The sequence below is a fragment of the Diadema setosum genome, chromosome 13 (assembly GCF_964275005.1).
Source record: "Diadema setosum chromosome 13, eeDiaSeto1, whole genome shotgun sequence".
NCBI lineage: Eukaryota > Metazoa > Echinodermata > Echinoidea > Diadematoida > Diadematidae > Diadema > Diadema setosum.
In genome coordinates this window covers 29,016,255-29,160,433 of record NC_092697.1, presented here as the reverse complement: position 1 = coordinate 29,160,433, position 144,179 = coordinate 29,016,255, and the positions used below count along the sequence as shown (strand labels likewise).

Here is a 144,179-nt window from a genome sequence, read left to right as displayed (position 1 = left end):
GGTATTGAGGTATGATTGTTGCTTGACTAATCGAGTGCACTGAAGATGTCATTGGATACAAATAATGCACAGGTGAGAGTGCGTTAGTGAAAATACTGCGCCCTCGAGGGTAGGAACTATGTACAATGGTAGATAGTGTGAGGAAAGGTTTTCTTTTCTTGATGTTTTCAAAGCAGTTCTTGTTTCCAGATTCCAGATTCAGATTTATTTTCACTTCCATCAAATAAACAAAGAAATTATATACATTGCATTTGTACAGGATATTTGTAATAATTGCAGAATGTGATTTGACAAAGTACATATGAAAATGAGAAGCAGATGAAAAAAAACGCAATTATGCCTTTGTGAATATATACATAAAGCGTGTAATACAAGTCAACTAATGATGAGGATGGAAGTGGAGGGTCCCACTGAGAAGCAGAGCTTGTACGATATGGGACCCTCAGAAAATACACAAGACAGCAATATATATAAACAAAATAAAGCGAACCGATGTCAACTGACATCAAAATAATTGGGAAGGGAAAAAGAAAAAAAAAAGAAAAAGGGAAAAACTACAGCACGTGCCATCGTGGACGCAAGCAATCTGGATTCCAAGATGTAAAATAAGTGATGAAATACAACCTGCATTGAATATAATGCAGTTCTTGTTTATACATGTCTAGGCAATATCATAGATATGAGTGGAGATACCTATCATGAGCGGTTCAAGAAACCTTTAACGTTGCAATGGGATCCTCGTTCAAGTAGACTAAAGATAATATTCATAAAAAGTGGAGAATAAACTTGTCAATATTCCACTCCGTGATTATGTAATGTGCCTGCAATGCGTGTGGAAAATGATACGATACGACACATATAAATAGTAGGAATCATGAAGAAGAACAACTACTGCATAGAGACTTTCAAGGCAAATAAGTATTGTGTGATTTAAACCAATGACTTTAATACCTGGGTTCTGTCAGAGCGGGGGAGGTACTTATTACACATTTTGATGATCCTACCATCATTATCAGGCTCATTATTATCTTTGAAATCCCCCCCCCCCCCGTACTGCCGAGGAAACATAAACACATCTGAAGGAAGCTGAGGTTCTTTGGTAACACACCATCGTGTGTGAGGTTCATTGTATGCATCAGACAGGATTTCCATTTCAAAGCTTTTTTTTTTTAAGGACAAGAACTTTATTAACAGCGCTTTGATGGGATTTTTTAAAGTATTCGTGATCGGAATTAAATATCAGATGGGATCTCCGAACTTTGAATCAAAATTCCGCCAAATGCTCTTCAGTCCTAGTGAAGTTCTTTCTTCAGGTTTATAGCTTCTATCGTTATTCATGAGGGATCATTCATTTCTGCGAAGCATTATTTAAAAAAAAAAATCTAAAATTTTGTATCAGTATCATCAATGAATAACCGGTTTACTAAGATATCAACAACGTCTGGCTCTTTCTTGACTATCTGAATTCTTTCCTGAGGTTTGCTCGACGAAGTAACAATAATGTATGATAGCTGGATTCCAATTAATAACAATCGTTTTTTAGGTACAGCTTGATAGAATAAGTAGCTACCACGTCAGGACAGGAGAAACATATGTGAATTTCGATTTGTTTGTAAACCTGTTTATTGAGTTTATTATCTATTAAACAGCCACAGTGTAGATCTGGAATGAAGAGAAGTCATACTGACCGTAAGAATTTAATACAACAATTATAACACATTATCATCACTTCTAAAATTGCATTACAAATGTTCAATTTCTGAAAATTCATATTCCGTTTATAAAATGTCAGAAAATACACTCAAATAGGTCCCCCTTCATTATATGTTGAAAAATATGAAAGGTGTTTCGTGTTTTCCTATTGCTTCATGTTTTCCTTTAAGCCATTGTACACGTACACATGCTAGAAATAATAACATATAATGAAGAGGCTACTTATTTCATGTACTATAAAAGAAGAAACACTAATCACTGATGCCTCTCCACACAATTTGCCGATTCCATATATATGAATAAATGCATTTTCTCAGTTTCGTAATGAGGAGCAAGCTATACACGCAAGTATTTGTACTTAGCTTCAAAATGTAATTTTTTTCGATGAAAACTATCAACAAGCTTAGGAAATGCGACTATGCTTATTTCGTTCATCCGTTACGATCGGTTACAATGTGAAATAGACCAATTTTAAGCATCATCAGAGTTGCCAACGGGCTACGCAATGTTAAAACCTCTACATGCCCACTTCTTATTAAAGAAATCATGTGTGTTTTGTTATTCTTTTTTAAATACCCCAATGTCACCATGTACAATACAAACACATAATCAGCTAATACCTCGCTTATATTGAAACTTACATTTTGCCCTATTCACATAGGGCTTAGGGATAAATTAGAAAAGAAAGTGTACTAGATTCAGAAAGAGCTCGTGCGAGCTATTTCAATTATCTTACGAAGAGAGAGAAAGAGACAGACAGAATAAAAGATATCAAGCAATCTTGACCAAAATAAAAAAAAAGGTGATATTACGTATATACCTCTATTGGCCGTTAACACAAATAATGTAGATCGCGTCACGCAAAATAATTATACAAGCTTCTTTAAAAGTGTGATTTAAAAGAAAACCAGTTGAACTGTGAATTGAAATGATGGTGATTAGTCTTTCTTTTCGTTTATAGTACATCTGGAGGTATTATTAAATTCCTGTACGTGTAGACTATCTCTCTTGGACCGTTCCAACGGGGTCATCCCACGAGACCGACACCCACGAGTCACACAGCTCACGAGTTCGACATTGAAAACAGGTCCATGAATCATACAGCTCACGAGTCATAGAGCCCATGAGTTGGACACTAGGTAAAAACAGCCCATGAGTTCGACAGATACAACACGGAGTTTAATGTGTCGGTCTCGTGGGCCTTGTTTGCTCAGTGTCGAACTCATGGGCTGTATGACTCGTGAGCTGTATGACTTGTGGGCTGTATGACTTGTGAGCTGTATGACTCATGGACTGTATGACTCGTGGACTGTATGACTCGTGGGTGTCGGTTTCGTAACGTGCACCCGTTCCAACTACACTGACTGATATTAACTCCTGACACTGCTGTCATGTCTATTGCAAGATTGTTTTCTTTTTTCTTTTTTTTTCTTTTTTTTTGGGGGGGGGGTCTTTACGTGCTAAGCTGCTGTGATTTCTTGCCTTGATGAGTCTGAAAAGAAAAATATTTGTGAGTGTTCCATTAATCAGCATGAACATGCTTTGTATTTACATGTCTTTTGAAATGTAATGTTATTTGTCAACCACTTCAACGTGCAGTCTTGAATTTTCATACGGGCAAAATCACTAAAGAATTAAAATCTTTTAGCATTAAATCTCTCACACCAAATCCGCCGACTAGAGTTGCATGAATTCGTACCAAACAATATGTAAATACATTTCTTCATCCCGATCTGAAAGATAGGATAGTATCCCAGAGTGTTTAATTTTTTCCTAAAAGCTCTCAGGAAACAAAACCGATAAAGAGTGAAAGAATTTCTTTCACGATGTGAAAAGTTTGTGCACATGTCTTGCATGCCCACCTTAAGTTCTTTCGGCATGCACCATGGTAGTTTTATATAAACGTGCCGATAGACTGTGCACTTTATTAACGTCAAAATGATGACTAGCAAAGAATGTGCAACAGTTGGATATTTCTGTGCTGTGAAACTGTACAAGTTTTCATAAAATAATTTACTTTATAAATGTCGAAGCCATTCATTAATAGCTAGACAAAAAGACAAACAGAAATAAATCTATTGTGTATTAAAATCCGATAACCATGCTGTCCCATCAAATTGTCAATTACGAAATATTCTAAGAAGATTCATGAAAGTTACTATAAAACAATTCTCAAAACTCCGCTTAGCCTTTCGATTATCAAAATGCGGGTTTTTTTTTTTAATCAATTGTTATGTCTGTGACAGACAGCATAATCATTTACTATTATGTCATAGGAAAACACCTTTGCTCCATGTATACCTTTGATTGTTAGAAAGCTGACCTCTGTCACTCTTTAACAAACAACTTCCTAATGGTCTGTCTAAGGAGCGGCTGGGCTAGAGTGTAGGCGAGAGGATTCAGTGTGCTGTTGCAGTAGGATATCCATCTTCCGGATTCCCGGAGTTGCACCTCGAAAGGAAGGCTGGTGAACCAGGCCGGCGCTGCGGAGCGGCATATGATATTCAGGGTATTCGGTAACCACGTCAAGTAGAGAGCGACGACTAAAAAAGCCAAAGTGCGCAATGCCTTGCTACCGTCTGAGATCCTCTTCTCGCCCTGACTTTTCGCCGCGGTGATTCCCTCTAAAAGAGGACCTGGCCGGGGCTTAGGTGCCGTTGCAGAGCTGCTCTCACCGGTGTTCACGGACACTGGGACCCGGTGGCTTACATCGGTAGAACTGAGAGCATTGCATCTATCCTTGGGGACAGTGCAAGACAATGTATGCGCGCCATCGGGCGGCGAGCCGAGCACCGAACCAGATTTTTCTTCTGAATGAGTTCCTGGTTCTGGAATGCCAGAAACGTGTAGATCTGTAGGGAGATCCTTCTCTTTTTGCAGCCGTGCTATGATTTCTTGACCATATATGGAAGGAATGTTCTGATTCCCTTCATTTGTTCCCACTTTTGTAGAAATCTTGCCCTCAGTGACCCTGGAAAGGGAAATATGATGGCTGCCTTTGAAAACTGTTTTGCCCTCCTTCTCGACTTCGGTAGCAAACGATACATGATCAACCATTCGGTTACGGCTGGCAGATTTCGCGCGGTAGAAGATTTGAACAGAGAGCACTAAAATCACGCCAAATGGGATACCAGCTCGCAGAACTATGATAACGAGCATTGATGCTACATGCTCAGCATAGTTTGGATGACAAAATCCTGACGGCGAAATGCGCATGTTGGGACTAACCAAGTCCCAGATTGTGCTCAAACCCATCCACAGAGATAAAGGAATCAACCAGGTCAATACGTTGACAACTATGGCCACTTTCTTGCTCTTCTTCCGGTAGTGAAGGAGTGGGTATGCGGTTGCTATGTAACGGTCAAAGCAAATTACCACCGTCCCAAAAACCGATACGCCGGGGAGAACAAGCTGGATGCCTACGAAAATATGACAGAAATATTGTCCAAGAATCCACTTACGATCAAAAGCAAATATCGACCCACGAATGGGCATGCAAATTAATCCAACCAACAGATCTGCTATCGTTATGTTAATGATGTAGTAATTGCTGTACGTACGTAACTTCTTTTCACAGTAGAACGCCAGTAGGATCACCAAGTTTACTATTACGGTGATCAGAGAAATGGAAAATAGGACACCTGCTTGCCAAGAGATAGACAGCGTTGCCTTGAGAACTGTTCCTCCAGTGTCATTGATGTTACTTGAGACGTTGTTCATGGTGTCCTCACTATAATCATGTAAAGGAAATTGGATATAAATCATGATTAATTTTCCGAAACCAGCCGTCATATCATGTTGTCCTTCACAGTTCGAATAACTTCAACTGAGAAAATGCATGGCTCTATACGTACAAAGTAGAAGCAGAAATCTCAAGAAATCCCTGTATTTTTTTTTTAATGAAAAGTGACATTCACCGATTGTCAGCTCCCAACGTGCCCAAAGCGTTCTTAGTTTCTTTTTTTTTAACCACTGCCTAGTAAAGTCAGGAATTTCTCGATCAAAGGTATGTATATTCCACCTTGTTAGTGAACAAGGTACAAATCGCTAGAATTTGCAAATTAAGGGAGCAACCTAACACCAGATGATAAAATTTCCTGTAAAGTATGAATATATTTCCACTAATTTAGCTATCTAGAAATTATCAAATCGTAGTACTTACACCACATAAAGTTTTTGAAGAATATCGGACATGAAACATGACACTTTGAACGAATAACGCCATAAAATGACTCTTCATTACTTCAAATGAATATCTCGGCAGCTAGTAATCGTAATTGAACTTTTCCTACAAGTTCAAGTTAACACTTTTTCTAGTTCATATTTTTCATAACAGATTTTGATGAAAAACAATGTAGTATATACCATATTAAAGGTAATTTAATAGGCTATCAAACCAGTTGGTCAATATAATGTAAAATTCTACCCATGAGTGAACACATTAGCTTCTGTTCGCAAAGGCACAAAAGTAAAAATTTGAAAAATTGACATGTCTTTCATTTGCAAATGCCCTTCAAGGTAGAATGATAACAAAATACTAGTTTAACACAATGAGACCTGAATGAAATAGCAAAAATAAGTTTCCGTTATCTCTATCTCAATTATAACCTTAAACAAAATAAAAGCGGAAACTAAAGGAGGAAAATAAGACTTTTTGTAAACTCAAACTTCAAAATAATGACATGGGAAGTAAGGGTACAATGATGATTTAATGAACAGAATATGTATGTGTATTTCATTCTTTTGATTTAGTAATTTTTGAGGAATTCATGACACAAATTCAAGAACCAAATATTATTTACAATTTTCCTAGTTTGAGAAATCAATTCAAATTCCTACCATTTCTTGTTAATACTGCTTCTCCTCTCATTCCATTTGAATTTGGATTTGACTGAAGATTCTTCATTTTCCTCCTATATTTTAGCCTTTATTGATGTTTTGAGCTTCAAAGATATTATAAAGATCATATTTTTACTGTTGCAACGCAAGTCATGTCTTATTATTGTGTTAAATTGGTCTTTTCTTCTTATTGTTACATGAGAGCACTTACACATATATGACATCTTGTTAATTTTTAAAATTATTACTTTTGTGCCTTTGAAGAGAAAAACAAAGTTGTTCAATCATGCGTAAAGTTTTATTTTTATTGACCTACCAGGTTAAAAGGAAAACATTTAATAATCTGGTATAAAATACATTAACATCTAGCCAAATACTTTATGTAAAATATAAACTTGAAATAGTGTTTACTTTCCTCCTTTTTTGGCTGAGTGTATATCCTGTTAGAATCATAATCAGTTGAGATGATAGAAAGATACCAAAAGTTCGCGATTAAGAATTAAAAGAGAAATGCACACCATCAACCACAAATCCATGCAAAGTGTAAATCATACCTGGTATAGAAGTTCTAAGAAGAGCAAAACTTGTGATATCGCCGTAAACTGTCAAATCAGAGAGGCCGGGAGAGTAGTGAAGGATCGACTGAGCTCATGGTGTCTCGGGGAAACGTATTATACATCCAGTCCTCTAGAATTCGCTTCAAAAATTATGATTTTCATCAAATATTTACCTACATAACTCTTCCATCATAATCCATACTTCCAATCTAGCGGGGAAGGGGAGGATCATACATTCAGAAAACTAATCTTTTCCGGCCTGTTGCACTTGATGATTCTTGCTACAGCTCAGCCCATGATGAATAGTCATTAATGCAACCCACTACTGATCAATATTCATAAGCTCTCTCACCAATCGGAGCCATTTGTTGTCCCCAAGAAGCCTTTTGTCAATAATGCTGCTACATTTTCCATCTTTAAAAAAAAAAAGTGCTTTGAGCAGCATGTACAATTACTCGCTGATGCGATGATTGTGCAGATATGATTATAGATTATTTGCCTTTTTTCCAGGGACTTTGATAAAAAGACAACTGTCGTGTAGGTTTCCTTCGAAAAAAAAAAACCTGAACATTTTTCCTTTTTATTTCTAACTTTTGCTTTCAATCTCCTAAGAATTTTCCATCCCTCGTCTCGCTACTTGTTGACTACTTTTTGAGCATGAACTCAGATTAATTCAATATAAATTTCGGTATTGACGGTATGATATTGCTTCTCGACTAATCGAATGCACTGAAGACATGCTATAGAAGGTAGCAGCACTTGTTTAAATCATCCGATGTATTTTTCATCCATGTATCTACACTCTTTATCATGATACGCGAGCTAGAGTTGATTCTCTTTTTCGTTATAATAAAAGCGCAATATCTTCACGTATATATGTGAACATATTTCATATGGAATATAAAGTTTGCACTCTATGCATTTTGAACTCCTCACCTATGTTCAAATTTGCATTATCATATAGATATTGTAACACCCACACCTTCAACAAGTAACAATACACACAAAAACGAATCCACGTGTTCATTGTGTGAGACAACGTTTCTCTTTTCGTTACGTTTTCAAAGCAGCTCTTTTTTTTTCAGACTTGTCTAGGCAATAATGATATCATCATACACATCATTGAACATACCTATCATCAGCGGTTTAAGAAACCTTTATCGTTGCAATGATTTTTTTCAAGTAGACGAAAGACAATAAAATAACACATGATAACAATATAATGCATAATAAAGTGGAGAATATATGCGTGTCAATATTTTACTCCATAATTATGTAATGTGCGTGCAAAGCGCGTGGAATTAGATGCGATACATCACTTTTACCAATTTTTAGCAGAAATTGGGATAACTACAATAAGTAAGACTGCAAGGCAATTTCGTCTGATTTTAATACATTTTTTTTTTGCCCTTGGGAAAGCACAAATATACGATTATATATATATATATATATATATATATATATATATATATACATATATATATGTATATTTATATATATATATATATATATATATATATATATATATACATATATATATGTATATATTTAGGTACAACTTGATAGAGTAATTAGTTTAACAAATGCGTCAGGGCTGAAGAAACATCAGTGAATTTGAAAATAATAGTAAACCGTTCTATTCAAAATAATATCTACAGTAAATGATGATGATCAAAAAGTTTATATACAGTAAATTATAACAACAACAAAAAAAGCGTTCTGCGTTCTGTCCAAGTATAGATTTCGAATGAAGAGAAGTTATACTGTCTTTTTATTACGATATAATGAATTAATATCATTTCTGCAATCGCATTCAAATTTCTAGATATCTATATGTCGTACACACTCTAATGCATAGATGTCATCAAATATTCTTTGAGTGTCATGGTAATAACCGTGTCTGTATAAACAACTGTATTAACAATGATTAGAATCAAACTCACACCAAATAGGTCCCTTTCATATTTGAAAAGTTTGAAAGTGACTCAAGTTTCCCTATTGCTTCATCTTATTTCCCCTTTGAACCATCGAACAGCTTCACATGAGAAGAGCTCAAGCATTATTTCCATGTCTTTATTTTAATCGCCTTTTCAAGGTAGGCCGACAATCATTCATCAATCGTGTATTGAACATACTACTGTGTCTGTCGAATAAAAGCAAGCAAAATCAAGTATTGGAACTCAATCACAAAAGCGAAATATTGTTTTTCTCATTGGACACTTTTGTTACCTGCGGTTCTTGATCAATCAATTCATATTTCAATTGTTGGGTACTACAAAGTCAAACTATGCAATGATCTCGAAAAGTTATTATGAAGAGGCCAGATTTTACTTGTACTATAAAATAAGAAACACTAATCACTGATGCCTGTGTTTCGATTTGCTGACTGTTTTGAAAGATTGAGTCCATTCTCTGAGTTTGTTGATGAGGAGGAAGATATATTTATGTAAGCAGCAGTGTTAAAACCTATAACTTCCCACCATCTCCCCAATATGTTCCTATAATGTGACCACGTAAAGTACAAACAATAACGGTCTTACGCCGCCTCTACAGATATATAAAACGTTGACAGAGGACTTGAGGATAAATTAGAAAGCAAAGTTAACTGAAATGTCAAATAGAGCTCGTATGAGATGTTTCACAGAGCCCATGGACAGAAAGAAAGCTTTTACCGAGCAAATCTTTAAAAAGAAAGTGTCATATACGTAGGTATAGAGGCCGTTGATAATGATATAAATCACATCACGTCATACAAGTTCCTTTAAAAGTGTAACTTAAAGCAAAATATGTAGCACTGATGACGATAGTTTGCTTTTGTTTGTTTGTTTGTTTTTGTTTTTGTTTTAACCGTCCATATCTAAATTTATGTAACTCATGTATGTGTAGACTGTCCCTTTGGGATCATTCCAACCATACTGACTGATATCAAATCTTGTCACTATCATGACTATTGTAAGATTCTGTGCCTACTTACTTGATAAGCTGCGGTTAGCTCTTACCTGAGTGAGTTTGAAAAGAAATTTGTTTGTGAGTGTGAGTATCAAGCATGTACGACCTACATGTGGTTTGTATTTACATTTTTACATTTACATTTGAAATGTAACGTTCTTTGTCTAACCACATCAAGGTGCTCTTTCGAGCATTCATGAGTGCAAAAGCTCCGAAAACAAAATAATTTAGCATTACATGTCCCTCACCGAAGCAGCATGCTATGGGGTTTCATGAAGCTGCTCTAAACAAAATAATGTAGATAATTTTCTGCATCGCAATCCGTAACATCTAACAGTAGACACTCGATAGTGTCTTGAATTTTGCGTAAAGGCCCAGGAATGAAGACCAAAACAGTGTGAAGTTTGTTTAACGATGTAAAAGAGATTGATTACATCTTTTGCAAACGAACTGTAAGTTCTTTTGGCATGCACCATGGTAGTTTTCCTTAACAGAAATGCCTTTCAGCATGTTCAGTAGACTGTATGGATAGATAACCTAAATGATAATAGTTGGTGGGTAGAACAGAAAAGTATTTGGATAATTCCTTGTTGCGAAACTACAGATGATTTCAAAGAGTTACTCTATGGATATACAAACCATTCGTTGGTTGCTAGACAAAGAATTGATAGAAATAAATGCATTATGAGTATTCCATTACCAAGGTGTCACCTGAAATTATCAATTACCAAAGATTCTAACAAGACTCATTCAAGCATTTACAATACAAGTCTCAAAATTACGCATTGGCTTTGTGTTAAATATCAAAATGTGTCCTGTCCCTTTTGTATTTGGCTAAAAACCTGAGTACATTTCACGATTACAAGAAATTAAGTATGCCGTGTTGCAGGTCATACATAAAATTACATTCTATCGTTATGAATGCGTGCTATTATTCATATCTATCATCTGACTCTCGTGAATGACCAAAAGTTACAGCGCAGTAGTTTGTTTGTTTTTCAATTGCTATGTCCGTAATACAGACCGCATATCTTTTCCTCTCTTTTTTTTTTTTTTTTTTTGCTTTTACCCCTCAGCAAAAACGCATTTTCTCATCATGCCCCTTTGATTATTGAATAGCCCATTTGTGTCAAAATTGTCACTTTTTACAAAACATCTTCCCGATGGTATGTCGGAGCAGCGGCTGGGCTAGAGTGTAGGCGAGAGGATTCAGTGTGCTGTTGCAGTAGGATATCCATCTTCCAGATTCCCGGAGTTGCACCTCAAAGGGAAGGCTGGTGAACCAGGCCGGCGCTGCGGAGCGGAGTATGATATTAAGGGTATTCAGGAGCCATGTCAAGTAGAAAGCGACGACTAAAAAAGCCAAAGTGCGCAAGGCCTTGCTACCGTCTGAGATTTTCTTCTCGCCCTGACTTTTTGCCGTAGTGATTCCCTCCAGAAGAGAATCTGGCCGGGGCTTAGGTGATGTTACAGAGCTGTGTTCATCGATGTTCATGGACACTGGGAGCCGGCAGCTGTGGCTTACATCTGCAGTAGAACTGAGAACATTACATCTGTCCCTTGGGACAGTGCAAGACCATGTATGCGCGCCACCAGGCGACGAGACGAGCACCGAACCAGGTTTTTCTTCTAAACGCCTTCCTTCCTCTGGAGTGCCAGAAACGTCTACATCATTGGGTGCAACGTTCTCTTTTGGTCGCCGTGCTATGATTTCTTTGCCATAGATGGAGGTTATGTTCTGCGTTCCTTCATCTGTTTCCATTCTTGAAGAAATCTTGTCCTCAGTTATACTGGGACGGGAAATATGATGGCTGCCTTTGAAAATTGTTTTTTCCTCTTTTCCGGCTGTGCTAGCAAACGATACATGATCAACCATTCGGTTTCGGCTGGCAGATTTTACGCGGTAGAAGATTTGAACGGAGAGCAATAAAATCACGGCAAATGGGATACCAGCTCGCAGAACTATTATAACGAGCATCGATGCAACATGCTCAGCATAGTTTGGATGACAAAATCCTGAAGGCGCCACACGCATATTGGGACTAACCAGATCCCAAATTGTGCTCAAACTCATCCACAGAGATAAGGGAATCAACCAGGTAAGTACATTGACAACTATGGCCACCTTCTTGCTTTTCCTCCGGTAGTGAAGGAGTGGGTATGCGGTTGCTAGGTAACGATCAAAACAAATGATCACGGTCCCGAAAACTGAGACTCCGGGGAGAACTTGATTGATGCCTGTGAAGATGTAGCAGAAAGTTTGTCCAAGAATCCAAGTGCGATCAAACGCGAACATAAGCCCACGGATGGGCATGCAAATGAAACCAACCAAGAGATCTGCTATCGTTATGTTAATGATGTAGTAATTACTATAAGTCCGTAATTTCTTTTCATAGTAGAACGCTAGTAGGATCACCAAGTTTACTATCACGGTTGTCAGAGAAATGGAAAATAAGACACCTGCTTGCCAAGAGATATCCAGCGTTGCCTTGAGAAATATTCTTCCAGTGTCATCGATATTACTAGAACCGTTATTCATGGCGTCCTCACTGTATTAAATGGGAACGGAAATGATCAATATTGATATGCCACAACCAGCTTTGATATAATGTCAACGGAATGTTCGGATATTTTAGAATAAAAATATGGCAGAAGTCAGAGTAGAAGTGAAAATCGGAAGATGTCCACATCTTTCAGAAAAAAAGAGAAATAATAGTCATCAATTTTCAGTTTCTATGGTGTTTTCCACAAGATGTATAGAGTCCAGGCATTTTATAATCAAAGGTATATAGGTGTATTACACCAATGCACGTCATTTAAAATAGTGCACGAGGTTTGCATCTTTGAGGTTAGTCTCTTGTAATAGACGTGCCGAAAAGATGGCAATCCATTATTTCAAATTATTATCTTACAAACCAATAATCGTTTTAAACGTTAAATGTTGTATCATTTAAGTTGGAATAACAGAGACATCGCACAATTCACCTCCACAGTCCAGAATGTGGTCTTTGATTTCGGGAATTAGAATTAAAACACGAGTTTTCGTTAAAAAAAATAATAATAATCACGTCAATGAAATAAAAAAATAGATAAAAAAATCCATCAAGCAATCATACCAAATTCAGCAATCCTCAGAAGAGCAAAACTTGGAGCATGGCCGTAAACCGTTGTCATTAAAGATAAAGGGTGTTGCCTTGGAAAGTGTAGGAACGTAGAACGTCGAGAAGCATTTTGTAAGCTCATGATTTATGGAAGCGTATTTAACTTCCAACGTCCATACAATTGCAGTGATAACTTGGGATATACCTCAAATGCCTACATACCTCATCCACCACAATCCATTTTCCGATCCAACCAATGAAGAAGCAGGAAAGCGAACGTTCATACATTAAAGGAAACAGATGTTATAGATTTCAGTTGTCTCTTCTGGCCTATCATATATCCGAAATAATTCTTGCTAAAGCGCAGCCCGGGATGAATAATCATCAACTACAATGACATTCTATTAATTAATATGTATGACCTGTCTCACCAATCAACATCATTTATTCTTCCCACATATCTTTATCACTGTTGCCGGTACTTTTACCCATAAAAGGGCCAGTATGTGATTTTAGCAACACGGACAATTGTATTATTTTGTAGACTATTCGCAGAAATAGCTTATCGACCACCCTCATCTTCTTTTCATTCAGATTTTCACTTTCGTTTTCAATTTCCTGCTCAATGCCTAAGATTTTTTTCCATCTCTTGTCTCGCTACTCAGTGATTTTGGTGACAATAATATTTGCATGGACCTGGGTAAATTCGATTTGAGTTCTAGCTGCCTAATGAAAAGCATAAAGACCATGATGATATTCGAAGGCAGTAGCATTTGGTAGAATATTCCGTTATATTTGTTTTGGGGGAGCAAAATTGAATTCTCTTCTCTATTGCAATGAACGCACATCATAGACGCACAGCAGTTTGTGTGGACTATCTGTCGATTGCAAACTATGCATTTCGTGATCCACTCCTGTTTTTTTTTTTCTTCAAAACACTAAAAAACTATAGTCTACATATCGTCGCATCCGCACCACAAACAAGGACACAAACACACACACTCACACACACACACACAATATGTCCACCTGTTTATGTTTTCAAGGCAATCTTAGTTTTATACTTGTTTAGACTATATCCTGTATGTCTGTAAGTTGAGATCACAGAAACATACCAAATTCATCTCCACAGTCTTTAATGCATCTCTTGGTTTCGCAATTTAGAATTAAAACAGTGTCATGAATAATGCATTTGTACAAAGTGGATGTGGCCTGTTCGGCCCATGCTGGAGAACAGGATGGATCGAGACGGAGGACGATGGAGCTTGAGGCGAGGGGAGGAATATACATGTAGTTTTGTTGAACTTACTTAAGTCTGGTATGGAGGTGGTGATTTGTTTGTTGTTAGGAATGTGTGACATGTTGTGCCACCAATATTTTCCTCCCTACCGTAATAACAGGAATGCGAAGTATCAATCATAATATATCCATGCTAAGTGTCAATTATACCTGGTTAAGAAATTCTAAGAAGAGCAAAACGTGTGATATCGCAGTAAACCGCCAATCAAAGAGGTCGGGAGCATAGTGAAGCATCGACTTAAGCTCATGGTGTCTCAGGGAAATGCATATCTAACATCCAGTCCTGAGGAATTCCTTGCAAAACTTATAAGTTCAATCAATTTGTTTGATAAATAGTGATTATGTTAGTAATATATGAACATTGAAACTTTTGCGTGTTGTTTATTTCATATAGACGGATAGCGACTAAAGTATGGTTTTGCGCGTAAACTGAATACACAATAAATGGCACATTTACATTTGACTCTTTTGGAAAAAACAACGACAACATGCGCGATTTTTCCAGGGTTCTGTCAGAGCGCGGAGGGGGGTTTCCATTGGAACTTGACCGACTTCTGTGAATAATTTATAACCGTTTTTGTAACCAAAGACATCTAGATTTTCTATAAACTGATATGCTGTTCATTCTCTATTTAATGGATAGGTCTCTTCAAGTTTCATCGTGACAATGGTTTTCTGTCAAGATAACTGTATACCATTAAGTGGAATCAAACTCACACCAAATAGGTCATTTTCATGTTGTGAAATATTCGAAATGTGTGTCGTGTTTCATGTTATTTTCCTTTTGAGCACATTGCACACGTACACTTGCCAGAAGCTCGATCCTTCATTTCCTATCTTCATTCTAATCATCGTATTTCAAAAGTACCAGAATCCATTAACAGTATAGAACGTACTGTGACTCTGAAATAAAAACAAGCAACATCAGCATTAATTTTATTACTCAGTGACGAAAGAGAAGAAAACATTTTTTAGTCTCACACTCCTGTTCCCTACTATTCTTACTAAATCAATATACATGTTTTTACTAGTATATAGGGTCTTCAAAATAAAAAATAAAAAAATAAATGAATGACTCCGAAAATCTTTTGTGAAAAGGCTAGGTACCAGGTGTTACAAAAAGCGTTTCCCACTTTTGATGCTTAATAGCCCGAAAACTATATATCAAATAAAACTGTCAATGATATGAATAATAGCTGAATAGCGTACAATTCAGTTGAAGGTGGTTTGAATATGAAAACCTATATCAGTTTCATGAAATCCATGATTAATTTCAAAATTAGGTTCCAGATTTTGGTCAAATTCTAACCCTCTGTACAAAACCTGACCTTTACACAGGAACTAATGATGTGTATGTGAGTGTGTATTTACAATGACCCTGAATAACGGACATGGCTACCACCTGTTCAGAGCTCTACTCCAGGGCTCATGAATGCTCTACCAATTATTCATGATGGATTGCCCTGGGCACTGCTAGTCTGAATTCCTAGCAAAGGGTGAAATGCATGCACATGAAAAAAGTAAGCACATGTTTCCATGTGCTCGCATACACCACATTTCAGAATGAATAAAGACTAGTTGTGATAGTGGAATTCCTTATGAATAAAGAGTAGAGCATTCATGTCCTGGTCATTGTCCAGGACCATTGTCTGGGTGTCAACTACACACTCCCATACACACCAATTGACTTTTGTGCAAAGTTAAAGTTTTGTACAGAGGGTTGAAAATAGAGCAAAATCTGAAACCTGACTGTAAAAATTAATGTTTAATCTAATGGAACTGAATTATGCTGTCATTTCAAAATTGCCTCAAACAAAATTGTACACTATTCAGCTATTGCTCATTTCATTGTCAGTGTTATCTGATATATAGTTTTTGAACTATTAAGGATAAAAAATGGGAAACGTTTTTTGTAACACCTAGTATTTAGTGCACTATATAAAAAGAAACATTGATTACTGATACCTCTGCACACGATTTGCTAATTCCATATGAATAAATGCTTTTTCCCACTTTCTTAATTAGGAGCAAGCTATACATGTCAGTATTTGTACTTAGCTGAAAAGTGTAATATTTTCCGCTCAATGGATATAGATAACAAGCTCAGGAAATTGTTTTATCAGTTTTAATCATCACCAGAGTTGCCAACGAATACGTAATGTTAAAACCTAATTGCCGACTTCCTATTCAAGAAATAATTTGTGCTTTGTTATTCTAAAAGAATACGCCAATTTGACCATGTACAGTACAAAAAAAAAAATCAGCTTACCTCGCTTCTGTTGAAACTTACACTTTGCCCAGTTCACAAAGGGCATGGGGATACATTAGAAAAGTGTACTAAATTCAAATTCAATCTATTTTTCAAAGATCTCGCAAAGAGAGAGAGAGCAAAAAAAAAAAAAACTTTACCTAACAAATCTTGAAGAAAAAAAAAGGACATTTACGAATTTGACGTTGACACAAATAAAGTAGATCACGCCATGTAAGATTTACAATCTCATTTGAAAATAATGACCCAAACAAAAATCAGGTGAGCTGCAAATTGTAAATTCTCACATAACCCCCATTCTGAAGCAGCTACATTGCCTTCCTTTTCAGTCACGTATAGTTTTTAAGATACTGTTAGTGACTTATCAGTGCCGTCAGTCAATGGCACCAGAATATCTCGGGAAGTTCTTGGTAAGGTACGCTCCCTCTCCTTATCTAAGATCAACACAGAAAAATCTTCTCCAATGTCCTGCTATCACAACCAAGTTTTATGGTGAGCGATATTTTGCTTATGCTGCTCCCACACTGTGGAACGCTGTTCCAAAATGTCCTATAAAAATGTGTCCAGTCCTTTTGTATTTGACTAAAAACAGAAGTACACAGTAAGTCTGCCACGCTGTAATAATACAGAAAATTAGCGTTAAGAATGTGAAATATGCATGAACTACAACATGCCAGACTTAATTTCTTGCAAGTGTACTCAGTATTTTTATAGTCAAATACAACATTATACTGGGCAAGTTCTAACAGTAGAAAAGCAAAGCGTAGTTTTGAGAATTGTGCTGTAATGGTTTCAGTGAACCTCCTGTCAAATCTTTCGTTATTGACGTGTATTGTATCTATATCAATCTTTTGTCCAGCTATCAATAAATAGTTTTGATATTCAAAGAGTAGATTGAATCACAGAAAATAGATGTGTAATTATAGATACATGTATGTATTATTTGACACTCACGAAATAATCACACTCTACCTCGCAGTACCCTTTTTCTGCTGTCGTTGTGTTTATGACAAACCGCATAAAACTATTTGCTATTATGCCACAGCAAACACCTCAGCTCCCTGTGCGCCTTCGATTATTACACAGCCGATCTCTCTTGAGATTAAAGGGGCATTCAAGACGATTTTCATAATGTCACATCATGTTGTACATAAATCAACAGCTCTGCGTATAGATTTGTGGAATTTATTGTGGTTCTTGAGCAGAGAAGCAATACTTTCAAAAACCTTACACAAATTACACTGAGCAAGGATGATGACATAGGAGGCTGTATGTAGCAGTATAGTTCCATTACAATACCGCTTGTTTGCAAGTTCACCTGTGTATAATCTATGCATGTCTTCTTCTTTTGTTCTGCTTCCTTGAGCCCCAACTCATGCATTCTTATGGTGACCCTGCCATGTCATCATCCTTGTTCATTGCAATCTGTTATAAATTTTGAAAATATTATAATTCTTCATCCCAATTATCATAAATTCTGAAACTCTGTCCTAAGTATATCTAATTTATAGTTGTTCAAATGTAAAAATCTGAAAATCATCCGGAGGTCTCCTTTAATTATCTTTACAAAACATCTTCCTAATTGTTTGCCTTAATAGGCTAGAGTGTATGCAAGGGGATTCAGTGTGCTGTTGCAGTAGGATAGCCATCTTCCGGACTCCCGAAGCTGCACCGCAAAAGGAAGGCTGGTGGTCCAGGCCGGCGCTGCTGAGCGGAGTATGATATTCAGGGTATTCAGGAACCATGTCAAGTAGAAAGTGACGACTAAAAAAGCCAAAGTGCGCAAGGCTTTACTACCGTCTGAGATCCTCTTCTCGCCCTGACTTTTCGCTGTGGTGATTCCCTCTAAAAGAGGATCTGGGTGGGCCTTACGTGCCGTTACAGAGCTGCGTGCACCGACGTTCAATGAGACTGGAACCCGGTAGCTGTGACTCACATCGATAGAACTGAGAGCATTACATCTATCCTTGGGGATAGTGCAAGACAATGTAGGCTCGCCATCGGGCGGCGAGCCGATCACTGAACCAGATTTTTCTTGCTCTAAAGTACCACAAGTGTCTACATCAGTGGGGGCAACCTTCTCCTTTTGAAGTCGTGCAATGATTTCTTGCCCGTATATGGAAGGAATGTTCTGTTTCACTTCATTTGTTTTCACTTTTGTGGAAATCTTGTCCTCAGTGACTCTGGGAAGGGAAATATGATGGCTGCCTTTGAAAACTGATTTTCCTTCCTTCTCCACTTCGGCAAACGATACATGATCAACCATTCGGTTACGGCTGGCAGATTTCGCGCGGTAAAAGATTTGAACGGAGAGCAATAAAATCACGCCAAATGGGATACCAGCTCGCAGGACTATGATAACGAGCATTGATGCAACATGCTCAACATAGTTTGGAGGACAAAACCCTGAAGGCACCACCCGCGTGTTGGGACTAACCAGATCCCAAATTGTGCTCAAACTCATCCACAGAGATAAAGGAATCAACCAGGTCAATACGTTGACAACTATGGCCACCTTCTTGCTCTTCTTCCGGTAGTGAAGTAGTGGGTATACGGTTGCTAGGTAACGATCAAAGCAAATGATCACGGTCCCGAAAACTGAGATTCCGGGGAGAACTTGATTGATGCCTGTGAAAATGTAGCAGAAAGTTTGCCCAAGAATCCACTTGCGGTCAAACGCGAACTTAAGCCCACGGATGGGCATGCAAATTAAGCCAACCATCAGATCTGCTATCGTTATGTTAATGATGTAGTAATTGCTGTACGTCCGTAATTTCTTTTCACAGTAGAAGGCTAGTAGGATCACCAAGTTTACTATTACGGTGATCAGAGAAATGGAAAATAAGACGCCCGCTTGCCAAGAGATATTCAGCGTTGCCTTGAGAACTGTTCCTCCAGGGGCATCGATATTACTCGAACCGTTATTCATGGCGTCCTCACTATATCAAATGAGAGTAGAAATGATCATTATCAATATTTCACAACCAGCTTTAAGATCATTTCAACGCAATCCGTGAACGTTCGGATATTTTAGAATTAAAGATATGGCTCTATAGGTACAGAGTAGAAGCGAAATCGGAAGACCTTCATGTCTTATTGAAAAAAATGATAGTCATCAATATTGTTAGTTCCCAGGTTGTTTGTTTTTTTTTTTCAAAAGACGCATAGAGTCCAGGCCTTTTGTAATCAAAGGTATATGTGTATATTTCACCCATGCACGTCGTTTAAAATAGTGTACGAGGTTTGAATTTTGAGGTATGACTCTTGTTATAAACGTGCCGAAAAGATGACTATATGTCATTTCAAATGAATATCTTTGAAAGCGATAATTGTTCTTAAACGTTAAATATTCTATCATTTCAGTTGAAATAACAGAAACATATACACAATTTATCTCCACAGTCTAGAATGCCGTCTTTGATTTCGCGAATTAGAATTAAAACATGAGTGCTCGTCAGAAATAAAAATAAATACGTCAATTAAACCCCCCCCCCCAAAAAAAAGATAAATAAATCCATCAAGCAATCATACCAAATTCAGCAAACCTCAGAAGAGCAAAACTTGGAGCATTGCCGTAAACCGTTGTCATTAAAGATAAAGGGTGTTGCCTTGTAAAGTGTAGGAACGTAGAACGTTGAGAAGCATTTTGTGAGCTCATGATTTATGGGGAAGCGTATTTAAGTTCCAGCGTGCCTACCACTGCAGCAATAATTGCGATATACCTCAAACACCTACATACCTCTTCCACCACAATCCATTTTCCGATCCAACCAATAAGGAAGTAGGAAAGGGAACGTTCATACATTAAAGGAAACACATGTTATAGATTTTAGTTGTCTCTTCTGGCCTATCATATCTCCGAAATAATTCTTGCTAAAGCGCAGCCCGTGATGAATAATCATCAAGTACAATAACTCGCAATGAATTAATATTTATAACCTTTCTAACCAATCAACATCATTTATTCTTTCCATATATCCTTATCACTGTTACCGGTACTTTTTCATAAAAGGGTCAGTATGTGCTTTTAGCAACATGGACAATTGTATTATTTTGCAGACTATTCGCAGAAATAGCTTATCGACCACCCTTATCATCTTTTTACTCAGATTTTCACTTTCGTTTTCAATCTCCTGCTCAATGCCTAACAATTTTTTCCATCTCTTGTCTCGCTACTCCGTGATACAGTGGCAATAATATTTGCATGGACTCAGGTAAATTCGATTTGAGTTCTCGCTACCTAATGAAAAGCATAAAAACCATGATGATATTTGATGGCAGTGGCATTTAGTAGGATCGTCCGTTATATTTGAATTGGGGGAGCAAAACTGGATTCTCTTCTCTGTTGCAATGAACGCACATCATAGACGCACGGCAGTTTACATTATTTGTTTGTAATATCTGTCGATTGCAAACTCGATGCATTTCGTGATCCTCTGTAGCTGTTTTTATGCCTCCGCCACGAAGTGGTGCCGGAGGCATTATGTTTTCGGGTTGTCCGTCCGTCCGTACGTACGTCCGTACGTCTGTACGTCCGTACGTCCGTACGTCCGTCCGCATTCGTTTACGTGATAACTTGAGAAATGTTGACTGGAATTTTACCAAATTTGGTCCAAGTATATAGTATGATTGGGCAATTACGTGATTAGATTTTGGGTGAAATCGGCCAAAGGTCAAAGGTCAAGGTCAAATCATGAAATTGTATCTGTTTACGCGATAACTCAAGACTGGATCGAGCAAATTTCACCAAACTTTGTCCGAGGATAATGTATGATGGGACAATTACATGATTCGTTTTTTAGTGAAATCGGACAGAGGTCAAAGGTCAAAGATCAAGGTCAAATCCTAAAATTTATCTGTTTACGTGATAACTCAAAACTGGATGAAGCAGGTCCAAGGATGATGTATGATGGGGCAATTAGTTGAGGAGATTTTAGTGACATTGGTAAGAGGTCAAAGGTCAAAAGGTAAAGGTCAAATGCTAAAAATGTTGCTATTTCACCCATATCTATGCAATGCCAGAAGGTAGTTTATTGAAACTTAGTGTAGACATGTACTACTGTGTAAAGATTCTCCAGAGAGAGTTTCATGTCGTAAGGTCAAAGGTCAAAAGGTCAAAGGTTAGGTGAAGATGTTGCAATTTCACTTTTCTCGCAAATGGTTCAATATATCTTCATGGAATTTGGTACATATGCATGTACTGACTGGCAGGGATTATCTAGGGAATTTAGGGGTCATGGGTCAATAGTCAGGGGTCAAAGGTCAAGGTCAACTCTTCACAACTTTACTGTTTCCCTCATATACTAGTATATACAATGCTTGCATTATTAGTTTTAAAACTTAATATATACATGTATTGCCTAATGGAGATTCTCTGGGAAATTTCCAGCCAGAAGGTCAGAGGTCAAAGGTTAAAGATCAAAGGTCAGGTTTAAATGAAAAAAAAAATATTTTGTACTGTAATTACACTCTTTCTTCATACCTTGAAAATTACTCAATGCATAAACTTATAACAGGGTCGGTCAGAAGTCAAGTAAAAATCCTCAATTCCCCAAATACATGTATGTGTACCTGCACTCTTAGACAATTATAGCAAACCCAGTTTGAGGAAAGTGAACATTCACGACATTTCTGACAAACCTGTCATATCAATATTTTGCCAGTTATGTGAAACTGTCATCGCACATTGTGAAGACATTGTACTATACACCTATTAGGAGAATCATGCATTATGGCGGAGGCATCAGTCGCCATAGCGACATTTCTAGTTCTAAATACTATTAGTCTACAAATAGTCGCATCCGGACCACAAGTAAGCACACACACACGCACAAAATGAATCCACCTGTTTATCAAGTATGAAATTGATTTCATGATATGTTTTCGAGCCAATTTTGTTTTTGTATTTGTTTAGAATGGGTGAAATGAGATTGTAATTTGAGATCACAGAAACGTGCCAAATTCATCTCTACAGTGTTTAATGCATCGCTTGATTTCGCAATTTAGAATTAAAACAGTGTCATGAATATGCATTTGTACAAAGTGGGTGTGGCCTGTTCGGCTGACACTGGAGAAGAGGGATGGATCGAGACGGGGGATGATGGCGTTTGAGGCGAGGGGAGGAATAAAGTTTTGTTGAACTTACTTAAGTCTGGTATGAAGGTGGTGATTTGTTTGTTATCAGGAATGTGTGGCATGTTGTTGTGCCACCAATATTTCCCTCCCTTCCGTAATAACAAGAATGCAAGTATCAATCATATATCCATTCAAAGTGTCAATGATACCTGGTTTTGATATTCTTAGAAGAGCAAGACGTGTGATATTGCCGTAAACCGTCAATCAAAGACGTGGGGAGCATATAGTGATGCATCGACTAAGCTCATGCTGTCTCAGGAAAAATGTACTTAACATCCAGTCCTCTGGAATTCGCTGCAAAAGTAATGATTTACATCAAATAACAACCTAAAAATCTTCCATCACAATCCATACTTCAAATCCAACGGGGAAGGCGAATGTCATACATTCAGAAAACGAATCTTTTTCGGCCTGTGGCATTTCTGCACATGATTCTTGCTACAGCTCAGCCCATGATAAATAGTCGTTAATGTAACCCACTACTTATCAATATTTATAACCTTTATCACCAATCGTAGTCATTTCTCGTGCCCAAGAATCCTTGTGTCAATGATGCCGCTACCTTTTTTTAACTAATATGTAATAATCTTCAAGTATAATTCTTTATTGATAGATATATCAGATTAGTGCCCGGGTATGCCCCGTCGAGTAATTTTCATCTTCATTGCAGCATTTTGTCCTCAATTTCTGTTCGCGCATTCTCGTATCTGTACCACCTACCCTTTATAAGAAGGGATAGCGAAAAGTAATTACCATCACAAAGACATATGTTCCTTTGAAAGTGGCTGGTGATTATGCAATGAGGCACGAGTTAATTGTCTTCGTATCGGCGCGGCAGATACTGTTTGGCACATGCTTCAAATATTTTTGAGCGGCGGCTTCGAACATAGATCAAAGGGAATAACTCTGTTGTTACTCCATCTCTTCAACCTCATTGGTATAATAAATTGCTTCTTGACTTGCCGAATGCACTAAAGACGTTATGTTATTGAAGGCGGCAGCACTTCGTAAGATCATCCGATCTATTATTCGTTCAGGTATCTACACTCTCTAACATACGCGAAGGAGATTTGATTCCCTTTTTCATTGCAGTAAAAGCGCAATGTCTGGACGTATGTGGATATACTTTGTATTGAATATCTACCGTTTGCATTATATGCATTTCTGACTCCACACCTATTTTCATATTAGTATTATTACAAAAGTATTGTAACACCAACACCTCAGACAAGTATTTGTACACATGGTGTGAGAAAGCGGTTTCTTTTCTTTTCATGATGTTTCAGAGCAGATCTTTTTAGACTTGTCTGAACAATTCCATAGTCACGATTAGAGATACCTTATGAACGATTTAAGAAGCCCTTTCATATTTTGAAAAGTTTGAAAGTGTCTCAACTTTTCCTATTGCTCCAATTGATTTCTCATCTAAACCATCGCACAGGCACACATGCAATTAAGAGCTCAAACATTTTTTTCATGGCTTTATTTGAATCGTCACATTTCAAGGGTAATCATTTAATCTTGTATAGAACATTAAACTGTGCCAGTCAAATAAAAGCAAGCAAAATCAAGTATTGGTATTCAATCACAAAATCACATTTTTGCATAAAGCACTTCTGGTACCTGCGGTACTTTCTTAATCAATTTTCTTATTTTAATAGTCGGGTACTACAAGTCAAACAGTGAAAAATAATTCCAAAAATCCATTATGAAGAGGCCAGATATTTCGTGTACTATAAAATAAGAAACACTGATCACTGATGCCTCCGTATTATACTTGATTTGTTGATTGTTTAAATGAATAAATACATTTTCTCAGTTTGTTGATGAGGACTAAGATATCTATACAGGCTCTTACAGTACAATTTTCAGCGAGTAAACAATTAACAAACTCTTTGTAAAATGCGATTACTTTACATGATGTATATTTCACTTAGCTGTAACGATGCGAAATATACAGATCAATAAATTGTAATTGCATTTCTTATCATCACCAGAATTGCAAACGAGCTACCCATCGTTAAAACCTGCAGTGTGTCACATTCTCCTCAACATGTAACAAGCGGTTAGAGATTCTTTTAAGTTCGCTAATGTGACCACGCAAAGCACAAACAAATGATCATCTGACCTCGCTTCTACAGAAACATAAAACGTTCAAAAGGACTAGGAGATGAATTAGAAAACAAAGTGTACTGAAGTCAAATATAGCTCGAACGACCTAATTCAAAGATCTCATGACGAAAGAGAGAGCTGTCGTTGACACAAATAAAGTAAATGCACAATCCTTTAAAAGTGCGATTTCAAGCAAAAATCAATAGCACTGCAAATTGTTAAAATGGCGATAGTTATGTTTTTGGTGTTTTTTATGAAGATTTATCTCACTCCTGTACCTGTAGACCGTCCCTTTTGGATCGTTCCCACCATAACGACTGATATGGAATCTTGTCACTATCATGAATATAATTGTAAGATTCTATGCCTATTTAGTTGACAAGATCCGGTTATTTCTTACCTGAGTGAGTTTGAAAAGATTTTTTGTTTAGTGTTCATCAGCAGAATGTAGGGACTACATACGCTTTGCATTTACTGTACATGTATTTTGAAGTGTAACGTTCTTTGTCAACCACATCACCATGCTGTCTCGAGCTGTCATGAGTGCAAAAGCTCGGGGAAAAAATAAAATAATTTTGCGTTACACGTCCCACACCGAAGTAGACTTCAATGGGATATCATCAAGTCATTCTAAACAAGATAATGTAGATACTCTTCCGCATCCCAGTCCTCAAAATCTAAGTGTAAGGACTCGATAGTGTCTTATATTTTGCGTAAATGCCCAGTAATTAATGCCAAAAAGCGTGAAGTTTGTTTTACGATGTAAAAAGATTGAACACATCTCTTACAAACAAACCGTTCTTTCGGCATGCGCCATGGTAGTTTGATAAACAGAAATACTTTCCGGTATAACGGTCCTCATAGATGACCTAATAATAATAGTTGATCGGTATTACACAGAACACTGTTTGGATAATTACGTTTTGTGAAACTATAAAAGATTTTATAGATTTACTTTATACATATAAAAACCATTTATTGATAGCTGGACGAAGAATTGATAGAAATAAATGCATTATGGGATTCCATTACTAATGAATCACTTCAAACTGTCAATTACCACAGATTCTAACAAAACTCATTAAAGCATTTACAACACAATTCTCAAAACCACGTTTTGCCTTTCAATTGCCTTTGAGTCATGTCATGTTGTAGGTCATACAAAACATTTTATTGTTATAATATGTGTGCGATTACTTATAGTTATTATCTGACTGTCAAGAATGATTAAAAGTTACAGCGCAGTATTTTTTTTTTCAATCGCTATGTCTGTGACAGACCGCATTCTTTTTTTGTTATCATGCCTCAGCATTACGTAGCCCACCTGTGTCAAAATTGGCACTTTTTACAAAACATCTTCCTGATGGTCTGTCGGAGCAGCGGCTGGGCTAGAGTGTAGGCGAGAGGATTCAGTGTGCTGTTGCAGTAGGATATCCATCTTCCGGATTCCCGGAGTTGCACATCAATAGGAAGGCTGGTGAACCAAGTCGGCGCAGCGGAGCGGAGTATGATAATAAATTATTCAGAGTATTCGGCAGCCACGTCAAGTAGAGAGCGACAACTAAAAAAACCAAAGTGCGCAAGGCCTTGCTACCGTCTGAGATCCTCTTCTCGCCCTGACTTTTTCCAGCAATGATTCCCTCTAAAAGAGGAACTGACCGAAGTTTAGGTGTTGCAGAGCTGCACTCACCGGTGTTCACGGACACTGGGACCCGGTGGCTTACATCGGTAGAACTTAGAACATGACAGCTATCCTTGGGGACAGTGCAAGACAATGTATGCGCGCCATCGGGCGGCGAGCAGAGCACCGAACCAGACTTTTCTTTTGAATGAGTTCCTGGCTCTGGAATGCCACAAACTTGTAGATCTGTAGGAAGATCCTTCTCTTTTTGCCGCCGTGCTATGATTTCTTGACCATATATGGAAGGAATGTTCTCATTCCCTTTATTTGTTCCCACTTTTGTGGAAATCTTGTCCTCAGTGACCCTGGGAAGGTTAATATGATGGCTGTCTTTGGAAACTGTTTTTCCCTCCTTCTCGACCTCGGTAGCAAACGATACATGATCAACCATTCGGTTACTGCTGGCAGATTTCACGCGGTAGAAGATTCGAACAGAGAGCACTAAAATCACACCAAATGGGATAACAGCACGCAGGAATACGATGACGAGCATTGATGCAACATGCTCAGCATAGTTTGGATGACAAAACCCTGAAGGCACCACACGCGTATTGGGACTAACCAGGTCCCAAATTGTGCTCAAACTCATCCAAATAGATAAAGGAATCAACCAGGTCAATACGTTGACAACTATGGCCACCTTCTTGCTCTTCTTCCGGTAGTGACGGAGTGGGTATGCGGTTGCTAGGTAACGGTCAAAGCAAATGACCACCGTCCCAAAAACTGATACGCCTGGGAGAACAAGTTGGATGCCTACGAAAATATGACAGAAAGTTTGTCCAAGAATCCATTTGCGATCAAAAGCAAATATCAACCCGCGGATGGGCATGCAAATGAAGCCAACCAACAGATCTGCTATCGTTATGTTAATGATGTAGTAATTGTTGTATGTCCGTAACTTCTTTTCACAGTAGAAAGCTTGTAGGATAACCAAGTTTACTATTACGGTGATCAGAGAAATGGAAAATAAGACGCCTGCTTGCCAAGAGATATCCAGCGCTGCCTTGAGAACTGCTCCTGCATGGACATCGATCTTACTTGTGACGTTATTCATGGCGTCTTCACTCTAATCGTGTGAATGAAATTAGAATTAAATCATAATAAATTTTCCGCAACCAGCCTTAATATCATTCTGTTTTTCACAGTTCGAATAACTACGACTGAGAAAATACATGGCTCTGTACGTACAAAGTTAGAAGCAAACATCTTAAGAAATCCCTGTATTCTTTTTCTAAGAAAATTTGACATTCATCGATTGTCAGCTCCCAAAGCGTTCTTAGTTTTTAAACACTGCATAGTAAAGTCAGGGATTCCTCGATCAAAGGTATGTGAATTGCATCTTATCGGTGAACAGAGTACTAATGGCTAGAATTTGTAAAATAAGGGAGCAACCTAACACCAGATGATGTAATTTCTTGTAAAGTAAGAATATAATTCCGCTAATTCAGCTATCTAGAAATATTTTTATCAAATCGTAGTAATGACACCACATAAAGATATGGAATAATATCGGACATAAAACATGACTCTTTGAGTGAAAAATGCCAAAAAATGACTCTTCATTTCAAATGAATACCTTGGAAGCTAGTAATCGTTATTGCACGTTTCATACTATCAGTTGAAATCAAAGAAACATGACAAATTCCTATGCACACTCTTTATACATCCCTCGATTTCGCAACTTCGAACGAAAATAGGAGTACAAAGTACCAATCATTAATCCATACAAAGTATCAATCATACCTGGTTTAAAATTTCTTAGACGAGCAAAACGTGATCGCAGTAAATTGTCAAATCAAAGAGGCCGGGAGAGTAGTGAAGCATCGACTGAGCTCTTATTCTCTCGGGGAAACGTATTTAACATTCATTTTCAGGATTTCGCTGCAAAAGTAATGATTCACATCAAACAATAACCTAGTTACTCTTCCATCACAACCCATACTTCCAATCCAGCGGGAAAGGGGAGGGTCATATATTCAGAAAACTAATCTTTTCCGGCCTGTTGCATTCTGCAAATAATTCTTCCAACAACTCAGCCCATGATGAATAGTCGTAAATGTAACTCACTACTGATCAATATTCATATTAACCTTTCTCACCAATCGGAGTCATTTCTTGTCCCCAAGAATTCTTCTGTCAATGATGCCCGTTACTTTTTTCCCTTTTACAAAAAAAAAAAAATGCTTCGAGCAACATGCACATTTACTCACTGATGCTCTTACGTTGATTCTTCACACACACACACACACACACACACACACACACATATATATATATATATATATATATATATATATCGACGATTTTTCCATGTACTTTGATAAGAAAAAATGCAGAGGTTTCGTGCGGAAAAAATGAACATTTTTTTTTTTCATTTCCAACTTTTCCTTTCAAACTCCTAAGTAATTTCCATCTCACTACATATTGATTAGTGGCAGTAACATGCGTATGGACTCAGGTTAATTCAATATCAATATCGGTATTGACGTTTAATACTGCTTCTCGACTTGTCGAATGCACTAAAGACATATGTTACTGAAAGCGCCAGCTCTTGGTAAAATCATCTGATCTATTATTCGTTCAAGTATCTACACTGTCTATCGTACGACGCAATGTCTGGACGTATGTGGATATACTTTGTATGAATATCTACCGTTTGCATTCTTTGCATTTCGGACTCCACACCTATTTTCGAATTGGTATCATTACATAAATATTGTAACACCAGCACGTCAGACAGGTATTCATACACATGGTGTGAAAAAAAAAACGCGCTTTTTTCTTTTCGTGATGTTTCAAAGCGGTTCTTTTTAGACATACCTTATGAGCGATTTAAGAAGCCCTTTCATATTTTGAAAAGCTTGAAAGTGTCTCGAGATTTCAAATTACTTCTATGGATTTCTCATTGAAACCATATCGCACAGGTACACATGCAAAGAGCTCAAGCATTTTTTTTTTTCATGGCTTTATTTGAATCGTCACATTTCTAGGGTAGACCGACCATTAATCTTGTGTAGAGCATTGAACTGTGCCAGTCAAATAAAAGCAAGCAAAATCAAGTGTTGGCATTCAGTCAAAAAAGAGACAATTTTTCACATCAAGCACTTCTGTCACCTGCGGTATTTTCTAAATCAATTTTCTTATTTTGATAGGTACATCGAAGTCAAACAATGACAAATGATCCCAAAAATCCAATATGAAGAGGCCAGATATTTCGGGTACCATAAAATAAGAAACACTGATCACTAATGCCTCTGTATTATACTCAATTTGCTGATTGTTTAAATGAATAAATACAATTTTCTCAGTTTGTTGATAAGGAGTAAGATATCTATACAGGCTTTTAAAGTAGATGTTTTTACAGAGTAGACTATTAACAAACTCATTAAATGCGATTACTTTACATAATGTATATTTCGTTTAGCGGTTACGATACGAAACATACAGATCAATAAATTGTAATTGCATTTCTAATCATCACCAGAATTCCAAACGAGCTGCCCATTGTTAAAACCTACAGAAACCCACATGTTACGAGTGCTTAAAGATTCTTTAAGTACGCTAATGTGACCACGCAAAGTACAAACAAATAATTATCTTACCTCGCTTCTACAGAAACATGAAACGTTCACAAAGGACTTTCGGATGAATTAGAAAACAAAGTGTACTAAAGTCAAATAGAGCTCGAACGACCTATTTCAAAGATCTCATGAAGAAAAAGAGAGATAAGAAAAAAAAACACTTTTACGGAGCAAATTAAAAAAAAAAATGACATGTACGTTTAGGTAGATGTCGTTGACACAAATAAATTAAATCACGTCATGCACGTTCCTTTAAAAGTGCGATTTAAAGCAAAAATCAATAGCACTGCAAATTGCAAAGATGGCGATAGTTGTTTTTTTTTTAATCAAGATTTATCTCGCTCCCGTACATGTTGACTGTCCCTTTATGGGATCGTTCCAACCACACTGACTGATATCAAATCTTGTCACTATTATGACTACTGAGTATTGTAAGATTCTTTGCCTATTTACTTGACAAGCTCCGGTTATTTCTTAGCTGAGGGAGTTTGAATTTCTGTGTGTGTGTGTATGTGTGTGTGTGTGTGTGTGTGTGTGTGTGTGTGTTTATTGTTCATATAGGGGCTACATGCTTTGCATTTACATGTATTTTGAAGTGCAACGTTCTTTGTCAACCTCATCAACATGCTGTTTCGAGCTTTCATGAGTGCAAAAGCTACGAAACAAGTAAAATAATTTTGCATTACACGTCCCACACCGAAGTAGCCTTCAATGGGGTTTCATGAAGTCGTTCTAAACAAGATAATGTAGATACTTAACTGCATCCCAGTCCCTAACATCTAACGGTAGACACTCTGTCTTAAATTTTGCGTAATGTCCAGTGATTAATGCCAAAAAGTGTAAAGTTTGTTTTACGATGTAAAGAGATTGAACATATCTCTTACAAACGAACCGTTCTTTCGGCATGCACCATGGTAGTTTTATAAACAGAAATACCTTCCGGTAGACTGTACTCATAGATGACCTAATAATAACAGTTGATAGGTAAAACATAACACTGTTTGGATAATTATGTTTTGTGAAACTATAAAAGATTTTATAGTTATACTTTATACATACAAAAAAAAATTCAATGAAAACTGGACAAAGAATTGACAGAAATAAAATAATGCATCATTGGATTTCCATTAACAATAATCACCTCAAACTGTCAATACCACAGATTGTAACAAGACTCATTAAAGCATTTACAACACAATCCCCAAATCTACGCTTTGCTGTTGTATCAAAATATGTCCTGTCCCTTTGTATTTGGATAAAAACCTGCTTAAAGTTGCAAGAAAGAGAGTCATGCCATGTTGTAGGTCATACACATGTTACATTATATTGTTGTTAATGTGTGCGAATATTAATGGTTATTATCTGACTCTCATGAATGATCAAAAGTTACAGCGCAGTTTTGATTTTTTATCGCTATGGCTACCGCATATATGTATATATATATATATATATATATATATATATATATATACATATCGTCGCTGGGGTGACAAGACCTTGCATCTGCAATTTTGGTGAAAATGACTTTTTTTGATTAATAGTCAAATAATGGTTCAAGTGATGGCCAGTCCAAATCCCAACTGTTTTACTCCAAAAATGAAGCCACCACAGCATGTCAAAGGAAAGGCTATCCCATTCGCTATAGTGCTTTGGCCGCCATGTTTTGTTTTGTTTTGTTTTGTTTTTTTTTTTTTGGCTCTCCTGAACATTTGACATTTTGTAGATAGGAGGTCTTGTCGCCCTAGCGACGATATATATATATATATATATATATATATATATATATATAGCCTCAGCAAAAACGCCTTTGCTAACTATACAGCTTTGATCATTACATAGCCCACCTCCCTCAAAATTGGCACTTTTTACAAAACATCTTCCTGATGGTCCGTCGGAGCAGCGGCTGGGCTAGAGTGTAAGCGAGAGGATTCAGTGTGCTGTTGCAGTAAGATATCCATCTTCCGGACTCCCGGAGTTGCACCTCAAAGACAAGGCTGGTGAACCAGGCCGGCGCTGCGGAGCGGAGTATGATATTCAGGGTATTCAGGAACCATGTCAAGTAGAAAGCAACGACTAAAAAAGCCAAAGTGCGCAAGGCCTTGCTACCGTCTGAGATCCTCTTCTCGCCCTGACCTGCCGTAGTGATTCCCTCTAAGAGAGGGTCTGGCCGGGGCTTAGGTGCTGTTACAGAGTTGCGTTCACCGATGTTCATGGACATTGGGACCCGGCAGCTGTGAGTTACATCAGTAGAACTGAGAACATTACATCTATCCCTTGGGACAGAACGTGACAACGTATGCGCGCCATCGGGCGCCAAGCCGAGCACCGAACCAGAATTTTCTTCTGAATGCCTTCCTTGCTCTGGAGTGCCACAAACTTCTTGATCTGTAGGGGGGACCTTAGCTTTTTGCCGCCGTGCAATGATTTCTTGACCATATATGGAAGGAATGCTCTGTTTCACTTCATTTGTTTTCACTTTTGTGGAAATCTTGTCCTCAGTCTCCCTGGGACAGGAAATATGTTGGCTGCCTTTGAAAATTGTTTTTTCCTCTTTACCTGCTTTGATCACGAAAGACACATGATCAACCATTCGGCTACGGCTGGCAGATTTCGCCCGGTAGAAGATTCTGACAGAGAGCAATAAAATCACGGCAAATGGGATAACAGCACGCAGGAATACGATGACGACCATTGATGCAACGTGCTCAGCATAGTTTGGTTGACAAAACCCTGAAAGCACCACACGCGTATTGGGACTAACCAGGTCCCAGATTGTGCTCAAACTCATCCAAATAGATAAAGGAATCAACCAGGTCAATAGGTTGACAACTATGGCCACCTTCTTGCTTTTCTTCCGGTAGTGAAGGAGTGGGTATATGGTTGCTAGGTAACGATCAAAGCAAATTACCACGGTCCCGAAAACTGAGACTCCAGGGAGAACTTGATTGATGCCAGTGAAAATGTAGCAGAAAGTTTGTCCAAGAATCCAGGTGCGGTCAAACGCGAACATAAGCCCACGGATGGGCATGCATATCAAGCCAACCAACAGATCTGCTATCGTTATGTTAATGATATAGTAGTTATTATACGTCCGTAATTTCTTTTCAGAATAGAACGCTAGAAGGATTCCCATGTTTACTATTACGGTGATCAGAGAAATGGAAAATAAGACACCGGCTTGCCAAGAAATCTCCAGCGTAGCCTTGAGAACTATTCCTCCAGGGGCACTGGTATCACCTGAACGGTTATTCATGGTTCCTTCACTGTATGAAATGAGATGATAGAAATGATCATTATTAATATACCGCACCCAGCTTTACAATCATTTTTAGGGAATTCTTGTGCGTTCGTGCATTTTAGAATGAGAATTATGGCTATGTATAGGTACAGAGTACAAGCGAAAATCGGAAGAGGTCTATGTTCTCCTTGTTTGAAGAAAAATTACTTGTAATCAATAACATGCTTCCAGGCTGTTTTCTAGTTCAGACCTTTTATGATCAACGATATGTGTATTACACCAGTGTACACGTCGCTAGTGAAGTGATTTTTTTTAGAAAGGAAACTAGCTCAAGATTGCGTCATGTCACGTTGTTAATCAAATTATACAACCTCATATTTAGCTGCAAAAATATCAAAACGGACTATCAACATTTTGACTTTAAAGCAAAATTGGAGTTGAAGTATGGCTCTTGTAATAAACATCATTTCAAATAAACATCTCGGAAACCAATAGTTACAACGTAACATACTATTCATATATTAATTTAGTTGAGATAACAGAATCGTTAAACATGCAACTCATCTTTATATTGTGGAATGCATTCTTTGATTCTGCGAATTAGAATTAGAACAGAATTGCTCGTCCGAACAATAATCATTTCAACTCATGAGAACAAATTCATCTTACCGAGTTTAGTAAGCCTTAGATCCCTTAGAAGAGCAAAAGCATGAAGCATGGCCGTCAATCGGTGGAATTAAAGGTACCGGTGGCAGGTGCCGCTGAAGTCCAGGAGAGCACTGAAGCACTTTGAGAGCCCGCGATTTATGGGGAAACGTTTCCAACCTCTGGGTATTTGCAGAAATAACTCTGATGATGTAACTTAAATAATTACACTTATACCTCTTCCATCACAATCTCTTTTATAATCCAACCAATAATGAGGCGGGAAAGGGCAGGTTGATCTATAGTCTTTATCTGACATATTACATTTCCTAATTCTGTGTAAAATGCAGACAATGATGAATAATCATACACTCTAATACAATACAATTAATATGTATGACCTGTTCCACCAATCAGCATCGTGTATTATTCCCATATCACTGTCGCTGGTACTTTTATCCAAAAAAGGAGTCTATAAAGGTGCATTTAAGAACATTGACAATGGTATTCACTGATGCTGTTTTTTGCTACACTATTTGGAAAAAAAAATAGATATGATTATATCAACCGCCATTGCCTTCTTTGTACAGTATTCTGTTTTCACTTTCGTTTTCAATCTCCAGTTCAAAGTCTAACAATTCTTATTCAACCGTTGTCTCGCTGCTCCTTGATCTAGTGGCAATTATATTCGCATGGACTCGGGTACATTTTATGCCGCTTGGGTTTTAGCTATTGATGGAACTTCATTAAATGCATAAAAGACATAATAGTCATTCAAGGCAGTAGGAGCTAGTAGGATCTTTAGTATATTTGGTTTGGGAAAACCTAACTTGATTCTCTTTTTCGTGTAATAAAAGCACATCGTTGATGCACGGTTATTTGTATGGAACATCTGTCGTTTGGAAACTAGAAATTCATTTCGTTCTTTACTACTGTTTTTCAAAATACGAGTCTGATTATCGTAGAACGCTTACCGCAACCAATTTCACGATTTTTTTTTTTTTTTTTTGATTCAAGGCAGTTTTCGGTTAACACTTCTTTTGGGAATATCGCAGACACAATGGAGGTATAGATAATGGTCAAATGAGTCGGTGTGCGTGTACATAGTCTTAGTGTCTTTGTGTCAAAAGTCCAAATCTTTGCCATGTGATGCTCGAATTATTAGATGAAGCAAAATATTCATGTCAGCATGAAAGCGTATGATCCTTTTACTTGTTAATAACAAAGTAAAAAAAAGAAAGTAGATGCTATATATATATATATATATATATATATATATATATATATATATATAGTACAGCAAGAATCAGAAAAATTACAATTACGCAGACTACCAGTGAAGAGATTGTTTGATTTTGAATGGGATTATTTTCCATATTCAATTCAAATTAATTTTTCAATTCATTTAATTTCATACTTCTCGTTCATGAATATTACATCAGAAATTATAGTACAAGTTCTTTTACCTTGTCAACAATGTGCAAAAGCAAACAATATACATGGTAATAACACAGCAGTCATAATGATTATATGATAGACAAGGAATTCCACAATTTCTTCAGTCATGCAACCTTTGTGATTTCTAACGCAAACGGCTCCACTAGGAGATGCAATATAGACAGGTGTGGCATATGTGAAGCTGCACGCATGATGGGTTAATGATGCACAGGTTAATCACGTTACGCTGCCAGGTAGTATAAATTTTACTGCTGCTATTGCTCAGGTCCGCCGATGTTTGTGATATTCCTGCTGTGTAAAATCGATTAAGTTTGTCTTGGTATGAAAGCATGCGTTCAGAACATATGCAAATCGGCATGCGATCGGTATCCCTTACTGGTTTAGGCTACACAGGACTAAAATTCTTCAAAACTTTCTGTATAGAACAACGTATACAGAAAAGCATGTTTATGAGTTGTTGTTTTTTAGTCACACTTACAGTTATGATTATTGTTCGCTAATTGAACTGCCTCACTCTCACCTAAAAGGAATACTGGTATACAGCATTCAGCATCAGTATAAACATGCAAAAGTAATTGAGCACATAACTTCTACCCTCGTAGTCTCCAGTGGTAGCCGAAAAGGGTTTGTATTAAGCATAAGGTTTGCATACGAGCTATACTTGTCTTCAAATCATGGAAATGCCCCTGCCTTTCTCAGTGAACTCATTAAGCCATATAATCCCGGTTATAATCTACTTTCAAAGTTAAGAACTTGCTCTGTGATATAATTGGTGAAACATTTGGTGATTGGGATTTGTCAAAATGACACCAGCGTCAGCACCAGCACCTGACTTCTTCCTTGCACATCACATAAATCAATATAGATTTTAATAAATTCAAATCTGTGTTCAAAAATATTCGTTTGAAAAAAAGTTGTGATTATGTCAGTGATATATAAAAATTGAAACTTTTGCATGTTGTTTATTTCATATACGCGGATAGCAACTATAATGGCTTTGCGAGCAAACTGAATACAAAATATGTGGCACACTTACATTGGGCTCCTTAGCAAAAAAAAAACAACAACAACGACAGCTTCCGCAGCTTTCCCAGGGCTTTGTCAGAGCGCGGGGGAAGGGGAGTTCCATTGAAACCTGACCCTACTTGACCCGACTTTTGTGAATAATTAATCACTATTTCTGAAATCAAAGACATCGAGATTTTCTATATATCAATATGCTGTTCATTTTCTATTTAGTGCATAAATCTCTTCAAAGACTCTTTAAGTTTCATCGTGATAATGCTTTCTGTGAAGACAACTGTATACCTTTAAGTGGAATCAAACTCACACTCGCTTTCCTGTTGTGAAATTTTCGAACAAACAATGTGTTTCGTGTTTCATTTTATTTTCCCTTTGAGCCATTGCACACGTCCACATACCAGAACCTTAATCGTTACGTTCATGTCATGCATGTCTTCATTCCAATCATCGTATTTCAAAAGTACCACAATTCATAAACAGTATAGTATAGAACATAGGCATGTACTGTAACTCTTGAAATAATAAAACTAAGCAACATCAAAATTAATGTTTCTACTCAGTCACAAGCCAGAAGAAGACATCTTTTAATCTTACAATCCTGTTCCCTACGGTTCTTACCAAATCAAATTTTAATCAGTTTATATATTGTCTACAAAATTAAACATAATAAATATATGACCCCGAAAATCTATTATGAAGAGGTTAGGCATTTACTGTACTATTTTACGAAAAGAAACATTGATTACTTATGCCTCTGCACACGATTTGCCAATTCCATATGAATAAATGCCCCCCCCCGTTTCTTAATTAGGAGCGAGCTATTAAAACATGCCAGTATTAAATGTTCTTAAGAGTAATATTTTCTGCTGAATATATATAAATATCAGCTCAGGAAATGCGATTACGATGTATATTTCCTTTCATCCGTTACGATCGGAAATCGGAAATGTTAAATAGACAGACAAATTGTTTTATGATTTGTAATAAAAACCAGAGTTGCCAACGGGCTACGCAATTTTAAACCTTTAATTACCCACTTCCTATTCAAGAAATCATGTGTGCTTTCTTATTCTTTTAAATACTCCAATGTGACCATCTCCAGTTTAAAAATAATCAAGTGTACTTCGCTTCTATTGAAACTTACACTTTGCCCCTTTAACAAAAGGCATGGGAATACATTAGAAAACAAAGGAAGCTGAATTCAAATAGTTCTTCGACGAGCTGTTTCAATATATATTTCAAAGATCTCGCAAAGAGAGAGTGAGATAGGAAAAAACTTTACCAAGCAAGTCTTGAAGAGTAAAAAAAGACATTTACAATTTACCGTTGACACAAATTGAGTAGGTCACCTCATGCAAGATTTATAAACTCCTTTGAAAATATTACCCAAAGTAATATCAGTTGCACGGCAAATTGTAAAAATATGTGTAGACTATCCATCTGGGAATATTTACTGACTCTCTTGTCACAACAGTAACTGTCATGACTGTTGTAAGATTTCTTAGGTTTACTTGCTGAACTGCGGTTATTTCTTACCTGAATGAGTTTGAAAAGAAATTTGTTTGTGAGGGTTTATGAATCAGCATGAACATGCTTACAACCGAGTTTGTATGTCCTTTGAAGTGTAACGTTCTTTGTCAAACACGTTGACATGCTGTTTCGAGCTTTTTTTTTTCATCAGGCGTCCGCAACCAAATTAAGCAACTCCTCAAAACATATCTGTTTAATTCTTGATTGTGAATAAAATATGATTGTTATGATTTGAGTTGTTTTGTTCACATACTGCAAATTTAGTTCGTGTTTGGTTTTCCTTATGTTCAGAGATCAATTTCGTTATGTATAAAGCATTTTGTTTGTTTTTTGTATTTCCTGTTGTTCTGATAAGTTATCGTATTTGATTAATGTATGGTTGTATTATATACTGTTCATGCTGGTTATGTAACAGCGCCATGAGCATCATTTCTGATGGACTTAAGCGCATTATAAAAGGCCACTCTCATCATTACTACTATCAAAAATTAAAATCATGTTAGCATTACGATTCCAATGTAAAATCAGCCTACTAGAGTTACCTGAATCCTTACTTCAAACAAGATATTGTAAATACTTCAAAACTCCGCTTTGCCTTTCTACTATCAAAATGTGCCCAGTCCCGTTGTACTTGGCTAAAAACAAAAGTACATTTGCAACACAGTAAAGTCTGCCATGCTGTAATAATGCAGAAAATTAGCGTTAAGAATGTGATATATGTATGAACTAAAACATGTCAGACTTTATTTCTTGCAAAATGTGGATAGTAATTTTTTATAGCCAAATACACCAATTTACTGGACAAGGATTGTGTTGTAATGGTTTCAATGAACATTTTGTCAAATCGTTCGTTATTTATGTGCATTGTGTTTACATCAATCATTTTTCTAGCTATCAATGAAAAGCTTTGACATTCAAAAAGTAGAATCACAGAGAATAGATGTGAAATTACAGATATGTATTATTTGACATCCACGAAATAATCACAATTTACCTCGTAGTACTTCTTTCTGCTGTTGTTGTTTATGGCAAACCGCATAAGACTATTTGTTATCTTGCCACAGCAAACATAGCTCCCTGTACACCTTCGATTGTTACAAAGCCGATCTCTCTCGAAATTAATTATCTTTACAAAACATCTTCCTAATTGTTTGCCTTAATAGCGGCTGGGCTAGAGTGTAGGCGAGAGGATTCAGTGTGCTGTTGCAGTAGGATAGCCATCTTCCCGACTCCCGGATTTGCACCGCAGAAGGAAGGCTGGGGGACCATTCCGGCGCTGCGGTGCGGAGTATGATATTCAGGGTATTCAGGAACCATGTCAAGTAGAAAGTGACGACTAAAAAAGCCAAAGTGCGCAAAGCCTTGCTACCGTCTGAGATCCTCTTCTCGCCCTGACTTTTCGCTGCGGTGATTCCCTCTAATAGAGGATATGGGCGAGTCTTACGAGCCCTTACAGAGCCACAAGTGTCTACATCAGTGAGGGCAACTTCATCTTTTTGTCGTCGTGCAATGATTTCTTGGCCATATATGGAAGAAATGTTCTGTTTCACTTCATTTGTTTTCACTTCTGTTGAAACCTTGTCCTCAGTCTCCCTGGGACGGGAAATATGATGGCTTCCTTTGAAAACTGTTTTTTCCTCCTTACCTGCTTTGATTACGAAAGACACATGATCAACCATTCGGCTACGGCTGGCAGATTTCGCCCGGTAGAAGATTCGAGCAGAGAGCAGTAGAATCACAGGAAATGGGATACCAGCTCTTAGGACTATGATAACGAGCACTGATGCAACATGTTCAGCATAGTTTGGATTACAAAACCCTGAAGACGCCACACGCGTATTGGGACTAACAAGGTCCCAAATCGTGCACAAACTCATCCAAATAGATAAAGGAATCAACCAGGTCAATACGTTGACAACTATGGCCACCTTCTTGCTCTTCTTCCGGTAGTGAAGGAGTGGGTATGCGGTTGCTAGGTAACGATCAAAGCAAATGATCACGGTCCCGAAAACTGAGACTCCAGGGAGAACTTGATTGATGCCAGTGAAAATGTAGCAGAACGTTTGTCCAAGAATCCAGGTGCGATCAAACGCGAACATAAGCCCACGAATGGGCATGCATATCAAGCCAACCAACAGATCTGCTATCGTAATGTTAATGATATAGTAGTTATTATACGTCCGTAATTTCTTTTCAGAATAGAACGCTAGAAGGATTCCCATGTTTACTATTACGGTGATCAGAGAAATGGAAAATAAGACACCGGCTTGCCAAGAAATCTCCAGCGTAGCCTTGAGAACTATTCCTCCAGGGGCACTGATATCACCTGAACGGTTATTCATGGTTCCCTCACTGTATGAAATGAGATGATAGAAATTAATGATCTTTATTGATATTCCATATCCAGTTAAACGATAATATTCCTATGGAATTCTTGTATGTTCATGTATCCTACAATGACACTTATGGCATTGTAGGTACAGAGTACAAATGCCTGTATATCATATCAAGTAAATATCTCGGACACCAATAACCGTCATTGAACGTTGCATATTATTATTCAATTTGATATAACAGAAGAATATGTAATTCATCTTCACATTATGGAATGCATGATTCACATTATGGAATGCATGATTTTGCGAATTAGAATTAAAACAGAATCGCTCATCTCAACGATAATTATTTCAACTCGTAGTAAAGTCAATCTTACCGAGTTTTGTGAATCTTTGAAGACCTTAGACGAGCAAGATCATGAAGCATGGCCGTAAACCTTAGAATTAAAGGTATCAGGTGTCGCCGAAGTCCAGGAACGCACAGAAGCACTTTGACAGCTTGCGATTTATGGGGAAATGCATTTAAGTCCACCTTCCAGGTAATTGCAGCAACAGTTCTGATGATATAACTCAAATAATTATATTCATACCTCTTCCATGACAATACATAATCCAACCAATAGCGACTGAGTGAGGAGGGAAAGGGCAGGTTGATTTTAATATTCAGAAATTACTGATGTTAGCCTTTGTCTGGCCTATTGCATTTCAAAATTTATTCTCTCAAAAGCGACACCTCTGATGGATACTCATATTATTATGGCTCAAAGGGGTCTCTATAGGTCCTTTTAGGAACATTGTTAATAGTATTCATTGATGCTGTCGTTTCCACACACTTTTCGCGAAAAAAAAAATATCTTCTTGTTACTCTGTTTTTTCACCTTCGCTGCCAATCTCCTTTTCAAGGCCTTACAATTCTTTCAACCCTCTCTCACTACTCCGTGATGTAGTGACACTTATATTCTCATGGACTCCGATAAATTCTGTGTGAGTTCTCGCTATTGATGGTATTTAAACATGGAATGCAAGAAAGACATAGTATAGGTTTTCCCGTCCAATTTCATCAGATTTGCAATCAATTTAACGATGCGGGCATTCAAGTTCGAGTGAATTTGAATGATCACCGAGATCGACATTCAAAAATGTTTTACCTAGTTCATCCAATTAAATTTCATCAGCATGCGATTTCATGTGTTTGTCACACATGGGTGTAATAACGACATTCAAATTAAAAATGTAAGTGCAACGCATTCGAATTCGCATCACCATCGCCGTGGAGAGCGTTACGGAATTCAAATTCATTACAATGCAAATAACTAGAGAGTATGGGAAGTCTTTTCCGTTGTTGCTTTTATTCCTTGTAGTTACGCAGCTGTTTGAATATGCAAATTAATATACATTGAAGTGTGATCTTTAACTCATACTAGCTAATAACTCGTCATAACCCCACTTTCAGAGACATGCATGTACATTTTATTCATACGCGATTTTAGCCGCTGCTACATTACAGAGTATGCATGATCATATTGAATATGGATAGAATTAGTGGATGAAGCATGATCTTGACAACCAGCGAAACTGGAGATATAACCCTTTGGTGAAATAGGTCTGTCTACAGCAGCTGATCCTATTGCGGCAACTTATGATATGAACACGAGGAAGTAAGGAATGGAATTAAACTACTAGTAGATTTTCATTTCATTTCATTTCATTTCATTTATTTTTCATACTTCTTTTTCCAACAAAACATAACGCATAACAAATTTGGAATTACATCATAAACATAAACATTCGACTTTGTAGAAGATAATTGATACAGATAAACAAAAGAATGCATACTGGCAAAAAAGTACAAAGTTATGCTTCAGTTGAGAAAAAAAGAACTGAGAGGTCCACTAAAAAGCAAGCTTGTATGTTGTGAACCACTCAATATGGATTTGGACGTATAGGACCTCTAAGATATTCAGGGATATGGCTATTTCCTAAATGTAACATCCATACTGTAAAGGGTGAATTGAAAATGAAAGAAAGGTCGATAGGAAAGAAATACATACAGGACAATTAAGATGATTAAATGAGACTTTGAAATGAGAATGAAATGTTATCATCCGATAAGTGATAGTAAAATAAAGGCCCGTAGAAATGTTGTATGTTGACTTAATTCGAATGTTAAAAGTGCGAAGTTGCATTCCTAATAAATGAATTTGAAACTGGTATTTGGTGGAAATTTGAACGTCTATCCAGCTGGCGCGAAATTGAATGCTAACTCTGTGCCGTTAAATTGAATGAATTTCTCTCTATGAAATTGAATGAAATAAAATCTAAAATGATAACATTAAATTAAACTGAATACTCAACGAATAGGAATGGCATTAAATTAAACTGAATACTCAACGAATTACAATGCACCGCGAGAGTAGAGCAGTGACAAAAATTCCTTAGATTTGAACGCCTTGTCATTAATTCGAATGCAAATCTGCTGAAATTGGGCGTGAAAACCTATAGCAATTTAAGGCAGTAGCATTTGGTAGGATATTCCGTAATGTATTTCCTTTGGGGAAAGAAAATTTGATTCTCTTATCATATTTGTGCAATAAAAGCACATCGTTGATGCACTGTAGTTTGGATCTTTCTCTGTCGTTTGCAAACTATGCATTTCGGGCTCCACTATTGTTTTTGAAAATAGGCTACTGCTAGTCTGATTATCATAGATAATACAGATAAAATCCACACGTGCGATAATTATGTATAAAAATGATATTTCACGACTGCTTTCAAAGCAGTTCTCTATTTGGATGATATCACAGAAACAACTGAGGATACATAATTGTCAAGTGAGTGAGTGTGCGTGTTTATAAGTGTGTTTGTGTGAAAAAGATAAATCTTTGCGACGTAATTCTCATATCATTAGACCCAATACAACATTCAAATAAACTGGAAAGTGCTAGAACATTTTGCTTGATTTGTTAATTACATTTTAATGTGCCTTAAAAACTGGAGAGATTAGATGATGCGATGCAATACATTTATAGTACAACAAGATGCAAAACACTCGCAACTATCAGACTGACAATGCAAAGCAGTATTGTTTGATTTTACTAGGGATAATTCTTTTATGTGAGACAAGGGGTTCCTCAGGTTCGTCGCTTGTTGAACCTTTATGATAGCTAATGTTAACCCCTCCACTAGGAGATGTAATGAGAAGTATGACATGAGTAAAAATGCATGACATGCTGACGATACACAGATTAACGTTTCAATACCAAAAGAATAAATTTTACTGCACTTATTGCTCAGACTGAATCATGCTTGAGTCTGGTCGTAGATTGGTCAATGTAAAACAGCCTCGATTTGAATCTTCAGAAAACTGAAGCTATACACATTAGATCTCGCAAAATCTGTAACATTTCTGTTTGTCAATGTTTGTGATAGCCTGTTCTTTTAATTCCTATGGCACGTGACCTTGGTTCGATCATTCAAGATGGTCATAAAAGCGTACATTCATAAGTTGTAAATCGATAGCCGTAATTGGTGTACAAAGAACTTCGAAACTTTCGAAACTTTCTTCATAGAACAACCACAAAGAAACCGTTACATGCATTTATTTTTAATCAACTGGACAAAAACCATGAATTTCTCATTGCAGTACTGGAATTTCAGCTCGAAAGGTTATTTGAAACTTATACAAATTCAGCCGGATGATTTGTAACACGCAAAGGGAATTGAACACATAATTTCTATACGTCATGTATAGTCTCCACTGGTTGCCGATTTGGGCTCCTATCAAGCTTAAAACTACTGTTTACCATTGGGAGCAGTGATTAAAAAAAAAAAAAAGGTGTTTGAGTTATCACACTTGGTCCATATTATGTACAGTTGAGTTGTATCACAAGACATACTACATATGAGAAAAAATGCAATAGATATAAGAAAATATCACTAAATTTCTCGATAACCCATAACTGAAGACGGTTTATTCCAGAAATGATTTTGATAAAACTATTCTTAGCATTTTGCATGTTTAACCATGTTAACATTTATTATACTGATGAGCATTTTAACACAGATTTCTTTTTTTCTATCACTACCTCTCACTCTAGAACTATTTTTAAGCGCTAAACCTGGTAAATAGTAACTGTAAGGTTCTTTGTAGTAGTATACGTGCTTTGAAATCATGGAAATTCCCCTGCCTTTATCAGCGAAGTCATTAAGCCATACAATCCTGGTCATAATATTATGTTCAAATGTAAGAACCTGCTCTCTGAAATGATTGTGAATCCAAGGCATTTGGTTACTTGGGTTTGTAAAAATGACACTATCATTAGCACCAGTAATCAGCACCAGCGACAAAACACATACTGATACAGATTGTGATAAATTCAAATATGTGTTTTTAAAAAAAAAAATCGTTTGATAATTGGTGATTGAAGTTGGTGATTGAAACTTTTGTGTGTTGTTTGTTGAATACACACGGATAGCGATTATGTTATGGTTTTACCCGTAAGCTAAATGTTAATTTTATCGTTACCATTATTCCTTTACAAAGTATATGGCACATTCACATTTGGCTCTTTACAACAATAAGAAAACACTAACACCCGCGACTTTCCCAGGTTTTCGTCAGAGCCCCCCCCCCCCCCCGCGGGGGGGGGGGGGGGGGTCCGCTGAAACTTGACCCAAGTTGACCCGACTTCTGTGAACGATTGATAACCCTTATTGTATGCAGAGACATCTAGAGGTTTGTTTTTTTTTTTCACCAGCCTCCAAAAATCTCAAATAGTCTTATTCATTGTGTCATAACTAGTCAATTCAAAGACATGAAATAAAAACTTTGCGGCACGCTTCCAAAATTCAATAATGTGTCTACACAATAATCTACAAAAATAATCAACAGCCATATAATCATATGAATAATAAGAACATTCAATTTATTCACAAAGTATCCATCTTCCATTTATGACGAAGAAAGAATAACGATTTTTCTGACGAGGGGCGTCGATCTGTCTTCATTATGGGGGGAGTAACGGGCAAGCCTCTAATACATTATGTTCTAGGGATCGCAGCGACCGAGTAAGGGGAGGGTGTGGGAGGGGGTACTAACTCCACCCACACGAGGGAGAGTTCCATTTTCAGACCTTGAATTAAGCACTCTGATGCACACATTTGGTGAAGTTTTTGGATTGTTTAAATGAGGAGGACGGATAGATATTCATTGCAATGTGAATAAGTATAACAACTCGGTATCTAGGGGTCCTTTGAAACTTGACCCTACTTGACCCGATGTGTCGCATGGCCTATTTCGTTGACGAAATGACTGATTTCGTAACGAAATAGACCACGCGGCACTTGGCACCCCATACAAAACAACGGTCTTTGTCCATGTAAATATTGAACCACCTTCGTGAATTTGGGCCAGTTAGTCTGCTATGATATCATAATACAGAAAATTAGCGTTAAGAATATAAAATAGGTATGAACTATAACATGCCAGACTTGACGTATTGCAAATGTGCTTATTATTTTTATAGCCAAATACAACAGTATTCTGGGCACGTTCTAACAAGAGAAAAGCAAAACGTAGTTTTGAGAATTGTGTTGTAATGGTTCAAGTAAACCTTTTATCAAATTTGTCGTTATTGACGTGCATTGTATTTATATCAATCTTTTGTCTAGTTATCAATGAATATCTTTGATATTTAAAAAATGTAGATTGAATCATAAAAAATAGAGGTGTAATTATAGATATGTGTAGTTATAGAAATCGCAGTACCTTTTTTTTCTGTTGTCGTTGTGTTTATGACAGACCGTATAGGGCTGTTTGCCATTATGCTACAGCAAACAGAGTAGCTCCCTGTACACTTTCGAGTGCCACATAGCCGATCTCTCTCGAAATTAATTATCTTTACAAAACATCTTCCTAATTGTTTGCCTTAATAGCGGCTGGGCTAGAGTGTATGCAAGGGGATTCAGTGTGCTGTTGCAGTAGGATAGCCATCTTCCGGACTCCCGGATTTGCACCGCAGAAGGAAGGCTGGTGGACCATTCCGGCGCTGCGGTGCGGAGTATGATATTCAGGGTATTCAGGAACCATGTCAAGTAGAAAGTGACGACTAAAAAAGCCAATGTGCGCAAGGCCTTGCTACCGTCTGAGATCCTCTTCTCGCCCTGACTTTGGGCTGTGGTGATTCCCTGTAAAAGAGGACCTGGCCGGGCCTTACGAGCCGTTATGCTTCCACTGCTGTTCAAGAAAATTGGAACCCGGTAGCTGTGGCTTACATCGGAAAAACTGAGAGCATCGCATCTATCCTTTGGGACAGTGCAAGACAATGTATGCGCGCCATCGGGCGGCGAGCCGAGCACCGAACCAGGTTTTTCGTCCGAACGCCTATCTTGCTCTGAAGTGACACAAGTGTTTATATCAGTGGGGGACACCTTCTCTTTTTGTTGTCGTGAAATGATTTCTTGACCGTATATGGAAGGAATGTTCTGTTTCACTTCATTTGTTTTTACTTTTGTTGAAACCTTGTCCTCAGTCACTCTGGGAAAGGAAATTTGATGGCTGCTTGTTTTTACCTTCTTTCCGGCTTTCGTTGCAAAAAACACATGATCAACCGATCGACTACGGCTGGCAGATTTCGCACGGTAGAAGATTCGAACAGAGAGTAACAAAATCACGGCAAATGGGATAACAGCTCGCAGGAATACGACGAAGAGCATTGATGCAACGTGCTCAGCGTAGTTTGGATGGCAAATCCCTGAAGACACCACACGCGTGTTGGGACTAACCAGGTCCCAAAGTGTGCTCAAACTCATCCAAAGAGATAAAGGAATCAACCATGAAAATCCGCTGACAACTATTGCTACCTTCTTGCTTTTCCTCCGGTAGTGAATGAGTGGGTATGATGTTGCTAGATAACGATCAAAGCAAATGATCACGGTCCCAAAAACTGAGACTCCGGGGAGAACTTGATTGATGCCTGTGAAAATGTAGCAGAAAGTTTGTCCAAGAATCCACGTGCGGTCAAACGCGAACATAAGCCCACGGATGGGCATGCAAATTAAGCCAACCAACAGATCTGCTATCGTTATGTTAATGATGTAGTAATTGCTATACGTCCGTAGTTTCTTTTCATAGTAGAACGCTAGTAGGATCCCCATGTTTACTATTACGGTAATCACAGAAATGGAAAATAAGACACCTGCTTGCCAAGAAATCTCCAGCGTAGCCTTGAGAACTGTTCCTCCAGGGGCAATGATATCACTTGAACGGTTAATCATGTCGTCCGCCCTGTATGAAATTTAAGAAATGATCATCATCAATATTCCGCACCCAGCTTTAAGATTATTTCATTGGAATTCGTGTACCTTCATGTATTTCAGAATGAGAATTGTGGCTCTTTAGGAACAGAGTACAAGCGAAAATTAGAAGTGGTACATGTTCTAGTTGTTAGAAGAAAAATTGATTGTCATCAATTGCATGTTTCCTGGGTGTTTTCCAGTGGAGATTTTAGTAATCAATGGTATGTGCGTTACACCAGTGTATATGAGTCGCTAGTGAAATATCTAATCGAGAAAATTTTTAGGAAGGAAACGAACTTAACTCAAGATTGTATCTTGTCACGTTGTAAATCAAGTTATACAACCTCATATTGAGATGTCAAAAGTATCAAAACGGAAAATTAACATTTGTAAAACAATATTGGAGTAGAAGTATGACTCTTTTAATTAAAGTGCGGAGAAGACGTCTATGCATCATTTCAAATAAATATATCGGAAACCGATAATGGCCTTACACATTACATGTTATTATTTAAGTTCAGATCACAGAAACATTATATCGGCCTACTTCATCTTCACATTACAGTATTAGAATGAATCCTTTGATTTTGCAAATAAGAACTAAAACGAAATTGCTTGTTAGAACAATAGTCATTTCAACTCATTAAAATAAGTCAATCTTACCGAGTTTAGTAAACCTTAGAAGACCTTAGAAGAGCAAAAGCATGAAGCATAGCCAAAACCGGTGGAATTAAAGGTAGCAGGTGCTACTTAAGTCAAAGAAGGCACTGAAGCACTTTGATAGCCCGGGATTTATGGAGAAATATATCCAACCTTCGGATATTTGCAGCATTAACCTTGATGACAGAACTCAAATAATTCTACTCGCACATCTTTCCTCACAATCCATTTTATAATCCAACCAATAATAAGGCGAGAAATCGCAAGTTGAATTCAGTTTTTTTTTTTTTCTGTATGTTGTAGTCCCGAAATTCATTCGGTATAAAGTGCAGCCCATGATGAATAATCATAAACTGCAACACACTACGATTAATATATGATCCTTCCCACCAATCACCATCGTTTACTCTTCCCATATCACTGTTGCTAGTATTTCTATCCAAAAGGGGGTCTCTATGCGTGCTTTTAGGAACATTGACAATGATATTCATTGATGTTGTCGTTTCTCACACTATTCGCGGAAAAAAAAAAGAAAAAAATATCGATCACCCTTATCTTGTTGTTATTTTTTGCCTTCGCTGTCAATCTCCTTTCAAGGCCTTACAATTTTTTTTTCAACCCTCTCTTGCTATACTGCGTGATGTTGTGATACTTTTATTCGCATGGACTCCGGTAAATTCTGTGTGACTTTTCGCTATTGATGGTGTTTGATGAAATGGAAGAAAAACATAATAGTAATTGAAGGCAGTAGCATATGATAGGATCTTGCGATATATATATAAATATATATGTATATATATATATATACTACATATATTATGTATTATATATTTTTTACATATGCATATATATATATATATATATATATATATATACACACACACCGTGTCCCAGAAAAAAACGAAACCGAGTTTCATTGCAATTCTTTGCGATCATAATCACACATTTGCAGTATGAGATATACATGGATTGAAAGATACACTTCTCTTCTTTCATTTGATGTACAACTCATTGCTCAAAATTCTGAGTTAGAGCAATAGACAGTAGTGCTACTAAATTTTCATTTGCACGAGCAAATGACGACTTTGAATGAGTTTTTCAGACTTTTTCAGCAATCTTTTGCAAAAAATAAAATCAAAGCCTTAATATCCATTCTTTTTTCTTTTTTCTTTTTTTTTCATATGATATCCCATGCGTAAAATATGATCAACCCCTGCTCAAGAAAACTTAACTTGAAAATATGCTTCCTTTTTACCAAGATAGATAAATAGTAAATATAGAGCTAGTTAGCTTTTCCCGACATTCCCAACTTGGCAGATAACAATGGCCTTCATGCTTCAATGAATGTACACATACATGAAGGGAAGGGGTGAAAGGGATTGTTACTGACGGTTCGGTTGTGAATAGGGTCGTAAATTAGAATAATTATGATCATGGGCTTGCCTGACCATGTAGCTAACAACAGAGCGAAGGATGTTCATCAGCGGAATGTTTGGGAAGGTGGGGTGGGAGTAACGGACCAAAAAAAACCTTCCGAGCCCCACCCCCCCCCCCAAAAAAAAAAAAAAAACACCGACTTTCTGCCCTCCACTTGCGCTTTTACAAGCGCAAGTTCAATGATGAATAAAGGGATGTACCCTCTCTTTCTGCTTCACCTTCCCCTTCAAAACTTCAAATCCCTGTCAGTGATGAAGGCCTAACCACGAGTGAGGGAAATGTAGAGAGGAATGAAAACAATGAAATAAGTTTGAGGTACAAAATCATCAAAATGCGTATCATTGTTGTAATGTTGATTTCCCAAAGCCATTGGACTACGTGCAGCTGAGAATACTCACGATATTAGTCTTCAATTGGTTTTGTCTCATAGCTTATTCTAAATAAATGCTAACACAGGGCTTTCCGTCTCATACAGCATTCTCTGTAAATATCTCCACTCACCCCCCCCCCCCCCACAACATTCATTGTAGCACTGCAGTTGTTTTGTGTGAATTCAATGGTGCAGATGAGCCCATTGTCTAATTGCTAAGTCGGGAGAGCTGAATGTTTTTTTTTCGACTATCCGCCCCCCCCCCCAAAAAAAAAAAAAAAAAACACCGACTTTCTGCCCTCCACTTGCGCTTTTACAAGCGCAAGTTCAACGATGAATAAAGGGATGTACCCTCTCTTTCTGCTTCACCTTCCCCTTCAAAACTTCAAATCCCTGTCAGTGATGAAGGCCTAACCACGAGTAAGGGAAATGTAGAGAGGAATGAAAACAATGAAATAAGTTTGAGGTACAAAATCATCAAAATGCGTATCATTGTTGTAATGTTGATTTCCCATAGCCATTGGACTTCGTGCAGCTGAGAATACTCACGATATTAGTCTTCAATTGGTTTTGTCTCATAGCTTATTCTTGTTTTTCGACTATCCGTAGAATCGGTAGAAATTAAGCATGTTTTCATGCAAATTTTTCTCAAGCATGCGTTATTCATATTTGCCGCGTGAGATTTCATATGAAAGAAGAAAATACGAATATTTAAGTCTGAAAAATTCACGTAAAGTCACCATTTGCGCGTGCAAATGAAAATTTGGTAGCACCACTGTTCATTGTTCTAAGTCAGTCATGCATGAACGATGAACATTAAGTTGTACATCAAATGAAAGAAGAAAAGTTTATCATACCATTGTTGCTGGATGTATATCTCATAAAGAAAATGTATGATTTTGATAGTAAAAAGTTGCATGGAAACCCCGTTTCGTTTTTTTTTTTTCTGGGACACGCTGTATATCTATCTATCTATCTATTATATATATATATATATATATATATATATATATATATATATATATAGATATATTTCTTTTTGGGGAAGGAAATTTGATTCTCTTATTTGTGTAATAAAAGCACATCGTTGATGCACTGTAGTTTGGATGGAATATATTCTGTCGCTTGCAAACTATGCATTTCGGACTCCACTACTGTTTTAAAAAATAGGCAACTACTATTCTGATTATCATAGTTCTCATACCACAAGCAAGCATGCGACATACTGACAAATCCACACCTGCATCATGTATGAAAATGATATTTCATGATGTGCTTTCAAAGCAGTTTTCATTTTATACTTGTTTGGACAATATCACAGAAACAACTGGAGATACATAATTGTCAAGTGTGTGAGTATGCGTGTGTATAAGTGTGTTTGTGTCAAAAAGATAAATCTTTGCGACGTGATTCTCGTATAATTAGACCAAATACAACATTTACATAAACTTGGGAGTGTTGGATCCTTTTGCTTGACTTGTCAATAACACTGTTATGTGCCTTCAAAATTGGAGAGAGTGGATGATACACGATGCAATACATCTATAGTACAGCAGGAATCAGATCAATTGCAATTATCAGACTGCCAATGCAATGTAGTATTGTTTGATTTTACTCTTAGGGATAATTCTTGTATGTGAAAGACAAGGGGTTCCTCTGGTTCGTCTGTCGTGGAACCTTTTTGCTTGCTAATGTAAACCCCTCCACTTGGAGATGTAATAGAGAAGTATGGCATAAGTAAAGTTGCATAATATGCCGACGATACACAGATTAACGTTTAAATACAAGAAAGTATAAATTCTACTGCACTTATTGCTCAGATTAAATCATGCATAAGTCTGGTCTAAGATTGGTAATTGTAGAACAGCCTCGATTTGAATCTTGAGAAAACTGAAGTTATACACATTAGATCTCGCAAAATCTGTAACATTTCGGTTTGTCAATGTTTGTGATGGCCTGTTCTTTTAAATCCTACGGCACGTAACCTTTTCTCGATGGTCCAAGATGGTCTCAGAAGTATACATTCATAAAGTGTAAATCGGTAGCCCTAAAATTTGGTGTACACATGGCGTAAAATCTTCGAAACTTTCTGCATGGCACAACCACAGAGAAACCGGTACATGCATTTATTTTTAATCACTTAGACAATAACCATGGTTTGCTCATTGGAGTACTGGAATCTCAGCTCGAAAGGTTCTTGGAAACAGATACAAAGTGCAACCGCAAGATTTGTAACATACAAAATTAATTGAACACATAATTTCTATCCGTCATGTATTGTCTGTACTGGTTTCCGATAAGGGCTTCTATCAAGCTTAAAACTATTGTTTACCATTGGGAGTGATTGAAAAAAAAAAAAGGTGTGAGTTATCATACTTCATGCATGTCATGCATATTACGTATAGTTCAGTTGTATCAGAGAACACACTACATATAAACAAAAATATCGCAATAAAGTCACAATATTAGTAGATATGTTCCATTTTCTCAATAAACCATAACTGTAGACGGTATATTCCACAAACGATTTTGTTTTTATATAACCATGTTAACATTTGTTACATTGATTTACTTTGGGGTTTTTTCTATCACTAACTCATACTCTTGAACTATTTTGAAGCACTATTCAAAGCTGTCTATTTTCTCATCTGCAAGTGAAAAATAGGGGCTGTAAGATTCTTTGTAGAAGAATAAATGCTTTCAAATCATGGAAATACACTTGCTTTCTCAGCGAAGTCATTAAGCCATACAACCCTGGTCATAATCTACGTTTAAAATCAAAGAAACTTCCCTCTGAAATAATTGTGAATCCAAGACCTTGCATGGTTACTGGGGTTTTGTCAAAATGACACCATCATTAGCACCAGCAATCAGCACCAGCAACATGACACATATTGACACAGATTTTGCTAATTTCAAATCTGATCGAAACTTTTTCTGTTGTTTGTTTTATATACGCGGATAACCACTATGTTATGGTTTTACCCGTAAACTAAATCTTATTTCTATCGTTACCATTATTCCTTTATGAAATATGTGGCACATGCACATTTGCCTGTTTAGAAAAAATAAGAAAACAAAACACCCGCGACTTTCCCAGGCTTTCGTCAGAGCGCCCGGGGGGGGGGGGGGGGGTGGGGCCACTGAATCTTGACCAATGTTGACCTGACCTCTGCGAATAATTAATAATCATTATTGTAAACAGAGATATCTAGAGTTTTTTTTTTCACCAGCCTATCAAAATCTCAAGTAGTGTTATTCATTGTGTCATCATAAGTCAATTCAAAGATATTATTTCCAAACTTTGGTGCATACTTCTAAAATTGTTTACAAGGAGTCAATAATGTGTGTACACAATATTCTGCTTGAATAATTAATAATCATATAACTGTAATAATCAAAACATATATAACATTATTTCTTCAATAAGTGTTCGTCTTCCATATTTGATGATGAAAGAATAACGATTTTTCTGACAAGGGCGTCGATCTGTTTTCAATATTGGTTGGATGCAAAATTCGAATATCAGAGCAAAACTCTAAACGAGGGAGCGCAGCGACCGAGTAGGGGGAGGGTGTGGGATTGGTATTTCCTCCATCCACACGAGGGAGAGGGCTCATTTCCAGGCCTTGAATTCAGCAATCTGATGCCACATTTGGTGTATACATTAAAATCTGAATATCCAAGTACTTAAACAACTTGGTATCTCACTGTATACTAAATGTTAGGAGTTTATGGTGAGGGAGGGGGTTTATGCATTTTCGTAATTGAAATAAAGCTATCTAATGCACACTTTGTTATGGAATATTTGATAGAAAGATTGTCAATCCCAAAAGTACCGTGTTAGAGAAATGAAAGGAACCTAAAGGTGGAGAGAGATTTTACATATTCCGCATTGAATTTCAACGATCTATTGGGCAATATAATTGGAACATTTGGGCAATTTTCTATCAAAAAGCAGGAAAATTTTCCGCATGTGGGAATCATTAGGGGCAAAATGATATGCTCATCCCTCTTTTGCACATTCAGCATTGAAATTCAACGATCAACGAGAGCTTCTGCATTTTTAGAATTCAAGTAAAGATATCCCGCAAGCATATTTTGATGTAATTGGGAAACTGTCATTCCCCCATAGTGTTTATATGGAGCGGGACCGAGGAAGGGGAGGTTAGGAGGTTATCCCCGTCCCTTAAGAGGAAGTTTTTGTACTTTTTTTTTTTAATGATTCAGTACAACAATCTGTTGCGCACTTTTGGTGGCACATCTGGAAAATTGTAAATCCCTCTAAGGTTAGCCGTGGTAAATGTATGTGGGAAGGGGGGATGCTACCAGGGCAGGAAGAAGGAGTGTACATGGAAGGGGGTATCCCCAACCCCTCCCCCCCCCCAAAAAAAAAAAGGAAAAAGAAGAGAATTTTAGAATTGAAATGAAGTTATTTCTTTTCATGGAATATTTTGAAAATTGAAAAATAAAATAAAAATAAAAAATCTAGTCGCATTTGGTTGGGAACCGAGTGGGGAGGGTAAATTGGAAGGGGGTAACCCTCTGATATGAACGAATCTTTTAAATGAAAGGAACCTAGCAGGAGAGAGAGATTGTAGATTTTCAGAATTGAAGGACGACATTCTATTGCACAATTTACGTGCAATGTGGACAATTTTCTATTAAAAAAAAAAATTCCCCGTATGTCGGGAATTGTTTGGGCCAAAATGATATGTTTGCCCCACCCCCCCCCCCCCCCCACTCCATTATTTTCATGCAGGGAGGGGGTGCTCTCATCGTCCTACAGGGTTGATCCCTTCTGCATATAAGAGGGAGCTGATGCTTTTGTAGAATTTGAATAGAAAATAGCTCGTAAGTTTTGATGTAATTTGGGAAATTGTCAATCCCCAAAGTGCACGAAATCTATGGAAGGAACCGAGGGGGAAAAGGGTTGATTGAAAGAAGACACGAGGAAACTTTTGCACTTTATTAATAGATTTTTATACTTCTGTTGGACTACGGTGTGGGACAATTATTGTACGAAATCTTAATTTCATTCAGTTATCATTTTCATATCGATGCTGACTTAGTAATCGGGTTGTTTAATTAGTTTATACTGACAGGCTCGTGGAGAACATTTTTAAGATCACACGACGAATGAGAGGTTGGGCCACGGCATAGGCCAGCGGGTTGATGGTGCTGTTACAGAACGCTATCCATCGGACAGATTCCCTCAATTGCATTATGTAAGGCAGACTTGTAATCAGTGTCGGTGAAATAGAACGTGAGATTAGGACAACTGTGCTCGGCAGCCATGTAATAAAAAAGGCTATGACCAGGAGAAGCAACGTACGCATGGCTTTTGCCCCATCGGCCCTTCCCTTCCCGCGCTTCATTTTAGTCCCAACTCTGTCAGCAAAACTCAGACGAGCGTTAACGGTTGGTATATCAACCGACCCTTGACCGGAAAGATGGTCTTGGGAATTCACCGAAATCGTGAAAATCTTTAGGCCACTTGATTGAGGTGTATTGCATATTTGCTTATCATGCAATCCGCGTTTCAATTGTGAAGATGTACAGTTTACATGTTCAGCTTCGGCGTTCGATGAAGGTGTGTCCGTAGAACGTTCCGGGCTTTTTGCTTCCGCCTCATACATGATTTGGTCTTGGCTGACTGAAAACCTATCATCTCTTTTTGTTGCTGGCATAGATTGAATGCTTCTGCCTCCGAGACTCTTCTGCCCGGCGGATTTTGCCCGACGGTAGATCTGAACACTCAAAATCGCGATCGTCACGAATGGGATACATGCACGAAGAAGCACAGTGATAGTGCTTGAGATGAAATACCTGGAGTAATTTGGATCGCACCATCCAGACCGTGTCACCGCACCGCTTGGTCGGGCCAAGTCCCAAAACGTGCTGATACTCAACCAAATGGAGCAGGGAATGAACCACGTCAGCGCATTGACGACAACCGCTGTCTTCTTAGTCTTCCATCTGTAGTGATGCAGAGGATACGACGTTGCTAGGTAACGATCGAAGCATATCACAACCACGCCAAATACGGACACACCGGGAAGAGCGTTCTGCACCCCTATGAAGATGTAGCAGAAGGTCCCGCCCAGCATCCAGGTGCGATCGAAGGCAAATATTAGCGCCCGGATTGGCATGCAGACAAGGCCTACCAGAAGGTCAGCCACCGTCATGTTCAATATGTAGTAATTGCTGTAAGTCCGTAATTTCTTTTCGGTGCAAAATGCCAGAAGAATGAGCGAATTTACAAAGATTGTGATCAAAGAAAGTCCAAATAAAGTACCTGCTTGCCAAGTAAACGTCAGTCCCACTGCCATGGTCAGAATAAGCGTTTGACTCGAGTCGGTGATACTTTGGTTCATAGTATTGTTGAAGTCGTTCAGGCCCTAGATTTAAGAAGGGAAGAAGAACCATGAAGACATATTTAACGAAAATGTTTCTTCCAAAATATTGCCCTGCATTTCATACGTATTCTCTCTTTATTACTTATACAACCAGCGGAATATCTTCCATTCTAAGAATATCACCAAAACACAATAGTTCCGAAATAGAAAAAAGAAATTGTTGCTGTATTACTAATTCTCAACCTTAAAATATATTTGTAATGTAGCAGTCATCGCATTATTGGATGTGGTAAAATGTCCGTTATCTTTCAAATTCCCGAGAACTGGAAACTCCTAAATTAATTGAATTAAACTTGAAAAAGACTGATTTCAGAATTATTAACGTTAGTGATAAAAAGTGAACAAATTAACATTTGCCCATACATTTTTTTTTTTCAAAACGTTGGTTCCGACTTTACTTATTGAAAGCTTTGAATCGATTCTAATAACAAAGAAGAAACAAACTTATTGGTTTATCAAACAAAGCGATGCTTTATTCTGCCACTTTACATTTAAGACAAGAGAGACTTTCTGTGATGTCGAGATCACTTCCTAATATTATATAGATCGTAATAACGGCAGGAGAAATCAGTAATGAAAAGAAAGAAGAAATAACAAGCAAATGTAGCTTTATATTTCTATCTGTTCCTGATGTCATAACATTTCAGTTTTCTGTAGAATTTGTTTTTTTCTTTTTTCTGTTCATTTTTTTTTTTCGGAAGGAGATATTTGCAGACCCATGTACATTCATTATGTAAAAAATCACTGAAAGAAAATGATAGGCCTACAAACACCCTACCTGAGCCTAATTCAATGAAGGTCTGTGTAATATGGTCATAAAACAAAACTATGACAATTGCAATAAAAAAAAAAAAAACTTCGTGAAGCGCAAGGCTGTAGATTAGCAAAGTACGTACCTCACTGAACAGGACAGAATATACTGTGAACTATTTCCCTGGAGTACAGCCTGCGCAGATAATGCTGTGTCAAATAGGATCAACCAGCCTCAGAGTGGAGAAGTGATATCTGTTCTCAGGTCTTCATCTCTGATTGCTTTTTTTGTGTAACCCTCCCTTGGAGTAGGGTGGGGCTAGATGAAGAATGTTTGAAGGGAGTTGAGTCTGTAAAATAGGAGGCGTGGAGCGAAGAGAGGTTAAGAGGATACCGACGTCGGACGAACTGCCATTTATTTACTTAACTTCAACTTCCAAACGGAGGTAAACAAAGAACACAAAATAATAAACAGCAAGTCAGCCGCCGTATATGTACAAAGAGTGCAGGGCAAGAATAAAACAAACATATTATTATTAAACACTCTCCTCAATGCCGACTCAAATGTTAAAACACAAAGGAAGACTGTCACTTGTGATGCATCTTTACCTCGAAGATGTTCAGTACCACTCATTAACTATCTTAATTCACTACCTTACTACCTAACTAGAGCGTATTGGACTTCCCTAATGCTCGTGTACTGTTACAATCTACTTTATTACATTAATTGAATTATTCTAAATCCAATTATTATCATTTCCCGTCCTCCTTATTCATCATTAATGCGTATATTATTATTACTATTAACCATTACCGTTGTATACTAAACTATGCAACTTGATGACTTCATAAAATCACCTAGTACAAAAATAAACAAACACATGATTCACCTTATTAGCTCGATGTATAAATAACTTTACGATTGTATTTTCTAACGCAGAGCTTAATCAAACGAAATATCCGTAATCATATAAAAACTGCTTTCTCTGAGTAGTCATATTAACCCAAACAATGCTAAAACAATTTATTCATTTACTCTGTTATCCAATGAAATGATTTTATTTCTTCATTATGAAATAATGCATTTACTTTAAATTATTGGCTTACCTGGGTACTATAACTACTCAAATTTCCAAATAAATACCCGACATCCGTGTCACTTGACATCCATGCCAATTTAATGGATTAAAGCTATACACGACGACTAACAAAAAATAAACATATATGTACAGCAAAGTGACAATAATAACCGGATATTCCTCGATCGTAACACGAGCAGAAAAGGGGAAATCATGCTCATATATCTGATTGTAGACGTTTACTCCTAAATCATCTACTATAACTGCAAACAAGCCGTCACATTAAACATGTTAATGATGCAACGTTTATCGTACCATCGAATCGAATTCGCTAAGCCGCCACATTCTCTAAACTACGATCACGGCGACGAGTAAACTCAAAACTTATTTCCCCTTTGAAAGTGAAAACAGCGTAAAACGAACGCGAACAGAGTCGGATTCGACTTCTGCAGTCAAACAAAGAGTTACATAGACCAAGGATGTACGAAGCGAGCCCCCTGTTCTCTGCGAGTAACCCTTAGCAACGGCTGTGATCCTCTTCGTCCCTCTCTCCCACTCTTCCTCTCGGTCTGTCTGTCTGTCTGTCTGTCTCTCTCTCTCTCGCCGCGGCATACGGTACTTTAGGCAAGATTTACAACATGAACAGGGGGGGGGGGTGGTCAGTCCCAACTGCGGACAACTACTTCCACTATCACTCACATACCTTTGGAATGATGCACGTTGGTCAGACCCAATGTTAGTCTATCCAACGCCTTACTCTACCCTTAGGATTGACCGTATGAAACTTTAAGAAAGCAGTTCGCTGGCGTACTTGTAATACATTTATAACATTATTATGAACTGACTCCACAGAGGATCTAGTTCTACAGTTAATACCTCGTACACCTCGAATATTATGGCATAGAGTGCACTTTTTGAACACTTCTTCCCCTTCAGTAACTTCTACTGAGACTAGCTTTTCCCCGAACATCGGTACTTCGAAACGTATCGATAGTCTACATCACGAACCTTGCGAAGCTTCGTCTTGGTTCGACACCTGCACGTTAATATTATACTGTACACGAACTTTCACATTAATGATCGTCATTTCATCCCTCTACTCATCTACGTTTCCCAGTTAAAATGCAAATGTTCAATATCAACATTTACGGCCAGACTTAGCCGGCTGTCACTTCGGCAGGTCTCGACTCGTAGACTACCCCTTGTGCACTCCTCTCAGCTGAGCGGAACGCACCTTTATTCTTCGCGAACAGTGGATTACTTTTATTCAAATTTAAAACAATGTGATTAACAAATTTAAGACGATTCGCCCATTGTACAATAAGGCGTCAATCACCTGCGTCTGCCCTTTCAGATAAAGGAATATCATGCACTTTCAATTTGTATATCAACTGTCGAACGAATAGAATATTCTCTTATAGACTCAGAGTGCGAAGTGTGTATAACCCTTCGAGTACCCATCGAATATGTTCTCTCGCAGAACTGGCGTTCTGTGGCGAGCTGATACACGACATATAGCTAGTCGACGAAAATTATCAAGACACTCGTCAACTTTTGAGAACTAACTTTTCACTTAAATACCGGGCTTACTATCACACACAGACATGAAAGACTGGGTTCAAAACCATCTACGAAGTCTTACAAAAGTAACTTGCATAAGCAATTCATAAATAAGTAATACGAAAAGTGTGATTTTACCTGTAAAATAGGAGGCGCGGAGCGAAGAGAGGTTAAGAGGATACCGACGTCGGACGAACTGCGATAAGTCGCCGAGTGGTGTTCCTGACTTCCGGTTTGGGGGAAAGTTATTTGCATATTTGAAAGAATTGGTTAACGCTATAATTAGCATAAAATAAAGGGTGGTAAAAAAAAAAAAAAAGGGGGTCAGGACCTCGCTTGACCACGTGACAAGTCTGCCAAGGAAGGTTCCAGAACCCCGTGAACCCGTGATCCACAGCGCGGGAACGGGAAAAGAGAAACTTAAAGAATATAATATTCTTGTCACCAGTCGTCTGGTTACATTTGTATGAAACATTGTTTGATAGATGGGAGCAATCTCTTGCATCCTTGCCCCTGATTGGTCAGTTATAGCCATTCATTGGCATAAGATGTGTGTGACTAGAATTTTGCGTGTGTATGTTTGAAATAGAGCGGGATTATGAAGGAAAATATTCGCGGCATTATTTATATCATATTCATATTCACATATGCGTAGCACCCTTTCGCATGAGGAATAGTGTGATCATAGTCATAGAGACCTCGATGGCCCCGGTAAGAACGAGAAATGCCAGAAGATCATTGGCTGATGCCAGATTGACAATAGCTGATGTTATGTAGTTACCATGGCAAATAGAACAACATCGTCTTTTCCATTTGAAATTTTGTGTTTAAGGGGAAGGCTAGTAACTGATCAGGGGGAATCAGTGGAAATGCTGGGAGATGATTATTCCAATCCTTATGGGATTCATTCAAGAGTTCATTGTATATCTATTGTTGTGTGAAAATGATTTGATTCAGAACGGTCTCATATTCAAGTAATGTGCAGATTAATGCTCCGTCACTGACCAGGGACGCTAACCTGGTCAGATCGGGGACCCTAGTACAGGTCCATCGGAACAATGGGGGAGGGGGGAGGGACTATAAGAGTAATGAAAGGAACCTGGCGGTGGAGGGAGATTTGCAAATTCAGCATTGAAATTCAACGGGACAGTGCATAATTTACTTGGAATATTTGGACGATTCTCTATCAAAAAAGCAAGAAAAATTTCCGCGTGTCGGGTACTATTAGGGGCAAAATGAAAAGCTTAACCTCACCTAATATTTTAATGGGGGGGGGGGGGGGACAACTGCCCCCTCATCCCCCGATCGATTACCTGCGTATAAGAAGAATCTCTTGCATTTTCATCATGGAAATTCAACGATCAACGAGAGCTTTTGCATATTTAGAATTCAAATAAATATATCTCGTAAGCACATTTTGATGTAACTTGGGAAACGGTCGTTTCCCCATGGTGTTTATGTTGAGTGGATGGGGAGGGTGGGGGTGTAGAATTCCCTTTCCATTAGTGGGAGCTTTCGCATTTTTAGAATTAAAATTCAACGATTTGACTCATATTTCGGTGGAATAGCTGAAAATTTGCATCAAATGTAACAAGTCTGTTATCTACTGAAGGAGGCTATACACCGGCTTGGGAGAGTTTGTTGGAGGAGGTATCCTTTTGTGTGTGTGTGTGTGTGTGTGATTGCAGTGGCATATCTAGAAATTGTAAATCCCTCTAAGGTTAGCTATGGTCAATGCATGAAGGGGAGGCTATACCAGAACAGGGATAGGGAGCGGAAGGGTGTATCCCATACCCTTCCCACACGAAGAAAACTGAAATGAAGTTACGTTTTACAGACATTTTTGAAAATATTTGAAAAATTAAAGAATGAAAAAAGTGTACAAAATCTGCTTGTATTTGGTTGGGAAACGAGCAGGGAGGGGTGAATTGAAAAGGGGTGTTCCTCTGACATAAGCGACCTTTGTTGAAATAGAAGTGGCAAATTTTGTGCACACTTCGTGATGGACTATTCGGTATCTTTTCTATAAGTGTAATGAAGGAAACCGAACGGGACAGGGAGATTGTACATTTTCAGGATTGAAAATGAACGATCTAGTGTACAATTTAAGTGAAATGTTTGGTCAATTTTCTACCAAAAAGCAAAAAGTTATTTGGGGCAAAATGAAATGCCCCCACCCCCACATATTTTCATGGGGGGGGGGGCAATTGTTCCCCTTGTCCCCCGAGATCGACTCTCCTGTGTATGAAAGAAGCTATCGCATTAGAATTCAAATTTTCAAAAACAAAAGTCTCTTAAGCACATTTTGATGTAATTTGGGATATTGTAAATCAAACAATATGGGGGGTGGGGAGGGTTGATTTAATGAAGCTATCCCCTCAACAACGCTCAACAAGAAGGAACTTCTGCATTTTATTAATGGATATCTACACCGCTACACCGCTATTTGGAAAATTTTCCACTAAAATCAAGGAAAATGGAATGTCTGATATTATTTGGGGCTAAAGGATATGTTTGCTCCACCCCCCCCCCCAGATTAAAATATGGGGGGGGGGGCTCCTTTGCTCCCCTTGTCCCCTCAGGTCGAATCTCCTGGGTATGAGAGGGAGGTATTGCATTTTTTTAATTCAAATAAAAATATCTTGCAAACTTATTTTGATGTAATTTGGGATATTGTCAATCCCAAAATGTACTAAATGTATGGAAGAAAACCAAGGGGGAGGGGGGGGGGGTTGATTTAAAGAAGATAATCCCCTCAACAAGAGGGAACTGCGGCATTTTATTAATGGATATCTATACTGCTGTTTAACTGCAGGCAGGACTACGGTGTGAGATGACACGAAATCTTTGATTTCTTTAATTTTCTATCAGTTCTTTCATATCGATGCTGACTTTATAGTGCTGGGTTCGTTAGTCTATTCTGACAATCTCGTGCAGACCATCTTTAAGATGACACGACGAAAAAGAGGTTGAGCCACGGCATAGGCCAGCGGGTTGATGGTACTGTTACAGAAGGATATCCATCGGACGGATTCTCGAAGCTGTATTGCGTAAGGCAGACTTGTAAGGCTCGTCGGTGAGATTGAAAGTAGGACAAGAACGATGGTGTTCGGTAGCCATGAAATAAAAAAGGCTATGAGCAGGAAAGTTAAGGTACGCATGGCTTTTGACCCGTCGGCGCTTCCCTTGCCGCCCTTCATATTAATCCCAATTCTATCAGCAAAACTCAGACGAGCGTTAACGTTTCCAATATCACCCTGCCCTTGTCCGGAAAGATGGTCCTGGAAATTAACCGAAAGCGTGAAAATCTTAAGTCTACGTGAATGAGGTATATTGCATATTTGCTTATCATGCAATCCGCGTTTCAATTGTGACGATCCATTGTTTTCATGTTCAGCTTCGACGTCCGATGAAGGTGTTGTGGAACGTGCCGTGCTTTTTGCATCCACCTCATACATGATTTGGTCTTGACTCACTGTCGAAGGAAATTTGTCATCTCCATTCGTTGCTGACATAGACCGAATGCTTCTGCCCCCGAGACTTTTCTGGCCGGCGGATTTTGCCCGACGGTAGATCTGAACACTCAAAGTCGCGATCGTCAAGAATGGGATGCATGCACGAAGAAGCACAGTGATAGTGCTTGAGATGAAATACCTTGAGTAATTTGGATCGCACCATCCAGACCGTGTCACAGAGACCCTCGGTCGGGTCAAGTCCCAAAACGTGCTGATACTCAACCAAATGGAGCAGGGAATGAACCAGGTCAACGCGTTGACGACAACCGCTGTCTTCTTAGTCTTCCATCTGTAGTGACGCAGAGGATACGACGTTGCTAGGTAACGATCGACGCATATCACAACCACGCCAAACACGGACACACCGGGAAGAGCGTGCTGCACCCCTATGAAGATGTAACAGAAGGTGCCGCCCAGCATCCAGGTGCGATCGAAGGCGAATATTAGCGCCCGGATTGGCATGCAGACAAGGCCTACCAGAAGGTCGGCCACTGTCATGTTCAATATGTAGTAATTGCTGTAAGTCCGTAGTTTCTTTTCGGTGTGAAATGCCAGAAGAATGAGCGAATTTACTAAGATTGTGATCAAAGAAAGTCCAAACAAAATACCTGCTTGCCAAGTAAACGTCAGTCCCACTGTCACGGACAGAATTAGCGTTTGACTCGAGTCGTTGATACTTCGGTTCATAGTATTGTTGTTCAGGCTCTAGATTTAAGAAGGGAAGAAGAACCATGAAAACACATATAACGAAAATGTTTCTTCCAAAATATTGCCATGTATTTCATTCGTATTCTCATTTTCTTGCTTATACAACCACAACCACAAAAAATATCTTCGATTTTAAGAATATTACCAAAATGCAATAGTTACGAAATAGAAAAATGTGTTGCTGTATTACTAATTCTTAATCTCTTAAATATATTAGTCATAGAACAGTCATAGTATTATTGGATGTGGTAAAATGTTCGTTATCTTTCATATTCTCTAGAACTGGAAACTCCATAAAGTTATTGGATTAAACTTGAAAGGATTGATTTCAGAATTATTAACGTAAAGATAAAGAATGAAAGAATAACCATTTGCCCATACATTTTTCTTTCAAAACTCTGGTTCCGACTTTACTAATTGAAAGCTTTGAACCGTTTTTAATAACAAAGAAGAAACCGACTCGTTTGTTTATTTAACAAAGCGACGCTTTACTCTGCCACTTTACTTTACATTCAAAGGTCATGTTTACCTTTAGGAGCAGTGATTTAAAAATGTTCAGGATATCACTTCTGATGCATACGTGTAGGTCAGTTGTATCACAAAACGTCTTACCACATGAATTTTTTGTAATAAAGCCTTAAAGAAAAACAAGAGATATCACTATTTTTCTCATTAAACCGTAACTGTAGACGGTTTAATGTGGAAACATTTTCATTATAACATTGTTAACATTTTGTATATTTAGCAATACTTAAGATCGATTATACATTGGTTGTTTCTATCCCTAACTCACATTTTAGATTTATTTTGAAGCACTAATGCTGGGTTTTTGTTTCACCTGCAAATGGTAGATTATGCTTTTAAAGGGGATGGCTAGCAACTGATCAGTGAGAATCAGTGGGAATGCTGGGGGATGGTTGTTCCAATCCTTGTGGGATTCATTTAAGAGTACATTATATATCTATTGTTGTGTGAAAATTATTTACTTCAGAATGGTCTCATATTCAAGTAATGTGCAGTTAATCGTTAACGATCGCCCCGTCATTATACAGGAATGCTAACCTGGAAACATTAAACTGCACATTACTTGAATATGAGACCATTCTGAAGCAAATAATTTTCACACAACAACAGATATAAAATGTCCCTTTAAATGAATCCCACAAGGATTGAAACAATCATCCCTCAGCATTCCCATTGATTCCCACTGATCAGTTACTAGCCATCCCCTGTAAGATAAGAGAGGCTTTCTGTAATGTCGAGATCACTTCCTGATATAAAGATCGAAATAATGGCGGAAGAAATCAGAAATGAACCAAAAACACATGAAATTTTCAGCAAATGTTACTGATATTTTTAGCAGATCCTGATGTCATAACAGCACAACTTTCTGTAGAATGTGCTTTTCCTTTTTTGATATTTATGAAGGAGATGTACAGCAGACCCATACATGTACGTCCCTTATACGTAATAAAAGAATCACTAAAAATGCAACGATATCCCAACAAAACAGCCTCCTCAAGCCTAATTCCATTGATGTCTGTGTAATATGGTCATAAAACAAAGCTCCGACAATTGCAATAAAACATTTTCGTGAAAATTAAAGCTGTAGATTAGCAACGTACGTACCTCATCAGATAGGACAGAATAGACTGTGAAGTTTTTCCCTGGAGTATAGCCTGCGCAGACAAAACTGTGTCAAATGGGATCAACCAGCCTCAGAGGGGACGGGTAATATTATGTTCTCAGGTCATCACCTCTGATTGCTTTTTGTATCAAACATTGCTTGACAGATACGATGAGAGCAATCTCTAGTAACCTGGTCCCTGATTGGCCAATTACAGTCATCCGGTGACATGGGATTTATGTAATTAAAAGTATGTGTGTGTGTGTGTGTGTGTGTGTGTGTGTGTGTGTGTGTGTGTGTGTGTAAATGTTTGAAATAGAGCGGGTTTATGAGGGGAAATATTCGTGGCGGCTTACATTTCCTATAATTTTGTTAACTGTTTTTCGTTTACTTCTGCGTAGCACTCTTTTCGCGTGAAGAATTAGTGTGATCATAGTCATAAAGACCTCGATGGCCTCAGTAAGAAGAAGAAATGCCAAAAGATCATTGGCTGATGACAGATTGGCAGTAGCTGATGTTACGTAGTTGTCAAGGCAAATAGATCAATATCGTCTTTTCCACTTGAAATTTTCTGTTTAGCATTTATCGATGCGAAATGAAGCGCTATCCACATTGCATTAGGAATGTCAGGGTTAATGTTTGTCACAATTACTTTCTATTACCAAGGAGGTTCAAGAAATAGAATCACAGCAGTCTTATTTCTCTTTAAACTAGCCTTGATTCCAATATTATTTGAAGTATGAGCAAAAATGCATCCGTCTCATAGATAGGAAGGCAGTTCATTCATGTCTCACTGCATAATCACCATCCATACTCAAAGGAAGATATATGTCTTTGAAATGGTAATAATTTTAACCAACTCCACTTTAACATGAAAGATGAAGGTTACATAAGGGCAAAGACACGAGAATGCGCATATAGAAATGGCGCAAAGATTCAGGAAATTAAGACTTTAATTATCAACGATTATACTGATAATAATCAACGATTTGACGCACACTTTCGGTTAAATAGCTGCATCAAGAGAAGTGTAATAAGTCTGTTACCTACGAAAGGAGACTAACCGGCTTGGGAGAGCATGTGGGAGGAGGTATCCTTTTGCATTTTTGTGATTGCAGTTCAACGATCTCGTGCACACGTTTGGTGCCATATCTGGAAAATTGTAAGGTTAGCTGTGGTGATGCATGAAGGGGAGGCTATACCAGAGCAGGTATAGGGAGTGGAAGGGGGAATCCCAAACCCTTCCATACGAAGAGAATTTTGGAACTGAGATGAAGTTATGTCTTATACGCGTTTCTGAAAATATTTGGAAAATTGCAGAATGAAAAAGTGTACTAAATCTATTTTATTTGGTTGGGAAACGAGCGGGGAGGGGTGAATTGAAAGGTGGTGTTTCTCTGATATGAGCGACCTTTTTATTATTGAAATAGAAGTGGCAAATCTTGTGCACACTTCTTGATGAAATATTCGGTATTTTTCAGTCTCCAAAGTGTCCTATAAATGTAATGAAGGGAACCTAACAGGACAAAGAGATGGTGAATTTTTCGAATTGAAATTTTCATGGGGCGACTGCTCCCCTTGTCCCCCAAGATCGACCCTCCTGCGTATGAGAGGGAGGTATCGCATTTTTAGAATTCAAATAAGAAAATCTCTTAAGTACATTCTTTTGGGATATTGTCAATCCCCAAAGTGTACTAAATCTATGGAAAAGAACCAAGGGGAAAAGGGTTGATTTAAAGAAGATATCCCCTCCCGCACGAAGGAACTTTCGGATTTTATCAATAATTTCTACACTGCATGCAACTGTGTGAGACGATTGTACGAAATCTTCAATTTCTTTAATTTTCTTTTAGTTATTTCATATTGATGCTGCCTTAGTGTTGGGGTTCGTTAGTTTACTCTGACAGGCTCGTGCAGAACAGTTTTAAGATGACACGACGAATGAGAGGTTGGGCCACGGCATAGGCCAGCGGATTGATGGTACTGTTACAGAAGGATATCCATCGGACAGATTCCCGCAATTCCATTATGTAAGGCAGATTTGTGATGAGTGTCGGTGAAATAGAACGTGAGATTAAGACAACAGTGCTCGGCAGCCACGTAATAAAAAAGGCTATGAGCAGCAAAATCAAGGTACGCATGGCTTTTGCCCCGTCGGCGCTTCCCTTCCCGCTCTTCATTTTAGTCCCAACTCTTTCAGCAAAACTCAGACGAGCGGTAACGGTAGGTATATCAACCGACTCTTGACCGGAAAGATGGTCTTGGGAATTAGCAGAAAACGTAAAAACTTTAAGGCCACCTGAGTGAGGTGTATTGCATATTTGCTTATCATGCAATCCGTCTTTCAATTGTGAAGAAGTACAGTTTTCATGTTCAGCTTCGACGTTCGATGAAGGTGTGTCAGTGGAACGTTCCGTGCTTTTTGCATCCACCTCATACATGATTTGGTCTTGGCTGACTGTCGAAGAAAATTTGTCATCTCTTTTCGTTGCTGATATAGATCGAAAGCTTCTGCCTCCGAGACTTTTCTGGCCGGCGGATTTTGCCCGACGGTAGATCTGAACACTCAAAATCGCGAGCGTCACGAATGGGATGATTGCACGAAGAAGCACAGTGATAGTGCTTGAGATGAAATACCTGGAGTAATTTGGATCGCACCATCCAGACCGTGTCACCGAAACCCTTGGTCGGGCCAAGTCCCAAAACGTGCTGATACTCAACCAAATGGAGCAGGGAATGATCCAGGTCAACGCATTGATTACAACCGCTGTCTTCTTAGTCTTCCATCTGTAGTGATGCAGAGGATACGACGTTGCTAGGTAACGATCGAAGCATATCACAACCACGCCAAACACGGACACACCGGGAAGAGCGTGCTGCACCCCTATGAAGATGTAACAGAAGGTGCCGCCCAGCATCCAGGTGCGATCGAAGGCGAATATTAGCGCCCGGATTGGCATGCAGACAAGGCCTACCAGAAGGTCAGCCACCGTCATATTCAATATGTAATAATTGCTGTAAGTCCGTAGTTTCTTTTCGGTGTAAAATGCCAGAAGAATGAGCGAATTTACTAAGATTGTGATCAAAGAAAGTCCAAATAAAGTTCCTGCTTGCCAAGTAAACGTCAGATCTACTGTCATGGACAGAATAAGCGTTTGACTCGAGTCGTTGACACTTCGGTTCATAGTATTGTTAAAGTCGTTCAGGCTCTAGATTGAACAAGGGAAGAAGAACCATGAAGAGACATAACTCATGTGACCTCTTCATCACAAAACATACAAAAAGGTCTCAAGAAAGGTGAAATGGGTCAACCAAGTCAATTTTGAGTTTTCTATATTTTCTGAAGTAGCCATTCTTCTATATTATTCTTGAGTTTGGGATCATGAATTGAATAGGAAAGTGTGTTTTCAGTAGTTTTTCTACAACCCCTGTTTTGGTAGAGTATTGTGATCAGGTTTTTTTAGAGGCCCCTTTCATTTCTTGAAGATTCTTTGCACCCTCTTCACTTCCAACTCTAATAATTTTGGAAAAGATGATGCTACTGCTGTGAAAGTTGACATTAATCATGGTCAGAATGTGGTAATAGACCATGCCCAATTTCAGCTCAATCTGATAATCCCTTAATTGTTGGTGCGACAGTGGGTAACATTATGTTTTTATCCCATTCATGGAACAGGTAGCACGGTTTAGTAAAGATTTAGCACTTGAATAGATAGTGTACTTCAGAGCCTCTTTCTCATATCTTACTTTCCACAGTGTGCTCTCTCTTTCAAATATTCATATCGGTTAGGAGAATTCATTTTTATTGAGTTGTATACCATTTTAAAGCTTAGAGTCTGTTCTTTTAGAATCTGCCCTTAACTAAAAATTCATGTCTTGATGGCGACTTTTTGTTTTTGTTTTTGTTTTGTTTTGTTTTTTTTTGTGGTTCAGGGTCACATTAACGAAATTGTTTCTTCCAAAATATTGCCATCCATTTCTTTCGAATTCTCTTTATTGCTTTAATATACAACCAGCAAAATATCTTCGAATTTAAGAATATCACCAAAACACAATAGTTACAAAATAGAAAAACAAATATTGCTGTATGACTAATTCTTAACCTCCTAAATGTTTTAGTGATATAACAGTCATACCATTATTGGATGTGATAAAATGTCCGTTATCTTTCAAATTCTTTAGAACTGGAAACTCAATAAAGTTATTGGATTAAACTTTAAAAGATTGATGTCCCAGTTATTAACGAAAATGATAAAGAGTGAAAGAATGACCATTTGCCCATACATTTTTCTTTCAAAACTTTTGTTCCGACTTTACTAATTGAAAGCTTTGAACCGTTTTTGATAAGAAAGAAGAAACCGACTTATTGGTTTATTTAACAAAGCGATGCTTTATTCTGCCACTTTACATTTAAGACAAGAGAGACTTTCTGTGATGTCAAGATCACTTCCTAATATATAGATCGTAATAACGGCAGGAAATATCAGAAATGAACCAAAAACACATTAAATTCCCAGCAAATGTTGCTTTATATTTTTAGCAGATCCTGATGTCATTACATCTCAGCTTTCTGTATAATGTGCTTTTGTTCTTTTTTGTTTTTATTCTTAGAAAAGAGATATAAAACAGACCCGTGTACGCCCCTTATATGTAAAGAATTATTAACAATGAATTGATAGGCCTACAAAACAACCTCCTCAAGCTTAATTTAGTTGAGGTCTGTGTAATATGGTCATAAAACAAAACATTGACAACTGCAATCTAAAACTTCATGAAAGTTAAAGCTGTAGACTAGCAACCTACCTCACCGAACAGGACAGAACAGACTGTGTACACGTATTTCCCGGTGTAGACAATTATGTGTCAAGTGGGATCAACCAGCCTCAGAGGGACGAGTAATATCTGTTCTCAGGTCTTCATTTCTGGTTGCTTTTTGTATCAAACATTGTTTGAAAGATGGGAGCAAGCTCTTGTATCCTGGTCCCTGATTGGCCAATTATATTCATCCTGTGACATAGGATATGTCTGACTAAAATGTTGTGTGTGTGTGTGTGTGTGTGTGTGTGTGTGTGTGGCTTCCATTTCCTATGATTTTGTAAACTGTTTTTGTTTACATCTGCGTGGCACCCTTTCGCATGAGAATTAGTATGATAAATGTCAAAAGATCATTGGCTGATGCCAGACTGGCAATAGCTGATGTTACGTAGTTACCATGGCAAATCGATAAATATCGTCTTTTACATTTGAAATTTTCTGGTAAGCATTTACTGATGCACAATGAAGCGCTATCCACATTACATTAGGCATGTCAGAGTTAATGTTTGTCACAATTATTTTCTATTACCAAGGAGGGTAGGTCCTAAAGAGATGGAATCACAGCAGTCCTATTTCCCTTTGAACTAGCCTTCATTCCAAAATTAAGTATGGGCAAAAAAAAAAAAAAATATGAGCAAAAATGCATCTGTCTCATAGTTCAGGGGGAAACCGGGGGCCGGGGGGCTCTTCTCCCCCCCCCCCCTTTTTTTTTTATGATGATTTTTTTCTTTAATGATTTTTTTTTTTTTTTTTAAGCTGAAGAAACCCAGAAGGAAATTTGCGCTATGAGCCCTTTTTTGTGCTTTTCAGCTGATGAAATCCGGGAGGAGAAATATAAACTGCCTCCCCCCCCCCCTTTTTTTTTTAACGTGGCGCCGGTCTTTTATTTCGATTCCCGCCCAGCGCTTACGTCCTTTGACAAGATGTTTTTGCCCACAATGTCCCTCTTGACCCAGGAGTATAAATGGATACCTGGCAACGCTAGGCCCTCTGGTACAGCAGTTACAATTCTGAAGAGGCTACCCTGGATAAATAAGACCTTATCAATATTATTATCATTATTATTTTATTTATTATATTATATTATATTATATTATATTATATTATATCATATCATATCATATCATATTATATTATATCATATCATATCATATCATATCATATTATATTATATTATATCATATTATATTATATCATATTATGTTATATTATATTATATTATACTATACTATATTATAGCATGTAATATTATATATTATATTTTATTTTATTATTCTAGCATATTATATTATTTAATCTCATCATATCATATTACTTGTTGAAGATTACCATACCATACGTTTTATTTGCGGAAAGTAATCTGAAAAGGTTTGAAAGCGACTTTCCATGAGCATGATAAGGTTAGAAGTTCAAACTCTTTCACAAAGTAATGTTTGATTTATACTTTGCACATATTTCTTGTCAGGACTGACTTATGTTTTATTTTATCTGATGTCATTAAGTGAAATTGTTTTACTTAATGAACAAATAACCAATGGGAAAATTTGAATTCTTTTGCATATTCCTAGAAAACAGCTCTTTGAATAGTATAGCCCATGGGAACTCCAGATGAAGAACCTCCTCGGTATCACACTTCGAAGAATTGTGGTAAAAGTGGACAAGGCGCTGGATTCATGAAAGAACTTGACATGGAATCCCTTCATTGGGTACATTTTTGAGAGATCACAGACACACAGACACACAGACACGCACACACACACATACACACATACACACGCAGTTCCCAGCTTGACTCAGTAAAAAACCAAAAACAAAAAAAAAACAAAACCTGGCAACACTGTATGATTTAATAATCATCTTCGTGAAAATAAAGGGGTTACCCTTGGAATATAGGGGCATTATAATAAATAACGCGATATCAGTTTTGTTATGAGTGTAGATATAGATACCTGTTAAAAACAAACTGATATTGCCGATCAAAACCATTCGTTTCCATCATCTAGCACCTACGAATATTATAGATATTAACCGAACATGCACTTTTGAGTGTCTTTAAAGTTTCGATAGGGAAGTCTTGATTGGATTGTAATATTGGTTCCTTTTGATGAAGAGGTGATAGTTCAATCATATTCATTTCCCGCGTAGTTTACCTGGCTTTACTGATTTCATTAGTGTGGGAGACATTGAGTCAGTAAATACAGAACACGTGACCTACTCCTCTTCCTGTAGTTAACTCAACACAAAGGTATTTACAAGTATTTACTTCTTTCCTGTTCATAGAGAATAAACAACTTTGAACAAGTCCTTTGTATGAAGAGTTGCATTATCCTTGCTTTCTTTGGCTATATTTTTCTAACTTACTTCACGTTCTTCTCTTCCATCAATTAAAAAAAAAAATCCTGTGTCACATTTTGTATCCTTTCATGTCGCAAGTTGTGTTTCTATAAAGATAATGCCATCGAGTTCTTTCACATAAAGGTTAAAACTTCTTTCCCCGAGACTTGTGCTTTTTGACGGAGTACGGGAACTGTGATGAATACCATCACTTAATATTCTCAATGTCCACATGATTACCCACCCTGTTATTAAACCTGTCGTTTAAATGGAGGTAACTTGATATTTGACAAGAAAAGAAAAATCTCAGAAGATAGTTATTCGAAAGTGCGCACGAACGCCTTTTATTTGCGATATTAACATTATATCCTTTAGATTTTTTTATTGATTGGAAGCTATGATTGTCTACTAATGACGATGTTTCCAAGCAGAGTATTCAATTGAATGTAGCTTCCGAAAGCTTTTCCATGTCATTTGGAAGATTTCTTTTTATTTGCTTTGGATGAAGCAATCTATTGAAGCTTCCTTAAGGAGCACAGCACTCAGATCGATTTCTAAAAGCATGCACTGATGAATTGATAGCCACAACAATACTCTTGGGCTGTTTGTGTGGGGTTTTTTTTCCCACATGTTACTGTTACCAAAAAAAAAAATCGCATTTGATGTGCAAAATCCATTCACCGTCTGCTGCTCAGAGAGGGAGATACAGCCTGCATTATTCCCCCACTGCATGAATCGTGGCTGTGGCTTCTGTGCAGGTTAGGCCTTTTGTCTATTCTTTTTCCTTGCTTTCATTGCAACTGTAAGGTCGCTCGACAGTACATTAGCTAAGTACTTCTTTGTGTTGGTAGAACATGAAAATGTCGTTCACCTTCAAAGTTGGATGAAATGAAGTTGAATAAGAGATGGGTTTTGATTGGTTAATCTCAGTTGAAAAGGTGCGCCATGAAGGTATATCGGGCTGAAACATGGAGTCACGTGTTTGTGGCATGCATTATGTTAGCAGCTATGATATTTCCTTTCGTTTTAACTTCTTTTGAATTTTCCATTATAGGGGCGTGTCGTAAGAGTGGTGATATCAGCGACATTCGATCACGTGGTTATACGTCACTTTTATGACGTTTGTTCGATTTACTAAATGCTATAAAATATGGAAACAAACATGGTTCTGCTATGAAATACAGCGGTTGTTGTAGTTCTGACTAACAGCCATGAGTAATACAAGTGAGCAAGACACAGCAAATTTTCAATGTGTATACTCCAGCATGTTCAGGTTTAATATAAACACAATTGTATACATTCATTTGATCCTAGCGTTGGTATCGAAATACACGTACTGATCTGAGATATACGTACTTTAGCTTGCTTGCAGTTTACAATGTCATTTTCAACGCTGCTTCGTTCTGCATTTTGTTTACAGAGAACTTTTTAAGAATAAATACCTATTTTAGACTACTAATGAACTATTTATGAGAATCATTCAATGTCACTGTGTTAAGCTAATAAAAATGAATCCCAATTTAGAAGAATAAATTACATTGAAACTACAGTGATACACAAAACAATGAAGCACAATTATCTCATTCGAAAATGATTAATTGTATAGCAAAAATAAGCACCAAGAAATTAGTTATTACAATACATTCAATAGCATTTCAAAGTAGTAATTAGGACTTAACTACTTTGTCAACACAATTTACAGTACTCGCCAGAAAGATACAAACCATATAAATTTGAAAGTACATTTAAATTAACGACCATTATTATCAATATTGCCTATTTTATTTGCCAGCCTTATTATTTGATACATTCTTCACTTCTATGAAAAAAAAGATAGTACTCCAAGTAATGTCAGTGTCTGTGTCTGTGTCTGTGTGTGTGTGTGTGTGTGTGTGTAGAAAAACCATCACATACCATAAAGTCGGTCTGAAAGACAAGTTAATTCTTGATGCTTTCATGTTGTATTACAATACTCCAGACATCCGTTTCTTGGCGCATGCGCATGATATTAACCAAGACATCTCTTCCGTCCATCTGTGAGCAACGTATGAATTCAGAATATAGTATCATAAGATATAAAATGTATTCAACTTTTGCATTCTGAGTCTATCCAATGTAGCATTGAGTTCATGTGTACGCCACATCAGAAATTTATGTTCATTCCAGTTTGACCATTTATTGTTCAAGTCATGGATATTTGTTTTGTCCACATGCTTTTTACAAAATATATATATATATCAAATGCAAATACAAATTATAAGGAAGTATTTACAAACTTTAGCATGTTCAGCCTAATCAATGTCTATCATTGGTTTTATGAGTACGCCACATTTAACTTAAATACAATATTCAAGGGGAGGTGGTAATACATTCTAATCAAGGTTGAGGGCCCGCCCATTATTGCGAAAGGTGAAGAGGAGTTTGAAATAATTAATCGCAAAGTAGAAGTCTTCATCATGTCGCAGGTGGCGCTTCAAGAAAGTTTATTTACTTAGCTTAGCACTTCTTTTATTTTGCGGAACAATGAAAATCACACATTTACACTGCAGCATCATATGAAGATTACATACAAAAAGGCCAAGTATATTTGTCGTCTGCAGTATCTTTTGACGTAAAGTATATTCTACTGGCACTTTATCGTAAGTCTTTGATCTCCTCCTTCATAATAAGTCGGAAACGGTCAGATTCCAGAAATTTCGATGTTATAAATCTCGCATCGGGGCCGTCTGCTGTTGATATCGGGTCCACTTGTCCTGACCAACTCTGCAAATGGTATGGAATAAAAAGAATTGAAATATCAAAATAAGCATATCTCCTACACATATGAAGACAATTATAAATGATTGTTTCCTTCCTGAATTTCACCCAAAAAAAATATCAAAGGACGAAGTTGAATCCATTAATTTATTATGCTCGTAGGCCCTATATACAAAACTAATTATTGGCAATGAAAACATAGCCTTATGCCAGGAAAACTTTCACATTGATCAATAATTAGGACAGTGTGTGAGGTGAAGAAAATTATATTGACACATCTGTCCTCTAAAGCTGTGGATAACTCTTTTGTACATCACTATAAGAACAACAGTAACCGCTGAACGTTGAAACAAGCTAGAGACTGCTAGAAAACCCGAGCTTTGAAACAATCATCTAGGTATCGTAAGTCCATCAATACGCAAAAGGTAAATTAGAAAATGTGTTCAAACCAGGTTATGTTATTCCATGAATCTAACAAAGATCATAAAGATGAATGTGGCCGCAAAATGTTGCAGAGAGATCGAGTCGTGCGATAATGGATGGTGTCATATGTTGTCCTTCATTTAATTTCATTGATTCTGACCTGGTGGACCTCTTGACATCCACACAAGTGTTAGCCTGTCGCGTGCTGGTCCACGTCGTGTAGAGAACCTCCTGTCCGTCACACAACTGGCACTGACCGGACCAGCTTGTGGTTGACTGACCATTGTCTCGACCCACCAAGAACCCGAAAGAAGGGAAGTCCATGTTTTGGTTGGCATACCCTACCAGAACGGTTGGAACTGTTCAAGAGGAAAGCGGTATGTAGTTGTATTGAAGTAAGCACGTTCAAAGTACTTTGAAACACCGAGTAGAAGAAAGAGTGACAAAGCAAAAGTTGTGACATTGGACAAGACGTTTAACCAACTGTGTCTCTCCTCAACTTGATGCATAAAGTAACAAGTATCTGGCAATAGTGGAGTAATGATAATAGAAAACACTGAGAAAGACTTTTGTCGGTATTGAGAAGACTGTGGTTGAGACCATTTCTTGCGTTTATGTTCCCATCATCTCTATAGTGACTCTATGTATTAAGACAAAGAGACATGAGTTTGTGTTTATTCAGCAACAGCAAGAATTATATCAAATCGTTATTTCTCGAGTACAATCCTTATGTATATATATATATATATATATATATATATATGTAAGGTAGAGTTAAAGAGAGAAAATAATTTTATAGAGTTAATTAAACAAACATACAATATAATAAGAAGAAGTAAATTTGGTCAAGGATATCCGAGTGCTGTCTACTTCATGGTTAAAAAAAAAACTCCAGGTGAAAGAGACGCGCAAACATCTTTTCTTATCAGTCAACCACCTTTAACACAACTTTTCTTTCGAATGTACTGACGTAGTATGAGCTCCAAATACGTTTTGGTCTATTGGACCCTGCTTGTGCAATTTTGGGCGAAAACTATGTCATCTTTCGGTTACAAGTGTCTTTCCTATTTGAACAGTGATCTTCAAAAGTATCGTAGATCATCCTGTAGCAGGATGAGCCCTAAGGAACCAGAAGCCTGCGACAATGTTACAACTGTCCCCATCATTTCTAAGGTCCTGTTCCGATCGGAAATTACATTAAAGGTGCAACTTTCATCCCATTTTGAAGTGAGCAGAAAGTTTTCACAGATCAACGCTCTGTCCCTCGGTTTCTTACCGTCGTATCCGGTGAGTGCTTCGGCGTTTGTAGTGTAGTCGCCGAGAAGGAGCCCTGTGGCTGTCTTTACGATGGTTATCATGTCGTTGCAGTCGTTGTACCATTCTCCCTCCAAATCGCAGTAGTTGACTATTAGAAAGAAAATATCAATACGCCATGAAATGGAAGTTAGGAAAGAGTAAGAAGAGCAACAGCAGAATCCTAGGGCTAGACTTGTGTGTATCTCTCAAGGGTACATAATCCCCAACGCCAACGGTGTATAATTTTGTATGTAATGTAATATTCATTGATAACATTGTAGGTAACATCAAAATAAAGTAATAGGAGGTTATAACACCGGAAAAATTTACCCATAATGTTTAAACGCAAGGAACTCGTCATCTTCATTAATTACAATACAATACAATACAATACAATGCAATACAATACAATACAATATGGGTACTTGTATAGCGCTCTTACAATGAGTGAACATGTATCACAGCGCTTTACAGAAATATAATATCCACCTTACACTTGGGAGGTAGGAGAGAAAAAATACAAGAGCCAAAATAAACCAAACATGCATGTAATTAATCAATCAGTTACAGATTGAAATTGATCATGTTATTTGGATACAAACAGTTATTTAAAGCTAACTTTGTTGTATTTTCCTACTACAAACATTTGACTTTTAATAGCAACGCAATGTTTAGCGATGCCCATGTAAACGATTCATCACCAAAAATCATTCATATGTTTCACTGTTACGTACGATATGAGGTACATGTGGCAGTGTTTACTAGAATTCACTTAGGTACGATCCAAATGGCCTCAGCGAGTTACATGTACGCCTACATTTGGAATGGGACGAAGGTAAGAATGGAGACTACGTACCCTCCTCGCAGTTTATTCCGGTGTAACCAGGGCGGCAGTGGCAGGTGTACCTGCCGACTTCGTTAAGGCATGTTCCTCCGTTCTGGCAAGGGAGACTAGAGCACTCGTTGATATCTGAATATAAACAAAGGGGCATATCGGTAAAACTGGCATTTCAAAATATCGAGACGTCACAAGGTGATAATGCTTGACAATTTGGCATGATACGTCCTGAAGCTTTGACATTTTTTTGATCATTCATTTTAATTTCAGCATGGTATGAGGCTAAAGGGATGTGGGTCCCACACTATTAGAATCGCTTGTTTTTTGGATATCTCAGCCATTTCAAAACCATTTTCATTATTTAAAAAAAATGAATTCCTCATAGAATTACATGCTCTTTCATATTTCATAAGATGTTTCTCATTATCTCACGAAAAAAAAAAACACCTGTTAGAAACCAGAAATGAGGACTCAACCAAAACTATAAAGTTCCTCCACCTCAAGTGAATTTGACATGGAATAAACAGAGTGGTGTCACAGGTCTTTGTGATGTTCAGCTAAATCACCATCTTGCTGATATCACGGCTGATGTTGTAATGACGTGGAAGTCAAGACATGACGCTGATGTCAGAATACATAACAGATCCACTTAACACATTCGCCTGTAAATTTCTGAAAATGATTCCTGAATTTCTGATAGGTTGTTGCTTTTCGATCTTACCTGTATCGCAGTTGTATCCAGCGTATCCCTGCTCGCACACACACCAGTAGGCCGTCCCGGAGACGACACAGGTGGCACTATTGCTGCATGGGTTGCTATCGCACGGATTCCTAATATCTGATCGTGTAAGGGGGAACAAGTACGTAGATTAGTTGGTTGTTGTTTCTATGTCATACATTACAAGTGTATGTTTGATACCGTAGAGGGCGTGTGTATTTTATCCGCATCTCCCTCAGTGTGTACATCCGGAGAATCTCTTTTGTTACTTGCGCTCAGGCGGCCGAAAAAGGCAACGTATCCTCAGCACGGCAAACCTGATTTTCAACAGTATCAACGCAATAATCTAATGGCAATAAAAAAAAAGGATAATTTCGAACTTCTCGACTATTAAAGATTTTGATTGCTGCCTGCAGTGGGTTTTATCCCATTCATCAGTATATTATGATTGTCCATTTTAGATATAGTGTATTTCGTACTGAATATTTACGAGTCATTTTATGCTTGAATTTTGTTGAATTAGTTGATTATTTATATGAATATTCTCTATCAATACCCCATGGAAGAACAGCGGTGTCCTTGTTGACACAGCTGAATGGGCAATCCCTCCGTGTCCATGTATACCTGATCTCTTTCATGCACTCTCCCTGTATGTGATATATCTTAAGATTTGTTTCTTTGTTTGTGTGTTTTTTCACTCTGCTCTTTGTGTTACTGGTGTTTTAATGCTTGAATACGTGAAATAAATAAACACGACTAAAAAAAGTACAAGTATTGGATCGATCGAAAATAGCACTTTTTGATACCAGCATTAGAAGCGAGCTTCATGAAAATGAGTTTTATTAAGATAATTTATTTTGCTAAGGATGTCTGCCCTTTTTCCCTCTGCACATCTTTATTCCTTTTTCTCTCTTTCTCTTCGTTCCAAGTAATACGACTTAATGTCTCTGTAACTCCTTCATCCTGATTTCAATTTCCTCCACCGATATGACGTAAGTATGAAATCTGACAGCTGCATAGCGTTTAAGACAGAGAGATAAGACATATCATACACACTAAGACATGGTAGAGTAAAGAAAAAAAAGACAGTACTTTTTATTTGGTACAATACTCCTGTTTGATACTGTTTGCTGACTAATTCCAGCGATCATGGGCGAACCAAAGTTGGGTCATTGATTTTCATATCTTATCCGAGGGAAAGTGTGTTTTGCTTCTTTACTGTAGGGTACTGTATGGTTACACACAAGTTCACTCAGACTCGAGAATCGAGCCCAGGCTTTTTTGGATTAGGAGGTATAGACACGCCTCTGACTGAGACAAATCACGACCCTAAGAAAAAGAAGTGACTTACCAGTTTCGCAATAACTTCCGGTGAAATCAGAAGGGCAGCGACATACGAAGTCCGAGTGCACTGTCACACAGGTACCTCCATTAAGGCAGGGGTCGGCATCGCACGGCTCTATGTATCAAAATGATGGCCAAAATAGGTTTTAGTAAGCCATCTTTCACTTCGCTCTTCATCCTAATTTTTGTATTTCATCTAAGAACTAATTTCGAATGCGCAAGATTTACTTCAGGATACAAATGAAACTATGGCTCCTCAACACCAAAGACAAATAAGCAAGATTGATTAAAGGGGATGGCTAGTAACTGATCAGTGGGAATCAGTGGGAATGCTGGAGGATAATTGTTCCAATCCTTGTGGGATTCATTTAAGAGTACATTATATATCTATTGTTGTGTGAAAATTTTTTGCTTCAAAATGGTCTCATATTCAAGTAATGGGCAGTTTAATGTTTCCAGGTTAGCGTGCCTGGTCAGTGACGGGGCATTAATCTGCACATTACTTGAATATGAGACCGTTCTGAAGCAAATAATTTTCACACAACAGTAGATATATAATGTACTCTTAAATGAATCCCAAAAGGAATAGAACAATCATCCCTCAGCATTCCCACTGATTCCCACTGATCGGTTACTAACCATCCCCTTTAACGTTTCACTCTCCTTTCATTTTTAGGTAACTTAATTTGCTAAGGAATGTCCCTAAATATTCTAAAACAAAATATCCATAAAGCAAATCAGAATAAGTTCAACGAAGGTGGGAAATCATTGGCGTACCATGACTGATTCGTATTGGTTAACATAGAGTCTTGATTTTTTTAAGGTAACATATGTTGTTGTTATTTTAAAGATCGAAAGAAGAGAGAGAGAGAGAAATGGGACCCTATACAAATAATTTGCCCCAAGGTAACATACATTTCTTTATTTAAACGTACTCAAGCCTTCCCATACTCGTACCATACGTCATACACACACAAAATGCACACACATACACATACACAATCACTCACACAATCACAAACCTTATGTCTATGGGGGCGAAGGAAATCCCTTTCACCATCTTGCACATTTGCATATGTTTCAGGTGTTTCAATTGCTTTTATCTGAAGGGTGGTTCAGAATGTTTATTATCACATTTCTTATCCTTTCGTTTTTTAAGTGTATGCTTCTGTCCACTGTAAAGGACAATTCTAGTCAGGGGAGGGCAATAGCTCCTGCTGGTCCTTTACTTTCCCTTTGCGCTACTCGTCCTTGACTCAAACATCTTGAAATAAGATTTCAGATTTTTGTTTTTCTCGTAGGTTCACATCATACTTGGAATGGATGGCAAACACACAACCAAGTTCGCTATCAGCCGTTATGAAAATATACCCTTTCAAAGAACCAAATATGATTCGAAACATTGAAATGCAAAATACCATCATATTTCAATGGTCTACAAGTTCAGAATATGCAATGAAACCTCCCTGGCACTAGCCTTAGTTTTTTGTCAAACTGATATCAAAGAGAAAGAATAACAAGTTTACAGGAAAAAAAATGGTGTAAGATGAGAACAAATACCACGATCACAGTACTGTCCGATGAGCCCGACGGGACACTGGCAAATGTACGTCTGCCCGATGGGTACACACGTGCTATTATTGGCACAGAGGTGATTCTCGCATGGACCTGGAACATGAATTGAGGCAAGATTTATACTTCACTATTTCTGCGGAACTATAATATGCATTATATACACATAAATCATTTTAACATATTAAGTTGAAAGATAGGTGGCGCTCTTCTGCACAAGGGAATTAATCAGTCGGCCAATCAAGAAAGTATTTTGCTGAAAAAGAGTTCGTATGTATGAACACATTCAATAGTCTTATCTATATGATTATAATATTATTCACAAGTAGCCAGATGACGTGTGTGGTTTTTTTTTTAACGACCTATTGTTTAAGGGATGTAGCACGTCCGTGTTCGTGTATCACTTCCCGATTGATGACAGCATTAAAGATACCCTTAGAAAGGTGCTCGAATACATCAAATCTCGGGATTTCGAAAAAGAAAAAAAAATGTCATTTCGGACTTTATATCACTCACCTCGTGAGACTTTCATTTTTACAATTTGTATGTTTTCCTATTGTAGCCTTATTTAAAATCACGTTGGATTTATTGACTTAAAACTTTACTCACTGTTATCAATGTAAGTTTCACAGAGTTCTCCGACGTAGTCTGGTGGACAGATGCAGGAGAACGACCCATATTCATTGTCACACGTTGCACCGTTCTGGCAGGGGTCGTACAAACACTCGTCTTTATCTGAATTTATAGAATTCCAAACGGGAAGGAAAAGTGGACAATCAATGTAAGGGTGAAATCGTTTTCGGTCTTTTTTCCCGGTCATTTCTGACCGAACTCTGGATGAGTGAAGAACCTGGCATGCTTCTTTTCCGGTCACTTCCTTTCTATTAAGAAGAAAAAGAAAAAAGCACCAACAACACTCGAAACATGTGTGAATACTTAAAATGCGTATAAAATGAATTCATAGTAGGTGATAATGATGAGAGAACAAATACAGGAAACAGCACCTTTGTAATTCTTCCTTTCTTTGAGGAAGGATTCCGACAATTCCGACCTGGTATAACCCTCTCTGTCCATCCTTCGGAACACGCACTTCAATTTCTACAACTTTTGATTTGTGACAAATCTCAGTAGCATTGCGCTGAATATCGCTAGCCGAGTATGCAAATCACGATGACCGCCACTGCCTCCGAGCAGTGACAGTCATCACGCTTTACCATAAAAATTATTATTCGTCTGACCTGTAGGAGATCAAGCTGATCATAGGGATAAAATGCTTTCCCTTTTGTACGCAATCCCTTATTAGCAGTAGTGGTAGAAGTCGTTTTACTACAGCTGTAGTAGTTTTAAATATAGAAATTAAATTACCGACTCCTTTGAAATGGTAATACCATGGAATTATCTCGTCCTTACCAAAGCCGCATTCGTCACCCCCAAAGCCATCCGGGCAATTACACTGGAAGCCTCCGAGCAGATCAATACAGGTACCATTGTTAAAGCACGGTCCACTTAGGCAGTCGTCGATCCCTGTAAGCAGAAGTTTGAGAACATTATTTGGCGATTAACCATTTCTGTTCCAATGGGATAAAAAATGCACGAAGTTCCCGACACACTTATGGAAAGGAAATTGATATGAAGCTCATAGGGTTAAGGCTACTTCGATCACACTGCGATCCCGGATTGCATTCAGTAATGCCAGAAAAAACGTGAAAAGGTAACATCTTTATCTTTACAGAATGATGATCAACTTTAAACATTGTTCCAAGAATATTCGATTCATCATTACTTAAGTTGTCATCATGGCAACATAATATGTACTACGAAAAAGTTATCAAAAAAAGAACATGCCAAACCTTTAATTTGTCGTATTTTTTTTTTAGATGCAAAATTGAAGGTGGTCTGGCATCATAGACAAACGAGATCACTTTTGTCGTTATATATAACTATCTATATCACATTTTCTGTTAAAAGATTGGCCCTGATGCTGACCTGCAGTTAACGTGGATGTTATGTTCATCAAAAAACCTCTTCCCGCTATCGCCCTTCTCGTGCGATTGCTCGCCACATCATCAATGCTGACGAATCGGAACCACATGGAATTTCCGGGGGACACAATATCTGCTGGCAGCTGTTCGCCGAATAGGGTCCCTTCCAACGACCTTCTCGCTGGGCTTGCCCCGTAGCCGTAGTCCAATATAGCGGTGTAGAAGTCGAGATTGAAATGGACGAACTCGACGACGACACTGTAGTCTTCCGCAGCGGTGATCACCCACACCTCGTGATGGTTGCTCTCGTAGTCTCCCGGGTAGTTCGGCGAGGCTAGCTGGGTGATCTCTTGCTCACGCACAGTTATGCGAGAATTGTCATCTTAACAAAGAAAACAACGGAAAGGAAGAGTAACAAAGACATATTTTGCAAGCCTATTGGAGCCTCATTCGGCAAAGCTATTTCAAAGACATTTTGTCACAAGATGCCACTGGTGAGACAACAACTGGTTAGTCAACATCCGAGACGAAACAAGTAGTGGAATAAATGGAAATATTGTATTGCACTTAACTTCAAATTTCTTCAAGTTTAGATTTTGATAGCTCTTCTCAAGAGACGATAGATCTCTCACGTTGGTTGGTTTTCTCTCTACAAAGACGCTGCTTTCTAAACAGGTAACAACAGGATCAGCTATACTAAACATTCAGCAATCACTGTTTCAATAGTAAGCAACAACAACAACAACAAAAGTATCTAAAATAATAGTAATTCACGCAAAGTGAATTATCACGCTATTATATGGGTGCACACAAACCACTTGGGTCAACGTCCGAGAGTTCTAGTTGAAAACCACTGCTTGTGATCGTGTAGTCAGTGGTAAACATCACCCACATGTAGCGGCCGCTCGACGTCAGTGAGGGACGGTTCTCGTATCCAGTCACCGCCGCGATTTCCGTAAAACTGAGAGGAGTGAGGCCGTTGCCCACGTAGACGAAGTCGTAACTGAACTCGAGGTCGGCGTCGAGGAAGTTTGCTCTAACGCTACGATTTTCAGGGGCGGTGATCTTCCAGACCAACAGTGTATCCGTGTCGTAGTCGTCGGGGTAGTTCGGCGAAGAAATTACGACTTGAGAACCTTCCTCGAGATTAATGTCAGTTATTCCTGGCCTAATGGCTGTAAAACAAGGCAAGTATATATGATATTAACATTGGTAATGCAAATGATGTTGCGACAAAAAAAAAATGTGTGTGTTCTATACTCCTTGTATCTGCTATTACTAATTCGTTTATAATGCTACAGTAGTCAAATTCAAAGACAGAAGAGGTTGGAAAGACAAAGCATATAAATATTTTGTCTTTTTAAATTCTGACAGAAAGATAGAAAGATAGAATGGTATTTGTATATCATGAATGCATGAATATCATACAAATGGATAGCTAAAGATACTTAAATATTTACACATGTTTGCGTATTTTGTATATATTATAAGATAGCTAGCGGATTTCAAGCATGGTAATTGGTCAAAACGCGTCACGTGGCATTCAAATTTTATCGCGCACTGCACGGGAGTGCAGATGTCGCGCGCAAAAAAAAAAAAAAAAAAGTGATATACCACTCTCATGATATTGCGTTGAGTTTGTGTATCATTATTCATCGTGCCATTGATCTAACGTAACCGGCACGCGACGCTTGCGATGCTACAACCCATCGCAAGAAGCGGTTGAAATGTTCTGAAAGAATGACAAAGCATTTAAGTATTTTGTCTTTTTAGATTCTGGCAGAAAGATAGTAATCGATAGATAGAATGGTATTTGTATATCATGAATGCATGAGTATCATACAAATGGATAGCTAAAGATACTTAAATATTTACACATGTTTGCGTATTTTGTATATATTATAAGATAGCTAGCGGATTTCAAGCATGATAATTGGTCAAAACGCGTCACGTGGCATTCAAATTTTATCGCGCACTGCACGGGAGTGCAGATGTCGCGCGCGCAAAAAAAAAAAGAAAAAAAAAAGTGATATACCACTCTCGTGGTATTGCGTTGAGTTTGTGTATCATTATTCATCGTGCCATTGATCTAAAGTAACCGGCACGCAACGCTTGCGATGCTACAACCCATCGCAAGAATCGCAGTGTGAGCTGGCCTTTGACTGCCGTTACCAGGCGTTATCGCGTTGAAATGTGTCTATCACTCATCGTGTATAATGTCGTTTCTATTATATATATATATATATATATATATATATTTTTTTTTTTTTTTTTTGGGGGGGGGGTATTGATCAAAAGTCGCTATTTCATAAAAGAAATAGCCCACTTATTCCGTTGTGCGACAGTGTAAGTGCAGTAGACGCTCGGTATCTTCAGATGGGGTCTAGGGCAATTACCCCCTGGGCAATTACCCCGGACCCTTCCCCTGTCCCTAATCCTAATCCTAATCCTGAAACTAATCCTAACCATAACCCAAACTCCTAACACTAAACCCAACCCTAACCCTAATCTTAACTCTAACCTTACCACTAATCAGTATTTAGCCGGGGGGTAATTGCCCTCGGGGGGTAATTGCCCGGATACGCTTCAGATGGTGTGCACTGCGTACTCGCCTAGCGGCTCGTATGCAGAGGCGGCACCTATCTACAGAAACCTCGCGTTCACTGCACTGACACTATCGCACTCCGTGCCGTGCTCTATCTCCATACTATATAACATGGAACTTGTACGAATAATTCATCGTAATAAAGATGACGCCGTTTTGTCCATCCTTGTAATTGGCAACAGGCGACTAAAATCACTGCGCTATGATATTTCTGTATAAAAGAAATGTAGGTATTTTATTTGTCATGTGTGTATTTTTATTCGACTACTAATATTTTGGTAAATACATGGTGTTACAGCTTCACCCCAGCACATCCTTATTCCCTGTGATATAAAGATAGAGATAAAACACGAATCAGCCGACAAACTGGGACGTCTGTATAAAGCACACGCATAAAAGTATATGGTGCAACATCCGCAACTTGCTGTTTTTTCCCTATTTCAGGTAAAGCATAACGCAAGATAACTTATCTCTATCACTATAATTGAGTGTGTTATACGTACCTCCAGAAACCACTGCCGTTATGAACGATTGGTACTGCGAGATCCTCGCGTAGACACCGGGGAAATTCGGTTGTGCGCATCCCTCGCCAAAGCTTGTTGCCCCTACCAAATGCCACCTGCCGTCGTCGCCCTCACACGTCAGAGGTCCGCCACTGTCTCCCTTCGTGGGTCAAAGATCAAAATGATATTCAATGCCATTCTTCTCTTCTATAAACGCGGGCCATTTTTTAACTTTATTATTTATTCTTACGCGAATGCCTTGTTTTCACTCCTTACGCGACTACAGTTTGCTACTTGTGTTGTAATTGAAAATTCATTGATTCGTCCTCACCTAAGAATAGATTCATTCGTCAATAATAATCTATAAACACACTTGGAACAAATCCATGGAGATTCTTTTCGTTGGTTTTATTTTGATACACTTGGTCAGCATGAATATAATAATATTTGAGTACCCAGCAGGAGGGAAATGAATTTTGAGCCATGTTCCCTAGAAATTATTTCTAATTATGAAAAAAAAAAAAACATTGAAGGAGACCTCCATATGATTTTCAGATTTGTACATTTGAACAACTATAAATTAGTTACACTGAGGACAGAGTTTCAGAATTCGTGATAATTGGGATGAAGAATAAGAATATTTTCAAAATCTTAAACAAATTACAATGAACAAGGATGATGACATGCCAGAGTCACCATAAAAATGCATGAGTTGGAGCTCAAGGAAGCAGAACAAAAGAACAAAATATGCATAGATTATACACAGGTGAACTCGCAAGCAAGCGGTATTTACAATGGAATTACACTGCTACATTTCTGAAATATGTGAACCTCCTGTAGATGTCATCATCCCTGTTCAGTGCAATTTGCTTCAGGTTTTTCTAAGTACTGTTTCTCTGCGCAAGAACGAAAATGAATTCCACAAATCTATGCATGGAGTTGTCGATTTATGTACTGCATAATGGGAAAATATGAAAATTATCTGGAATATTACCTGGCAAGTGTCAATACGCCCTCTTTCGTACCCGGCGCATATCATGTTTTCGGTCAGAGTACCGTTGTAGGATTCCGTGGAATTGCAGTATTCGTATGGGAGAAGATTGACAACGGCTTTTTGGAGTGTATCTGGCAACATGCGGCCTACATCAAAAACGAAAGAAAGCGTAAGAAAGAATGCATGGATTTTTGTTCTTTTTATGTCAGAAATGATTTTAGCACAAAAATGGACCTATTAATGACCAAAAATGATGATAATGATGACGATGACCTTTTCAACGTTAGTTATAATCATTATCATCACTGTCAGTCAGTGCTGTTAATATTAATATCATCATCATTACAATCATGGCATTATGTTCGTGATGCACAAAAACATCGAAATGAAAGTAATTCTCATTAAAGTCATCTTCCCAAATCTTCATCAGAGACATAAAAGCCATCAATGTCGATTATGAATTATCATTTGTATTATGTAATCAGTGAGGGACGAAAGTTTGGGACTCATTCAGATAACTATTTACAGGCTGAACAGCTCACCCCATCCAACCCGAGCATAAAAGACACAATGAGAACAAAACAACAGCAGAAAGCCCCCATGTCTTTTGTGTTTGTGGGATCGACTCAAGCGGAAATATAGTGGGATACAAATCTTGCTATTTCTGACCATGTGTACGCTTGTTTAAAAGAAAACAGAAATGAAAAAAAAAAATCTGAGATATTGATCGCAATCGTCATCCCGATTTTTTTCTTTTTGTTTTACGTATGAATGCTAATAGTATTTTCATCTGAAGTCCTCACCTCCCTGTTCCGTCAAACCCCAGCCAGAGACTAGACAGCGTCGGTACGCTCTCAGCTCGTCCGACGACTCCGCCACGCACACGGGTCTGACGTTGTCACCGAACGGGATATCCTCGGCTAGCTTGATGAGGGCAAAATCATTGTCGGAAGAATCGCCGTCGTAGTCGGGATGGATGAAGATCTCATCGACCAGAACGCTCACGGCGGTGCTGGATTCCCCCGCTAAATCGATGGTGCCGAAAATCAAGCGATCTACGTAGGAGAATCTGGGTGTACAAAACAAAGAAAAACAAAGATTAACCAAGGGAGGGATATTTGTAGTACCAGTTTTTGTTGTTGTTTTTTTTTTTTTTTTACACTGAGAAAATCAAGGTTGTAAACGTCATTATCATGATGACATCAGTCTTTTTGAGCTTGTTTGAATGTAATTTTCTATTATTTTTAGAGACGTGTGTTTGTTCCTCTGCAAGCGAAGGTTAATAATTAAATGCAAGAGGACGATTACTCGGAAAAGGCATTCCATCTTAATCAGGATTTGGAAGTAGGATACATCTGTATAAAGTTTTTTAAGGACTTAGTACATTGTCAGGCTCAGACATGCACGCATTCTATGGGGAATCGTGCGATCACCAGTTATGCAAATATAACATCTTAAAGGCATAATTTACCATTTGCAGATGAAAGCATTAGTGCTATGAAATAGTTCTAAAATGTGAGTTAGGGATAGAAACAACCACTGTCAAAATTTGAATCCGTATAATCGATGTTAAGTGTTGTTAAATACACAAAATGTGAACAATAGTTATAATAAAAACTTTTCCAGACTAAACCGTATACAGTTACGGTTTATTGAGAAAAACCCTGATATCTCCTTATATTTTAGGTTTTATTGCAAATATTTCATATGGTAGGATGTTTTATGATACAACAGACCTACACATATGCATCAAATATGATATCTTGAAAATTTTTGAAATCACTGCTCCCAAAGGTAAACTGGACCTTTAAAAGCTGATTGTTTCATTTTTATACATAATTTCCCCTGTCCCAACAACAATAGTTGTCGAATATTGATCACAAAACTGTGTGCTTTGGGGAAAAAGTAAACTAGAAAGTGCACTGTACTGCATACAATGTTTTATTTTGGACGAATATAGCTTATAAAGCAAAAAGTACATCTTATTTGTATTTTGATGCTTTTATAGTAAACATAGTGTATGTGAAACCTCGATCAATTTTCATCACTGCGGCTATTCAAACATTGCAAAAAAAAAAAATCCATAGATCATTTCGAACTGAACATCGTGTTTATATTACCCGCACACTGGGAGCACAGATCACACACTGATTTAAATCTTGCCTGGGAGTATGAAAAGTTGATTGCCATTAAATCATGGTTTCAATGATTAAAAAAAAATACGTACATGCAGTGGGCAGCGGTGATAGCCCAGCGACTGCCGATCAGTGACGCTCCGCAGAGATGGTCTCTGGTCGAGTCGCTGGTCCTTCGCATGGAGCCAATCCACGGGAATTCGCCCCTGCGGGCGTTCACGCCACCGACCACGCGAGACTGGCCTCCGGAGTCGTACCCTGGACGCGTACCGCACACCCCAGTGCGTAAGATATCTGGTATGAAGAGTGTGAATACAATGGAAAAAAATAACAACCAAGCAAACATTGAGCATTGACACCAGAGATATTTGGGATGTAGCGTCAAGTAGTTTTGGAAATGGGTAATACGCTTGACAGTGGCACTTAAAAAAAAAAAAAAAAAAAAAAAAAAAAAAAAAACTGTCATCAACCTGGCAGGAATATTGGAAAGGTGAGACCATGGGTACAGAGCAGGATCTGATAAAAAAAGGAGAAGATAAAGAGGATATAGAGAAAAGAAGAGAAGGATGAAATACAGTAACATTATTATGATTTGTTACACGATAGATTATTCAAATACTCTTGGATTATTTATCCTCACTTGAGCACTCATTTCTGTCATCGAAGCCATCAGCAAGGTGAAAAGGAAAGAAGTCATGTTTCTACGACCAAATATTTGTGTTCCTAGTGATTGTGCTTTTAATCTTTGTTCGGAGCGGATACGCCATTCATCAGAATGGGTTGTTATTCGTTAAGCGTGTGGGTTGTTTTCTGCAACAGCCTTCGTAGATCTTGCTCTGTTCACCCCTTTTTCATTTTCTTCGGTAGCTCTGCACATAAAAATCTGGCTATATTGCTTTCAAGTTTGAGGTCCCTCTCAAATTCGTTCCCTTCTTTGCACTTCGTACTTAACTTTTTTTGTTGTGTCTATTTTTAAATTCAGCCTTTTCTTGTATCATTGTTTTCCCCTAGCACTAAAATCCTCAGATTTACCTCCGGAAGGACCGAAGCAGCTGCTCCCTACTTGGTCTTCGTCGCTAAATCCTGAGCACTGAAATGGCCAGGGGCGATTCCACGCCTGCTCGTACTCGTCCCGGCATGCATCACTAACGGATACGCAGTCCGAGTAGCACATCCGGTGTGTGGGTCCGTTGTGCGCGCACTCTGGGTAGAGCAGCGAACACATGAAGGTGATCAGCTGGGAGTGGCACGAAGAAATGGCTACAACCTTTTGTTGATACAAGGGTGAAAAGAGGAAAACAACTTAAACGGCCACGCATATTAATACAATACAATACATAATATTTACACCATCAATAATGCGATATTTCGTTCATTTCGCAATTAGGAAAAAACCGTAGCAACATAGATAGTAACAGAATTATTGAAATAGTGATTCTTATGCATGACAAGTAACGAAATAAAGTGTATAATTGACCAATCAAAATGTTAATCCGTTTCCTACGAGCTCGCGAAGTCCGTAAATTAGATTACTGTCACATCTATTGGTTTTCTTGTGTACATACAATTTGGTTGAATTTGGCGATATGGTAACAAATTCTTATTGTTCAAGTGATGGGAATTATGGAGGGCTATTCCCCCTTATTATGATTATTAATATAATACATTACAGTATCATGTAATATAATATTACACAATATAATATAATATAATATAATATTATATTATATTATATTATATTATATTATATTATATTATATTATATTATATTATATTATATTATATTATATTATGATATAACATAATACAATATGATATAATACAGTATAGTATAATATAATAATGATAATAATAGTGAGACTCTTATAAAGCACACATTTCTACCTAATAAAGATACTCAAGGCGCTATAGAACAGAGTACATATTGTGTCACGTTACAACAGAATCACAGAAAACGATAAGACAATAAACCAACAAACAATAGTCCTATAATACGTACACATACTATACATACAGGTATACAATATTTTCAATTCAAATTAAAAATATATGTCTTGAGATTCTTTTTGAAACTATCAATGGAAGATGCTTCTCTAAGAGATTTTGGTAGGCCATTCCATAGTTTTGGGCCCATATATGAAAAAGCCCGATCCCCCCAATTATGCTTGATTCGAGGTACCTGTAATTTTAGCGAGTTTGATGAACGGAGATTACGTGGTGGTTGGTGAAGATGAAGAGTATTTTGAAGGTGGACAGGGGCAAATTTACGCAATGTACGGTAAACAAGAAGAATAATCTTGAAGTTAATACGTTTTTCTACAGGAAGCCAGTGTAGTGTATAATATAATACAATGTAATAAAATATAACATAAAAATATGCACAATGACGACACTGCCAGTGGATTCCATGGAGTGGTTAAGATATAATCAATGTTTTGTTGTTGTTGTTGTTTTTTTTTCACGCCAGTACATGATGAATTTGTGTTCACTTTCATGCTTCAGAAATACCCAGTAGCTCTTGATAAGTAGAGTGTTTTTGTCGCGCCCATTAGTGCCAAGCAGCAGATGATGGTTGGCAATCAGAATATATATATATATATATATATATATATATATATATATATATATATATATACCGTAGCAGAAGTTATTTTCTAATCATTTACGTTATATAATCATTTCACGACTACATTTGTTTAGGATTTGTGAAGTTGGCTTTTGCGGCAAACCAAAAGGTATAAAATTTTTAATTTTTCAAATAAAGAATAAAAACTGATCTGCAGTTAGTAAGAGCCACAGAATAGATGCGCGATTCGGTTACATTTATAAAGACGATAAATAAATAGCCACTTACAACTTCTGAAAAGCGTTGCTGGGCAACCGTGGCGTTGGTGGCGTACTGATGAGGAAAGAAAGTTGTGTCGTAATCCAATCGACTCCTACACACCTCCAGGGGGATCTCTTCGCACGTTGCTATTACGGGTATAGAACAGAGCATGAAAACAAACTTCTATATGCTTCTGTGTGAGTCGTCTTCACTTTTGAAATGTTCAGTTTGACCAGTATATATACTATATATGCTACTACAACAGTGCAGTATTTATCTCGTTCTCAATCTCTCACTGCAATATTAATGCAAATTCTTATCAAAATAACCTCTAATTGATATAATGTAGTGAACTTGAAAACGCGCACAATATCTTACATAATGACCACATTATACTGCTTCGTATGACCTCCCCGGAATTTGACAAAAATCCTAGCTAATTAGATCTTTCTGGCTTATGATATTGCACGTAAATTCCAGTTATCATGGTACATGATAACACACACACGTACGTGTGGGGTCCAATCTATTTGCAGGGCACTGGTAGGTAAATGAATATACACTGTATATCATGGCGTTTGTGCAACTTGGCGCCAAACTGTAATCTCTATATACCTGGCAAATACATCATTTTGTTCAGGGAATGTTCCAGAAGTTTTCAGCGATGATTCATATTACAAGTTCAAGCATGAAACTTGTTTACGATATGTGCTAAGTTTGACTGCTTCATCTTCAGCCGAAATCTACTACAAAAGTGTCCAATCATTTACAAGCAAGCATCCTCTTTCGAAAGCGGGAACCACATATTCCGCTTTTTTGGAAAACTATTTTGGTGTGTCAGAAGAGGGTTCACTCCGCCGCATTGTGTCCATATAAAATATCAGCACAGAGTTTTCAAAAGGTCTAATAGTGGTGCTGATGTCATTATACGTGTGGGGGGGCACTTGGACAAGAAACGAGATGAGCTATTGAGACTTACGGCATAGGTCTTCGTCAGAGAAGTCCAAGCAATCATTGTTGCCGTCACAAGCCTGGTCTTTGTTGATGCACTGTCCACTCAAACACTGGAACTCGTCCTCCGTGCATTCTTCACATAGGTGAAGCGATTATTGTGGCCAGAGAGTGAAAGGCCAGTGGGCAGCCATGCATAAAACGGAATGTCGACAAATACCGGAACACGAATTGTGGTTAAGATTATGTTTCAAGGAGATTTCCGATAATCTTGTTCTTAAAAGAGGATTTGGCTTTTGTGAGTGCGAGTGAATCTTCCTTACTTTGAATGCCAGTTGGTAAGATCGAGACCTAGTTGGGCCGGTCCACGCCCATTCATGAGTTATAAGAATTAGAGGGCTTTATTGGGAATGATCGAATGGCGTGTGTTTGTATGTGTGTTTCTGAGGACATCAAACTACTAGTATACAGTATCCTATAGACTGCACTAATGTGGAAGAGTGCTTATCTGTGCTTCATGAGTTAAGAGTGAGTTAAGATAATGTTCACCTGGCGTGATCAGAGATTAAAACAAAGGACTTTGTTAAGGGGAGCATTTTTCTATGACCAAACTAAATTCTGTGCAAGAGGTTTTTTTTTTTTCCACAGCTGTGATTATTATTAGATGAACAATATGTTTGATTAGGACATGTTTAAGTATCTTGTATATAAATATACACATTAAAGACAATAATTATTGTTGTTCAACAATGTTTATTATATGAATAAACAATGTGACATATTATGAGCCAATCAATCTGTCTTATCATTCATCCATTTTATAGTCAATCGTTTGTCGATCTGATCATTTGATCGGTCTCCACATTATTTCAATAATCAAAAGGCAAAACCCTCAACAGAAAAAAAAGAATTATCCAGTGATTATGATGATAAACCTGAAAAACCAATCACCTTCAAGAAATTTGATATTTTTCCCAAATTCAAAAGGTTGGCATTTTCATTAACTTCTTTGAAAATCAAACGTTCAAGAATGACTTGAAATCGAAAACATTTTGCGGTTAAACCAAACATGTCAACTGACTTGACTTTCAAGGCCAATTCCATACTTCAAGACTAGTTTTTTTCACAGATGTGACTGACTTTTTATTTGCTTCTGTGGTAACTTAATTGTCACAAAATAATATGAATTACATTTTATTGGAAGGCAAAGATTCTAGAGTAGTTTGAAGATATCCAAATCTGAAATAGATATTCGGCGACTTTTCCATTCTTTGGAAGTGATGTTTAACTTTGCAATGAATATATCAAAGAAGATCCATAAGTTCCATTTAATGAATGTGTAGTGATAATATAGACTATATGTTTGCAGTGTATTTCCTACCTTCATTTTCAAAAGCGCTGATCTGGACGATAAATCCACGAGCAGAAGTTGACACGTCGCTCGTGAATCGCATCCACACGATCTGGTTTGGGCTCATGATTTCTGACGTCACATTCGTCCCGGTAAATCTACCCAGAATGCCCGCCCCTTCCCACTCGGGCGACCAGCCGAAGCCGACCTCGAGGAAGTCGAAACCGGTCTCGAGCTCGAAGTCGACGAAGACCATTTTCACGCCATGACCCACCGGAGCGGTGATGTGCCAGATTATGTCTCGATTGTTATCGTAACTTTCCGGGTAAAACGGAGAGAGGACGTATTCCGATGCTTGCCCGGACAGAGTAACAATTTCGTGTTCAACTATATCAGCAAAAATAAAATTGAAATATAAGAATAAAACCAACATTACATAGGCTGCTATATTGCATAATAAGCACAATGCACTCGTGTTGTTACTCCGTGTTTACACAGAGTGGTCAGACGAGATCCCTTACTTACATAGGTCAGCTACAACTACACACCAGGGAAGTTTACCACCCTGCATGGTTACACCGTAAAACATTTGAATTTCAAAGCTATACAGTTTATCGTCTGTATGTGTGCGTGTGAGTGTCCGTGTGTGTGTGCACCATTGCTCACCATTGCATCAGTTTCATATTTATACAGTCATACCAGAGCGAATTGATGTTTCCTGTATTATTTGAATGGAAATGAATAAATATTATTTGAGAAAAAAGGAATCAGTTAAAGAAAAATGCCATGATCTTTAACAATTGCTTCTCACAATTGAAAATAACTTAAATAAATCATTCACATCATCTTTTATATCAACTATTTATAACACCTAAGCAGGCTGAGTGGCAAAACCAATACTCGTTTGTGATTGTGTTGTCGCCGTAACAAACATATACAACACATTTATACTGAAAAAAAAGAATATCGTATTTCACACTGGAATGTATATAGGCATATATCAAACTGAGAGGACAGCATTTATCATGATCATAACGTGGATACAGTCTGTGATAAATGTGTTTGGAAGGCTAGGCGTAACCATGGTAACGCTTACCTGACTCTGCAGAGGCAGCACGCCACTGCAGAAGACAGAAGATACCAATTAAGAGAAACTTCCGCATCATCCTACCGGATTCTGACACGACCCCTGCAAAGAAAGGGAGAGAGAGAGAGAGAGAGAGAGAGAGAGTTAAAACAAAGACGAATACCTCACAATGATGGCCTTAGTGGTCAATAGCATCAAAATTCGGTCACGTGGGATCCAAGAAAGGAGGAGAGTCAATAACACTAATACCTCTGAGTTGTTTAATACTTCCACGCCGGCGAGTATAAACATATTCGTAATTATTAGTCTTTAATCAAGCGGTAAAAAATATAAAAGGAGACAAATATCGCTCCCATGTCATGGTATCCTCGACGTTAGGACTGAAGCTCGATGTTTTGTTACTCATGTTGGCAACTTTGTTTACATGTTTAAAGGGGATGGCTAGTAACTGATCAGGGGCGGATCTAGCTTTTTTCCAAGGAGGGGGTTTAAGGGGCTGAGCTAGGTATTGCAAGGGAGCATAGAGACCAAGCCCGAGCGACCAAAGCGAGTGGGTGGGGGGGGGGGGGGGATGTGAGGGTATGGGAGGGGGTATCCCCTCTCCCACAGTAGGGAGGTTTTTCATTTTTAGGGCTGCCAGCTTGCGATTTTAAGCATACTTGCACGTTCTATTTCCCCCCTCTTTTTTGCCCAAATATGTAAAAGTAAATAAATGAATTATATATCTTTTTTAGGGAGGGAGGGGGGTGCAGCCCCACCCGCTCCCCAAGCTCGCTGGAACATTTCAGGTTTGGGAGGGGGGCACATTCATGTGATGGTGTGAAATCCTTGGCGAGGGAGCGAAGCGACCGAGCTGGGGGTGTGGGAGGGGGATACCCCCTCCCACGGTAGGGACCTTTTGTAAAAACGGAGTACAAAAGTCGCTTTTATAGAGCAATTAAAAGCAAATATCTAGGAAATTGAAAAGTGGATAGAATCATTGCGAAGGACTATGATTATACGGGGGTATAACATCATTTTATGTGACGGTGTGAGATCCTCGGCGAGAGAACGCAGCGACCAAGCCGGGGGGGGGGGGGGGGGGAGGGGGACCCCTCCCACGCATATAGGACCTTTTTTTGTAAAACAGAGTATAAATGTCGCGTTTATATGGCATTTAAATCAAATTCCTGTATAGGGAATTAAACATAGTAAAAAAAAATTACTGCGAAGGACTATGATCATCACTTATGCAAACTATTCATTTCACTATAAGTTGACGGACAGAGCGAGAGAGCCACTCTCACTTTGCCATTCGCCTGAAATTATTCATTAAAAGTTAAAAGGAAATCACATTGTTCGAGCAATAAAAATTATTCTTGTATAACAAGAAGCATCGAAGAAAAGGAAAAATGTAGGGTTTATTGAAGGTATGTTCCACGGGGCACACTCTATACACCAGATTTACTCATAAGTAAATATTGTTATAATGCATAGGTATGATAATGTATATTGTTAGCGTATTATAATTTTCGCTCCGTTAGGGGCGAAAATTTTGCATTTTCAGTTTTGAAATTGACAACTTTTACACAAGAAAAGTGTTTTTTTTTTTGTTTCATTTGGTCTTAAAATAATTGATTAATATTGTCTGTTGTTTGGCTATGTGTTCTTTCTTTTTTTTTTAACTTGGAAGCCCAAGAGGGGGGTTTAACCCCCCCCCCCCCCCGTAGATCCGCCACTGCTGATCAGTTGGAATCATTGGGAATGCTGGGGGATGATAGTTCCAATTCTTGTGGGATTCATTTAAGAGTACATTATATATTAATTGTTGTGTGAAAATTATTTGCTTCAGAATGGTCTCATATTCAAGTAATGTGCAGTTTAATGTTTCCAGGCTAGCATGCCGGTACAGTGACGGGGCATTAAACTGCACATTACTTGAATATGAGACCGTTCTGAAGCAAATAATTTACACACAACAATAGATATATAATGTATTCATAAATGAATAACACAAGAAATGGAACAATCATCCCCCAGCATTCCCACTGATTCCCACTGATCAGTTACTAGCCATCCCCTTTAATGAACTTTATCAAATTAATTCTTTGTTTGATCATTAATTTCATAAATTGTTTCATTATGTTTCCTTTCCATTATGTCCCTTTGAAAACGAATAAAGTGCAGATCTATCCAACTTAGAAAAAGAAAGAAATGTCCTTTTCCCGAATGTGGGGATGCGCTACATGTAGGTTCTGAATAGTTCATTTATTTACCTCAGCTTGGACTAAACAAGGACTCCCAATAAGAGCACACTGATCACTATGACCAACAATGGTGAACAGGGAAACGAATAGAACACCTTTGAATATATTTGCTGCGTAATAAAGCAGATTCAAACATAGAGTTTTACCACGTTACTTTTAAGAGCATTTGTTTTCATTAATGTGGGGTTGCAGTTTGAATACATTATAAGAATAAGGGCCATTTGTTCAAACAAGGCTAAGCATCGATCGGGGTTAGCAAGCGATCCAGTTATGTTTCGATGTTTTGTTTGTTTGTTTGTTTGTTTGTTTCAACATAGGAGAGAATGATTATCACTTTTGCAGTGCAATCGTTGTACATGATGAAAGGACAAAATAAATAATAGAAACAGAAAGAGAGTGCTCGTTAAAATGATTGAGGTAAACCCTTTTTTTTACATTTAAGGGAAAAAAAAAGCTCCTTGTCATTTTATTTTGATTTGAAGTGTCAGAAAGACCATTGTCCATTAGTTGTAAACAATGGAAATATGACCAAATATGATGCAACATGTATTGCGAGGAACACGCGCTATGTTAATATATCATGAATTGCAAAACGATTACAATTATTCAGAAGAGTCTTGACCTAATGTAACATTGATATTTTACATTGGGGTGGAGCTGCTTTTACTCTTTCTTTATAATTACTTATCTCTGTTACCTATTGAAGGGTATGTTGCATCGGCGCTTCATGTGACTGTAGGCCTACTTGAAATAAGAATGAGACAAATGCCCGTAGAATGACACATGTTACGACATGTCATTCCTAGTCATGAGGGGTATCGCAATTTTCTAATGTACTCCCTGAATTTGAATGCTGATGTTATGGATTTTGCCAATGTCGGTTGCCGTCCCTGAAACTTATTTTATACAGAATTTGGCGAAGGGGAATCTGAATGAAAATGTAGTACATGAAGGGGAAAATCTTTAGCGTGCACTATGCCCCATTTTCTGACGGAAGAACTAAACCCCTAGAATAATAGCAGTTATTAAGGAGGAAAATCTATGACTCACGGCACAGTGAACGAAAGTCAGGCCTAATTCTGAAGGAGCTGTTCCGCACTCATGCAAACAGAGCTTAACTATGGACGATTCCCATTGACTTTGAACAGAACGGTATTCACTCCAAACTGGTGCCAAAGAAGCTGGAACTCATTGTCCGAAGTACTATTGAAGAATTGTTTAGCAATGGACCTATTAACAGACAAAGGCAACTGAAAGGGAAAGGGGATTTTAGCCGGACAGGCTTGAAACGACGTTTTAGTGGTGCCTATAAGAATGGGCGGAAAACTGTGTTGAAACGACATATAGGCCCCAGGTGTGTAGGTAAGATGCACTGTGAACTTGTACTCTGGAAAAAAAATCCGTTACCTAGTCCCCTTGACATCGAAATTGATTAATAACTAGTGTAATAACTACAATATTTACTTCTTTATCATAATAAGAGAAAGCATAAAAAGGAATCGATGTCGTTTAAGATTTAAAAAAAAATCTCAAAAGTAATGGAAGAAATGGAGACAAACTTTGTATTAAACAACGGATGTATCCATGTGGAAAGCAAAACATGAAGTCCGCAAAACTATCAGGAACACCTGACTGATGTGAAATCAAAGAAATGACCATACCCACCCCTTGAAAGACTTTTATCATTTTCTATGAATAAGATTGAGAAACATTTATGATAGGACGATTCATGCGAAGGTGATCTTTATGTTAAATCGATCGTATATTTACAATAAATTTCAACCAAACAATGCTTCGTCAATCACGGTCCAATCTAAGTGGGACCCTAGGCAGAGAAAATTTATACTAGAATAATGTATAACTTTTTCAAAATGATGCCATTTGTAATAATTTATACGTGCAATGCGTACCTCACTTAAGAGGGAGATGGAATCAATTCTAAAAAAATGTAGCGCGTAAGAGAAAGGCAAACGAAAAGAAAAGTGCCTTCCATAAAAGTACAAAAGCATCCACGTGGAAAGTAGAGCATAATAGCGACAAAGCTTCAAGGACGCCAGGACGATTTTACATGCGTAATGATAGATGGCCACACCATAAGCATCACCTGAGAGACTTGTATATTACTTGCAAAATGGGGAAATGGTAAAACATTCGTGCTAAGGATATTTTGGGTTTTCAGCTATTCGTCTGTTTGCACTTCTGGTACACGAGCAAAAAAAAAAGAACAAAAAAAAAATGTTCTGTCAAATTATACTGCCCGATAATAAAGGGGCAATAGGTATGACGGGGGAGGGGACGGATATAGTTTGACATAACGTGTAACGGTTTAGACCATGCTGTAATAAGTATTGCATGCACTTCGTACCATAATGGATTCAAAGAGACAGAGAGAAAGAGAGAGGAAAGAAAAAGAGAGGGAGAATGGGGATATAAATGATGAAGTAGAAGAAGTGACTTCACAAAAATGTAGTGTGTAAGAGAAGGGAAGATATGCCTTCCATAAATGCATGAAGGCATCCATGTGAAAAGTAAAGCTTTACGGCGCCAAAAACTATTAGGACACCTGAATGATTACATTAAAAAGAAAATGACCATATGACCATCACTTTATGTGTTTAGAATTAAGACCTTAACCACCACTTTGTGTGTATAGAATAAATACATTTTTATGCAAAGAATGTGATGATGGTACATGTTTTTTTTTTTTTTTTTTTTTTTGGGGGGGGGGGGTTGTGGAAGAGCATTTTCTAAGTTCAATTATACGTCTCTGGAAAGAGTTCCTTATGTCCCCCCCCCCCCCCAACCCTAACCCTAACCCTATTACTGACCCTAACACTAACCCTAATCACAGGGGTCCCGCGTACAATGGGTGGCTGTCTCAAAAGGAAGTCTTTCCATAAAGGCCATAACCTTTATTTAGTTTATTATTAGTACAAAAAAAAATAGTTATTTATTTATTTTGTGCAAATTAGTGGGGGGGGGGGGACATAAGGAACTCTTTCGACGTCTCTAAACGCAGCAATTACAAGCAAATAATATTTAATCATTTCTTCAATTACAGCCCTATTCAAATGGGGAAACAGTCTGAGGGGAAAAATAATGTTATGAACAATTGCAATCGTATGCCAACCAAAAGAAATGAAAATAATAAAAAGGGAAAAGCTAAGGGGAAAGGGTTAATGTAAGGAAAAGACGTAGAATGCAGTGGGAAATTCTCATTTCGTTAAACACAAGGCAGTCAATTTCTTTACAAGGTTTGAACCCTGATAAGGAACCCCGCGCAGGTAAAGGTTGGCATAATGTATACAATGGAGGTATGTTTGTTAAGCTCATTGTTAAAAAAGGGAAGGTACTCGGCTTTCTCACTCACTAGCGTGGTTTCTTCCACAAAAATCAATAACCTTAATTGAACCGCCTGAAAGCACGACGTGAACTGTGCACAAATCAGAAGTCAAGGAATCCTGTCAGCGGACAATAAGAAACTCCCGACCACTCCCTAAACTCGGCGTGTAACTGTCCCGCCTGCTGCATGCACCCTAGCTGAAATGGGTACGGTGGCGTGGAACAGCCCATGTCCCCATCCTTAACGTTGGGTGTGGCAAATAAAGATAAAACGTTCCAATGAACAAAAACATTTGCATTTGCATGGTGGAGGGTGACACACGGCCAATCGCCACCAGGATTATTCCTGGTAACAAATAACGTATTCTACATTGTTCTAGCCACTTATCAAATCATTTGTGGTTTGAATAACTTCATTGCGAATTTCAGAGAATATGATCAAAGGCAAACGCCTGTATAAAAAAGTACATTCGTAATTGTAGCAAATCATAACGGGTTGTAAATGTATTGCTTGCTGATCTGACAAACTTTGATGGAATCGAATGAGTTGAAACGCTATGTTTTGTTTTTTTTCTCGCAGTGTAGCGATATTATGTATAGGTTTAGTTAGAGTCTGTAGATTTCTGATATGCATGCATTTTGACCACAAATAGTTGTCGTGATACCGCTAGATCTCAAAATCAACACTTCATTTGCCAATACGCTACCTTTAGTTACATCTCAGAAAACTAGTCTAAACTTCACAGGATATTTCAGTAACATTGTTAGCCATAACACGATTGATATTTAATGAGATTGAGTCAAATTAGAAGATATGATATAGACATTTCTACTCTGGCACTGTAATCTATCAGACATTTTCTATTAATAATTGAATGATTAAATCAATCTCCTTTTGCACTGATAAATAGAAGCTTTGTGTAGGTACTTACAAAATGCTGCCAAACCTCTCGAAAGTAGTAGGTACAATGTTGTGAATGAAATAGGCATCGGGAATCAATACACCTTTGACAGATACAATACAGCCAGATTACCATGATACACGCCAAATGATGTCATAACATTTCTTTTTTCCTTTGAGCCACGGAAATAGTCAGTTCTGATGATAGTATGAATTTTAAAGGTTTATAGTGGTGTAACAATAACCTTTTCTCAAATATAGGGAATTTGTGAGTCCGTTCACTTGCATAACATGCATTCAATGAACTTAAAAATGTGTGAAACTCAGGACATAGCTATTGGACCCTATAGTAATAAGATGAATAATGAGAGCTTACCCGAACCGTCTCCTGCGGACTGCGTTGTGATCGCCGGTCGGTGAACAAGTGCATGCAGATGTTGAATAAGTGCCTATTTTAGTGTCTTAGCGGCATTCTAATCCATACGGCTGCGTCCTGGAAACTTCTTGTAGGTTGACTGTTAATCGTCATCGATATAACGGCAAACCGATCGTGCCAAAGCCATAGGGACCGACCACCGTAGTGACTGGAATAAGCTTTGGACTCAATGACCTTTTTTTTACTGTTGAAAACCCAAAACCCCTTAGGGCGATACGCTTCAATAGCCCTGCGTTAAAACGAGTATACGCTTCAAAGGGATTCCCTTGAAAACGTGGTGAACATAGGACGGTACTTTAAATGTAACACATCAATAAACCTATACAAGTCATGAAGTCGATAGTGTTGAATGGACACTGAAATGTCTACAAAACTTGATTGAAAGTTGATGCTACGCTGAAATGCATACCACATATACTTTGTTGACGAAAGAGGAAACTACATTCTTTGATGTGCACAGAGAGAACATATTGTGATAATTCAATGAACGAAAATAGTTACTGTTATGTTTGTCAGTACAATTGGATGTCAAAATGTGTACTCTCAGTCACCAATAGCATACATGCGATAGGACCCTATCATCCTTGTTGTATGATATATCAAATGAAAGGAAAGGTTGTTTCCTAACTATATGGACAACGATCGGGACCGCATAGTTGTTGAGTCTATATGTATGAAGTAGAAAAATGATTTTATTCATACAAATAATGTAGATGAGTGTCTTAAGACGATTTCAGGGTAAAAGAAACTGATTTCCCTCAACCTGGTTATTCACCCACATTAACTGATTGTGTCTTTGGAAATGCAGGCCTTGGATAGTCACTTTGGTTTTGTAATTTGTTTGTCCTTTGTGTTGACATTTGTATTCTTTCAAATTTGATTTCACAGTCAAACCCAAATCTCCTCGGAATCATCCCAAAACGCATAATTGTATTGCTTTGCAATAAGAAGCAGGTATAATATCACATCATTAAATGCTATTTTCTTGAAGATTACTGGGCATGATATTGTAATCACCGCTGTTTGTCTGTATGTTATGTGAGAGTTATGGGTTGTAATATATAATGTTAAGAATTATATATACACAGATTTGTATACATGTTCATTTTAATAAAGTGGAAATGTGTTAAAAACGAAGTCATTTAAACGACGAAGTTGAATACTTTCAATACCATTAATATACTATATTTTTATTCATATAATCATTTTGTATATTTTATTTATATTATTATATTATATTTTATGACGGGAAACCATTTTCTAATAGCAATATACACAAGAACAGTTTCATCATCATTCATCTTATAATCTATTTTTTTTTTTGAGTCAGTGTACATATTAATGAGGCATCTTCTCAAACATCTGGGCAAATTGATAATATGATAAACAAGAGGGATCAGAATACAAGTAGTGAGCCTTGATGTACCCCACAAATCATATTTTCAATCATATAATACATGATCAACCATCAGATAATACACAATCAACCTAATTATGTCGGATATGCATTCCAGTGAGAAAATACTGGAAAGGGGAAAAAACTAATTATCAACACTAAAGTGTCACAAAGCCTAAAAATAAATGCCTGATGATGCAGTTCAAACGCTTTTTGCAATTAACTAGCCCTATGATACTGTCCAATTAAAATAATCTTGATCATGCGCAAAGAGCCAGTCATCTGTCACTTTCATCAGTCATGTTCCTTGTGTTCATTACTCATTTCGAAGAAGATACTGGTTGAGTACTGGTTGATTCAAAATAAACAATCAGCTGTTGCCCTGCCCGCTCCTCCACATTTGCGACATTGACCTATGATGTTGTTATCTTTTTTATGTGTCTGCTTGTCCCTCTGTCTTTTAGTGAGTTTTCAAACTTTGTCGTTGTTGCTGCTGTTCCAACTATATTTTGTTTTCATTGATTTCTTTTTTTTTTCCACGAGTAGCCCAATTTTACAAGCATTGTGCTTTTAGTTTCATGGTCCCTCCATTTTTCACGAAAGGCATATTGATACTTCACATTGATTACATTAGCAATCTCTGCAATGTATCGTTCCTATAAGGTTTCGACGATAGTTGGTTATTCTGTCCAATTTATGTTCTCTTGTTCATATTATTTCTCTTACATAAAAAAGTGAGATGTGTATTATATTCTTGTCAAAAAATGGCAACAAACTTGACATTGAACGATTGCTACGTCTCCCTTGTTTCTTTTTTATTCTTTCCGTAAATAGAAGGATATATTTCGTCCTCCTTCTGCACGTATGAGAGCGATCCAAATCTACGCCAGAGCCAACATCACGCCAGAATCATAGTGTCAAAGTGATCAATCATCAGCTTATTTATCAAATTATTTCAAATTCGCGTCAAGCCCGTTTCAAAGTGGTTCTGCCGTTATGTATACAACACTTTATAACTGAATGATTCATCTGACAGTTTTGGAATTGTTAGATAATGAGGACAGTATTTGTGGCAGGAGATAATAAATTTAAGGCTTAAGCATGTTAAGGGGTGAAGTCACTCCTTGTTGAAGATGACTTTTATAAATCAAAGATTACACACCAGCCGAGCAAAGGGGAAAGAACACGTTTATTTTAGTTCTAAATACATCATGAAAGTGCAAGGTTTATTTTTTCATGTTTTTTTCTAAACCTTGACTTAAGTTTGCAAATCATTTGTAATTGAAATGTTAATCCCTTCACACATTTTCTAATGACTTTATAGTTATAAGCCAATCTTCACTGCAATACTTCATTTGATTATAAAATGCGACGTAAACAAAAACAAAATACATATGACATGAAAGTATCGTGCTAAGTAATGGTTGAAGAAATGGAAAAAAAAAAGTTGTTATATATCATCTATCAAATCCAATCTTTGATACGTTATCATGAACACATCTACAGGAGAGTTATGACTCGACAGCATTGTCATCGAGATATCATCAGCAATTTAATAAGTCTACTTTTTCGTTGTTGTTGTTGTTGTTGTTGTTGTTGTTTCTTACAGTAGAAATTAACTGAAACATGAGATAGGGAAACGCAAGGAAACGCGGATAAAGACAAATATGTCACAATGGGGATGTAGGCGTAAACATGCTCTCGAAACATGACAATTTCTCCACTGACACCAAAAACATTTATTATGAGGTATAGATGTATTTACATGACAAGAGTGATAGCTTGAGCTCTCTGTCCCCATGTCCCTTGTAATGTAGGCCAAAGATACGAACCTATAATGCCTTACACTGTAAGATACAGTAATGAGACATTCTAGTGTACCTGTGATGAGGGAATGCAATTGGACATCAACGACATAACCTTTGCTATAATATTTGTTTGCGTCAATTATTGAGCCTTTCAGATAACTCAATTTCAGTAAATGTAATGAATTTGAATAATAATGTCAAATTACCATGGTTCTTGAATTACCATCGTCGGAACTTTGTTGAATTCAATTGAATTGAATTGAATTTATTTAGTTAACCACGGTAAAAAGCCTGCCCTCAGCTATAAGCTGTTTTTCAGCAAGGCCGTGAAATGATAACAAAACATAGAAATCATGCAATGAAGAGAATGCACATAAAAAACACAAAATAATCATTACAAACGAACGCCAGAAAAAAAAAATGTTGAGTGTGGTCACTCATGCACAAGGAAATGTGAAAGAACAAATGCACGATTAATCTGAAGTGATTTCTCAATAAATGTGACCTGATGCACTTCTCGGAATTCATCTTATGAATAATGATAGAAATGTTCATATAACTGCAAGTTAAAATCAGACCCCTTTGATCGCTTCCCATCTGTACTGCTTATCCATTATACCCCTCAAAAGTCATGATTTTCATCTCTATTTCTCCACATGTATTTGTTTTTCCGTGCGAGATTTTACATTATGCTACGTTATACTTATAAGAAAATGTAATGACATTGCCTTGTCGGTCATTCGTCTCCGAGATGGTTCCTATGACAACGAATCTTTGGAGTGATGTGGTCCATTGTGAAAAATGCCAGCGGTTTTGATCCAGACAAATCTGTACAACGAGTAAAATAAAATGAAATAAAAAGATACATTTCCGCAGTCACTGCCGCCACTACTTGCATGACTTTCGGATGAATCCCCTACAACAATCGCGATGGCCTCGCTTCTGTCTTTCATTATTCCATTACCCATTAAGGATCAAGCTGAACAAGCATTCTCGCTCGAGCAGTGGTATCAAGGGATCTGTGTTGTTGTTTGTTTTGCATTTGTGTAAATGCAGCTGATAATACAATAGAACATATCTTGCGGTATATCTTCCAAAACTTGCGGGGCAGAGAGCAAAAAAAGAAAAAGAAAAATTATATATATATATGTATATATATATATATATATATATATATATATATATATATATATATATATATATATATATTGTATATATATATATATATATAATATATATATATATATATATATATACGTATATCAGTGCAACTGATTAAAGTTAGGTGACGTTGCAGGTGCTGATAATCCGTTGTGTCTATGAGCGCATTAATCGAAATGGAATAACACTGTTCACGGAAATGTATGGTACCATTTCAGCGGACTCCTTTTTCCTGCCAAGTATTCAAGTAATCAAGTAATAAGGTATACACGATCACAAAATATTTGATTGAAAGTAACATTTACACTTCTAAAGAAGTGCGACCATAAAGCATTTTCTAGTGGGAGTATAGCGGATTGATATACAATGCCGGTGTCTACGGGTACATCAACATATATAAATGATCTAACTAATAATTGCATTTACCTTTACTCCTATTTTTTTTTTCACACAGAAAATAATTTTTTCATACAGGCTGATCCATGTGCTTTGAAGTGATGATTAAAAAGGCACGAAATCTTTTTAGCGCAAACTTTTCAACGCAAATTTTAATTTGTTTCTCAAATACTGTGTGAAATTGTTTTGTTTTTCATCACCTCATTTGTATCATTTACTTCTGACACTATTACTGTGCTCATGCTTTGGAATATGGTGTCTGACATTTTGCTTTGTATGTGCAGCGGACCCATGCTTCCTCTGTAACCGTCCACAATTCCATCGTTTTCTAAGGACCTCTTGATGATGTCTTTATTGATCTAAAACATCGGTTTTATAATCGAAGATGAATCCTAAACTTGGCCCTTTGGATCATCTTCATTATCTTTGTTTGAATTACATGATTATAATAGAAATTGTATATTAGGCCTTCTTATAAGTTAAGACAAGGAATTTGATATTTAATCATGATCAACTGGCGATGTAAAAGACAATACTTGGCAACATATCAATAGCTTACTGGAAAGGAAAAGATATTGAGAATAGAACTTGACGGGGAAGTTATAACCAAAAAAAAAAAAAAAAAGATTATCCCAAAGTTGAATTATCCTTCGGGTTTATGCCAGGTTTAAGTGTGTGCGTGTGTGTCACACACGAACACACTGTTATAATAGCCTCTGACCATCCGAGCACTCAGAATTTAGGATTTCTTGGACGAACACTGAAATAGGGTTTTCTATAGCTCATTCGTTAGAGCACCGGGCTAGCAGTCCAGAGGTCTCGGGTTCGAATCCCGATGAAATCCCATTTTCTTTGCTCAATTTTCCACTAATAAAAAAATTGCAGCTTTCGGAATGAAATTATATCTATGTTGTATTATTGAATTATTGAATTTTTTTGTGGCTTAACGCACAAAACCGTATACCTAGATTCTCCTTTGTCAAGTAGAAAGATAACTGTCGTTTATCCGAAGGTTTTGCTAATCCCATGAGGAAATTAGGTTCATCATACCGAACGTTAATTAATCAAAATAAGAGATGAGGTTTGATAGTCCGAATGTGAATAAAAGTTCGATATCCCAAAACGAAATATTTTAATGATAATGTAAGCTTATGTACAATAACATAAGCTTAAAAACATGTATTTTCCAGTAGTCTGGTGACAACGTTTATCAAAGGAGGATTAAAATAAGCAACATTGATTTAGATTGCTCGGAATGGATGACGGATAACTCCACTTGGTCTCATCTCCATTCCTTTGTCCCCCATCGTCTCAGAGCTAAGTGTTGTCCCTAAAAAGGTCGTGTAGGTGTTTTCTGTCCGATTTCGGGTTGTAACTGGTGTTGTTGGTGGTGGTGCGTGTGTGTGTGCGTGTGTGTGTGAGTGTGTGTGTGCGTACATACCATGCTTGTCCAGGGGTACTTGAGCGCTGCAGTGTGTGTACTTGTGTGAGTGGTTATGTTCGCTTTTTTTTTCCTTCAGGTACACCTATACGTAACCCGATGCACTTTAAGGGGATGGCTAGTAACCGATCAATGGGAATCAGTGGGAATGCTGAGGGATGATTGCTCCAATCCTTGTGGGATTCATGTAAGAGTACATTATATATCTACTGTTGTGTGAAAATCATTTGCTTCAGAACGGTCTCATATTCAAGTAATGTGCAGATTAATGCCCCGTCACTGACCAGGCATGCTAACCTGGAAACATTAAACTGGACATTACTTGAATATGAGACCATTCTGAAGCAAATAATTTTCACACAACAATAGATATAATGTACTCTTAAATGAACCCCAAAAGAATTGGAACAATCATCCTCCAACATTCCCACTGATTCCCACTGATCAGTTTAACCCGCCTTCCCCTTTAACTGACAGCCTCCTTTGAACAGACCGAGAAATAACACGTCCCTAATTGTGTCCCATTTCTTCCGTATCGTCATTACGCTCCTCACAACAGGAGTTGATAATCTCTATTTCTTCGTAAACCTTGTTTTCTCTCCAAAACTTTGCATGATTATATGCTCGAATTGAGAAAAGATATTATCTTGTCAATCATACGTCGACCACCAGGTTTCTATGTCAACGGATCTTTCAAGTGGTGTGGATCATAATTATGTTACATTGTATTTCATACCCATTAAGTATCAAGCAGAACAAGCACTTCTCGCTCGATCAATGGTGTCAGAGGAAATATCTGCTTTATTGATTTGTTTCGCGTTTGTTTTAACCCACCTGATAATACACCTCAACATAATATCATCTTCGTTGAGGGAAACCGTTGCGGTGCAGAGAGCAAAACAAATATACATTTATGCAATTGAATAAAGGTAGCTGACGTTGTAGGCCTAGATGACTACAAGCGTCTTGATATCGTAATGAAATCACGTTGTTCACGGAAATATAAGATGGCACTTCAGGGCACTCCGTTTTCCTTATACAAGGGTTTTTAAGTAATCAGGTATACACGATTACGGATCTACTGGATTGAAAACTGGCATTTGTACCAAAAAGAAATCCGACTATACAATATTTTCTGATTCTTTGTAGGTATCAGTTTTAGGGAGAGTAGCCGATAAAATAATACACAATACCAGTGTTCATGAATATCTTAGGAGACGATTTAACGAATTTATTTACTTTAACTCATATCCAATGACAGAATACATTTGTTTATACAGGCTGTGTCAATATTCGTGAATCAGTTAAGTGCTGTTTGACAAAAAGCACCAAGTCTTACACTCTTAAAAAGATAGGTCCAACTTTAAACCTTTGATAGTGTTACAATGGGAGCACATTAACAAATGCAACTTTGTCTCCTCTTCATTCATTTCATTTCATTTTTCATTCTCATTTTTCTTCCAACAAAACATAACAAAAATGAATCAAAAATTCAATCATAAGTGTATAATTACAAAGTTATGTTTGGAGGGTAAAAATAAGAACTGAGAGGTCCACTCAAAAGCGTTGCTTGTAGATTGTGGAACTCTCAATCCTTCTTTCCGATCCTTCCGTTCCATAAGATTCAAAGTTGCACCCGTAAAGCTGGTGCTCCAGTGTAACATTAGTAAGGGTGCAAAGTTGAACCTATTTTACCTCGAGTGTTGGGTCCCTGTTGAAGCGATGACTCCTTCATCCTCAACGTCGGGCGACTTCAGTCCAGGAAATAACATTCTATATTTGAACGTACCAAATCAAATACTCTTCCAGAACCTCATTTTCCATGCACATTTATAATCCACACGCACACACCATCTAAATGAAAGATATTATACATCTAAATGATGACAAAGTTTATTGAGACCTCTTTTTTTAATTTGAAGCCATTATTTGTCTCTAAAGTTTAATGACATGTAGTATTATCTGAACCCCCAATTCTGATTTGAAAAAAAAAGAAAGAAAATTAATTCTAAAAGAAATGGAGGAGGCCTTCGTTTGGTCTAGCTTGGACACTTATTTTTGTTTTTGTTTTTCCTTTTTTTCGAATTGGAATCTATACTGCTGAGTTAAAGTTGTTGTAATCCATGCATATACCACATGAACTTTGAGGCAATTCCGTTCGATTTTCAGAATATGCTACCTGTACTCAAAAACCGTCATTCGTTTCTCCAGCGCCGCAGTGCAATTTTAGAAAAAAAAAGTGCGTTTGATCTCCTTACAAAATTGTGCTTTAAATTTAGCGGTAGTATCTTTGTAAAATAGAAAATAAAGCAGTGTTGTTCTTGTTTTACTCTGTGTCGAAGTGTTGAATCGTGAGTGAAGTGGTAGAGAGTCTATCAAGCTATACCTTGACTTTGTTGTGAATCTTGTAAATCTTTAAGAAAGAGGGTCAAAGCGTGCGAGTGTGTTACACTGAACAATAAGAAAAGGCAGAGCTCAAAAAATGTTCTTGTCACTTTTCATATTTCCACTCCGGGATTCGGCCTCTGTAGCCGACACAACTGAAACAACCTTCGTATTTACGCTGGAGCCCCGCGATACTCCGGATGCTCTGATTCCGCTCTCCCTCCTGAAACATCGTAGCAACTGCTGCCGGAATTCCTTGAGGCGAAACCAATAGATAAGTGGGTTTACCACAGAGTTGAGGGAAAGCAGGATGAGACTGGCATCAAGCAGTGGCCGGAAGTATTTCGAAACGAGGTGAGGAGCAAAGAACACAATTAGAATGACGCAGGGAGTGAGGGACCACGCGGCAAATGTTGTCCCGATCACGAGACCAAACGTGAGAAGGATTCTTTTGTTCTGTTCAGCGCGCCTCGCCTGCGCCTCGGAGGACAGCCCAACCTGCTTCGAAACTGTGGCCACCTGTTGGTATATCACCACGTAGGATAACGTCGTGATAAGCAGGAAAACAAAGGTGACCGTGGATACCGGAAGTATTCCGGAGAAAACCAAGCCAGCATTGTTTTCTAATAGCTCTGGCAGTGCGATATAGCCAAAGAGGACGACGAACCAGGCAATCATGCACACCGTCACGGACCTCGAAGCCGTGACGAGATGGCGATTGCCGAACGGGTCGAGACGGATGACGACGAGCCGATGGAAGGCGATAGCGAGAGTGCTGAATATGGACATGATCATTGCTGGGGCCTGCAGCGCTCCAACAATTGGTGTGCGCTGTAATGACAAACAGATGAAAACACGTTAAGAACCTCGTCTGCTTTCGTTTGTATCTAAACCAGTACTCGCATCTTCCATTTGCTGCAGGCCACCACGAGACCATAGTGTTACAGGGCATGGTGAGTAAAGCAGCTCTCTTTTAGAAACAGTTTTAGAAATGGCTCTACCTTTACAGATGATTCTAACTGTAATTCTACACAGAAAGCCATGGCTAACCGACTTGGAGGACCTACGCTGTGCAAATACATGTTGACCTTTGTTGATTCAAATGATACCCTAGATATCACTCTTGTGGCGACAGGAATATTCTAATATCTTCAATATATTCGATGATAATTTTCTATTTGTTTTTCTTCACATGACTTAGATACGTCCACAGAAAACAACCTCTAAACCAAGATGCTCGTGATATCATCTGTCAACCATTGCGAAAGTACTGGTATGATATAATAGGCAAAATACATTGGAAAGCACCTTCCATTACACCTGACCACAACTTGCAGGTTTCCCCGCAATGTCAGTTATTAATCACATTATAGAAACACGGAAGCATTTATGTAAGTTACGTTCAGTCGAGTGGAAGGTGCATTCCGACTTTTTACAGCATAGCTATTAGAACTTAAGCAATAATTGACAGCAGATGTCAGAATCCTGGTTTGGAAGGTATTTCTGAGCGTATCTGAGTAATCTGAAGAAAAATAGAAAAAATGCTCGAAGTATAATTATTATTATCATTATATTTACGATTATCATAAGTAATGGAATAGGAAATACAAAACCAGACATGCCTGTAAAAGAGACATTGGTCGGGAATTTCTTGGACCTTCTTGGATAATGGCATTGATGACTTTGTGTTAATTGAAAGAGTTTTTGAAACCAAAGAAATAACTCAAGCACCTGTATCGGTCTTTTCAAACTTATTATAATGAAAATCTCAAGAAACAATCACGAGATTAAACAGTTCATATCTGAAATTATGACAATCCACAGCGAATGTATTATGACAATTTATTAAAATGAATGTATATTACATCCACTCTTAAAGGCTGTGGTTTTAACATTACATTATACGTGTTTCTTAGAAATGTAATTTATCATAATCATACGCTCTTAAAATCCTCAGGTAGTCAGTTTCAATGGAAATTAAAAGCAAACTGAAAAAAATTCTACTACTTTACTTGAACGTGATAATGACACATTTCTCTCACATGTAGCTTGTTCTTTTGTTTTTTATGCGACACTCAGCTCCCTGATTTGTTTAAAGATAATTAATGTATATTTCAAATTATAGTATTCATTCATATCCTACCCGTCATGCAACAGATTATCATTTGGAAAACCCTAAACTCATTGTATAGCTCAAAATTCTATATGACATCATGGTCCAGATGTCACTGGATGTATGGAACTCATTGAATGATGACTTTAAAGGCAGTTCTTCTTTACAATTTTTTAAATCATCTTATAGAAATATTCTTCTCGCAATTTACCACTCCAATGAGAAATTACGCTTTTGTCTTATAGTTCCCAACTCCTGAACACTGTATCTCCTCGCTTTTCATCTCTTCTCTCTATCCTCTACTCTTCCTACTCGGGTAGTCGGCTACCTTATTCTCGGGCCTTGTGTTATTTTGTTTTGTTTTGTCCTTCTTTCGTCTTTATACATTCCACCTTGTGTTGTCCTATTTCGTTAAATGACATTTAAAATACTTTAAACATTTACTCTATTTGTTCTACGTGTGTATAATTGTTCCGTTCCTTCCTTTAGTTATATAAAAACATTGTTATAAGGCATGTTATGTTCAGAGGCCATTGTTCAAGTCAAGCGTTTTGCTTATTGATAACGGTCTCCTCCATCTGTACACTTAAAGATCTGAAATGATATCTATGCATAATTTTACAGGATTATATATTTGTAATGCGACATTTTGTTTATATTTTCATGACTTGTGAAAAATATATTCGATGTTGTCATACTTATCTTCTGTTACGTACAAGTGGAAAAATAAAGCTTACTGAAACTGAAACCGAAACAATGTAGCGTGCATCGCTTTAATAACAATACGCAGTGATGGCGAATGTGTTGATTGGCTTTTATGTTTTCCTGACTACACAATGCTGAGGAACTTTCTTTGAGTTGGTGGATGCTCTACACAGCCTTCTATAAGCAGAAAATATCTGATGTAAACTTATTAGCATTGGCGTATTTAGTCTAAATTGTAAATTAGTAAAGCATCAGCAGTCTCTAGTAAATACACTGCTGTTATATTACTCGTTTTATTTAGAAGAAAATATATGAGAAAAGAAATGATGTTTCGGATTTCTTTTTTTTTTTCTCGTGAATCGCGATCATGACAAGGTGTGTCCCAACCAACACGCATTAAAAGAATAGAGGCACACGTCACTTTTACTATTTTGTCCTACTGTTATTTTGTCCTATCAAAATAGTCTCCCTTGCGTTCAGAGTTTTGGAAACAGATTCCTCTAGCACTTTGCAAATATTCTCAAAGTGAAATGAGCGCTAAAACAATGACAGATCAATTGTTAACAAATGGCGTTGATATTACAAATGAAGTTATGATCATAACCTTGTACGTAGTAGATGGTGATTTTCGAAAAGATTCTAGACTGATATTGCTCTTCGTTCGTTGTTGTCGAAGCACTAATTTCCCAAATATCTCATGCAATAGTTGTTATTGGATGCACTGTAAACATGATCAAGATGAGTGTAAACTTGACTAATTCCACTCTATGAATTCAAATCCTTTGATGACCCCTGAAGGCTGCTGTGTGTGTGTGTTTATCTTTTTTTTTCCCCTTCAATGTACCTAGGTATCCAAACTAGTAGGCGAAACTTATTCCCATCATGGACCTGTTTCTGAACATCACAAGAACGCATCTGTGTTGCTCCTTTGCCCCTGAGTACACTATGGGGATTCCGATTTTCAAGGTGAAGTATGATATTACTTAAAGGGGAAATCCAGTACAAATATAAATTAATCGGATAAGAAAGAGTAAAATATTACGATTTTAACGGTAAAATTTTGGTCGGAATCGGATGAAAAATAAGGAAGTTATGACATTTTGAAGTTTCGCTTATTTTTGAGGAAACAGTTCTTGAACGGTCATGAATATGCAAATGGCAAAGTGAGGATGTCATCCCTCACAACTTGCCATATAGTTTCAACATCAAATCTTGAAATTTCCAGTTTTCCATTCAAACGCAATTATGCCCGATGCTCAAATCGTGATATTTGGATGTGATCACTATTCTGAAGTTATTTAACCAGGAATAACATCATGTTGCAGACTTCGACGATAGAAATATTGAATTTGGGTCATTTTTTTTTTTTTTTTTTGCACACGATCAATGGAAAATTGTGAGGGTATGACATGGTCAGCTCACTCATTAGCATATTCATATCAACTGTACAAGAACGTTACTGTTTTGCAGAAATTAGCAAAACTTCAAAATTTCATAACTTCCTTATTTTTCATCGGATTTCTGTCAAATTTTTACAGTTGAACTCGTAAGATTTTACTCTTTTCTATTTGACTAACTTATCTTTGGACTGGATTTCCTCCTTAAAGCTGAAGTGTAACTGCTTTACACAGATATTCGTCACATGCGGTACTCACAGTTCCGTTCTGCACGTCTCCTACTTGGCCTATGAGAGACACGGCTTGGGCCAGGTCAGAGAGTGCCAGATTGAAGGTAAAGATGTTCTGCTCTCGTCGCAAGGCGGGGATTCCAAGGATGGCAAAGAGGGTGAAGAGGTTGCATAGCGCAGCAGTGGAGCAGATCGTTAGGAGCACGGAATCAAAGTAGATGTTCCCAGTAGGTGCTGTGCTACTGTCATTCATGATGCTGCAGGGACGTTGTAATAAAGATAAAGACTTCGACGACGATATCGGTAAATTTCACGATATCCGGTAAAGTGACAAGAGGGTTGAGAACGAGGCTGTTTTGGATTTTGTAATTTGTAAGACGTAGCTCTTGAAAATCTGAAAAACAGTGCTGTCCAGGAGTTTTTATACACCAACACGCACACACACACACACACACACACACGAGCAAACACATCTGTTGTGAAGAAGATCTTGGTACTTGGTACCACGAGCTTCCACCGGACAATCGTTCGTGAAAACTCTAATCGAGATTCGGACAATTATTAAGTCATCCATTTACCGTTAAACGTTGATGAAAAAAAAAAAGAGACACGCATGCGCGCAACAATTACGAGCGACGTAACAGTCGCACTCAAAAGTATTCAAATATTGATTCGTGCGGCGAAATTAGGCGTGCTATTTTTCTCATATTTGGACACTCCTTGATCTCGTTGCAAATTACGCTACAAGCCTTTCCCCCTTTGTCCCCTTGCTCTGAATAATAGAAGGCCAGAAAATCTCGCGTATGCGGAAGACGAGATGAAGTTTGCAGTAAACGTCTTTTGCGAAGAGCAGCGACATTGACAATACAGTCGTTGCAAATTGCTATTTCGGCGTGAGGAGAAAGCGTAAGGCATCCATCATAAGCCTTCAGATTGTTCCTCACTGATTTGAAAAACGGGAGGGGAAATGCATATTTGCTTTTATTGCCGGTCAAATCGGGAGGACTTACCTCGCTTACAATCAGTAATCCACGAAAAATGAGACAGAGATCATTAAACTTGTGACTCTGAGCGAAATTGGCCAAAAACAGGTACACGCTGTCGTGTCGTAAATTTTCTCTGATACTCTCTGCAAAGATTTAAAAATGCCACTGAGAAATTTCTTTTTTTGCAGTACTTTTTTCATCAATTGCTTGAATGTGAATAACTGTTTTTTTTTTTCAAAAATAAAAACCCTGCTACTCACAATGGTGTTGCGTTCGTGCAAAATCTTTAAATCAATGTAAGTCGGTGTTTTAAAATATTTCCACAAAAATCTCATACTTTTCTCTGTAGGTCTACAACCCGAAACATGATTTCGATCTCGATCAGACATCATTGACAAAGTTATAGAATTTGAATTATTATCATGTCATCTGATATGAGAAATATGGAATAAATTAAAATTGAATTAAAACTGAAAATATATCCCTTTCTTGATGCTGACACCTATTTTAAACAAACGGCTAACACAAACACACACACACACACACACACACACACACATACACGTTTACACTTAGACCTATCAAATCTTCTAAACCAGAAGACCTCGACGGGTATTTTGAGTCTTCTCGTTAATTTCCTCAGTCTGAGAAGCCCTGCACTGGTGCATCACGAGCCAAACTTACCGTGCACATTCTAAGGTCATCAGCACATCGTGAATCAATTACATAATCAATTAATCGATTATTCAATTAGAGAGGACCATATCTTTGATCAAACAGACACATATATAGGTGTAAGCATAGAATTCATCAGATATGAAATGTCCCCTCTCATTATATATGTATGTATGTATGTATGTATGTATGTATGAATGTATGTATGTATGTATGTATGTATGTATCTATCTATCTATCTATCTATCTGTCTGTCTGTCTGTCTGTCTTGTTTTGTCACTTTTTCCAAAGTTTAACTCTAGTACTTTCGGTGACAAGTTTGCAGATACTACAGGGAATTTGATATTAGGCTGACTACAAAGGATGCATGCAACGTCGTATAAAACAATGAAAATTCCGTGTACGTGATTGAAAGAAAATTCAGTATAATTTATGAAATATTATTCACTTTCATAACAACAGTAAATGTGTTATGATTGATTGATATAATTTCTGCATTCATTTTCCATACATAAACATAATACGGAGTCATTTGATTAATCTAATGTACATGTACAATATTATTTGAATCTAACAATTGAAACATGTAAGTTATTCAAGTACACGATATTATTCCATTATCATGCAAAATGAGGGCGAACAGGACGTTGTTTTATGCATGTTATGCAAGCTTGAGAATCACGTTTACCGGCCGTTTAAAAGATAACTAAAGCAACTCTGATTATAACCAAAATACAGGATTCCATCATTTCGTGTTATTTTGAAATTGATACAGGGGCGGATCCAGGAATTCCGTAAAGGGGAAGCGCCTTCACAAAATTAGAGGGGGAGGGGGCCGCACGCCACTCTCCCCCTTTTTTCTCTTATTATTTCTTTCGTTTAAACAAAAGATAAGGGTCAGTGCGCCCCCACCCCTCCTGATCCGCCAATGTAATATCACACCATGTGAAATGTCTGAAGGCTTTTTTTATTTATCTTTTTTTCTGTTGTTCGTGGGCGTTTATGTGCATGTGCAATATATGTAAAGTGCGTGGGCTGCATGCAAATATGAGAGCAATCGAAATCTGAGCAGGATGCTTGGGGTAAAGAGATAATGGCAAATAGTGTCAAAATGAGCCCACATTATCAAGAATGTCTCTTTATCCTAACGCTTTCACAAGATCATTAATCATTCATTTGTCAGGGAAATGTTTCCCATTTCGGGTTTTTCATGCTGATTTTCAAATGTTCTGAAATGAAAGTGTCAGTATCACTCACACAGTCAAACCTAATCATTAGAGATACTTTAGAATAATGCAATTCTTGATTTGGTGTTTGTCTTGATTAGAATAGGAATGACATCTTTTATTTCATGTCTATTCCACATTCTCAGCGCTTTTGCTTTGTGAATTAACAATGATTCTTTTTTTTTTTTCAAGCCAAATATGTGGATTTATTGTGTGTGTTTTTGACCTTCGGGAATATTACATTATGCTATACGGCAAATATAATATACTGATAGCTGATTTAGGAGCTTCAAAATAAATGGAAAAAACCGTACGACTTCTTTTTCTGCTCCGGTGTAAAACGGACGCATTATGGAAATCTGCCTGAGTAGAATATAATGATGAACTAAACCCAAATTTTAGTATTCATGGAACTGATTACGATTACATACAAACACATGCGCACACATACACACAGGCGCGAGGGCGCATGTATGTACACGCATACCCACACATGTAATGATTACTGATTTCGAGATTGTTAATCCGAAAATGAGATAAGTCGATGTTTTGAAGGTTTGATAGTACCCATCTTCTTTTCACATTCGGATTAACGAACCTTTAAAAAATGATAAACCTTGGAATAATGAATACTATTTATATCTACATCTGTAATAATAAAGAAACGAACTGGCAAATGCATTTTTGGCCAACAAAGCATGAGTTTATCCGACTCAAATTTTCAAACCGCCATAATATTATGCGTGAATAAGGATACTTTCAACATCAGAGATGACTCATAGATATTATGATACATTTATGCCCTCAAAAAAAAAAAGCAATCGTGTATGGGAATATTGTGAACCTATGTAATCTAACGCCGGAACTGTAATTTTTACATGTTTTTTTTTTTTGTTTGTTTGTTTGTTTCAACAACATTGCATGATAGTACAATTATTGTTAGGCCTATATAAAAAGTAGCCATTGCATGCTAATGCCATTCCTGTGTTGGAAAATGTGTTGGAAAATTAAAAAAAAAAAAGATAAGAATATTCATAGATTGTGTATGAAGGTTGTCGAGACTGTTTAAATTCGTTGCAGTCTGCCCTTTACATTATTGTCGCCTTGAGTGCTGTTTTTCGTCGTCGTTACTTGATCCCTACGGGAATCTCCGTATACGACTATTTAAAGTACACTTATTAAGCGAATGTGTAATAGAGTTGCATGAAGGGAACACTTTTCCCACAATACAAAATCACCAGGGGGTCCGTTTCATGAAAGTCTTATGAGAGACTTTTCCCTTTTAACACACACTCATGAGAGACTTCACGAAATGGATTTAAAAGTCTCATGTATGAGCGACCATTCTGAGATTTATGTAGAGACTTTGATGTGATGACTTCATGAAACTGATCCCGTTTTTTACTAGAATGTGTTGTAAGAACTATGAACATGGCAATATGTGTCACTCTAATTACAAAGGAACAGAAAGAGAATAATGAGGATATTGTTTTCGCTTTACTTGCATATTTTTGTCAGACTTCAATTATATCATCCACTCTTCTTATTTTGTGATCTCTTTATTAGCGCCAAAATAATGATGAGATGAAGTTTCACTTTACTAAATCTACTGCAAGGTTTCACTAAGACTGTCTTGTGCGATGAATAGCGCCACGACGACAATACGTTGACTTATAATACATGTGCACGCAGTGAAAAGGAGTGTGCTGTGTATGCTCTTCCCAAAGACGGCAACAAGCACATTCTGTGCACGGTATAACCAATGACAACCAATTAGTCTATAGAACAATGCTACGAATTACTCAAACCTGAGAATCACGTTCTTATACTTCTACTTCTACTTTTGGAGCTTTATAGATAAACTATCAACATATTGTGTTTACGAGGACTACAAAAAATAATGATGTGGAACAATTGAAAAGGAGGTATAATTATTCTTGGCATGAGGTTTCTCGTGGGTACGAAAGATATGAGGTTTTCAAAATTCCTTGACATTTCCTAATGAACTTGCATGGATGCCGTGGCAATGTCTGCAACTGAAAGTGAATAATAGATTTGATGAGATCCTGACGTTTGTTGGGTTATAGAGACTGCCTAGATCAGATACATCTTAAAAAAAGCATTTTGATATTTGGGAGTAAGTATTAAAACATGGGATAGTGAAATAAGAGGTCGAAATATTGAGTTTCTGTCAAATGAGCGCAAATTGGAGAAAGTGTTCAGCGGAAGAGTAATATTTTGACAGAAATAACGAATTTGATTAAGTTGTCAGTTGTCTGGCATTACGTATATGTTAAGAACTTAAGTTTAATATTCAACCAAAACACACACATATTCCTTGAGACATTTGTTACGATTCTGATCTGAATCAGATCGTTGCATGCTATGTAAAATGGTATTTAAACGTATGTGCAGTGTTATTCCTCACGGACGTTCGCTGCTCTAGACATGGCAAACTTCCACGGTGAATAAAAATTTATATAATTGTTCCTCTGGGAAGATCCTAGTATAATCGGGCTCATATCAAAGCTTGAATTATACTCGTTCGGATATGATAATGATTTTGAGTAATTCCTATTTTTTAAATTTGGTGTTGTTTTGGCTCAATTGTACATCGTTCACAATTCTGACCCATATATGAAGAGTTTGTTCGCAAAAACCGATAAGTCCATTTTTTAAGATTTTGAAGTACGGTCTCTGTAATAAAGTACAAAATGATACCTTTTAAATGATATATTGGTCACTACATATAAAGGTACATTTTTGAAGTTATGGTCAAAAGAAGCAAAAATTTTCTTATTATTTTCTTTATTTTTCTTGACCTTTAATCGCAAATATCTCCATTTGGCAAATATGGACTCAACGGTTTTTGCAAACAAACTCTTCATATATATATATATATATATATATATATATATATATATTATACTATATTATATTATGTATGAGATTCTGCATTGAATCTAAGAGATCGCATTGAAACGGTCAAGCAATTGTATAGACATTGTGGTTGCTATGACAGCAAATAAGGTGAGCAGTCTAGCAAACTAACACAACATACAGCTAATCTTCATTGCTTTCACTCCATCAAATCTGGACAACGAGTGCTGGAAATTGACTCTGTGTTACTATACCGTTTGAGAATTAAACCTCTTCCGGTAACACTATACATGTCATGCATAATGCTTCTATCTGCCTTTATATATCACATCAACGTTTTATAAGGAGAGGTGGCATTCAGAGCACCTCACATGTCATCTAATAATGGCGATCGGTGGTACAAATTCTACGCTCACTGAACAATTTTGAAGAAGAGATGATAGGATTCTCCCTTTCACAAGCAAGTATTAGTCCATCTCGTAAGATAATTTGCCTTCAAATCAGTAAAGTTTGCGAAATGAGCCAGTATACTCACAGAAATGGACTCGCACAAAAGGACACACGATATCAAAGAGAAGACTTTTAGATATATAGCCCCTGGATAAACTGAAAATGACGTTTTTAACATACAGGGAAAAGTTAGAATTTCGTTATGTAACGCGAGAACAGCAATCTTCTCCGGTTTTTTTTTTTTCTTTTAAATCTAGTAGCATTGCATGATAATGCATGAATGTCAAGATGATTACAATTTTATATTGTGATTATATTCCTCCTATCGGCGTTTTGATTCCACGATCCATAGTCTCCATTTCATTTCATTTCATTCATTTATTTCAGCACGGCAACATACTTCAGTCCGAAGACTGATCTTCCGCAGGTCCGTGCGGATAAAATACAACATAAATGTACAGAAATGAAAAACAAACTCATACATAAAAAACAACAAAACATAGAAAACAGAAAAACATGGTGATGAATTGCCCATCGAATTCGTCTCCCCCCCCCCTTAATTTCGTGAGATATCTATCTGAATTTCACATTTATTTCACTTCTCTCTTCTGTCCATGGTTTTTTAACCTGCAACTTTTCCCTTCTCTCCCTTCCTTTCTGCTTCATATTTTTTCCTCTCAACGATTTCCGAACCAGTCATCTGATTTTCACTTTATTCACTCTTACGACATCTTTCTGTCACCTATTCTCGCTTCTCTGCTATAGTGCAACTTCAACTTCCAGTTCACTCACTCTTTGCCGTCCTTACGTTCTCCCTGTGTCTCTTCTCTCCTCAAATCTCTACTTTGTAGGCTCTTCTTCAGTCAAGTAAAGCCCGCCGCACACTATACGACTCATGACCGTACGACTGACAGACTTTGGATCTGAAATAAACAAGCGGTTTTTATTCTGAGGATATTGTGATTTATTTCGGATCCAAAGTCTGTCAGTCGTAAGGTCGTGAGTCGTATAGTGTGCGGCGGCCTTAACAGCCCATGCAAGGACTGTGCACACGCACAGTGTCAACGAAAATCTGTCTGCCTCCTTCCACAATTACAATATTGCTACACAACATCGACTTTGCATGTAAATGTCATTGAATGTCATTAATTTGTTCTAAAATTGGCATTAAAAGTATCAATAAATCACGACGGAGGAAATACATTGTAACTAAATCATTCTTATTGATGAGACTACCAAAATTCATCACTGTCTGACACACACACAAACACACACACACACACACACAAACAAACTGTCAATTTCTGATTTTTGAGATAATTTTTGTCAATATCAGTTAGACTGTACGTAATATGTCATACACGTTGTGAACATGAATACAGAATTATGTGTAACCATCATGACAAAGGGAAAGAAAATTAAAATGAAGATTCCGATATTCCTTTACTTTCTAATTTGGGTTCGTTTTTAAAGGTATTTCCATATTTCTAGTCACAAACATCACTCTTAAATGAATTTTCATTTCATTTATTGCATTTACCGGATAGTTTCAATGAGTACCGTGCAGTGAATGGCTCCATCGCGGCCATGCGTTGACTTTAATAAAAGACAAGTCCACCTTCATTATACATAAGGATTGAGAGAATGCAGCAATATTAGTAGAACACATCAGTTAAAGTTTGAGGAAAATTGGACAATCCGTTCAAAAGTGATGAATATTTTAAGAAAGGAGTGTGTAACCTTGATAATGACGCTTATGATCGCTTCAAAACGGGAATCGCGTTCCATTCCTGCAGTTTAGAATATCAAAGTGATAATCTCGTGAAAAGAAATTATTGACTCGTGTTCACGATGGCTGTAACTGTTGGAATGGCAGAACTTGCTTTAACGAACTTTCTCGTTGGTAAAAGGAACGTGACGGGCAAATTTCTTGACTTTTGTGTTTTGATTAGGTAAACTTTCGTGTCTACTTTGACAATGGCTGCAAAGAAACATGAATGCTGGATACGGTAAGATTTTTTGGATTGGTCAAAGACAGGAGCATAGGTATGGTGCGTGTGCATTCAGGAATACTTTTACTAATATAGGGGGCTTCGGTCAGCTTGTCTGGGGAATACACTTAATTTCTCAGAAACTTGAATAAAAGGACTGTTTCTAAAAGAGGAAACAACAACCACTGATTTGAATCGTTGTATAGCTAGTAAATATTTGATGTCAACACTTTTGTAGTTTGATTTTTAACGCCACCAAGAATTAGGTGATGTAAAATTCGTAAAATCTTTACCTGTCCAGATAAGTTTACATGTTCCCTTTTCGTTTAGCTGTACTTAGTGCGTTCATAATCTTGGTATTCTTTTGATACGAAACTTAAACAAAGTTTGTTTTACTATGATGACTTCAAAGCGGATCGCAATCGCAATCAATGTACTTCCTTGAACATCTTGCCAAATTTTCGAGTGTACGACAAAGTTATATGTTGTCGGCGAAATCTGAACTTCTTCCTACTGCTGTTGCCTCTGTAACAGAGACAGCCTTGTTATTCCCCGTTTCAGCCTTTGATGTCTTGTGCATTGCCGATCCACTTCTTTTCCCTCTTTTTCTGAAACACCTCATTAGCTGCTGTCGAAACTCGACGAGGCGAAACCAGTAGATTGTAGGGTTCCCAACCAGGTTCAGGGCGAGCAAGATGAGACTAGCGTCAACCAGCGGTCGGAAATACTTCGAAATCAGATGTGGAGCAAAGAACACGATCAGGAGGACGCAAGGGAACATTGCCCATGCGACGAATGTCGTCCCCACGACAAGACCAAACGTGAGGAGGATTCTCCGGTTCTGATCAGCGCGCCTTGCCTTCACGTCGGAGGGCAGTCCAACTTGGAGGGACACTGTTGCCACCTGTTTGTAAATCACTACGTAGCATAATGTTGTGATGAGCAAAAATATGAAAGTGACGGAAGCTACTGGAGCAATTCCTGTTGATACCAAGTCTCCACTGGTCTCTATCAGTTCTGGTATTACGATATAGCCGAAAAGGACGATGATCCAGACAATCACACACACCGTCACGGACCTTGGAGCAGTGACAATGTTACGATTTCCGAATGGATCGAGACGTATGACGACAAACCGCTGGAAGGCAATAGCGAGGGTGCTGAAAATGGACATGATCATTGCCGGGGCCTGTAAGTCTCCAATGATAGGCGTGAACTGTAAGGGAGTATAAAATGTAATGTAAAATCTTATTGCAATTCCTGATCGATTTCTTACTGAATTGTCTTCAAGCATGAAGGAAGAAATGCGATTAGTCACTACATTATGACAACATCCAAACATGTAAATTTGACATAACAGGAGCCCCTCTTTCAGTTTAAGTTATGAAGCACTGATGTTCATGTGAGTGAAATGTATGTATTTGAAATTATACTTAGGGACCTTTTTCTTTTCAAAAGCTGAAAATGTCATCACGATTTTTCATTACTCGACAGCACTGTCTTCGTATTCAAAATCTGCAGATCTCAACGATGATATTAGCGTGTGTAGGAGAGCTTCGATCACAGGTTAACAACTAAAATAAAAGTACATACGGCGGGTAGGAATCTGACTAATAGTTTATTACCAATGTAAAACTAGTATTAACTTTCCTACTAGGTCTTCCAATGACCAAAACTACTTACATCACTAATGTTATCACTTCAGTTTTTCGGTGGTTTTTTTTTTTTCATATTTTGGTTTTACTTTTCATATCGTCCAGCGTCTGTTATTGTTTCGTCCATGTTTGTTTGTTTGTTTTTTGGTTTGTTTTTTTTTTGGGATGGTTATAATTGTAGTGCCCGATCCCAATCAAGATCATTGCCTAAGAATGCAATGACCATGTTGTATAAAACACGCTCCACCCCATGTCAACTATTGCTTAACTTAGGGGATTTAGTCATGATCCGATTTCCGATCAATGTCCGATTTGTCCTTCAAATTGATTTTCAATCTATATCCGTGTCAATCAAATTTAAAATATTGTCGTTCATATAGGTTTTCAATTTTCATACTTTTGTAATACCTATTCATTGAGTAATTGAGTAAGGATTGGGGACCGAGGAAATTCTGTCACCGGCTTGAAATTAACTTGAATGCTCACTGCTGAAATGCGTGCTCCTATCTTAGATGTGAATGACGCAAATGAACAATTGGTCGCTTCGATAGTGACCGACCAGATTTTAGATTTGATTGCTGATTCAGTGCTGCGAGTCGCAAGGAGTGTGTAAAAGTGAATGCTCGGACTATGAACTTGAATGATTACTAAATTGACCGGGAACGCCTATAGTAGAACACGTCGGCAAGGTTTGAGGAAAATCGAACACTCCGTTCAATAGTCCTGAGGTTTGTTTGTTTGTTTTTTCGGTGCCGCCTTTGCTGGCTGAGAAGAGCACAACATTTCGTGATGTCACTCATGGACAACGGTTACAGTTATTTATTCCGAAGTTTCATTAATCTGAAAATGAAATAACGGTCTTTAGCAAGTAACTACTGTTTATTTCCGGACTAACGAACCTTGAAGAATTTGTGTTCCAAAATAACGAACCATAGGAATAACGAATCTTATCCTATATTAAGAAGAAAGACAATTGGGAATACAGAACATCACCCTGGACAACGATATTAAGGAAATATAAAGAGAATCCAACATATTTTCATTTCATAGCATAATGACGAAAAAATAACATAAAAAACATCTCTATCTTTTAACGTGACTGTTTTGTCCTCCTCGAAACATAATTTGCACCAGTATTTAAATCTTAACATAAACTCAAACAGATCCGGGCCTTGTTAAAGATTCTTCAGATTTTTATGTGCCTTAATCGCTGGAGTGACTTTCGTTTCGCCGAAGATCTGTTAATCTGAAAATATAATAAGGTTCAATATTCCGAAACATACAAATTCCGTATACCTTAATGTGCGGTAGTCCGAAAATGAAAAAGGGTTTGTTAATTGCAGCATTGTGGCATTATTCCAAAAGTTCGTTAGTCCGAAGGTTCGTTGTTCCGAAAATGAAATAAGGTTCGCCATTAGAGAACGTTCATCAGTACGAAAATGAAATAAGATTAGTTATTGCTAAGATTCAACAGACCGAAGATGATCGTAGGCTAGCTAATCCCAAACTTAAAAGAATTGATATAGCAAAATATAAGCCTTCTAATGAACTATTCCGTTTTCACATAAAACAGATTGTGAAACATTTGTGAAATAACGAAACTTCCGATTTATGAATTGTATTTGAGTAAACCAACCACTGTGACGGGATCAAGGATCAAGGAACGCTAGCAATGGACACCAAGTGAAATTAATTGTTTGGCTCTACCTGTAGACGGCATTTTGGAACTCACCGTCCCGTTCTGCACGTCGCCGACTTGGCATGTCAGGGCAACGGCTTGGGTCAGGTCCGAGAGCGCCAGATTGAAGGTAAAGATGTTCTGCTCTCGTCTCAAGGCGGGGATTCCAAGGATGGCGAAGAGAGTGAGAAGATTACACAGCATTGCTGTCACACAGATTGCAAGAAGAGTCGATTCAAAATAGATGTTCCCAGATGGTGCGGTACCATTCCTATCCATGCTGCCACACAGTTACAAAATGGCACTAACAGTGACTACCAGAATGATGGCTACACCGTCTGAGATATGAGATTGTTAGCGTTGTTCAACGATGCTATTGGGGATGTTGGAATTGAGATGAATATTGAGAATATTTTTTTTCACGAGAGAAAACCCTAAAACAGTCCCAGAAGCTCCTTTATCTGTCGATGCGTTTTACCAAACTGGAGGAAACTTGCATTCGCCCCCAATTTTCTTTCTTAAAAGACGATTTCTTGGAGTGGCTTACACTGCTGAGAAATCCCTCTTTTCGGTAAATTAAATTATAACAATGACATCAGTTTGGCAACTATCATTGGCGTTTGCTATCGTAAGTGCGCATGCGGCTTACACAACAATGCAAACCGCTCTGTATGATTAAAGGGATAGAGTCGTATTGGCGGAGATGTGGATTGAGCTTTTGACTTTGATTGAGCTCGGGAACCTAAGAAACCACATATGAAATTTTACAGAGCATACCATTTATGAGGAATTCTAAGATTATTTGATATAAATCGAATTGGCTTGGACGTTGATAAAAAAAAAAAAGTAAAACAAAGTGCTCCTAATAAAAGGTAGGTCTCACCTTTTATTAGGATCACTTTGTTTTAGATATCTAAGCCATTTCACAACCAATTTTCATTAACTAAACGTTCATTTCCCCTTGTGGTTTCATGCTCTTTCATATTACGTAAAAGGTTTCTCACTCTCTCATCAAAAAGGTTAGACATCTGAAGCCCCATCTCAACCAAAACTTTGCCATCCCTTTAAAAGTATAGAGAGCACTCGGATACATAGATCTAAAAGAATATGAAGAACTGCCGGAGTGAGGGGCCAAGGTTCTATCGATTTTGTTTTCATCGGATGCAATTGATAGCAGTACCGTCGCTGGCAAAATTGAACACAGGTGAACATGGAAGCTGCCCCTCCCCCCCCCCCCCCTCCTCCCTCGAACAAATAAAGAAGAGACAGGCTTTAGAAATATTGTGTTAAAGAATTCGAAGATGTGTTGAAGTGAGGGGTCAGGACTCTATCGATTTGATTGCAAAAGAAATAATTAGTACAAACCCCATCCCTGGCAAAATTGACCACAGTATAAAAACAAACACACACACACGCCGTCACAGTTCGATGAAATCACATACACTACGATTTGTTTATACTGAAATGATTGATGAAGAATTCCGATTTTTTTTTTTTTTTTTTTTGGGGGGGGGGGGAGGATGTACTTTTAAATGATTGATGAAGAATTCCGATGTGTTTTTTTTTTGGGGGGGGGGAGGATGTACTTTTGCATTTTCTTTTTGAATGAAAAATCAACTTTAACTCTCTTTCAAGGCAAGTTTGTTGACTCGTGTTTTGTTTTTTTCCTCGAGGATATTCACTACTCTCTATCATGATGAAAGCTAAGTGAGGAGCTTGAGATATGATTGTAGGAAAGGTTCCATTTTCGTCTGATGTGCTACGAGACATTAACAGAATATAGGGCCTTCTATGCCGTAAATAAAAATGCTGGCATGAGTTTGAGTTTGAATTTGAGTTTATTTACAACAACAACATATGTCCAAGAAAGTTTAGATACATGAGTGTGTATACATCAACATACAAAGCACAAATGAAATTTACTGTCTAAACGATCTAAAAACATATCGAATATATAATGATAAATAACTAAATAATCTGAAACTATTCATCCAAAAAACAGCTACAATATTGCAATAATGTACTCAATGAGGTTGCTTAAAAAAATAAGAGGTAGCACAGGTGCTAGCAGGTGTTGGTCCTTAAACACGTGTTACATAGTGAAGAAATGAAATACCTATAAAATATTGTTATAAACGTTATTAGCCAAAACAGGTGCACTAAGTCTACCTGAGGGAATGATGAGCTAAATCTGACTTTCAGTAGTCTTGGCCCATCACGCAAGGCGCACGCACACGCGCACGCACACGCACACACACATACACATACACATACATAAACGTGTACTTAGGGATATACAATATGCACATATTGATGTGTATGTGTGTGAATGTGTGTGTGAATACATATTTGTATTATTATGTACATAGACCTATGTATATCACCTTTGTAAAGAGGGGCGATTGAATTGTCACCTTAAAATCATGAAACCGCGTCGATATCGACTTCTTAATTCGTACACGTCATATTTCTCGTAATATATTCATACATATAAGATATCTTATAAACCTGTGCATCAGAGTTGGTGAAGATATGGAAAATGGCGAGTAGTCGATGTTTTATTGCCTTCATTGTCTTGAAATGATAGACCAACTTAAAATAACTAAGTTTACATTTGGGGTAGGATTGATTTTTTCAACTTTGTTGTCTGTGGATGACAAATACAGTTTCTTTGAAGCAGAACACTGTATTAACAATGTTGAACTCTAAAAGAAAAATCGAATTCCCGTCGAGCAGAATGTTGCAGTGATTACATTGCCAACTTTGTGTCTCTATAATGCTGCTCGTCTTGAGCATGGTGAATGAAAGTATCAAGTATCTTCTCAGGCAAAATTAGACCCTGCCAGTTCATTTTCCGTTTATACCTTTCACCTTGCCGAAGAAAGGGAGGTCCTACTTCCCTTGTAAATTGTGGCCAGCAGTTGGTAAATCACTACGAATGATATTGTTGTGACTTTGTGATAAGGAAGAAGACGAATGTTACGGAACTATATACAGGTATTTCGTGGGAAACCCAATGCTGCTTTTCTTTTCCTTTTTTTTTCACCTCTGGATATGTGATATATATGCATGAGCTGTGATGTTACGTTAATTACTAGCATATTTTAGGATAATGAACGAGACAGCATCAAACTGCAGGAATATTTGACAGTGATATAAAATATATTTTGTTCTTGCTTTCTCGGTGTTTGTGGAAGCCAAAGTTTGTCATATTTATGAAATTCTTCCGTCGAGATGCTTTCATTGCAACTGACTGACAAATTGCCCTATATCGACGTAAATAAGCACTGATCAATTCAGTCCTTATTTACGTCCATGTATGGCAATTTGTCAATAATTCAGTGCTTATTTTCGTCGAAGCCGGGCAATTTGTCAATCAGTTGCAAAGAAAAAGTTTTGTAGTAAGAAATGCGAGCACTGTGCGATTTCAGCGCACTGATCCCAATTATGCCGACAATAGACAATGGCGAATAGTCGTATCCTTGTCCTTCATGTAAAATCATGAGTCCAAATTTTATTCCGAGTCAGAGTCCACATTTATCCATAAGTACGTCTCCACACCCATGATATAAACTCACAAATAGGAGTGGTGTTAATGAAAATATACCTTTCTTCATATAAATGAATAAGCATAGTTGACCTTCCGAGTAGGAGCGGTACCAATGTCAACCATGAGACTGCAATGATTTTTTTTTTTTTTTTTTTTTTTTTGGGGGGGGGGGTAAAAATTTAGACTACGACGACGATGGCTATGCAGACAAAACAATGAGATTTGTAAGAAATGGTACTTTTGATATGAATATCTGAATTATACCCATATCCTTTATAAGCACTTCACAATATTAATAAGAAAATCGCAAAATTGCAAAAAAAAAAAATAAATCTTTTTTATCCCTTTTTTCGGTTAAATATCGCTGTACCGAAGACTATATTCTTTGACTTACCTTTCGGAGAAGTTTGTTGCTTATTGATTATCGAACGGTGAAGCTGTCTCATTGACAAGGAAATGTTATGATATCCTATTTCTCTCACTATTTTCATCCAGTAAAATTACCATTATTGGCAGAAATAAACACGTGAAATATCGTAGACAATTACTTCGTGAAGTTACAAATACCCCATTATATTATAACATGTACATAAATTCTAAAAAGTGGTTTTTAGTCACTAATTAACCAGCCGCACCTATTTAGTTTTTAAGTTTCCGTTGCAACATAACACATATGTTTTCCTTGTTTTAATTTTTAATACAAATTACATGGAAGATATGTGTGTACATTACTAATTTCATAAGCTAATACCAATTGTCTACATCGATCTAATTACTGCCATATACGTAAAAGCTTACAATTAGCTTTCCTCCCTTGGTGTATACACTTTATATAACCTAATGACTTTTGATTTCACTCTATTCACTTAATACAAATGAAAATGTTTACTTTTTATGTTACAGAAAGCGTGAAAGTACAAGCCAGCCACTGCACACACACACACACACACACGCACACATGCAAATGCTTCAAATGATAAACGGCTCAGTAAAATGAAGAACGTCTCAAATTAACATAAGGATTGTTAAACGCACACTCGTCAGTCACTGTGTCATATTAGAGTGATATCAGTTTTATAATCTGCTCAGCTTCCCTATGTTACTTTTTTCTGCCTATTTTAGATCCTCAAGTAATCCAAACATTGAATGAGCTTAAGCAAATGCAAAATGTCAGAATTTCTACAGCGGTATAACATATAAACGAGCATTTGTGTTTATTCTTTTAGTCTTCATGAACAACAACAACAACAATTGAGAAAAGACAAACTTTCAAATTATTACATTTACTGGCCAGTTTCAATAAGCCCTGTACAATGACTGGCGTCACCGCGGTTGACTTTTCTAGACAAGGGTGCAATGCAAAGACTTGTGAGATGACTGTAACTGTTGGAATAGCAGAAAAGAGTCGATATAGCTACTTGTTCTCTCACGAACTTTCTCGTTGGTAAAAGGATTACAGCTCGTTATTCCGAAGGTTCGTTATTCCGAAGGCTCTTTAATCCGAAGATTCGTTATTCCGAAGGTTCATTTTTCCGAATTTCATTTTCGGATTAAGGAATCTTCGGAATAACGAACCTTCGGAATAACGCCACAAATGTTCGGATTAACGAACCCTTTTTCATTTTCGGATTAACGAACCTCTAGGTATAGGGAATTTGTGTGTTTCGGATTAACGACCCTTCGGAATAACAACCTTAAGAATAGCGAGCCTTCGGAATAACGAACAGCACCATGTAAAAGGAACGTGACGCACAGTAACACCAGCTGGTGTGGTCTCTTATTGAAGCTGGACGGGTGTTAAATCAACACCGTGTGGTGTCATTTTTGAATTAACACCAGTACAGTGTCAAAATATCACCAGGTACTGTGTCAAATTAACACCACGAAGTGTCAGGTGAATACTTTTCAACACCATCACAGTGCATTTTCTACACCTGTCGGTGTGGTCCTCTATTAACGCTTGATCGGTGTTAAATTTAACACCCATGGTGTTAAATCTAACACCGATGTTTTTACAGTGTAAATGCCTACTTTGACATGGCTGCAAAGAAACGTGAGTGCTGGATACAGTGAGATGTTTGGATTGGTCAAAGACAGGAGCACAGGTATGGTGCTGGTACATTTAGGAATACTTTTACTAATCTAGGGGGATTTTTTCGGTCAACTGGTCTGGGGAATACACTTAATTTCTCTCATACTTTAATAAAGGGACTATTTTCTAAGATAAAACAACAACCACTGATTTATATCATTGTCTAGCTAGTAGGCCTAAATATTTGAGGTATGTACGGGGGCTGCACGCAAATAAAGCCACGCTTATGCAGTAGCCCCACTGTATTATTCATTGTTGTATGTTTGTTGTACGTTTTGCTGTACATTGGGCTAAGGCAATGAAGAAAAAATATATTATGTTAAGTAGTCCAAGGCGGACAAGGCATAGGATAAATGAAAGGAAAATATTATTCAGAGGGGTGAAGGCTCAGGTTTTAGTTTCTTCAGTTTGTCTCCCTCTACAAATGAAAATTTGTTAAGATCGCAACTGCTGATGTGATTAACAAACATGTCGGAAAAAAGGAACCAGTGGGACTCGAACCTGTCATCTACTGCTTTCCGGGCAGCGACACTACCTGAGCCTCTCCAGATAAGTTAACATCTTGGTAAGATTTTAGTATTCTTTTGATGCGAAACTTAAACAAATTCAGTTTTACTATGATGAATTAAAAGCGACTCGCAATCGCAATCAAGCATATAATATTGCGTTAACTTTCTTGTACATCTTGCCAAATTTTCGAGTGTACGACCAAGTTATATGTTGTTGGCGAAATCCGAACTCCTTGCTATAGCTGTTGTCTCTGTAACTGAGGCCGCCTTGTTATTCCCCGTTTCTTCCTTTGATGTCTTGTGCATTGCCGATCCACTTCTTTTCTCTCTTTTTCTGAAACACCTCAGTAACTGCTGTCGAAACTCGACGAGGCGAAACCAGTAGATAGTAGGGTTACCAACCAGGTTCAGGGCGAGCAAGATGAGACTGGCGTCAACCAGCGGTCTGAAATACTTCGAAATAAGATGTGGAGCAAAGAACACGATCAGAAGGACACAAGGGGTCATTGCCCATGCGACGAATGTCGTCCCCACGACGAGACCAAACGTGAGGAGGATTCTCCGGTTCTGATCAGCGCGCCTTGCCTTCACGTCGGAGGGCAGTCCAACTTGGAGGGACACTGTTGCCACCTGTTTGTAAATCACTACGTAGCATAATGTCGTGATGAGCAAAAATATGAACGTGACGGAAGCTACTGGAGCAATTTCTGTAGACACCAAGTCTCCACTGGTCTCTATCAGTTCTGGTATGACGATGTAGCCGAAGAGGACAATGAACCAAACAATCACACACGCCGCCACGGACCTTGGAGCAGTGACAATGTTACGATTGCCGAATGGATCGACACGAATGACAACGAACCGCTGGAAGGCGATAGCGAGGGTGCTGAAAATGGACATGATCATTGCCGGGGCCTGTAAGTCTCCAATGATAGGCGTAAACTGTAAGGGAGTATAAAATGTAATGTAAAATCTTATTGCAATTCCTGATAGATCGATACTGAATTGTCTTCAAGCATGAAGGAGTATTATTAGAAAGAAATGCCCTTAGTCACTATATTATAAGAACATCAAAACATATACTTTTTGACATAACAGGAACTACCACTTTCGGTTTAAGTTATGAAGCACTGATGTTCATATGAGTAAAATGTATGTATTTTGAAATTACCTAGGGGACCTTTTTCTTTTCAAAAACTGACTATGTCATCACGATTTCTTCATTACTCGACAGCACTATCGTCGTATTCGATACCTGCAGATCTCTACTTTTAGCGTGTGCAGGAGAGCTTATATCACAGACTGACAACTAATAGAAGTAGATATATGTCGGCTAGGAATCTGACTAATACTTCATTACCAATGTAAAACTAGTATTAATTTTCCTACTAGATGTCTTCTATAAAACGACCAAATTTATTTACATTACTAATGTGAATAATCAGTTCAGTTTTTCGGGGTTTTTTTTTTCATATTCTGTTTTTACTTTTCATATAGGCCAGCGTCTGTTAATGTTTCGTACATATTTGTTGATGGTTATAATTGGAGTGCCTGGGCCCAATCAAGATCATTGCCCAGAAATGCAAGAACCATGATGCATAAAGCACTCTACACCCCATATCAACTATTGCTTAACTTCATTGATCAGTAATTCTGAACAAAATATGAATGGATTGTTGAAATTAGATATCACAAAACGTGTTATATTTAATTGCGGCATATGCTCGTACTCGGCCAATATTCGGGTGTTTTTTTTTTTTTTTTTACATTTATGATGTACATACCTTCCACATTTTGTGTCATGGAGAACCTCTTCCTTATTTCTTTACTTAAAGGTAGGGGATACCTTTTACAGACCTCCCAAAATGCAGCAAAACATTAAATATGAACCTCAGGGGACTTGTTTAGGCCACTGCTGAGAAATTTGGAAGTCAACAGTTATCTACAATTTGAATAATGCACAAAACTCAACTACTCAGTAGTTCTGTGTGTCAGCCACACTTAAGCCTTTTTGTTGCAGTCTTCTGTATTTTTTTTTAAATCTATAAACACAAATCTAAAAGTATAAGAGCTGATGTAATAACATATAGAGTGTGTGGCAAGAATGTATATAGAAATGTTTGTAAGTTTTGATGAACTTTCTTCACAAAATATACATGATGGACACACATGCAGTGCATGGGTCTGCAAAGGTAGCCTAGTAATGTACTGGAATTTACGGTGAGCCCCGAAAAAAATTCAATTCAAAATCTAACGGTCAATAAAAATGTACTAAATGTTACCTTCCACTTTCAATACTTTATGGGAGTTTCTAAAATGATACTCTCTTCAACATACCACTGTATTTATACAACTCTTCATTTAAGGCATGCAAATGGGATTCCCTACCTTTAAGCATTTCACTTTAAATAGGTCCATTCATATTTAACAAGAAACTCTACATTATTTTCTTTCTTACTATGTACTTCTGTTCTACAGGTTTTTGTGGTCTACTTCGTAAGTTCGTCAGTCAAATTGGTATTGCGATCATCTAATTTCGGGGGTTTTCGTCACGCGCGGTTGATTTTTTGTTCAAATTAATTTTCAGTCAGTCTTATCTGTATTCATGTTAATCAAATTCAAAATGTTGTTGTTCATGTAGGTTTTCCTGGTCAATTTCATACTTTTGTAATTCCAATTCATGAATGTGCATTCAAATTCCCACAGCGTACGCAAGCGAAACTATTCGGGCATTAAAATTCAGAATCCGATCGATTTTCAGGTAATTTCAGTAATTTCAGTTTCAGGTAATCAATTTCCTACTTCTTGCAATAAATTTGATAAAGCAGACGGAGTAGATTTTTAAAGAAGGTGTAATGGGATGAGGATGAGGGGAGTAAGGTGCAAACGTCCCCCCACCCCCCCCCCCCAAAAAAAAAAAATACGAGACCCTCCGCAATGATAACTGTGATAATAATGAATCAATCCAAATACAATTTCAGGTATTAAACTATAATTATTATCTATTACCCACATGTTCCAGAAAAACCCATCCGATTTGCTTCTGTGGTCAAAGAGAAATGAGGTGTCTTGTAGAACATGTCAAGAATCTCTTCCCTCAAAGTTCTGTCCATTGTGTTCACACATTAATATGCTGTTCCAAGAGCATTCAAGTGCTAAAATTGGAAGAAACAGACCCATGACATGCTTTACGTCGATTCACATTTCTCTGTGACCATTTAACAAAATTAAATGGGATTTTCTGCAAAATATAGCTAAGATGTTATATCTAAAGACACTGAAGTAGCATTTCAACAGTTTAATCATAATTATTGACAGTTATCAATGCCGATTGCATTTTTTGTTTTGTTTTGTTGTTGTTGTTGTTTATTTGTTTGTTTTTTTGTGGGTTTTTTTTTGGAGGGGGGCATACTTTACATGCTCATTATATAGTCCACGATGTGCTTGAACACTGAAAATAGCGTCCGCGTTAATCGGCTTTTTAACCTCATGAAGTTACAATTTGAACATGAACAGGTAAAGCTTCATCAAGCCCAATCTAGTCAAAACCAAGTAAAAAAAAAACAGAAGAAAAAAAGACGCATATACTTTCTTGGCCCCAAGATAACTAAATACAAACTTCTTTTAAACTGAATGAATGTATTCTTGAAACGGTGTTGCCTTTTCAGGGAATTGAATGACAGAGGAAATTCCGTCACCGGTTTGAAATTGATTTGAACGCTCACTGCTGAAATGCATGCTTCTATCAGTCTATCTTCAAATTCAACAATAAATTGATTGCGTCGATAGTGAATTTGCATGACCGAATTTTACATTTCATTGCTGATTCAGTGCTGCGAGCCGCATGCAATGCGTGAAATTGAATGTTCGAACTATGAATTTTAATGTCAGAATTATAAACTTCACCCGAAAAACCAATGATAGAACACGTCATTAAAGTTTGACGAAAATCGAACAAACCGTTCAAAAGTTCTGAGGTGTGTGTGTGTGTGTTTAGGTTTCGGTGACTCCTTCGTTGGACACAGGGGACAGTTTGTTATTTCAAAGTTTGATTAATCCGAAAACGAAATAGGCATTATAAGGGTCTTAGGTATAGACCTTCTGTTCGTTTCCGGATTAACGACCCTTCGAATTAACGAACTCATATGGAATTTGTGTGCTTCAAAATAACAAACCATCGGAAAAAGAAACTTCATTCTATATTGGAAACAAAGAACATTGGTAACACCGAATATCACCCTGGACAACGATATCGAGAAAATACAAAGAGAATCCAACATATTTTCATTTTACAGCATAATCAAGAAAATATGGCATCAAAAAGAAATACTGTTTTACTCATCTCTATCGTTTAAGGTAACTTTGCTTCGTCATCCTCAAAACATAGATTTGCATCAGTATTTATATCTTGACATAAACTTTAAAAAAAATCGTGGCCTTGTTAGAGATTCTCAAGATTTTAATGTGCCTTAATCGCTGGAAGGATTTCCGTTACGCCAAAGATCCGTTAATCTGACAATGAAATAAGGTTCGATATTCCGAAACATACAAATTCCGTATACCTTGATGTGCGGTAGCCCGAAAATGAAATAGGGTTTGTTAATTGCAGCATTGTGGTGTGATTCCAAACGTTCGTTAGTCCGAAGGTTCGTTGTTCCGAAAATGAAATAAGGTTCGCCATTAGAGAACGTTCATCAGTACGAAAATAAAATAAGGTAAGTTATTGCTACAGATTCGACAGACCGTAAATGAATGTAGGCTAGTTAATCCTAAACTTAAAAGAACTAATACAACAAAATGTAAACCTTCTAATGAACTATTCCGTTTTCCCATAAAACAGACCTTCTTTATAACGCACTTTCTTTTTCATTTGCGGAATAACGAAACTTCCGATTTACGAACTGTAACCAACCACTGTGCCGGGATCAAGGAGCAGATTTTCTAAACACTAGTAATGAGCAGCAAGTTAAATTAATTGTTCCGCCGTGCCAGACGGTACATTGGAACTCACCGTCCCGTTCTGCACGTCGCCGACTTGGCATGTCAGGGCAACGGCTTGGGTCAGGTCCGAGAGCGCCAGATTGAAGGTAAAGATGTTCTGCTCTCGTCTCAAGGCGGGAATTCCAAGGATGGCGAAGAGAGTGAGAAGATTACACAGCATTGCTGTCACACAGATGGATAGAAGAGTCGAGTCAAAGTAGATGTTTCCTGAGGGTGCGGTACCGTTCCTATCCATGCTGCCACAAAACTACGAAACGGCAGCAACAATAACTGTCAGAATGACGGCTACACCAAGCGTTGAGATATTGTAATGTCAGGGTTGGCAGCCGACGCTGTTAGGGCTGTTGGAATATTGATAACTTTTTCAGACAGAGAAAAACCTTTTTAATAATTCCAGAATTGGCCTTACCTGCCGATGCCTTTTATTAAAGTGGAGGAATTTTGCATTAGCCTCCAATTTTCTTTCTTGGAAGACCATTTGTTGGAGTCTCTTACACTGCTGAGGAATCACTCTTTTCGGTAAATTGAATTATAATAATGAAATCAGTTTGGCAACTATCATTGGCGTTTGGTATCGGAAGTGCGCATGCGGCTTACACAACAATGCAAACCGCTCTGTATGATTAAAGGGATGGTGTTGTATTGGCGGAGATGTGGATTGAGCTTTTAACTTTTTGCGATCGGGAACCTAAGAAACCACATATGAAATGTTACAGAGCATACCATTTATGAGGAATTCAATGATTATCTGATAAAAATCGAAATGGCTTAGACGTCCAAATCAAAATAAAACAAAGTGCTCCTATTAAAAGGATTATTAGGATCGCTTTGTTTTGGATATCTCAGCCATTTATCAACCAATTTTCATGTTACATGCTCTTGCATATTTGGTAAGAGGTTAATCACTCTCTCATCAAAAAGGTTAGAAACCTGAAGCCCCATCTCAACCAAAATTTTACCATCCCTTTAGAAGTATGATATAGAGACTACACGGATAAGAACATAGATCTAAAAGAATATGAAGAACTGCCGGAGTGAGGGGCCAAGGTTCTATCGATTTTGTTTGCAACGGAAACAACTGGTAACAGTACCATCGCTGGCAAATTTGATCACAGGTGAACGTGGAACCTGCCCCTTTCACCTCCCCCCCCCCCCCCCCTCCCTGGACAAATAAAGAAAAGACATGTTTTAGAAATATTATGTTAAAGAATTCGAAGACGTATTGAAGTGATGGGTCAGGGCTTTATCGATTTGATTGGAAAAGAAACAATTAGTACAAGCCCAATCCCTGGCAAAATCGACCACAGTATAAACACAAACACACACACACACACACACACACACACACACACACCGTGACAGCTAGATGAAATCACATACACTATATATATACACGGTATTTTTTAATGAAATGATTGAAACAGAATTCCAATATGTGTGTGTGGGTTTCTTTTTTTTTGGGGGGGGGGGAGGGAAGGGTATTTTTGCATTTTCTTTTTGAATGAAAAATCAACTTTGACTTTCTTTCAAGGTAAGTTTTGTTGACTCGGGTTTTTTTTTTGTTCTTCTTCGAGGATGTTCATTACACTTTATATCATGATGAAAGCTGATGGAGGAGCTTGAGGAATGGTTGTAGGAAAGGTCCCATTTTCGTCTGCTGTGGTATGAGACATTAAAGGACAAGTTCACCTTCGTAGACATGTGGGTTGAGTGAATGCAGCGATATTAGTAGAACACATCAGTGAGAGTTTGAAGAAAATCCGACAATCTGTTCAAAATTTATGGCATTTTGAAGTTTCTGCTCAGTCACGGCTGGATGAGAAGACTACTATAGCTTGTGATGTCACACGTGTACAACGATATAAAGAAAGAATTATAAAAATTAAACATATTTTCACTTTTCTCGCATAAAAAAAAGAATGCATGACTTCTCTCTTTCAGAAGGCAGGGGGATAATATTACCCTTAACATATATCAGTAACAAGTCGAAGAAATTTGTGAAATTCTCTTTTTTTATTCTATTTTCTTTATATTGTTCTACGCATATGACATCATACAATGTAGTAGTCTTCTCATACAACAGTGAATGCGCAGATACTTCTAAAAATTCATAACTTGTCCGATTTTCCCCAAACTTTCACTGATGTGTTCTACTAATATTCAATTCAATTCAGTTCAATTTATTTTCATACTTCTCAATGAAGGAATGTACATCAAATATAATAAAAACATAGTGAATCATAATATCCGGCTTGGGTGTACAGTAAATTGATATAAGTATGTAAAACATATAGCGGTCAATCATCGTACGTTTGGTTCTATGTATAACGCTAAAGAAATATGATGGAACCAAATAAAAGCGAGCTTGTTAAGAGTAGGTTCCAAATTCTGAACAGAGTGTAAAGATGAGGAGCACGGATGCAACGTAGGACCAAAATAGAGAGAAACAAAAATGAAAGGCAAAAATACCTGGGGCACTAACAGAATCTTCTCAGTACATTAATAGTGATATACAGACAATCACATTCTGCAGATGTAAGAACAGTTGATTTAACAATGTTGACAATAGTGTAATAATATGATTTGAATAATGGTGAAAAGATAACAACTCGACATGCGAGTCCTCGGAGGAGATACGGGAAACCTAAAGAGTGAACATACAAGTACTAACATTCAAAGAAGAATAAGAATTACAATTAGAATTACCAGCCAGTATAGCACTGAGGGGAATACAACAAGCCAGCTGTTCACGCGTTCCGAAGTCTTGGGTACGAAAAGGGGTACTGCTGTGTAGGAATTTAAAAGCGCAAACATAGAGGCTTAACTGATTTGAATGAAAGCAACCAACACAGCAGGAAAAGGCACATAAACAAAAAAGAAGGAAATTTCAATGGACTTACGCAATGTAATTATTCAATAGATTATGTCTTAATTTGTATTTGAAGGTCGAAAAAGACAAACAACCTGTGAGTTCTATGGGGAGATGGTTCCAGTATTTCGGCCCTGTATACATAATTGTTTTTTTCGCAAAAATGGTTCGGGTACGTGGTAGGTGATAATCGTCACGTTGGCGGGTGGGATAGTTATGAATAGAATAATTTCTTTTAAACATCTGCAAAAAAAAAAATATCAGGAAGATAATTTTTGGATAATTTATGCATGAATATCCCTAAATTGTAATAAAATAAGTCTGACAATTTCAAAATTTTGTTCTTATGGAAAAATTCATCTATATGAGATAAATACCCAGTCTTATTAATTATTCTAATAGCGCGCTTTTGTAAGAGAAAGAGCGAGTCAAGCAAAGACTGGGACGTGTTACCCCATGCCAGTATTCCGTAGTTGAGGTAAGGGGAAATCATAGTTGAGTATATAACTTGCAATATATTGGTGGGGAAGTAATCTTTCAGTTTGTTTAGAATTCCTGCATTCCTAGCTAAAACTTTGGTTAAAAAGTTGATGTGAGACTTCCAAGATAAATCGCTATCAATATACAGTCCTAAAAACTTTATACTGTCAACCTTCGTTAAATTAATGCCATCAATTTGGACATGACCAGGAATAAATTGCAGAGAGTTACTGAACAGCATATAATAATCTATTATGTTTTATCAATGTTTAGTGATAACTTGTTGGCATGAATCCAGGACTGAACAAGTTTCAGTTCGTTGTTATGAATAAGCGTATTAGAATTACGATGTGAAAGAAATAAATTTGTGTCATCTGCAAAGCATATAAAAGAAAGAATCTCTGATGAATTTTGAAGGCCATTTATGTACAAGATGAATGATAGCGGGCCGAGTAGGGACACCACATGTAATTGATTTCATTGAGGACACATGACCATTAAAATAAACATACTACTTTCTGTCAGAAAGATAATCTCTAAACCATTCTAATGCCGTCCCGCGAATGCCGTAATGGCTTAACTTATAAAGGAGAATATCATGGTCTATCGTGTCAAAAGCCTTCGAGAAATCAATAAAAACACCGATGGTGTGTGAAGCGTCGTCAAGAGCATGTGCCACTTTATCAATAAAAGCCAATAAAGCGTGGGTAGTGCTGTGTTGCTCTCTGAAACCGAACTGAAAATTCGAAAAAATATTACAATTAACAAGGAATCTAAGAGTTCTTTTATGAATAAGCTTTTCCAAAATTTTTGAAATTTAAGTTAAAAGAGATGTCGGGCGATAATTATTAACATGTTCTTTAGAACCCTTTTTGTATATAGGAACAACTCTAGCGACTTTCATCTTATCAGGAAATTTTCCGCTTGATAAAGATTGATTAAAAATAAAAACGAGAGGAGAAACTATTTCATTTATCACATTTTTAAAAGAAAAATTTAAATACCATCATCACCTGTACTGTTTTTATTACTCATTATACGAACAACTTCTTTCATTTCATCATTAACAATAGGAACGGAAAAGAAAGTCAGTCCGTTCCTATCCCCTAAGAACGAATGAAAAGGTATCCGTGAATGCGATTGCATTGATGCATTCACTCAATCCGCATGTATATGAAGGTGGACTTGTCCTTTAACAGGATACACTATGCCATAAATAGAAATGCTGACATAAGAGAGGCCCTGTGCTGCACTACTAAAGTCTGCCTGAGGGAATGATGAGCTACATCTGACTTTCAGTAGTCATGGAACATCACGCAACGCGTACGCACACACACACACGTGCACAAAAATGTATATTATATGCATACATATTATATCTATATGCACATATAAATTTACATATAACACACAATACGCACACACTTACACACACACACACACACACACACACATATATATATATATATATATATATATATATATGTATATATAACGCTATTTTCGGTCATAAGGGGAAATGCGGAATGAATAATAGTTTGGGGGAATTTTGAAAAAAAAACAACATGAAAATATTCAGAAAAAATGCAAATATTGCCCTTTGGAAAAATTATGCATTGATGATGTGGGCTCAATGCAGATTTGAACTGACAGGGGCACAAAATGCATCTTTTACCACTGAGTTATGTATCTAATGAGAATACACAACTCTTTTTTTTTTTAGAAAAAGTAGATATACCTAAATTCCCCCATGACACGTTT

The 144,179-nt window shown here is 37.6% G+C and overlaps 7 protein-coding genes across 7 annotated transcripts; all 7 read right to left on the bottom strand.

Moving 5' to 3' along the window:
- Nucleotides 1-18,318: 18,318 nt before the first annotated feature.
- LOC140236564 (muscarinic acetylcholine receptor M4-like) lies at nt 18,319-19,656 on the bottom strand. The gene has a single exon (XM_072316490.1). It carries the CDS (start codon nt 19,654-19,656, stop codon nt 18,319-18,321), a length of 1,338 nt encoding a protein of 445 aa, XP_072172591.1.
- Nucleotides 19,657-26,383: 6,727 nt separating this feature from the next.
- On the bottom strand, nt 26,384-27,709 carry LOC140236563 (histamine H1 receptor-like). Its single transcript, XM_072316489.1, has one exon. It carries the CDS (start codon nt 27,707-27,709, stop codon nt 26,384-26,386), a length of 1,326 nt encoding a protein of 441 aa, XP_072172590.1.
- A 4,376-nt stretch (nt 27,710-32,085) lies between these two features.
- Nucleotides 32,086-56,417, bottom strand: LOC140236562 (trace amine-associated receptor 13c-like). The gene is made up of 2 exons (XM_072316488.1): nt 56,059-56,417; nt 32,086-32,467 (listed from the first exon to the last, which is right to left on the bottom strand). The coding sequence occupies exons 1-2, from the start codon at nt 56,415-56,417 to the stop codon at nt 32,086-32,088; spliced, it is 741 nt and encodes a 246-aa protein (XP_072172589.1).
- A 6,535-nt stretch (nt 56,418-62,952) lies between these two features.
- On the bottom strand, nt 62,953-64,050 carry LOC140236561 (histamine H1 receptor-like). The gene has a single exon (XM_072316487.1). It carries the CDS (start codon nt 64,048-64,050, stop codon nt 62,953-62,955), a length of 1,098 nt encoding a protein of 365 aa, XP_072172588.1.
- A 3,732-nt stretch (nt 64,051-67,782) lies between these two features.
- LOC140236560 (histamine H1 receptor-like) lies at nt 67,783-68,883 on the bottom strand. The gene is made up of 2 exons (XM_072316486.1): nt 68,525-68,883; nt 67,783-67,870 (listed from the first exon to the last, which is right to left on the bottom strand). The coding sequence occupies exons 1-2, from the start codon at nt 68,881-68,883 to the stop codon at nt 67,783-67,785; spliced, it is 447 nt and encodes a 148-aa protein (XP_072172587.1).
- Nucleotides 68,884-75,738: 6,855 nt separating this feature from the next.
- On the bottom strand, nt 75,739-116,629 carry LOC140236559 (uncharacterized). The gene is made up of 22 exons (XM_072316485.1): nt 116,405-116,629; nt 112,109-112,762; nt 96,429-96,453; nt 95,363-95,719; nt 94,010-94,117; nt 93,058-93,176; nt 91,236-91,470; nt 90,296-90,497; nt 88,872-89,137; nt 88,069-88,214; nt 87,075-87,234; nt 84,782-85,141; nt 83,971-84,348; nt 83,395-83,508; nt 82,594-82,719; nt 81,973-82,080; nt 80,420-80,527; nt 79,072-79,188; nt 78,369-78,482; nt 77,493-77,621; nt 76,377-76,575; nt 75,739-75,799 (listed from the first exon to the last, which is right to left on the bottom strand). The coding sequence occupies exons 1-22, from the start codon at nt 116,627-116,629 to the stop codon at nt 75,739-75,741; spliced, it is 4,311 nt and encodes a 1,436-aa protein (XP_072172586.1).
- An 8,433-nt stretch (nt 116,630-125,062) lies between these two features.
- LOC140236558 (adenosine receptor A2a-like) lies at nt 125,063-128,196 on the bottom strand. The gene is made up of 2 exons (XM_072316483.1): nt 127,972-128,196; nt 125,063-125,800 (listed from the first exon to the last, which is right to left on the bottom strand). The coding sequence occupies exons 1-2, from the start codon at nt 128,194-128,196 to the stop codon at nt 125,063-125,065; spliced, it is 963 nt and encodes a 320-aa protein (XP_072172584.1).
- Between the last annotated feature and the right edge of the window lie 15,983 nt (nt 128,197-144,179).

Bases quoted from the DNA above. Each gene is read 5' to 3' on its own strand.
- LOC140236561 (XM_072316487.1), bottom strand. From the start codon at position 64,050: ATGACAGTGGCCGACCTTCTGGTAGGCCTTGTCTGCATGCCAATCCGG.
- LOC140236563 (XM_072316489.1), bottom strand. From the start codon at position 27,709: ATGAATAACGTCACAAGTAAGATCGATGTCCATGCAGGAGCAGTTCTC.
- LOC140236562 (XM_072316488.1), bottom strand. From the start codon at position 56,417: ATGACGGTGGCTGACCTTCTGGTAGGCCTTGTCTGCATGCCAATCCGG. The intron at 32,468-56,058 runs GTATTTCATCTC...TGTAACTCACAG, and splicing joins TGCGATCCAAATTACTCCAG to CTGCCGGGTCCCAATGTCCA.
- LOC140236559 (XM_072316485.1), bottom strand. From the start codon at position 116,629: ATGAATGACAGTAGCACAGCACCTACTGGGAACATCTACTTTGATTCC. The intron at 112,763-116,404 runs GTGAGTACCGCA...TTGTCATTACAG, and splicing joins GAGACGTGCAGAACGGAACT to CGCACACCAATTGTTGGAGC. The intron at 80,528-81,972 runs GTATTTGTTCTC...TTTGATACATAG, and splicing joins CGGACAGTACTGTGATCGTG to AGCCGTGCGATGCCGACCCC.
- LOC140236560 (XM_072316486.1), bottom strand. From the start codon at position 68,883: ATGACGGTGGCTGACCTTCTGGTAGGCCTTGTCTGCATGCCAATCCGG. The intron at 67,871-68,524 runs GTATTTCATCTC...CTTCTGTAACAG, and splicing joins TGCGATCCAAATTACTCCAG to TACCATCAATCCGCTGGCCT.
- LOC140236564 (XM_072316490.1), bottom strand. From the start codon at position 19,656: ATGAATAACGGTTCGAGTAATATCGATGCCCCTGGAGGAACAGTTCTC.
- LOC140236558 (XM_072316483.1), bottom strand. From the start codon at position 128,196: ATGGATAGGAATGGTACCGCACCATCTGGGAACATCTATTTTGAATCG. The intron at 125,801-127,971 runs GTGAGTTCCAAA...ACTCCCTTACAG, and splicing joins GCGACGTGCAGAACGGGACG to TTCACGCCTATCATTGGAGA.